Raw genomic sequence first — 143,780 nt, 5'->3', positions numbered from 1 at the left:
GTTTGAAAAGCTTCTTCGCAACCTTCGCTCCATGTGAACTTCTCTGCTTTCTTCGTGAGCCTCAAGATTGGTCTGATCTTATCCGCTAATCTAGGCATAAATCTGGACAAGGACGTCAGTCTTCCCACCAGCCGCTGAACTTCTTTCAGGTTTTCCGGGCTTCTCATGGTTTCCAAGGCCCGACACTTGTCCGGATTCGCCTCGATTCCTCGGCTTGTCAGCATAAAGCCTAGGAACTTGCCTCCTTCGACTCCAAATACGCATTTCTCTGGATTAAGGCGCATGTTATACTTTCTTATCTGCTGGAAGACCTCGGCCAAGTCGTTGGCGTGTTGTTCCACGCTATCGGATTTTACAATTATGTCGTCAACATATACTTCCATGGTCCTTCCTATCTGATCTCGGAACATCTGGTCCATGAGCCTCTGATAGGTGGCTCCAGCATTCTTGAGGCCGAAAGGCATGACCTCATAGCAAAAATTGGCCTTGTCGGTAATGAAGGTTGTCTTCTCTCGGTCTGCCGGATTCATGCATATTTGGTTGTATCCAGAGTATGCATCAAGAAAACTTAACACTTTGTGACCGGCTGCACCATCTACCAGCCGGTCAATGCTTGGCAATGGATATGCATCTTTTGGACATGCCCTATTAAGATGGGTGTAATCAGTACACATTCGCCACTTTCCATTGTTCTTCTGCACCAGGACGATGTTTGCCAACCACGTGGTGTAATGCACTTCTCGGATAAACCTAGCATCCAGTAGTTTCCTGGTTTCCTCTTCGACTATCCGTCCTTTTTCTCCCACGAACTTTCTCTTCTTCTGGGCTACCGGCCTAGCCTCCTTACAGACTGATAGTTTGTGCGAGATTATGCGAGGATCTATTCCCGGCATGTCGGCTGCCGACCATGCGAACAAGTCTGTGTTTTTGTATAGGACAGCTGTGATAATGTTCTTTCCCTCTTCTCCTAAGGTTGATCCCAAACGAGTATTCTGACCTGCTCGGCCCACTCGGCATGGCACCACCTCTTCCTTGGGTTCCACTTGGGGTTCGTCATTAGGTCTTGGATCCAAGTCATCACTAAAGGATATATGATGAACCTCGGCCCTCCGGGTGGGTGTTCGCGGTGGCAGAATCTTCAAACTTGCCGCGTAACATTCTCTAGCAGTTTTTTGGTCGGCATGGAGAGTGACCACCTCTCGGCCCCTACTCGGGTTGTCGGCCGGGAACTTCATGGCCAGGTGAGGTGTCGAGACTATAGCTCCCAATTTGTTGAGAGAGGATCGCCCGATCAAAATATTGTAAGACGTTTCGGCGTCGACAAGCAGGTATCTGATTTTGATCGTCCGACAGTCTCGATTTCCTTCTCCAAATTTGGTGTCCAGGTCAATGTATCCTCTGGTGTTGACTCTCTGCCCCGCGAAGCCAATGATTTGTTCATCATACTGGACAATGTCGTCGTCAGATATGCCCATCTTTCGGAAGGTCTTCCAATACAAGATATCCACAGAGCTCCCTTGATCTATCAGAGTTTTCATGATGACAAAGTTGGCTACCTCGATGGTGACTACCATAGGGTCATCGTGCTTCGGGTTTATGTTTCTGAAGTCCGAATCCGTGAAAAGCATGGGAGGCAGGCTTCTCCTGTTGCTTCTGCTGATGGAGTACACCGAACTGACCGCCCGGAGGTGTCTTTTCCGGGAGGATGATGTAGTTCCTCCTCCCGCGAAACCTCCGGCGATTGTGTTTATGACTCCCCGTACCGGCATGGTTCTTTGATGATCTCTTGCTCCTCGTCCTTCTCGGCCGTCCCGGCCTCTTCGGCCTCTCTGCTTGTTTGCCTGCGTGTCCCTACGCCCTTCTCTCTTTTCCAAATCAACTTCGTTTTTCCTCTCCTCTCGGCTTGTCTGGACAAAGCGTCGCAGATGACCAGCTTGGATGAGCTCTTCAATTTTATCCTTCAGTGCCCAACAATCTTCTGTTGTGTGCCCAAAATTGCGGTGGTATCGACAATGCTTGGTTTGGTCGGCACTCAAAGGAGTAGGAGTCCTGCTTGGTGCCTTCAGGAGATCTGCGTTAAGAGCTTCCTCTAAGACCTTTGACCTTTCGGCAGTCAAGGGGGTGTAACGGTTGAAACGTGGTCCCCTGGGTAAGTCTCTGGGCTTCCCAAAATGTGTTGGCCTGCTTCTGTCTCTCCTCCTCTCAGGTTCGTCAGGCGCCTGAGCTCTACTCCGAAACTCTTTCAATTCCTCTAGCTGCATGTATTTGGTGGCTCTTTGGCGCAACTCATCCAATGTTGCGGCCGGTTGCATGCATAAACTGTCCGAGAATGGTCCCGGCTTCAGCGCAGTCACCATATGGTGCATCGCCACTTCGGGACTTAGGTTTCGTATGTCTAACGCTGTTTTGCTGAATCTGTTCATGAAGGCCCTCAAGGTCTCCGACTTCTCTTGCCGAATATTCACTAAGGCGATCGAGGTGAGGTGGTGTGGTCGGCTGGTAGTGAACTGTGCTCCAAACTTAGCCGCAAGTGTGTCGAAGCAATCTATGGATTGAGCTGGCAGTCGAGTAAACCAGCTCAAGGCTTCCCCCTTAAGTGAGGTGGGGAATATTCGGCACCACAACGCGTCTTCCGCCGTATGCAAGCCGACCTGTGTCAGGTACGCATTTACATGCTCATCCGGATCCGTGGACCCATCATACTTGTCCAACGTGGGGTTGTTCCAGGTTCCCGGCAAGGGGACTTCAAGGATGGTTTCAGTGAAGGGACTTCTTCTAGGCGCCGTGTTTAGCACATTATTTGGGGTCAGCCTTACGTTTTCTTGATACGAGCTCCCGGCCTCATGTGTATCCGTGTTCGCATGATCTCTTGAGGGGATATTATCCATAGCTTCCGGTATTTCCGGCTTCTTAGCAAGCTTTTCTTTCATCTGAGCATTCTCCTTCCTCAAAGCTTCCATTTCCTGCTGCATCTTCAAGATTAACGTCATAGGGTCCGGACGGCTGGTTTCTTCTTGTGCATTCCTATCGTTACCCGTCATGTTCCTCGTAGTCACCATGCGGATAATTCGTGGGGTTAGTGTTCTCGGCCCCACGGTGGGCGCCAAAATGTTCCTACAAGATCTGACCCTGCAGAACACTTCTTCTGATGATGTCGTATCGTTCTTCTCGTCTTGTCGGCCTTCCGGTTGGTCCTCCGGTTGGTCTTCTTCCGACTGGATCTTCAGCTTGGACACGATGGGGGGAGTACCTGCGAAGACACTCCGACGATCAAGTCAGACCGAGAGCTAGGTACCAGAAGAGTGGGGAGTGAATAGTTACCTTGGGTGATGTGCCTCTTCTGCTATTTATACTGCTCTAGGTGGGCTATGGCCGTTGTGGGCCTGCTTTAGGGTCCAAACGAAGGCCCAATTGAGTCTTAACCGTGCTTACCATTTAAGTTGGGTTGTTTATGCTTAATTACGCGTTTAGCTTCGCCTGTTGTCATCTAGTCGGTTTTGTCGTCTATCCGGTCTAGTCGGCCTTACGGCCATCTGGTAGTACAATACCTACTTAATCCATACAAGAACAATTGACATTTACCGTGGTAACTATGACAAACAATATTAAAGAACAAAGAACGACAATGGAGAATGATCATGTGGCTCTACTTTTGGTCCTTTAGAGTGAGATGACCAAAATGACGCGAAAAACAAAGAAGAAATATGAGCTCTCTCACAGGAGAATGGGGAGATGAGAAAGAAGTTGGTCAAGGGGTCACTTGTGTTGAACAAGATGCTTTGATGTCTCCAAAACTAAGAGGAAAGTTTGAAGACCTTGCTGCCAGGTATGTGTGTTGTCTAGTTGTTTGAAACTTGTTATATCACTCCTTAAGATGATCCAAGTTCATTTGAATCTTTAACCTTTTGAAAAGATGTGTTTTCTAAAAAGCTGTCAAAATTTGAACAGGTTGTTTTTCGAAACAACAGGTTGTTTTACCTTAGTAGTTTTTGAAAAAGGTTGAAAGTTGTTTGACTTGGTTGACTTTGCTGTCAAACCAAATCAATCGATTGTTTTCCTGCAAACCTTAACAGAATTCTGTTAAGTGGTTTTAATATGTTTTAAATGATCCTAACTAACTTGGCTCCTTTATTAAATGCTTTTGACCACTTGGTGGGTCTATATAAAGGTGGTTTTACGCTCTTAATCTTGGAGTAAGAGAAAAAGTTTATCAAAACATTTTTTCCAAAATTTGAAAGAGCTTTGGATCATTCTTAAGTGTGTGGAATATGATTAGGTTGTAATTCTGAATTTTAAGCTTTGTAATACCCAGGTGTATTCTATTCCCTTCTTCCTTGATTACTGTATTTCTGTAATTGTGTTACCAAGGAGTGTTATGTGTTCTTGAGGTGTTCAAGATCAACATTCTTGGTGTAGTTTGCCAAAGGTAGTGTGTTTCTTGAGGGGTTCAAGGTAACTACTTTGGTGTGTGATGTTTGTAATCTGGTTTTGATTGCATAGTGGATTACCCAGTGGTTTCTGGGAACTGGATGTAGCTCTTGGTGTAAGAGTGAACCAGTATAAATCTGTTTGTGTGATTCTCTCTTTCCCTGATCTCACATATATCTGTTTTAAGCTGTTTTTATTAACTGCTAATAAAAACAACCGATTGTTTCGACAAAACAACCGATTGTTTTCCTAATATCATCTTAAAACAGTTTTGGGTATTTGTTTCCTTGATTCTTTTCTCTGTAATTCAGCATTGATTTTCATTATACCTCCAAAGTTTGCGAAAATCTCTTATAAACAATTCACCCCCCCCCTTTGTTGAAGGCCATATATTCTAACAACTTGCACCCCACAACAACAAATCTGACCAGGATACACCTCCAAAGCTAATCCAGTGACATTCCATTTTTCATAATTGGACCACTAAACGTTCGTAGCCAGAAGGCTGAATCCAGGCCGAACACTTCGACCCATACTTCTGGAACACTGCGGGGAGTTCGTCGACACTCGTTCATTGATGGGATAATGGAAGCCTAGTTGTCCACAAGCTAGAAAGGATTAAGCATAGACAAATATGATGGAACGATCAATATTCTAGCCAAGCCTTAACTGAGATTCCTTCAGCTAACGTAAATCAACACGCTTGAAGACTTGCATAAACCAAAATGTAAAGACTAAGCATAAACTGAAATGCTTTCGAGCAACGTGAACCAACATGGTTGAAGATTTTCCTCAATTAAGATGCAAAGGCCAAGCGTCAAACGACATGCTATCGACCAACATGAACCGACACGATTGAAGATTTGCCTCAACCAAGATGCAAAAGTCAAAAATCAATTATGATGCTCTCGACTAGTGTGAACTGACAAGCTTGAAGATTTGCATCAACCAAGATGCAAAGGCCAAAGTATCAACCGAGAGCGTCACTGTGAACCAACACGTCCAAAGACTTGCATCAACCAAGATGCAAGGGCAAAGCATTAATCGAGATGCTCTCAGCTAACATCAACCAACACACTCGAATACTTTCATCAACCAAGATGCAAGGACCAAACATTAACCTCGATGTTCTCAACATCAATCTAGATGTTCTCAACATTGACTTGGATGTTCTCGGCATGAACAAACATGCACTCGGCTTTACATCGACCATAATGTCAAAGCAAAACATCAACCTATATATTCTCGACATCATCTTAGATGTTCTCACAAATGGCTTATGTGTTCTGGGCATGAACCAACATGCAATCGAATTTACATCGACCATGTTTTCAAAGCGAAACATTAACCTAGATGTTCTCGGTATTTGCCTGGATGTTCTCAGCATGAACCAACATGCACTTGGCTTTACATTGATCCCGCTGTCAAAGCAAAACATCAACCTAGATTCTCTCGGCATCAATTAAGATGTTCTCAGCATGAATCATCATGCATTTGGCTTTACATCGACCAAAATGTCAAAGCAAAACATCAACTTAGATGTTATTACAATTAACCTAGATGTTCTCAGCATCGACCTGGATGTTCGTGGCCTGAACCAGCATGCACTCGACTTTATATTGACCATGATGTTAAAGAAAAACATGAATTTAGATATTCTGAACATCGCCTTAGATGTTCTTGACATCACTCTAGATGTTCTTGGCATCAGTCTGGATGTTCTTGGGATGACCCAACATGCACTCGACTTTACATCGACCATGATGTCAAATCAAAATATCAACCTAGATGTTCTCGACATCATCTTTGATATTCTCAGCATCGCCTTAAAAGTTCTCACCATGAACCAATATCCACTCGAATTTACATCGACCATGATGTCAAAACAAAACATCAACCTAGATGTTCTCGACATTAACCAACATGCACTCGGCTTTACATGAACCATGATGTCAAAGTAAAGCATCAACCTAAATGTTCTTGGCATTATCAAGTACAAAGTGTTTTATCATCCACAACATTAAAACCAAGGCACTGTTGGGAAGGCGCATGAATAGACTAAGCACTTACAAGTCCAAATGTCGCCCCCTTTCCCAATTGTTAGATTAATCCCCAACCAATGACACCATAAGGAATCCCGGAAATACAAACCCCGCAAAAACGTAAAAGCTTCTAACTTTTCAGGACCTTTATGCAATCGAGCCTGAGGGCCAATGTATGGATAAATAAAAGTGTAAATCTCGGCACCAACAAGATCACTCAAACAAGATAAAATTTTCTTGCTCCTTTATCAAGGTACACAATCCAACTCTAAAAAAAAATAAAAAGCTTTACGAGTCTGGGGGTAGTGTATTGTCCGTATACATCACTAGGTGCTCCTATGGTATGACCAAATCTTCTACAGTCGAGTACATCTCGGAAAATCGATAAGTACTCTCAAATAACATGTTTAATATAATCACTATACGAAATATTTGTTTAATACTAAGATTAACTCGAAAAGCTAGGTCAAATAACAAAAGTCCACGTCACTTTAAATATATACTTCCAAGATAAGGCAAATGTATGCATTCTAATAGCATTTATTATTCCAACCACCGATAACTGAACATTGACTTGAACGTGCAAATACTTTTTACAGGTACCATTCCACTTTAGTCGAGGTCGAAAACCAAAACCTACAAAAAAAACTAAAGACTAAATTCATATAAGAAAAAGACATAAAAAAATATCCTAATGCAACAACATGACGTTCCCAACTCTATTTTGAAATAAATAAATAAGATTAATTTTTTTCACAAACATATTTTGCGATATTTTTTTATTATATTGATTAAAGGTGAAGTCAATGACTCTATAATCTACTTCACTATTATTACACAAACTAGCCTCTACATTCACTCTGCTCCATCTATCCACATAGAAAATCCCCCACAATCTATTCAATTAGGGACCTTAAAAAGTTTGAATCTACAGTAATGATATTTTAACAAGTTGAATACGAAATAATAAATAGTTGTTTTAATATTTTCTTTTTGATAACTACTTTAATCAGAATTTTTGGCTCTTACGGAATCTTTTGGCATTTTCACAAGACTTGAGTCGAGTGTGAAACTGATTTTTAGTTTGGAGGTTTTCCATTTTCGAAAGCTATTCGCAAATGTTACTAATGTATAAATACTATTATTTATTATTATTATTATTATTGATCCTGTCTGTTGACCGGGACGCAAGAACTTTGCCTCGTCAAATCTGGATCGACTCTGCGTCGTGTTAGCTTCCGTCCTTCGCCTTGATTCGTCTCAAGAACCTGCAAAAAGACAGAACGGCGCCGTTGCGGCCGATCACGCTCCGACGCCCAAGTCAGCGACTGAACCACCAAATACTAAGAGAAAAACTCAAGAACTCTCTGGAACCGTGCAAGATTCTCTCTCAGCGTACTCTAGTTCTCGCAAGCGTAAAAGAAGTAATCTAAAACGCGCGCGTACCTCTGAAGTTTGTTAGAATCTCTTATATACCTATGCACTTTCTCTCTCCTGACAGTTACACATCTGGACACGTGGCTCGTATCCAGCTGTACACGTGTCACCATCTGGAGCATCCTTGACTTGGGCGCCACTTCTTATTCTTCAGGCTTTTTGGCTAAGTTACTTACGCAAGAAACAACTCAGCGCATAACTGCCTTGGAGCGTGATCTCTTCTGCGTGGCGAGTACGGGTGCCTTCATACACACCTTCCCTGTGGTCTCGCCGGCCGCCTTCATGATCTACTTCACTTGCTTCACCGTGCGTGTCCAGGTAAGCTGTTCCCCGACCTCAACCTCTGGCTAGCTAGGAAATGACTATCTGATGGCATCATCCTCTGCCTCGAGAGCCTGGAACAAGCTTCACTGATCCTTCGGCGATGTCCTCCTTTCGGCGATCTCTGATCATTTGGTCGCCTGGGTTTGCATCCGGCGACTTCATCGTAAACCTAGTGACCGCCGGTTTAGGTATGCTAGAGATCGGAGCACGCCAACTTAAAGACTGGCGACTACACGAGCCCCCCGATCTCCTTCCCTTCTGCCCGCCATGAGCTCCGCTCAACACGCCTACATAATAGCTCGCTGCCACGTCATCACCTCCGACTACCTGGGCGGTACAATTATTATTATATATATAATGATATATTATATGTATATAAAATATTTATTCATAAATACATATATAAACAAATATTATCTTTTAATTATAAATTCGTGTATGTGACAAAATTGTTTATTTTGTTTTTGTATAATATGGATTTGCAGACTATACTCATCAATTCATGAAATAAATTAAAAAGTTTTTAACACCAGATAAATAGAGCTTTATGGATTTGATGGCTTGCGTTTAAATTAAACAATCATTTTGAAGTTTCAAATGGCTTGCGTTTGAATTAATCAAACATTTTGAAGTTTCAATATTTGAAGATTCAAACCTACCTTATCAATTTGTTGAAATTGACATTTGGGTTGATAATTATTTGTAAATAGTAAAATAATAGAACAATAAAATTTATTACTTTAAGAATATATTATATTTTAAGTTCTTATAAATTTTAATATTTTGAGTTAAGTTTCTATTGATTTTTTATTCTATTAAAAATTTTATATTTTTTAATTAAGTCTTTGTTGTTTATTTTTTTTAATTAAATGACATAATATTTGTTATTTTATTCCAGTATATTACTTGTTTCTAATTATAAAGAAATGTAAGAATTTATGACTAATATAAGGTGATATTGTAGTAAATAACTTCTATTACTTTTAAAATATGTTTGTTAACAAGGTGCTATATTTCTTGATAACTTCCACGTTATTACTCTAATAGTTAATGGACCGTTCCTCTTACCACCATTAATATATATATAAGTGATGGTGAGAATCGTCTTGTCATCCAAAAAAACATCTTTAATGAAAATAATAAAATTTATTTATCATTATATTAAATACAAAACTTCACATTTATTAACATATAGGGACAGGTAAGATGCACTGATCACAATAACAACAACATTATCTAATTAATGGTACAGTTAAATGACAAAAAATTAATTAAAAAATACAAAAAATTAATTAAAAAATACAAAAAATTAATTAAAAAATACAAAAAATTTAAGTACTCAATAAATAAATAAATAAAATAAGAATTATATTAATATTATAAAATATAAAATATTAATATATATAAAATAAGAATTATATTAATAAATATAAAATATAATATTATATTAATATTACTTTTTTATATTAAAAAAAGAATTATCCGTAATAATGCTTAATTAAAATAAATAGTAAAAGATCTATTTTCGCCGGTTGACCTCGGTTAGATTGAACAGGCGAGTTCCACTTCTGACCTGTCTCCAATTGGTGCTCCGAGATACTGCTCCACTGAGATAAATGGGACTTTATCTGTTGATCATACTCCAACGATCAAGTCAGTGAGAGTGATGAGAATAAACTAAAGGTGGCTTTTTATAATGAAGAACAAGATCATTCGCCTTCACATTTAAAGTTTTTCTTGTTAATCTTTGCAAAAGATAAAGCCCAAGCCCAAGCCCAAGAAGGCCAAAGCCCACAAAAGCCCAAAGTCCATCCCATGAAGGGCAAGGCCAAGTATTAAATAAATATTGTTTAGAAAGGTGCTTAGAGGGAAACATTAGAAACCTCTATTGTTAAAGCATCTTTTAGTCTTTAGTTAGGAGTCTTAGGGGGGGTGTGTTAGTAGATAGGTGTAGGAGTAAATAAGGAGGTGCCAAAGTGAGAGAAGGGATCACACTTTCCTCATGTCTTGGTTTAGGCGCCACTTGCATTTGAATTTAGGGGGAAGTTTGAATTGTTTAGCTTGCATTTTCAGCACCTTAGGCTATAAATAGAGGTGCTCTCTTTGTAAATTTCAGATTTGAATTTATCTAAAGAAACTATACTCAAAATTGGAGTGAGCATTGGAGAGCTTTTGAGCCTTCTTCTCTAGTCTTATCTTGAAGGATCATGGTTTCCTCAAGTGGCGGCTTGCACACTCATCTAGGAGCATCCATACTTCTAGTGGCGTGATCATCCAACCATTCTTCCATCTTCATGAGCATTCTCTTCTCCTTCCTTTCTTCTCTTGTTAATTTCCTTGTCTTAGCTTGTTTCCTAGTTGTTTTGGTTCGGCAATTTCAGCTTGTTATTGTGTAGCTATGGTTCATTTGTGTTCTTGGCTGTTTTTCATCTTTTCTTCTTCTATTCCAGCAATTTGATTCGGTACCTTACTGTTTTGTTTTGTTAATTAGTGTTTTTGCCTTTCCTCCATCTCTTTTGGTTCAATTTGACAATAAGTGGAACATCCAAATGAGTTTGGGATTTGGTACTAGTTTTTGGTGAGTTCTTGTCTTAGAACAATGATCCAACTCTAAGAAAAGTGCCTCAATAATGTCCAACTCAAGGTGATTCCTAAGAATGTCAAGAATCATTCTCCATATGGCTAGTGGAATCACATCATGTGGTATCATGAGTCTTAGGTTCTTCTTGTTTAATTGTTGAAGTTGTGTGCACTTTAATTTCAAGAGCTCTTTAATTTTCTTGCAATTTAAGTTTTTGTTTTAGGTGTTAATTGAGTTTTCTTGCTGTTTTTCTTTTGTTACACCAAGTGCTTGTGAAAAGGTTTATGACACTCATTATTCATATGAATATGGTTGCTCTTTTGGAATGACCTTCTCCTTCCTAAGAGTTTACCTTAAGCTTCCTTTCACTTGTTGTTATTTTTTGTCATATGTCTTTTAATTTTGTAATCATGTCAAGTTTTGTCTTAGTCATGTTATTCCATAATTGTCATTACTTCTAGTAGTACTTTTATTGTTTTTTATTGTTTCTTGCTTTAGTGTCATATAATTTTCTGAATTGATATTGATCCTTTGTGCATTTTTCTTTTTAGAATTGAGTTCATACTTGTATTCTAGACCTATACAAGTTCCAATACATCATTTTTTCCATTATGTCTTTGCTAGTTCATAATTCTGTTTTTTTTATTCCTATTAGGATTCCTCTGTTTCTGAAAAAAAAGTGCTTACTATTTTTCCTTATTGCAATTGATTTACTCACTGGAAAATTCTGAAATTCTGGATTTGTGATATTCAAAGTGTTAGAAAAGAGTAGAAAAAAGAATCATTCAAAAATTCAAAGTACACAAAAAATGATAAATAAAATAAAAAAAGTGTACAATTCTGCCGAAAAGAATACAGTAATCTGGCAGCGATTTTAAAACATTTATCTCAATTAATTGGCTTACTGTTTTTAATTGATTCCAGTGCCATTATTGAGTTAACATCTTGAAGTTTCTGTGGTTTAAATTTCATAATGCAGTTCGCTCTACATCATTCCAGTTAAATCAGTGAATATCAAGCACAGTTTGCATTAAAAAAAATAAATTTCCAGTAGCTAAATTTTTTTGTTTTTCTAATCTACTCTAGTGTTTTTCCTTAAGTATTCTTTTGTGTGCCTACTTTCTCATTGAGTTCTTTATTTTTCTTGTTTTTCTTTCATTCCTTACTCTTTGAGTTTGTCTTACATATAGTATTCCTTTTGCAATTACCTTTCTTTGCTTATACCTTTTCTTGTTCGTCTTTATTGTTTCATTGGTTTTGTGGTGGTTGCCTTTGAGATTGATGTGCTTGCTTTGACATCTTTCATTTGAGGATTCCAAGACCTCAAGATCAGATTGGTGCAAGGACATTATTTCTTTGAGAGTGACCTATTTTTTCTGCCTCAATTTCACTTCGGCACTTTGGCTTAAAACACTCACTGTTTTTGCTAATTTTTGTTTCTTAACTTGTTTGTTGTTTTTATGTGTTTGCTGTTTTTTATTTCCAAAATGGCTGGATTTTCAAGTGATGCATCATACAAGCAGAATTCTCCATCCAAAGCTTCAATCCTTGGTGAATTACATGACGCTCAAAGAACCATTAGACGGTTGGAGGAGAAATTGCAAAAGATGGAGGTGCAACAAGCTAGACCATCTCCTTCAATTCATGATGAGCATCATAGACCTTCAACAAGAGCTTCTTCCAATGATTTTGGCCGTGAAGATGAGCATAGGAGAAGGAGAACTCCACCCCAAGTCCATGGACAAAGACATCATCACCAAGGGGAAAGAACTCACTACGGCAATGGCTTCTATCATGATGCAAAGTCAAGGCTTCCTTCGGTCAAGCTTCCTTGTTTTAATGGCTCTAGTGATCCTAATGTATATTTAGATTGGGAGGCTAAGTGTGAAAAAATATTTGAGATCCATGAGATCCAAGATGAGCATAAGCTTAAGCTAGCCACCCTAGAGTTTAGTGATTATGCCATGAAATGGTGGCATGGAATTGTAAAGAACATTATCTATCACAAGGGTCCTCCCGTGGACTCTTGGAACTCTTTAAAGGATCATATGCACGCTAGGTTTGTGCCCCCACATTTTAGGAAAGACCTCATGTTGAGACTCCAACGGTTTCAACAAGGCACGCTAAATGTGGATGAATATTATAAGGAGCTTGAGACGCTTGTGCTTAAAATTGAATTAGAAGAAAGTGAGGAAGCTATGATTGCTAGGTTTGTGAGTGGTCTTAGGAAGGATATTCAAGACATTGTTGAGTTACAAAAGTATTCATCATTGGGCTCTTTAGTTCATCTTGCAATGAAGGTGGAAGCCCAACTTGCAAAGAAAAATATTTTTAAACATATTCCCAAAGATGATTACTACAACAATTCTTGGAAGAACAAAAAGCCTTTTTCAAAATTTCCTTCCAAAGATTCTTCTTTCAAACCCAAGGATCCTACGCCATCTACTTTTAGGCCTAAATCCCCAATAAAATCATCTAGTCAAAAGTGTTTTAAATGTTTGGGATATGGTCACATTGCTGCTAATTGCCCTTCTAAACGAAGTATGTACATGCATGAAGGCATTGTAGTTAGTGAGCATGATTCCAATTCACCTAGGCATTCTTCACCTTCTAGACCATCAAGTGAAAATAAGAGTGAAAGTCCTTGTGAAGGTGACTTATCGATGGTAAGACGTATGTTGGGCACAATTCCAAAATCTTTGAATGATACTCAAAGAGAAAATATTTTTCACACCCGATGTCTTATCAACAACAAGTTATGTTCCTTGATTATTGATGGGGGAAGTTGCACTAATGTGGCTAGTACAAGAGTTGTGGAGAAGTTAGCCTTACCCACTATCTCTCATACCAAGCCCTACAAATTACAATGGCTTAGTGAAGTAGGTGAAATCATGGTGAATAAACAAGTCCTCATTAACTTTGCAATAGGAAAGTATAAAGATGAGGTTTTCTGCGATGTTGTGCCCATGGAAGCATCTCATCTTCTTTTAGGAAGGCCTTGGCATTATGATAGACATGTTTTACATGATGGCCTATCCAATACAATGTCTTTTTCCTTCCTAGGGCGCAAGGTTATATTAAAACCCCTCTCTCCCAAAGAGGTTCATGAGGACCAAATAAAAATGAAAACTAAAAGAGAAAATGAGAAAGAAAAAGAAGTAAGTACTACACCGAGTCACACCATTTTCTCCTCTAAATCCATCATGTTGACTCGTGCTATACCTCAAATGGACCCTCCAAGGTCTTCTTCTTCTTTATCTTTTTCATTACCCAAGGTTCCTATTTCAACACCACCTTGGTTAAAATATGTTAGGGATGATTTTTTCATACCTCCTAATGGGTTTCACCATTTAAGAGGTCTTTTTCCCAAAAATATCATCATTCCCAAACACATTTTTCCAACTTGGTCGATTTGTAGGACCTCCTTTTCTGCAATCCCTTTGGTTCCATCTGCTAAGTCATGTATTCTTTTTTCTTACACTTTTGATTGTAAAAGTCAACTGACTTTGTTATATGCAGGGATTCAGAATTCGTGGGTGAATTCTCTCCAACTCGGGGAGTATGATGAGAATCAACTAAAGGTGGCTTTTTATAATGAAGAACAAAATCATTCGCCTTCACATTTAAAGTTTTTCTTGTTAATCTTTGCAAAAGATAAAGCCCAAGCCCAAGCCCAAGAAGGCCAAAGCCCACAAAAGCCCAAAGTCCATCCCATGAAGGGCAAGGCTAAGTATTAAATAAATATTGTTTAGAAAGGTGCTTAGAGGGAAACATTAGAAACCTCTATTGTTAAAGCATCTTTTAGTCTTTAGTTAGGAGTCTTAGGGGGGGTGTGTTAGTAGATAGGTGTAGGAGTAAATAAGGAGGTGCCAAAGAGAGAGAAGGGATCACACCTTCCTCATGTCTTGGTTTAGGCGCCACTTGCATTTGAATTTAGGGGGAAGTTTGAATTGTTTAGCTTGCATTTTCAGCACCTTAGGCTATAAATAGAGGTGCTCTCTTTGTAAATTTCAGATTTGAATTTATCTAAAGAAACTATACTCAAAATTGGAGTGAGCATTGGAGAGTTTTTGAGCCTTCTTCTCTAGTCTTATCTTGAAGGATCATGGTTTCCTCAAGTGGCGGCTTGCACACTCATCTAGGAGCATCCATACTTCTAGTGGCGTGATCATCCAACCATTCTTCCATCTTCATGAGCATTCTCTTCTCCTTCCTTTCTTCTCTTGTTAATTTCCTTGTCTTAGCTTGTTTCCTAGTTGTTTTGGTTCGGCAATTTCAGCTTGTTATTGTGTAGCTATGGTTCATTTGTGTTCTTGGCTGTTTTTCATCTTTTCTTCTTCAATTCCAGCAATTTGATTCGGTACCTTACTGTTTTGTTTTGTTAATTAGTGTTTTTGCCTTTCCTCCATCTCTTTTGGTTCAATTTGACAATATGTGGAACATCCAAATGAGTTTGGGATTTGGTACTAGTTTTTGGTGAGTTCTTGTCTTAGAACAATGATCCAACTCTAAGAAAAGTGCCTCAATAATGTCCAGCTCAAGGTGATTCCTAAGAATGTCAAGAATCATTCTCCATATGGCTAGTGGAATCACATCAGAGAGCATTCAAATTGTAAATCTGTTTTAGCTTAAAGTATTAAAAAAAACATACTTTACTTGGGGGCTCAAACCCCTTTTATAGACTTTCCTTCAAAAAAATTTCATCAACAACTAGAGTATAATATTCAACAATAATTTGTTCACCGTGTACCTGTTACTTTTGGATACACACATTCTTAATCGTTTTTACTTGCATCTAATAATAAACTTGAACAATTTAGTTATTCCTGTGTTTAATAATATACCTAAACCAATTCAATTACTTCTTCTGTTATTTTTAATTATCCTTTTCACGTAAATGTTCTCGCCGGTTGACTTGGTTGCCAGTTGACTCGAACGGCAGCTTCAGGCCCCGCCTGTCTCCTCCTTCAGTCGAACTTCCTTGGGTGAAACACGCTTTCCTATAAGGACAAAAGGGAACCCTTGTGTCCGTTTGCACTCCGACGCTCAAGTCAGTAAGGGCTAAAGAAACGACGTTCCTTGCTAGGGTTCTTACCACCCTCTTTACGGGTTGTATCTAGGGTTACTTCTGTGATGCTCCCACGTCTCTTATTGGGCTTAGGGTTCCTGTGAAAATGTCCTTGCGCTGCTATTACACAATCTTAGCGTAATATGGTGCATAGGACTTCCCTTTTCTGGAGTGCATAGACCTAATAGCATAGCTGCTAAGGTACATACTTATGTGCCAACACTGTGACATCATCTATTCTGTGGGTGCCTTAAGTATTCACGTGTCATGCATGAAATGTTTCCCTAAACACCCTAACCCTAACGGGCCTTAGTGTCTTCAAGGGACACTTGCTTGTGTTGTACCCAAATGTACCATACACACCCCATGCATGATCCCCTCGTGACTTAGGTCCCTTTCGGTATCTGGGTGTTAACTTCATGTTAACTCATACTGTTTGTGGGACCCTGCTTCGTTACTATCAGTCCACCGATTTCCGATGTCCGATGTCTTTCTCTTAGGCTGATGACCGAGGTCTGGCCTATACACAAGCCCCCCAGTCTTGAGCTGTAACTTGTTTAAGCGAATAGGCTTTTAAGTGATCGCCCGCGATGACCTACGTGGCACTAGGTGACAAGACGTGAACAGTGCACCGAAGTGATGTCTCACCATACATTTTTATCAGCGTACACGTGGCAAGATCAACGACTAGGGCTCGTTGCCGCTTGCGCTTCCTCGTATATGTTTAAACCCTTAAACCCCTACGCTTCTTTCACTGTTTAATTACTTCACTTAAGCATTTCTCAAGCATTTCCTGCTCTCGAACGCTCTCTCTTCTCCTTCAACCACTTCAAACTTCAAACCCTAATTGTCTAAAGGTATGGTTTTTCATTCATGATCGCCTTTGCTTTATGATTCCGATATGCTCATAACATGGCATAACTGTTCTGAGACTGTTTATATTTCTGCACTTTATGTTTTCTGCTCTTTCGCTTTCACGCAGTCTCTGTTTTCTGGGTTTCTGAGGCATACCATCTTCCTCCTCTAAACCTTTGTTTATTCTCTTTTTCTTTTTCTCTTTTTCTTCTCTAGCTTCCTCTTTTAAGATGGCTCAAACGAAAACCACACCGAACCCTCCTCCTTCCATTGACTACCAATCCTTGTACCATTGGGCTCCTGACAGCCTCTTGTTAGAGAACTCCAATATCACCTCCTTTAAGGATGTAAAGGCGTACAAGGAGGGCGAGGCTGATGAGAATTTCAGCGTGTTTGGGAGGGAGCACAACGTATACTTGAAGGGTCTGCCTTGTAAGGAGGGTGAACCCGTGTGCGTCGATGACCGCGCAGACCCTGAGGAACCTTTCTTCTTCATATACGTAACCGTCTTCAAGCGGATCAAGCTTCACCTCACATTCACAGGGTTTCAGCGCGCTCTTCTGACCGAAGTTAATGTGGCCCCCGCCCAGCTGCACCCCAACAGTTGCCCCTTTGTACGAGCCTTTGCCATTCTTTGCAACCACTTTGGCCATACGCCATCAGTGGATGTCTTTTTGTACTTCTTTGAAGCAAAAAGTCCTGAAATGAAGCTGTGGATGAGCTTCAATGGAGTCACTGGGAGAGTTCTTCTAACTCTTTTTTAGCAGTCTTACAAGAGCTTCAAGGGGAAGTTCTTTAAGATATGCTGCAGCACGCATAATCCTACTCTGCTAGATGGGTTCCCACTCTACTGGATGGAGAAACCAAGGCTCAAGAAGCCTAGGAGCCTCGAGGACTTGTCCCCGCTCGACCGCGAGGTGTGCAAGTTTCTTTCCAGCTTGGGCGTGGTGTTCAACACCGCCGAGTTGATCAAGTTTCAGTACAGCCCCAAGCTTCTCAAGGCTTATATTGGTACTTGCCTTTTCTTCCTTCTACCTTTACTTGTCCTTACTTGCATGTGGTGTTGGTTCGGCTTCTGATGCATTGTTGTTCCTTGTGCAGGCATGGTGCTTAATGCGGAAAAGAGGAGTATGATAGCTGAGGCAGCCTCCAAATGCAAAGTCGGTGCTTGATGTGAGTTGAACCAAGCATAGACACCTTAATCACTTTGAATACAACAAAATATGTGAAGGGTAGCTAGTCAACGCCAGGAATAACTCCTTCCTTGTTGTAACTTAACGAACAATTTCAGTAACTTGTACATATGTTTGTTTATCTATGAAATCTGGTTTGTTCTTAACTTGCTCCTTTTTCGTTGTTAACTGCTTTGCCTGGCTTGCTTAGTCTAACAACGCTTTAGGGCCTTCATGACTTAGGTAGCACGCTTCTTTTTCGCTCGCTTGACTTTATTCTTCGTCATCTTAGGGCAGAGGCAGTGCTCCATTTGAATTTCTTATGGCGCCCCATCCTTTGCCAATCAAAGGTAAGGGAAGTGCTTCCCTTAACCTTGGCTCATAAGTCAAGGGAGACCTTTAACTAGGTTTTTCATGTGTGTAAAGCTTGTCAAAAGGGGAAAGAAATAAAACAGTCTTTTAAGCATGAAGAGGACGTGGTTGAGAAAGAAGCGATCGATCAAATTACTCCAACATCGAGTGCTACAAATGTCACAAATATGGTCACTATGCGAGGGATTGCAACTCCGACAAATGTTATAATTGTGGTAAAGTGGGGCATTTTGCAAAAGATTATTGATCCGATATAAAGATAGAAGATACAACCAACCTAACATTGAAAGAGAAAACGAATGAAGGTGTTCTCTTGATGGCTCAAGATGAAGTAAACATTAATAGTGACAAGCTAAGGTACCTCGACTCGGGAGCAAGCAACTATATGTGCAGTCACGAGTACATATTCAAAGAGATACAAAAGATTGAAGATGGACATGTGTCATTTTGAGATGCATCAAATGTGGAGGTCAAAGACCGAGGTACGGTTTGCTACTTACAAAAAGATGGCTTAATTGGGTCACTCCAAGATGTTTATTATGTACTAGACCTCAAGACCAACATTTTGAGTATGGGGCAACTCATGAAGAAAGGTTACTTTATATTTTTAAAAGATCAGCTACTACACTTGAAGAACAAGCAAGGGCGTTTGGTTGATCAAATCGAGATGGCAAGAAATCGGATGTACAAGCTGAATTTAAGAAGTATACGAGAAAAATGTTTACAAGTCAACATTGAAGATAAGGCATCACTATGGCATCTCCGTTTTGGTCACCTACATCATGGTGGTCTAAAAGAGTTAGCGAAGAAGAATATGGTGCATGGGCTACCCAACATGGACTACGAGGGAACATTTTGTGAAGAATGTGTGCTAAGCAAGCATGTGAGAACCTCATTTCCAAAAAAGGCTCAATATTGGGCTAAGCAACCTCTCGAATGGATTCATACCAATATATGTGGACCAAATACTCCATAATCCTTCAGCCGTAAAAGGTATTTCATTACTTTTATCGATGATTTCTCACGAAAAACTTGGGTTTTATTTTCTAAAGGAAAAATCCGAGGCATTCGAGGTGTTCATAAAGTTCAAGGTGATGGTGGAGAAGGCAACTGATAGACAGATCAAAGTTGTACGATCCGATAGAGGTGGCGAGTATACTTCGACAACTTTCATGGATTATTGCAAGGAGCAAGGCATAAGGCGATTTCTAACCGCACCGTACACTCCTTAACAAAATGGTGTGGCCGAGAGGAAGAACCAGACCATTCTCGACATGGTTCGATCAATGCTTAAGAGCAGAAAGATGCCAAAGGATATTTGCGCGGAAGCTGTGCAATGCGCCATCTATGTGCAAAATTGATGTCCACATGTGAAGTTAGATGATCAAACACCACAAGAGGCATAGAGCGGACAAAAGCCGACAGTTTCTCATTTCAAAGTGTTTGGTAGTGTGGCTTATGCACACGTACCAAATCAACAAAGAACAAAGCTTGAAGATAAAAGCAAAAGGTATATTTCTATTGGGTATAATGAGAAGACCAAAGGATACAAGCTCCTTGACCCGATAAGCGAGAAGGTGATGGTGAGTCGTGATATGCGAATAAATGAAGCACGCGAGTGAGATTGGAACAATTCTTCAGAGGTTATGATTGAAATTGGAGAATCATCCGTTGTTGCATCAACAAGTATAAATTTCGAAACTAGTGATGATGAAAATGAACCACGACAACCTAAAATGCGAAGTTTGCAAGATTTGTATGATTCGACAAATGATGTACACCTTGTATGTCTTTTGGCAGATGCAGAATATATCATCTTTGAAGAGGCAGTGCGAGACAAGAAGTGGCAAACTGCCATGGATGAGGAGATTAAAGCGATTGACCGCAATAACACATGGGAGTTAACAAAATTGCCAAAGGGAAGTCAGCCCATTGGTGCGAAGTGGGTATCTAAGAAAAAGATGAATGATCAAGACGAGATAGAGAGGTACAAGGCGCGACTCGTTGCGAAGGGATACAAACAAAAGGAGGGAATCAACTACGATGAGGTGTTTGTTCCCGTTGTAAGAATGGAGATGATTCAGTTGCTCATTTACCAAACAGCTCAATTTAAATGGTCGATATTTCAAATGGACGTCAAGTCGGCTTTCTTGAATGGTGTGCTTGAAGAAGAAGTCTACATCGAACAACCACCCGGGTACATGAAAATCGGAGAAGAGAAGAAGGTGCTAAAATTGAAGAAGGCACTTTACGGGTTGAAGCAAGCACCGCGAGCATGGAATACTCGTATCGATATATACTTTAAGGAGAATGGGTTCAAGCAATGTCCTTACAAGCATCCTCTTTACACAAAGAACAGTGGAGGTAACATGATATTTGTTGCTCTTTATGTTGATGATCTCATTTTTATGGGTAACTTTAACGAGATGATAGAAGAGTTTAAGGGCACAATGAAATGAGAATTTGAGATGACAAATTTGGGATTGATGAAGTTTTTCCTTGGTTTGGAGGTTACACAAGAAAATACATATATTTTTGTATCACAGGAGACATATGCAAAAGAGATTTTGAAGAAGTACAAGATGGAAAATTGCAACCTTGTATACCAATGGAACCAGGTGCAAAAATCTCAAAGTTCAATGGAGGAGAACGTGTCGATGCAAGTAGATACCAGAGTTTGGTAGGAAGCCTTTGTTATCTAACATGCACGAGGTTAAATCTTTCATTAAGTATTGACATCATAAGTCGATTCATGGAGGAACCAGTTTACTCACATTAGAAGACATTGAAGCGAGTCCTACGGTACATCCAAGGTATTGTATCACTTAGATTGTTCTACTCGAAAGCAGAAGATTACAAGTTAGTGGGTTACTCTGACAGCGATTGGTGTGGAGATATAAATGATCGGAAAAGTACATCGGGATATGTATTCTTTATGGGCAACACAACATTTTCTTGGCTTTTCAAAGAAGCAACCGATGATGCTATCGACGTGTGAAGTTGAATATGTGGCAGCATCTTGGTGTGTATGTTATGCGATATGGCTTAAAAACTTGTTGAGCAAGATGGAGCTAAAGCAACTAGGTGCAACTGTAATTCTAGTTGACAACAAATCAACAATTGAGTTGGCAAAGAACCCAGTGAACCATGAAAGAAGCAAACACATTGACGTTCCTTTTCACTTTATCCGTGATCATGTGAAGAAAGGAAGTGTGGAATTGGTGCATGTGGCAAGTTAGGATCAAGTTGCGGATATCTTCACAAAACCGCTACCGAAAGTACTTTTCGACAAATACAAGAAGATGATTGGCTTGATGACATTTAAGTTTATGGGGGAGTTTTGTTGAATAAACTTGAAATGTAATTTGTGGGTTTTAAAATTAGAAGTTACTAGAAAATAGTAGAATGAAAGTGTGGATATGTGAAATGTCAAAAGTTGTGAGTGAGATTTTAATTATGTTGTTAGTGAAGTTTTAAGGGTGTACCGCCCTGATGGTCGGATGCGATGACGTGGCATCCTGTTACAGTGTAGGCGTGTTGACAAGGCACCAGGTTGACAGTTGGGAAGGAAGTCGGGAGGCACGTGTAGTCGCCGATAGTTAAGTTGGCGTGTTCCGATCTCCAGCTTACCAGAATAGGCGATCGCCAGGTTGAGGACGAAGTCGCCAGATGCAGACTCAGGCGACCAAGCAGTTGGAGATCGCCAGAACAAGCACATCGCCGAAGTTAAAGGAGAAGCAGATTATGAAGGCGGCCGGCAAGACCACAGGGAAGGTGTATGAAGGCCCTACCTCCCCAGTTTCAGTAGAGATCGCACTCCTGAGTTAGCTATGCACTGGGCAGCACCATGCATAGGTAACTTAGCCAAAATGAGAGTAGAAGTAGCGCCAAGTCAGGGAGCCTCCAGATGATGGCACGTGTACAGTTGGATACGAGCCACGTGTCCAAGTCTGTAACTGCCAGGGGAGAGAAAACCACCAGGTATATAAGAGTTCCTAACAGATTTTCTAAGGTACGCACGTTCAGTTCATACACTTTACGCTTGCGAGTGACAGAGTTGTTTGTGAGAGAGATTTGCACGGTTCCAGTTCTTAGTATTTGGTGATACCGTCACTGACTTGAGCGTCGGAGTGCGATCGGCCGCTGCGGCGCCGTATCGTTTCTTTGCAGGTTCTTGAGACAGATCCAGAGGAGGAACGGAGGTGGGAAGCGGCGCGCACGTCGATCCTTTGACGAGGCATTCTCCAGCGCTCCGGTCAACAGGCAGGATCATCAGGCGCCCACCGTGGGGCCGTGTAAAACGTGCTCCCATCCACAGCGTGAGTTCGTGGAGGTTTTCGAGGTTTTCTGCGCGGTTGTGTGCTGGTGCAACCGTCGTTCTTGGTTTCTTTGAGTTTTGTTCGGTGAAGTTTGTGTTTTAAACCGTTCGTTTGGCTTTTCGATCGGCGGATTCGAGTTCTTTCGAGTGGTCGTTTGGTTCGCGGGGAAACGGTGGTTTTTGGTGAAGCTGCGATTTGCTTCGAAGGTTTGCGGTGTTCTTGAAGTTCTTACGCAGTTTCTTGAATCTTCTCCGATCGGTCGCTGATTCGTTCGTGGTTGAAGTGTTATTTGCTGTACTTCTGTGGTTCGCTGAAGTTAATGAGAAAGATGAGAAGCAATCGTTCCAGTCCCGTGGCTCCCATCGCATCTGAAGGCGACGCCGCCATGACCATGGCGCAGATGGCAGAAATGATGCGCTCATTGCAGGCCACTGCAGAAGCCTCGCGCGTCGAGCAGGCAAGGATACATGAAGACCTGGTCGCCTCTCGCGCCAGAAACGAGGAGCTCAGCAAGTTAGCTGAGGAGCTACGTCGAGCTCTTCAGGAGCAGCAGGTTCGTTCTTCCGCTGAAGAGGTGGCACCGTCGACGTCGCCTCGTGTTTTCCCAATGCCTTTCATTCAGGCGATTACCGACACGCCAATTCCCACGAGCGTGGTCCCGGTTAAAGCTGTTTTTACTGGCGTGGAAGATCCAGAGGCTCATCTGACCGCGTTCCACACACAGATGATGCTGTCAGGGGGGTCGGATGCTGTCTATTGTAAGATGTTCGTGAGCACGCTCCAGGGAACGGCGATGGAGTGGTTTGTGAGCCTGCCTAATGGCCACATAACTAATTTTCAGCAATTCTCGAAAATCTTTGTCGAGCAGTATATTGTGAACAAGGCACCGCCCAGAGTGTCCTATGATCTGTTTGATATAAGGCAGTACCATGGGGAGTCCCTCAGAGACTACCTCAATCGCTTCGGAGCACAGATGGTCAGATCGCCGGCCAAGGATGAAGAAGTGCTGGTTTATGCCTTCAAGAAGGGCGTGCAGCCAGGGCCATTCTGCGAAGCCTTGATCAGGGCTCATCCAGCGACGTTTGCTGAAGTCAGGCGACTTGCGGTGGCTCACATCGCCGACGAGAGTGAGGTCGCCGAGAAGAGAGGCAGTGTGGCTCCCGTCAGGCCACGCGCCCAGACCAGGATCCAGCCACAGAGGGTGCTGGAAACGGCAGCGGCGGCCAGAAAGGATCAAAGGACTCGCTATCCTTACGATAGGAGAAACAAGGGAAGAAGCCAAGCGCGCCAACCGCCAGCACGCCAACAACCAGCACGCCGGGAATACAATCGCCCGCCTAAGCACAAATTCGTCATGGGACTAGCGGACCTGATCGCTATCCCTAACATATCTGCTAGATTGAAGGCGCCCGAGAAGGTGGGTGACAAAGTGCTAGGGTCGAAGCCGGACGTCTGGTGCGAGTTCCACCAGTGCTTTGGCCACAACCTGGACTCGTGTTTGTCTTTAGGGTACCAGCTCGACGATCTGGTTAAGAGCGGGTTCCTAAACGACTATCTGCTGGACAGAAGGACCGGAGGAGCGTCGAGTTCCCAGCCGGCAGGGGGAGAAGCCCAGCAACACGAGATGCCTATCCATGGGGAGATCCACACCATTGCAGGGGGTTTCTCAGGTGGTGGATGCACCGCATCGCAGAGGAAAAAGTACGCGCGATCGGTGATGTCGGTGGACATGTTTCAAGATCACTCGCCCGAAGTGGACATTACGTTCACCAAGCAAGATCTTCGGGACGTTGTGCCTCACGACAACGATCCCATTGTTGTTTCGTTGATCACGGCGGGGAGGAAGGTTCACCGAGTTCTGGTGGACCAAGGAAGTTCGGCAGACGTGATGTTCTGGCCGACTTTCACGCAGCTAGAATTGCCCCTTGACCAGCTGAGGCCCTATGGAGGGTGCTTGTATGGGTTCGCTGGCGACCAGGTGGAAGTCAGGGGGTACATTGAGCTGAGAACCACGTTTACCGATGAGGCTGGGTCGAGGACGGAGAAAATCAAGTACCTCATCGTAAACGCCCCTTCAGCATATAACAGGATAGGCGCAATTCCATCGACTCGGCACATGAAGGTGAAGCTGCCGTCCATGGAAGGGGTGGTAATCACGATAAAGTCTGATCAGAAGGAAGCGAAAAAGTGCTATGAGAATAGCCTGAAAAATAAAAGATCAGTGAGCTATGTCACAACCACCCCACCGCCCGGTGTGAAGCCCAGACCGCCGATAATGGAGGAGGCCGCCGGAAGGGACGTAGAGATGGTAGATGCTGAGCTGGGGGAGAGGAATGCTGCCCTGGAGGAGGAAGAGGCGCGGAATCGCCCGGAGGAAGCAAGGGAACTCGGAATCGCCAAGGCGGTGATCGCCAGAGAATCAAGGCCCAAGCCCGTCGAGCAGTGGCTCGAGAAGGAGATCGGGGGGAAAGTTTTCAAGCTCGGAAGATCTCTGGAGGTCGATCTCCAGGACCAGATCGCCAAGGTGATTGAACGGCATCTGGACGCGTTTGCCTGGTCCGCTTCGGACATGCCCGGGATCGATCCCGACTTCTTGTGCCATCATCTGGCGATGGACAACATGGTGAGACCGGTGCGGCAAAGAAGGAGGAAATTTAATGAAGAGAGGAGGCAGGCGATCAAGGATGAGACCTAGAAACTCCTCGCTGCAGGCCACATCAGGGTCCAGTACCCTGAGTGGTTGGCGAATGTCGTGCTGGTGAAGAAGAGCAACGGGAAATGGCGCATGTGCGTCGATTTCACCGACCTGAATAAGGCTTGCCCAAAGGATTCGTATCCTTTACCAAGCATTGATGCCCTGGTTGATAGTGCTGCAGGGTGCAAGCTGCTGAGTTTCCTGGACGCCTTCTCGGGCTATAATCAGATCAAGATGCATCCCATGGATGAAGAAAAAACAGCCTTCATGACGGAGAGGTCGTGCTACTGCTATAAGGTGATGCCGTTTGGGCTGAAGAATGCGGGGGCCATGTACCAGAGGCTGATGGACCGAGTACTTGCACCAATGCTGGGAAGGAACGTGCAAGCTTACGTCGATGACATGGTCGTGACCTCGCAGGAGAAAAGCAAGCACGTTGCAGACTTGGAAGAATTGTTCACGACGATCGCCAAGTTCAAGTTGAAGCTCAACCCGGAGAAATGCATTTTCGGCGTGGAGGCTGGAAAATTTTTGGGTTTCCTCTTGACTGAAAGAGGAATAGAAGCCAATCCGGACAAATGTGCCGCCATCTTGGCGATGAGAAGCCCGGCTACAGTAAAAGAGGTCCAGCAGCTGACAGGTCGGATGGCAGCACTATCCCGCTTCGTGTCAGCAAGCGGAGAAAAGGGGCATCCCTATTTCCAGTGTTTGCGGCGCAATAACAAGTTCGCTTGGACGAAAAAGTGCGAGGAAGCTTTCGTCAAGCTGAAGGAATATTTGGCGAGCCCGCCGGTTCTGTGCAAACCACTGGCGGGAACCCCTCTCAGATTGTATTTCGCGGTGACTGAGAGGGCGGTGAGCGCCGTGCTCGCCCAGGACCAAGACCAGGCTCAGAAGCCTATTTATTTCGTGAGTAAAGTGTTGCAGGGCCCAGAAACGAGGTATCAGGCCCTGGAGAAGGCTGCGCTGACGGTGGTGTTTTCGGCGAGGAGGTTGCGCCACTACTTCCACAGCTTCACAATACTGGTGATGACTGACCTGCCCATCCAGAAGGTCTTGAAGAAGCCTGACGTTGCAGGAAGAATGGTGAAGTGGGCAGTGGAGTTGTCAGAGTTTGACATTAAATATGAGCCTCGAGGCCCGATCAAAGGGCAAATCTTTGCAGATTTTGTAGTCGAGCTCTCTTCAGAGGCGACGCGGGTTGAAGGAGACGATTTCCGTTGGGTACTCTCGGTGGATGGATCGTCAAACCAGCAGGGTAGCGGTGCTGGAGTCATATTGGAAGGACCCAACGGCGTGCTGATCGAACAATCGTTGAGATTCGCCTTCAAAGCCAGCAACAATCAAACAGAGTATGAGGCGCTGATCGCCGGGATTCTGCTGGCTAAGGAAATGGGAGCCAGAGTGCTGATGGCTAAGAGTGACTCGCTGCTAGTCACAGGGCAAGTAACAGGCGAGTTCCAGGCTAAAGATCCACAAATGGCGGCTTACTTGGCGTATGTGCAGGAATTGAAGAGTTCCTTTGCCTCTTTTGAAGTGGTGCATGTGCCCCGAGAACAGAATGCCCGAGCTGACTTGCTTGCTAAGCTCGCCAGCTCAGGCAAGGGGGGTAGGCAGAGGACAGTGATTCAAGAAACTTTGAAGACGCCGAGGGCATTTGTAGCAGATCACCTGGTCCTTCAGATAAGCAGGTCGACGGAGAGAGCAGCGAGAAGCCATAAGTCTTTGACGCAAGAAACTCTGAGATCGCCGAGAATTAGAGCATGTCGAGGAGAGAAAGTGGACGTGATGCATGTCTGTGCCACCCACGAGCCCGACACTTGGATAACACAGTACAAGCGGTGCCTGGCGGATGGCCTCCTCCCGCTAGATCCAACAGAAGCTAGGAAGGTAAAGAAAAATTCCAGCAAGTATACATTGATTGATGGCGATCTGTACAGGTTTGGATTCACTCACCCACTCCTGGAATGTATACACGGCGAGAAGTGCATGAGGATTATGGCAGAGCTCCACGAAGGAATATGTGGAAGTCACGTCGGGGGTCGAGCTCTGGCCGCGAGGACTCTCCGTGCAGGCTACTATTGGCCATCCATGAGAGAAGATTGCAAGAAGTACGCCCAGTGCTGCAAACAATGCCAGCAGCACGCCGATTGGCACAAGGCACCTCCCGAGGAGTTGAAGTCGATCTATAGCCCTTGGCCGTTTCATACTTGGGGAATCGACATCCTGGGACCTTTTCCACTGGCGATCAGGCAGATGAAGTACTTGGTGGTGGCGATTGAGTATTTCACCAAGTGGATTGAAGCAGAACCAGTGGCCCAGATCACCGCGCACAAGATCGAAGGCTTTGTATGGAAGAATATTGTGTGCCGGTTTGGAGTGCCTAAGCGCCTGGTATCAGATAATGGGACTCAGTTTGCGAGCCACCTATTGAAGAAGCTTTGCGAAGGGGTCGGAATTCAGCAAGTGTTTGCATCCGTCGAGCACCCTCAGACTAATGACCAGGTGGAATCAGCTAACCGGGTGTTGCTGAGAGGTTTGAAGAGAAGGCTCGAGAAAGCCAAGGGAAGTTGGGCTGAGGAGGTACCCCGAATAGTTTGGGCGTACCACACCACCGAGCAGTCAGGAACCCATGAGACCCCGTTTAGCTTGGTCTATGGGTGTGATGCCATGATTCCAGTCGAGATTCAGGAGAGCTCGCCGAGATTCCAGAACTTTGTAGAGGAAGACTCGAATGAAGAGAGAAGACTGAACCTGGATCTGCTGGACGAAGTCAGGGAGGAGGCAAGGCTGAAGGCTGAGGCGGTGAAGAGAAGGGTCGAGCGAAGGTACAACTCAAAGGTGATGCCAAGGCAGTTTAGAGAAGGCAATCTGGTGATGAGAAAGGCCCACCAGTACGAGATGGAGAATAAGCTATCACCCAAGTGGACTGGACCGTTCAGAATAACCGAGGCACTCGGGAACGGAGCCTATCGCTTGGAGACGTTGGAAGGGGGGGCGATCCCTCGTACCTGGAACGCCACACACCTGAAGTTGTACTATAGCTAAGAGCTTTGTAAGTAAAGACAAACACAAATATTACATTGCAATGTCTCTGTTAAAACAGTTTCAAGGGGGCACTCTTTTTTCCCTAAGGAGGGTTTTTAATGAGGCCACCCAATAAAAGAAGAGTTTTCGAAAGTATAAGGTGTTTTCAGATTGCATATGTGTTATTTCCAAAAGTTTCGAAGAAAGACCTTGTCATTCGTACATGATTTAAGGCACGAAAAGATATGTCGCGTGTTTTCTAAAGTTTTAAAGTCCTCATCGTTTTTCGGCGATTAGAGGCACCAGTTAAGTTTTTGAAGTCCTCATCGTTTTTCGGCGATTAGAGGCACCAGTTAAGTTTTTAAAGTCCTCATCGTTTTTCGGCGATTAGAGGCACCAGTTAAGTTGTTAAGTCCTCATCATTTATCGGCGATCGGAGGCACCAGATGAAAGACCTCCTCGCCGTCGAGCGAGTGCAGGCGAGAAAGAGGAAAGGTCCTTCGTGTTTCTGGGAGCGAGAAGATGTAACTCCCGAGGCAACGTAGAGGCAAGTTAAAGACCTCCTCGCCGTTGTGCGGGCGCAGGCGAGAAAGGTCCTCAGTGCATCCAGGGGGGAGGAGATGTACGCCCTGGGCAAGTTGAGGCACCGGATAAAGTCCTTATCGCCGTTGTGCGAACTAAGGCCCATCAAAGACCTCCTCGCCGACGAGCGAGTGCAGGCGTGAGAAAGAAAAGGTCCTCAGTGCATCCAGGGGGGAGGAGATGTACACCCTGGGCAAGTTGAGGCACCAGACAAAGTCCTTCTCGCCGTCGAGCGAGTTAAGGCCGTTTAAAGTCCTTCTCGCCGATGAGCGAGTTCAGGCGAGTAAAAGTCCTTCTCGCCGATGAGCGAGTTAAGGCGAGTTAAAAGACCTTCTCGCTTGTGTGCGGGTATAGGCAAGATAAAATCCTTCTCGTCTTGAACGAGTTCAGGTATGGCGAAGAGGGTGGAAGAAGCTTGGAAGGTGGCTAAGGTAGGTTCGAAGAGAACGCCTAGCCAGCCAGTCTCTAGCTCTGGGGTTCAGGGAGGTAAAGGAAGATCCCAAAGGGCATTTCTGCCTCAGATAAAGAAATGACTGCCAAAGCCTGAGGCTAAGGAAAGCTGGTATTACCAAGAGGTCTAGGTGATCGCGAAAAGTTCAAACACGGCGAGAAGGTTGAAAGACTTGTTTGATAAAGCGGGTCGAGTGGGACGTTGTTTGAACCGATGTTTGGATCACAGTTCGTTGCTTGGAACTTTTTCTTACGATCAGGTTAGTGCCTCAGGGGTACAAGTTGTTTAAAGCGATTATTGCTTAAGTTTGAATCGGCTCGAAGTAGTTACGCCAAAGGTCATGTTTGCAAAATCGCTAAGTTAAACGCAGCAGAGTTAAACATACAAAGAAAGTAAAGCGCTCAAAAGAAGTCAGAAGAAATGTCCAAGTCTCGCCATTGAAATAAGAAGCTGTTCAAAATACGTGTGCAAGAGTTTTTTACAAGGCAAATACAGGTGAATTTATAAAGAAGCAGATGGGGTGGAATTGGTTGAGCCTTCGGCGGGAACGACCTTTCCATCTACTACTTCATTGTTTAATGACACCATGCTGAGGTCGATATCAGGGAATAGGCATGCGAACTGTTCTCGAGCGGCATCAAACCCGGCAACCAGAATCTGAGCGGAGCTTAGCTTAAGTTCTTCAATTTGCTTTTGAAATCCTTCAACCTGCTGCTTAAGCTCCTTGTTCTGCTGCTCCAGCTCTTCGACCTGTTTTCGGAGTTGTTTGTTGGTCTCTTGAGCTTGAAGAAGGTCGTCAGCCACCTTCTTGGATTCTGTTTGAGCTTGGGCCAACTCGGCAGCCATCTTCACCTTCTCTTTGTTTGCCTCGGAGAGATCAGCCATGGCGTCGTCTCTTGCTTTCTCTACTTGCCCAAGTAGCTTCTCGCGGTCGATCGACCTTTGCTCCAGCTTCTGTACCTTATCGGCATTGGCTTGAATTTGAGCCTCCAGGTCGCTCGCCTTGGTACGTAGAGGCACGATTCTGCTTTCAAGTTCGACTTTTTCTTGGGCAAGTTCATGGACTTTGCGGCGAAGGTCAACAGCTTCCTTGCGCGCAAGCCTAAGCTCGGTGTTTAGGGCATCCTCCACTCGAGAATGTTCCATTTCCGCGAGCGTTAGGATGAATGACACCTTCTCCACCTCGACCTTCATTGTGCTGTTCTCGGTCTTGAGGTTGTAGATATCATCCTGTAGCCGCCTGGTGGAGCTCTCCACAGCTCTCGTTATGATTGATGGGATATCCTCTGCAATGGTTTTGAGTTTAGCAGTCAGAGGTTCCCACATCCTCGTGACCTCGAGGGAAAGATTTGCAGCTTGGAGAGGCGCCAGGGGGGCTTGTTGAGGGTTCTCGTCGCCGCCTTCCTTAACAATATTTTCGGTGGTTGCTTCTTGGCGTGGCGACGCAATCGGGGACTCGGTGATTAGGATTGGAGAGGTGTGAGCGACCTCATCCCCGATTGGAACGATTCCTGCAGCTGAAGTGTTGGAAGGAGGGCCCCCTCCTGCTGATATATGTGGTGTAGAGGCGCTCGGGGGGTCCTCTAAGAAGTTTGGCTCTTGGGCCCCAGTTGCAGGTGGCGCAGTGGCCAATGGAACTGCTTGGACTGGTGGTGAAGGGGCTTGTGGTGCTGGTGGTGAAGGAGGAGGAGCGGGTGTTGATGGTGGTGTTGAAGCTGGAAGAGGGGGCGGGGCAGGTGGAGAAGATGGTGCCACCCTCTTCCTTTTCGTGACAAGGCCATCCTCTGTGACCTCGTCGTCCTCTTCCTCATCCTCTTGGACAACTTGGGGGGCCTTCCGCTTTGGCCTCTTAAGGACCAGTTTCTTTCGTTGGGTGGGCGCCTTAGGCGGTGATCGCCCCTGGATGATGGCCTTCTCGACCGCTGAGTTGGGAACCGTCTGGGAGCCGGTCGCCAACCCGTGGTTGCGGGCGAGCGCCTTTAAATCGGCGAGCATGTTCTTACCCAACATGGTGTCTACATGAAATGAAAGTGCATAAGTTAGCTCAAAGGAGAAAGGGGTAAGTGTACAAGACAATAAGACAGCAAAAGCAGGCATATGCAGAAAAGATAAAACCAAAGTCTTGTGTGTATCGCACAAGACGCCCAGAAACAATATCAGAAGCAATGTCAAGACAAAGATGTAGCGTCCTAACCTATTTGAAATTCCAACTGGTCCTCAAAGAACTCGAAGGAAATCAGGGTGGGGGTCAAGAATGTTATGTGGGCATCTGCCACCCTCTTCCAGAAGAGACAAAGGTCTCTGTCCAAAGCTCCCATGCTATCAGGACTTCTTGGCCTCCTGAAGCAGCTCTTGGACTCCTTTTTCCCCTTGTCCACCAGTACAAGGGGAAACCGTCGAGAAGGGAAGGGTCTTTGTCGTTTGCGCGAACCTGGATGAACTTCCCCTTCCAATCCTTGTACGACTGCTGGAAGATGGTGAAAATGGATCTCCCAGCAATGGCGTTCAGGCTGACCCACAGGCGATCTCCTGGGTGCTTGGCCTCAAACAGGAATAAAAACACGTCCACTGACGCGGGCAACCCTAGGTGGGCGCACGTTACCTCAAAAGCTCGGACAAACGCCCAGCTGTTGGGGTGAAGCTGGGCGGCAGCGATGTTGAGCTCGGTTAAGAGTTCCCTCTCAAATCGAGTGAGAGGGAACCTGAGTTTAACCTTCTTGAAGAGAGTGGTGTAGACGAAGCAGAAGGGCCCGTCGGCGCTCACTTTATCATCGGCGCACACTGGCAGAGTGGCTGGGCAAGGCAGCACCATCATTCTCTCATCGTGCTCCTTGTGGAATGATTGGTGGGCCTCGTCCCCATTGGTCAATCGCAGAACCGCTCCCGCGGTGTTCACCGACGACGTTTCCTTTAAGAGGGTTGAGTTAGCCCATGAGTATAACGTCTTGAAGTCTGGCAGTGGGGTGGGGGCTCCTCCAGCGTTTGGTGGAGTCGCCTGGGCCAGAGTGGTTTGAGAAGACGCGGGCCTCACAGCCTGCGAAGAGGGGGCACCACGAACTTGCGTAGAGTCGTGTGCTTGAGAAGGAGGGTTTCGCGCTGACGGAGGGGGGTTCGGGGTGATCTTCGTGCGAGTCATGGTAGCAACTGCAAACGAAGGAGGAAGGAAAAATAATCAGGAGGGTTACAAAGGCTGACTCGATCATGAAAGGAAGGTGAAAGACGAACGAATGTGAGTTCGTTGCGACAATCGGCAAAGCCCTAAGTCACGCAGAAGGAGAAATGGAAAAACAGCCCACAGCGTATGCACCAGACAGTTACAGGATGATGCAAATCGGTGAAAATGCAAGAAAACCCAGCAGATGAAGGAAAGTAGTTACCTTTCGATGATCGGGAGAATGTTAAAGGGAGGTGGTGATCTAGAGCGTCGAGGAACGTCGAGAGCTTTCGCAGAAAGAAATGAGAGCGTATGCAAGTGTGAAGAAAGTGATGGAACAGTAGGAGCGTAAGGGGTTTAAGGGTCTTCGAACGGTTTTGGGAAGCGCTAACGGCAGATGAAGATGGCCGTTGATGAGAGCCACGTGTCGAACGATGCGCGAAGAGTTTGGTGGAGCGTCAGAGCAGCAGAAAGTACTACCGCTTGGAATTCTGCGCCCATGCCACGTAGACCGGTGTTAACGAAGGCTTTTTCAGTCTTTTCGCTAGACAAGTCTTCGCTTAAGACTGGGGGGCTTGTGTACCGCCCTGATGGTCGGATGCGATGACGTGGCATCCTGTTACAGTGTAGGCGTGTTGACAAGGCGCCAGGTTGACAGTTGGGAAGGAAGTCGGGAGGCACGTGTAGTCGCCGATAGTTAAGTTGGCGTGTTCCGATCTCCAGCTTACCAGAATAGGCGATCGCCAGGTTGAGGACGAAGTCGCCAGATGCAGACTCAGGCGACCAGGCAGTTGGAGATCGCCAGAACAAGCACATCGCCGAAGTTAAAGGAGAAGCAGATTATGAAGGCGGCCGGCGAGACCACAGGGAAGGTGTATGAAGGCCCTACCTCGCCAGTTTCAGTAGAGATCGCACTCCTGAGTTAGCTATGCACTAGGCAGCACCATGCATAGGTAACTTAGCCAAAATGAGAGTAGAAGTAGCGCCAAGTCAGGGAGCCTCCAGATGATGGCACGTGTACAGTTGGATACGAGCCACGTGTCCAAGTCTGTAACTGCCAGGGGAGAGAAAACCACCAGGTATATAAGAGTTCCTAACAGATTTTCTAAGGTACGCACGTTCAGTTCATACACTTTACGCTTGCGAGTGACAGAGCTGTTTGTGAGAGAGATTTGCACGGTTCCAGTTCTTAGTATTTGGTGATACCGTCACTGACTTGAGCGTCGGAGTGCGATCGGCCGCAGCGGCGCCGTATCGTTTCTTTGCAGGTTCTTGAGACAGATCCAGAGGAGGAACGGAGGTGGGAAGCGGCGCGCACGTCGATCCTTTGACGAGGCATTCTCCAGCGCTCCGGTCAACAGGCAGGATCAAAGGGCATAATGAAAATTTTTCTAGAAAAGTTTTCTAAAGCCTATAAATAAGATGCTCTCTCAGTTGTAATATGTACCACAAAAAGAAATACAATAGAGAGAAAAGAAGAAGAGTGTTTCTTTAAAGAAAACACAAGAGTGAGTGGTTGTTTGTGTTTCATCAACCAGCCTTCGCCATTCATCACCATTGCTGTCAACACTTTACTTGTCTTATGTCGCTATTGTTGTGCGTCCCTGTGAATGTATTAAGTTAAATAATAAATTTCATTGTTCTGATCATGTGTTGTCGTGTTTTTGGTTTTGTCGGGGACGTTTCTTATTGGTTGATCACATTTTCAGATTGTTTAACTTTGTGGCAACATGTACACTAGTGATTAACCAATCTAAAAGTAAAAAATAGGGATACTGTGTGCTATTTTAAATCACGTAATCTAGAAAGGTTTATAGATTACATAATTCAAAAGTAACTTTTTTGCGAACTGTGCAGTTTTTTCTTTTATCAATAAAAAATTAAATGAATAAAAAAGAGATCACTTTAGGGTGTTCCAACCCTTATACAAAACTAAAACCTATCAGAAAGTTAAATGCTACAATAGCACTCCTGCATACCATCTCTAGGCAAACAGCACGCAATAAACTACTAGCTAAAGCAAGAAGATACTGCTCCTCATTACACCAGTCTGCACCAAAAAACCAGAGTCAAACTTGTTGCCACACAGAGTAGTTGCAGCCTGCCTTAGAATGAACTGTGCAGTCTAGAATTTGAAGTAATTAAAGCATCTTATAAGTTAATTTAAGTAATTTTACCTCCGCTGTGACAAATTTGGTTTTCTTGTCTTTTCTCTATTTTCATGACCAACAACATCAAATTTATTTGAATGGGTTTAGTGTTTGTGAAACGACGACCAAGGGAGAATCATGCACGATATTTGGGGCAATTTTAATGCTCCAGAGAAGATTTGTGTAGAATTTCAAAATAGAAAAAAGTACATAAGTGAAGATAGAGAAGCCAGAATGATACTGATAATTGGCAATTATGAGCTTAAATAGAGAATATGCATCACGGGCCATAGACACTACAATGCATGTAACTGACAAATGCTTGCAGAATAATTACCGAGAGTAGTGTAAGTAGTATTACACAGTTTAGGAAACAGTAGAATAAAGTTTTACAATCAAGCAGTAGGATAAGATGCCATCATAGCTATGCCACAGAGTCCTTCCTCAGCAGCTACACCTCTTTGCATCCTAATGTAGCCTTCTTCACCCCATTCTGTTCCCCATGAGTTCTTTACCAACCAATACTTCCTCCCATCATCACTAACACCATATCCCACTGCAGTCACACCGTGATCCAACTCTGTTCCACATGAACCAGTGAAGACACCACTCTTGTAAAATTGAAAGTCAGACCCACTGGCATCAATGGCTACAGACACTGGTTGATTAGTCACAGCCTTTTGAAGTGCCTTCTCATTGTTGGCAGGGACATCCTCATACCCAGTAATGGTAGCAGCATGGTTGGCTGCTGCATTTGCATTGCACTTTCCATCAACACCCTTATAGGGGTAACTGGCTTCGGTGTTGAGTCCATGATTTTGAATGATGAATTTGAAAGCATCATCCATAAGACCACCACCACAACCTTGGTCCACCCCCTTTATGTCACAATCAACAAGTTCTTGTTCAGATAAAGAGATCAATTTTCCAGTACTAAGTTTGTGAATTCCTTCAGTTGCTGCAACAGCAGAAAACGCCCAGCAGCATCCTGCACAAGGTAAACTAATAGTTAAATTATCAAACAATTTAATTTTACTCAGGAATGTGAATGAATAATGAAGCACCTACCACACTGGCCTTGGTCCTTGACGGGTGTCACTGCACCCTTTTGCCTCCAGTCCACAGTGGATGGTACTGCACTCACATTTTCATACTTAAAAGTGGTTGTTCTTGTGATTGAGGAACACACGTGCCCCTTGAATCTATTTCTTGGAGCTATGAACTCCTCGTTGGTGAGGTCTGCAAATTGATTGATGGCTAGGTTGTAAGCTTTATTGGCAGCATTGTTGAAGGCTTCAATGTATTTGACATTTTCCTTGAATATCCTGAAGCGCTTTTCCTTTTCCTCAGGGTCCTTGTACACTCTGCTATAACGAGTCATCCATTGTTCATGCCTCTCATGCATGGAGGCATCTTGGAGAGTGCGACATGAGACTTGAAAAGCCAAGAATCCGATGCAGAAAAGCAATGCCAATGAAATATGATAGAATTGACTTTTTGCTACCATGGTGGCTACTGTAGTGTGACAAATAATTGGGTTTACTACTTGATGCTGGTTAGTGAAATGTTTGAAAGATGTGTTGTGGCGTGGTATTAAGGATTGTTTGTGGTGTTTATATAGGCATATTAGCGTTGATATCTAAATTAGTTTTTAGTTTCCAATTTAAATCTCAAAGCACTCTTTATTGTATGTAGCTGTGAGATTTATCTGAATGAGACCTTGCTTGTGGATATTGGTAGTGTGGACAAATTATGGTGCCAAAGTGCTTGTCAAAGAGAATGTGCGTATTGGGAAAGTTTAGAATTATAAAAGTGGAAGTATGAAAACTTTATCAACTTCGTGCACGCAAATTGCTACACCATAACATAACGAAATAAAAGTCGCACTCTTCCAAATCAAATACTTTTACAAAGATATATAGTAATTCTAATAATATATTTACTCGAAATTAAATAGAACTCATATAACTAAATTAAGAAAAGTGTATGTGATTGGGGGCATAACATGAAAAGAAAAAACTAACAAGTAATAGGTTTAATTAAGATGCTTTGCTCTAACTAATTATATAATTACAAATTATGTCTCCTAAATTAAGTAGCCAAGGTAAGCGCATTATTTTTTATGTCATACGTGCGAGAACTAAAACTAAGAAATAAGAACAAACATAAATATAAGAATATATTATATTATATTGTATTTGGTTGGCTGGAAGGAAGAATAGTACAACTTAATTTGGTTCTGCGTCATAGCAATATGCATGATATGCACATAAATCAAAACAAATTTCAAACCTTCTTTTACAGTTCCAAACTTTTCCAATGTCCACAAAGAAGGCATCCTTCTAAAACTATTTCATTGGTATATTAAGGAAAATGTGCTTTCAGATTTGAATTGAAACACAGAAGGTTTCTTTACGATTCAAAACATAAACTTAGTATAAATACCACAAATAATCTTGGGTACCACTACACAGCATCTTTCACATATTTCACTGACCAACATAAAAATATTGTAACAATACACTACCATGGCTACCAAAACTCAATTCTATCACATTTCTTTGACATTGCTTTTCTGCATGGCAATCTGGACTTTTCAAGTCACATCTCGCACTCTCCAAGATGCCTCCATGAATGAGAGACACGAGGAATGGATGACTCGTTATGGAAGAGTGTACAAGGACCCTCCGGAAAGGGAGAAGCGTTTAAGAATATTCAAGGAAAATGTGAACTACATTGAGGCCTTCAACAATGCTGCCAATAAACCTTACAAGCTTGCTGTTAATCAATTTGCAGACCTCACCAATGAGGAGTTCATAGCACCAAGAAATAGGTTCAAGGGTCACATGTGTTCCTCTATCACAAGGACAACCTCTTTTAAGTACGAAAATGTGACTGCAGTGCCTTCTACAGTGGATTGGAGGCAGAAGGGTGCAGTTACACCCGTCAAGGACCAAGGTCAATGTGGTAAGTGCTTCACTATATATCTACCACATCAAATTCAAAATGATTGAGTATCTAACTATTAATTTACCTTGCAATGTAGGATGTTGTTGGGCCTTTTCTGCTGTTGCCGCAGCTGAAGGAATTCATGCACTCACTGCTGGAAAATTGATCTCTTTGTCAGAACAAGAACTTGTTGATTGTGACTCAAAGGGTGTGGACCAAGGTTGTGAAGGTGGACTTATGGATGACGCTTTCAAATTCGTCATCCAAAATCAAGGACTCAACACGGAAGCCAATTACCCTTACAAGGGTACTGATGAAACCTGCAATGCAAATGCAGCATCTGGCCATGCAGCCACCATTAAGGGGTATGAGGATGTCCCTGCAAACAATGAGAAGGCACTGCAAAAGGCTGTGGTCAATCAACCAGTGTCTGTAGCCATAGATGCCAGTGGCTCTGACTTTCAATTTTACGAGAGTGGTGTGTTCACTGGGTCATGTGGAACTGAATTAGATCACGGTGTCACAGCTGTGGGATATGGTGTTAGTGATGATGGAACTGAGTATTGGCTAGTAAAGAACTCGTGGGGAACCGAGTGGGGTGAAGAAGGCTACATTAGGATGCAAAGAGGTGTGGATTCTGAGGAAGGACTCTGTGGCATAGCCATGCAAGCGTCTTACCCTACTGCATAATTTAAAAAATTGTACCCTATTATACTATTTACTATTCTATGTATCTCTTTAACAGCTTTTCTTATCATTGTATCCTTTCCACAAACACAGTATTGTAAGTACACATCTTATCGGTCAATTACTAATGAAAAACCAGTCATGGTCTTATAGTACAAAGCTAAAGGTAAAATTAGTATGAAGCAAATCCTTGGAAAGAGAACTGATTTCACTATTAAAGAATTTGTAACTCGTCACAATGATACAGAGCGTTGCTTAACCACGTAAGACGCAGTCAATGAAGTATGAATTTGAGTCTAGTATTGTACAAAATGTCTTCACTAATCTATGTTAGTCTCCAAAGGTGTAAGATTTATTTTGAAGTGAAGCAAGAAGTTATCCGTTGGAAGACATCTTCGTTGCAAGGAATTGTGAGACCACCCATGGAATGATAATATCCAAATTCTTCCTCACCTTCACTCAGCAAGTCCTGGAATGGAGGTTGGTTCAAGTATGATACAGGGATCACAAAACGCTTCATTTTCTCCCCGACATAGACTGCAAGATAGCCCTTTGGCGCATCCACCGCTTTTGAAGATGCTTGATTTGCTGAAAATATTTCCTTTCTGATACCAGGTAGACGAAAACCCATTGTTGTGTTGGTTTGAGAGAAGTCTTGAGAATAAGATTTTCAGTTTTGAAGGCTTTAGGATGTGAATGATTTGTGTTGGTTCTAAATGGTTGAAGGCTTGAATATTTATAGAGAAAAGATATGTAAAAAGGCCATTGGCTGGAAGAATAATTGGTGAAGGAGGGAATGGAGTAATGGGACCAACCGAGAGACAAGGGCATATGGTGTTGTCTTCGGCACTTTCTCATGAATCAACGTAACATGGGATAATAGTTAAGATAACAGTGTCCCTCCTTCTCTAGGGAAGCCCAAAATGTCTCTTCATTTGCAAAGAAAAATTGAAAGTTGATGATGTTGACGATTATTAAGTGGGGCGGTGAGTTAGAATTGGCCGTACATAACGTTCAAAGTTTCTCATGATAATGTATTGAACATTACTGGTTCTTATCTATTGGTACACGTTATATCAATACAACTGTCCTCTTAATTATTTGGAGAAGCATGTGTCCACCATTGGACTAGTTACATCGATCGCAATGCATGAAAAAACTATAGATTCTCAGGTGCGTAATTTGTTGGCCAAAATCTCGAAAGGTGAGTATGCACTCCTCCCATTGAACTTCCTAATCCATGAAAGAGACCTGTGAGACAGCACCATGTGAAGGAGAGGCCCTTAGCAACTATTTATGCACTATTTCTTTGCTTCTCCAACATAACAAGTTGCTCTCTCACATCAACATATTATCTGCTGTGTGGAGAAACATAAAACAATGGGTTTTTTTTCCTGAGATAGATTACATGAGGTGAATTTGTTAAGAATATACTTTCTTTTTCCTGAATGAGAATACTAAACACTGGAAATTGTTTAAACACATTTTCCTTTTGCCAAATCTCAATAAATTTATTACTCGCTCTTTTAGTTCCTTCTTTCAGAATCACACACTAACTATATATCTCTGCTTAATTTTTTACTCGCTCCTGTTCCTCCATCACGTTTTAGTTCCTGTTCCAGTTCCTCCTCGAGAATTCGGATATCTAACTTCCAAGTTCATCTTTATAAATGTTTTCGGATGAAATTTTATAAGTATTTCAGCAGAGAACTAACCTCTTTTGCTAAGGCCCAGGCTTCTTATAATTTTTCTTTGCCATGTATGTCTATTTAACATTGTTGCCCCAATTAAATTTATTTCCTCTTTGGTCGAAGTGAAAATATTTTCACTCTACCGTTCTAGGATGTGATCTTTTCCGCTTTGAAATTTCACAGAACAAAGTCTAGTTTTTGAACTGAACTTAACCTTATTCATGCAGAGAGAACAGAACATTGAAATTGGTAAACTATAAAAAATGAGTAGCTACTTGAATAGTTGAGTTCCTTTTCATTGAACAAAAAAATATCGTTCTTTCTCACAAAAGGGAGATGTTTACAAGTTGAGAAGACGCCTATTGTACAAAAATGTCTCCACTAATCTATCTATATTAGTCTCCTAAAGTATGACATTTATTGTCCATTCAAGCAAGAAGTTATACGTTGGAAGACTTCTTCACTGCAAGGAATTGTGAGGCCACCCATAGGATGATCATATCCAAACTCTTCCTCAGCTTCACTCAGTAAGTCTTGAAATGAAGGTTTGTTCAAGTATGATACAGGGATCACAAACCGCTTCATTTTCTCTCCAACGTACACTGCAAGATGCCCCTTTTGTGCATCAACTGTTTTTGAAGATGCTTGATTTGCTGCAAATATTGCCTTTCTGATTCCAGGTAAACGAAAACCCATTGTTGTATTGGTATGAGAACAGAAGGGTTTGAGAAAAGTGTTGAGAATAAGGTTTTGAATTTAGAATGGTTTGGGATGTGAATGATTTGTGTTGGTCCTAAATGCTTACAGACATGAGTATATATAGATAAAAGGATATGCATTAATTGGTTACTTGAATTATTGGTGAAGGATGGATATGAGATGGCAGTCACAGGACCAAAGAGAGAGATAGCATGTGGTGTTGTCGTCAAGGACTTTCTTAAATGGCAACGTAACGTGTTATAATAGATAATACAAGTCCCACCTTGTGGATCTATGAAAAAGAAAGAGTAATTGGTTCATATTGTATCATAATATGATCATGCATTCAATGTTGATTTTCTTCTTATCTCCTCTGTACTTCAAATTGTAAGCAACACTGCATGACATTTGCATAAATGATGTCTCCGATGGCCACCACCTTGAATGAGTTTCAACATCAGACCTTCTTTATCGTACACAAAAGTGGGTGGACTTGTATTATGTACTCTAACATGTTACATTTATTCTGAAGAGAGTTCTCTACAACACCATGTGCCTTGTCTCTCATTTGGTGCTATGGCTCCTATCTCATCACAATTCACCTGAATATAAATGTATTATATTCAATGAGTTTGTTTCAAAAGATAGGAATGATAGAATCCACCTGAATGCAGGGTCAGCTAAGAATATATGATGTCATGTTTGTGAGAAGAACATAGCTTTTAAAGAACCAACTGAGATTTATATCCTCATGTTTCAAAAAAGACAATTCATCATTGTCATTGTTCAAAGTTTCCCACCAGCTGTGTAATTATTTTTAGTTAAAGATTTGTACTGGACTAGAGCACCCAAAGCTCAGTGTTCGCTGGTCGGAGCTCAGCATTTGCCTTAGACAGGTCAGCTCGGGTTTTAGGCCAAGTTGATGGACCATGTGATTGGGTTCAAGATGTGTGTGTCAAATCTTTCCTGTATACTTAACGTAAACTCTCGTGCGCAAGACCTAGGCAGCCAGCAAGGGATAATAATGGACCTAAGGTGCACTTATTGTGTCTGGGTCTACTACGAGTAAAACCTTTTCTCTGAACCTAAGTCCATGTGTGTTAGGGCACGATGAGTTAGGTTGCATGTATGATGTGTAGCGTCTCGCCGAGGGTGCCTACGTGAAACAGATTGGACCCCTGATGCTGGTACATGAGTTGGTACTCTGGAGGTTATTCTGTTAAGATTTTATGCACTCTAGAGGAGAAAAATTCTGTTCAGTTGTGACACTAATAGAGTGTGCCCTAAAACAGATTTTCATGTTGAGCATGCTTTCAGTTGAGATGATATTCTCGTAGGCTATAAAAGGGACTTGAGATCCCAGGTAAAGGTATGTTGTTTCTAAGACTGAAACTAGTTACTTCTTCTTTCTTATAAAGCCCTGTACTGACTTGATCGTCGGAGTGCAATCAACAGGTAGGGCCCCCTTTGTCTCAACGGAGCCGCAAACAAAGGGAAGAGCAGATTCCAACAGAGATAGACGGAGCCAGAGCTTGGGATTGGAATCAACCGACGACTAATTCAATCGGCAAGAACAAGATTTTTATCTTTTTCTTCACAGAACTTTAAATAATTTCTGTGAATGCATTTATGTTGTCTTTTTCTGAACTAAAAGGTTGTCAAAGATTTTTTAGATACTTGGTAAGTGTTATGATGTATGTTCCAGCTGCTCTATACCTTCCATCTTGTGAGAAAAAGGTTGACATGCTCTCTATAAGTGTTCAAAGTGGAACGTTGAGAAGCCTCATTAACAACAGGCTGTTCAGGTTACTGAAATTCATCAAAGGCATTTGCTGATAAACTTGTATGTCTGCTGCATTTATGTATATCACTTATTACTAGTTTTAGATGTAGATTTAAGTTTGTATGAGATTACATAATCATAATTTCCATTAATCTATGTAATCATAATCATAATTCACAAACTACCAATAACATTAATCTGATTATGCAAGAAATACAATCATAATGCAAGTCCATCAACAAGTTCTGTATTAACACAAGTTGTTTTGACCATAATCACTAGAATGTAGCAAGTTTCTCCATTTTCTGTTAATAATGTATTTGGAGCAAGGACATTGATTCAAAGGAATCAAAATCACGACAAATCCTAACTTGCAAACCATTTTTGTTTTAAAAGTAGGATTTTGGGTCAAAATTTGATTAATTCTTCAACAGAAAATAAGAGGCAAATCGACCCTTTTAGAGATGGTCAAGTTAGGAATCTTTTGATATTTTTCTCGGCAAGTGTACCAAATCAACTGTAATATAGTACTCTTTAAACTACGAATGTCGAACCCACAGAGAACAATTCTAATTAAGATCTTCTGTTATAAACTCATTAAGTATAGAAAATAATTTTGATTGTTGAGAACTTGTTCATAATCAAATTAAAGATCTCATAGAAATAACTCAAAGATTTAGGGTTTGATTCAACCAAAAACAAAACTAACTTATCAAATATAGAGAAAGATACTTGGGATTGAATTGCGTCTATCTCAATCATTTGTATTTTGAATAATACAATATATAATACTCAAAACTACTTATTCTTGATGCTTAATTTAAAGTCATTCTTCACCTTGATTCCTCACAGATGAAATTCATAAGATAATTTCTCAAACACTGATTCCTCAGATATTTAACAAATTATCCAGCTTTAGGAACAAAATTATAATGCAATCAATAACCTGGAATCTATTCCTAGCATTACAAGTTATCAAGTATTTTCGTCTATTTCAAATCCTTAAAGGTACTTTCCAATTAAATTTAAGGATCAAAATCAAGACTCTATTGATCAGACAGAATCAAGCAATAAGCATAAAACGAAAATACCAAGAACAAGTAGAAAAAAGAATATTATATATATATATATATATATATATATATATCACCAAGAATACATTTGATCAAGGTAAATTACATTCAATCCCAAGTTAGAAAGCACTTAGCCACTCATGACAACTCCTTCAATCTTCATTCTTGATCTGGATTGCATAAGAAGGGCTGATCTGAGCAAGTTCTTCTCCTAATAACAAAGGTTTCTTCTCTTTCTCTCACTAATCTCTCTCTATAAAAACCCAATCTTTTTCCACTGCTTCCTTTTGAGTTGTATTTCAAAATTTATATAACGAACTTTAGCTCAAGCTAGCCAATTTAGCTTAAGCTAGATCTTTCGGTGCATTTTTAGCTTGAGCTAGCGATTCTAGCCTGGGCTAGATCAGTACTGCACCTTTAATAAACTCTGGACAGTTTTAGCTTGAGCTAGCAATTCTAGCCTGGGCTATAATAATACTGCACCTTTAATCAACTCTGGACTGATTTAGCTTGAGCTAAATCTTCCAGCTTGAGCTAAATCTTCTTGTGATCCAATTAAGTTTTTACTTTCTTTCTTTCAATGCCAGCTTGAATAATATTTTTAATGCTTCATATTCATTTGCAATTTACACCAAAATTGAGATTAAATTTCTTCATTTGTTTCTTGGTTCAAAATATATAATCAGATTCAATAATTCTCAAATTAGGGTAATTTTCTTACATTAAGCAAAAATTAAGTTCCAAAGTGTTCAATTTTCTCAATCATAAAAAACTACACATTGGCACTTATCAAATTCTCCCCAACCTAGAATCTTGCTTGTCCTCAAGCAAAGTAATTGAATCCCGAAAAAATAAGAGTTCATTCCTCCCTAAAATCCTTAGAAATCAAATCTATAGTTTAATATCAGAACAACTTCATGAAAATAGTACAAGATAATTCAAAAAAAAATTATGGTGTTTCCTATCAATTCAAACCAAGACAGGATAAGAATGTATTCAATTTCCAAGGTAAACAATTGTTACTCTTCACTAAGAATCAAACTAAGAAATTTCTCTCTTCATTCCTCACTGGTGAGTGTTTTTCATCTTTTTTCACTGATTTCCAAGTTAATTTAAGGTTGCCCTTCATTTCCAGTTGATTACAAACACTTTCACAAACATAGATTGAGGTCTTTTTCAGGTTGTAATGAGGCTGGGTTACAAAGAAAATTTGGTTTTTCCAGGATAACAAAATGCACACTTAACAAAAGATTAGCATATTTGCAATTCAATTTCTAACTGTGTTATCCATTATCCCTTCCATAAGATTCATTCACATTGCTTCTTTTCTATATTCTTGTAATCCCCTTTGCTTTTTTTTTTTTTTTTTTTTCTTTTCTCTAGTAAAGAGAATGAGAATTTGGATAATTTTGTCATTCCCTTTTTTTTTATTTTTTGTCCTTTTTCTTTTTCTTTCATTCATTCTCAAAATCCCAGTAGCCACACCAAACCCAATTCTTTTAATTATAGAAATCTAAATTGCACCTATGCTCTCCTTTTGTTAGCATACCACAAGGTAGGACAATATATGTATATCAGAAGCTAGGGTGCAATAAAACAAATTTGGCTCAAAAAGGGTTATTTTTCTACACATTTCATCATATATTGCAAAGATTAGCTGTTTGGCTCTGAGTTTTCTCACCTCCAACTCTATTAAACATGCCTCAATCATCTCCATATTTGATTTTGTGATGCAAATTGACTAGAAAATTAGGCAACCTCAATTAACTCTTCACTAGTGAAAGTCTCTCAAACTGTTTAAAGGTTTCACACTCTCACTTGGTTTGCTAATTTCAATTCCTCATTTATTCTCAGACATTGCTTTCAACTATTTACCTTGTTCCACCTTTTACATATTACTATCTTTTCTCAATTTGAGTGATGGTTCCAACCACAAATTCTTTTTTTCAAATTAAGTCCCTGATCAATCCATTTGGTTGTTCTAATTTAGAACTATGGTTTGATTTTTTTTTCCAAAAAATTATACCCTCATCTATACCATCATCTATCTATATACAAGATTTCACAAAATATGCAAACATCAGCCACTATACTAACTTAAGCTTAAAATCAACAAAAGCTAAAGTAAGAAATATTAAACTAAACTGCTAAAGTCAACTTACTAAATTAAACTGAAAGTAAAGTTAAACAAAAAGATAAAACCAGTTTTTTGTTCATTGTGCATGAGAAGTATCAATCTCCTCTTGTGATTTTGTCCAGATCTGGGCCACAATCATCATTTTGGAATTGGTTCGAATGTTCATATGTTGCTGCTCCAGATGGTCAATCTCCGGTTTCTAGTGCATCTTTAAATCTAGTCCCAACTCCAAATGCTCATGCCTCCCCTGAAAAATTGTGCCTGTCCCAGGCCAAGATAGATAATCATGAAATTCAGTGGGTGTCAACGACAGATTATTTAATACCAGATTTGGTGTGACTCATTTTCTGCACATGTAAGAATAAGCATTTCCCAAACGAAAGTGTTTTATTGGATTGGCATTTTAACAAACACTTGATATGCATGATATAGAATGGTATTGAATGAGTAATTTTTGGTATTTAATCCATGGAAGACAATGCTTAACTTTGGATAAACTCAAAATAACAATCATATTCAACGTCAAAACATTCAAATATCAACAAGATTGAATCTTTGAGTTTATAGCAATTTAGCAATGAAATCTTAAAATGAATGGATTGTGAAATCTTAGCAACAATGATGGCAATGGAGATGATAGATTTATACATTAAGCACTTACATTGATAACGGAAGTGTAGATGAAATGTTTGAATGAGTATGAAAGCTTTGGGATGGAATTTTTAAAACTGGAAATGCTTGACTGAAAATGAGTTAGGGTGCAGGGTTTTCAAATGTGATTTTAAAATCTTGCAGTTTTTTTTTTTTAGAAAAAACCCACTAGCTTAGGCTAGATCATTTTAGCTCAAGCTAAAGTTTGGCAGAGAGCAAAAAATTTGTTTAGCTTAGGCTAGATCAGTTTAGCTCGGGCTAAAACTTGGCCGAAAGCAACAGATTTTTCTAGCTCAAGCTAGCTCGTTTTAGCTAAAGCTAAAGTTTGGCAGAAAGCAACAGATTTGTTTAGCTCAAGCTAGATCAGTTTAGCTCAGGCTAAAGTTTGGCCGAGAGCAACAGAGTTTTCTAGCTCAAGCTAGCTCATTTTAGCTCAAGCTAAAATTTGGTAGAGAGCAACAGATTTGTTCTAGCTCATTTTAGCTCAGGCGAAAGTTGCATAACAAAATTTTATCTTCTTTTTCTGCATATCTAGCTTAGGCTAAAATTTCTAGCTTAAGCTAAAATTACCCTGTAATGAAATTTTCTTGAAAATTTTCATTTTGTCTTTGCCAAAAGTTTCAAACATTTCTAAGCTTTCTTCCATCCATTCATTTCACCAAACATTTCAAACCTGCATGACCATTTCACATATCAAACTGGTTTTAAAAACATCAAATATTAAAACATACTAGTAAATCAAAACAAAAATTAAAGACACATTTCAAAACTAAACACTGGGTTGCCTCCCAACAAGCGCTCGTTTAACGTCATATAGCTTGACGCCTGGTTAATGTCATTAAAGATTCAGCAGCAATCACATCCACTCTGAAACACTCTTTCTGATCATTAGAATATTTCATTGCTTCAAAAGCATTAAAGCTTACTTCTTCATATTGAGCACAAACCTTCAATCTTCCTTTGTCTACATCAATTATAACTTTGGCAGTTTTCATGAATGGTCTTCCTAATATCAAAGGTACTTTAACATTTTCTTCAATATCCATTACAACAAAATATACTGGGAATAGAAATTTATCTACCTTTACCAACAGATCTTCAACTATTCCATGTGGATATTTGATTGATCTATCAACCAACTGCAAAGTCATTCTTGTTGGTTTCACTTCTACATCTCCAATTTTTTTCAGCATTGATAAAGGCATCAAATTAATACTAGCTCCAAGATCCAATAATGCCTTTTCAACAGTAAGATTTCCTATGGTAACTGGCAAAGTGAAACTCCCAGGATCTCTGGATTTCTATGGTAATGATTTTTGAATTATAGCACTACATCCAGCTTCCAATTCAACTATCTCCTAGTCATTGAATTTTCTTTTCTTTGTCAGTAATTCCTTCATGAATTTAGCATATGTAGGCATCTGCTTTAAAGCTTTAGTAAAAGGAATGTTAATTTGCAATCTTTTGAGAATATCCATAAATCTTACAAATTGTCTTTCTTTGCATTTCTTTGTAGGAGCATGTGGATAAGGAACATCTTTTATAGGAACACTCCTCTCTTGTTTCTCACTTTTTTTATTTTTCTCTCCGATATCTTCCTTATTCATTCCTTCTCCTCCCTCACACTCAATCTGTTCTTTTTCATTTTCTCTCTCACTTAAAACCTCTTCCTCAACAACTAAATTATCTCCAATTCCTTTTCCTATAACTATCCCACTTCTGGTAGTGATAGAATTGCAATGCTCCTTGGGGTTGGTTTGTGTATTGGCTAAAAATTGTCTTCCTTGATTATCAGCTAACTATTTAGCCAGCTGCCCCACCTGTGTCTCTAAATTCCTTATTGATGCTTCAGTATTTTTCTGATTGGATAGAGAGGCTTGCATGAACTTCTCAAACGTATCCTCCAATTTTGATGTTCTCTCGTGAAGGGAAGGATAATGTGGTTGCTGCTGATAAGGAATTTGTCTGTTAGATGATTCAGCCTCTTGCTTCCACCCAAATCCTTGATTTGGATTATTCCTCCATCCTTGAGCCATGTTATTTGGATAATTAGATGCAAAGCCACCTTGTATTCCTTGATTATTCATATACTGAACTTTTTCCTCTTATGGATTTTGGTAAGAGCATTGGCCATTAAGATGATCTCCCCCACAAAAATCACACTTCAAAGCTTGATTCTGAATTGAAACAGAATTTACTGCATGTAATTGTTGAGGCAATTTTGACATTTGCTTGGTTAATGCCTCAATTTGCTGAGTCAAAATCTTATTTTGTGCTAAAATTGCATCTGAAGTACTAAGATCCAACACCCCTTTCTTTTGCACAGTATATCTATCATGTTGAGCTTGGTAATTTTTTGAGGCTAAGGCATCAATGATTCTTGTAGCTCGTTCTGCATCAACACTCATCATTGTACCTCCTGTTGCAGCATCCAAGATCATTTTAGTATCAGGCCTTAAACCATTATGGAATATGTTCAATTGAGCAATAACCTCAAAACTATGATTAGGACATCTTCTTAACATAACTTTAAAGCGTTCCCAAGCTTCAGAAAATGGTTCATCTGGCCCTTGCCTGAATGTGGAGATATCAAACTTGGCCTTGATATATCGAGAGAGTGGGAAGAATCTATGTAGGAATTTCTCTTCTACATCATTCCAGCTACTTAGACTCTGATTTGGATGCGACTTTAACCATTCTTTTGCTTTGCCTGCAAGTGAGAAAGGAAATAGACGCAAATAAACATATTCAATATCATTTTCCTCGAAGCCCATGGTCCCAACCAACTCATAGAATGTGGATAGATGAGTATAAGGGTCTTCATGATCCATTCCAGTGAATTAATAAGTGTTGATTAAGCTAAGAAAAGTTGGCTTCATTTCTAATGATTTGGTGGCAGGAGGAATGACTATGCTAGAGAAATGCCTTGGTCCTTGTTGCATAGCATGGTCTCCCAATGTCCTTCTAGGTGGATTTTGTCTATTATCAGCCATTTGGAACTCTGTTTGATTGTGTGAGTTAAGAGTGTTGGAAGATTCTCCTTTTGCTTGTCCTTGCTTCTTCTTTTCTTCTCTCTTCTTGCTCTGGTTTTTTCTAGCTGTCTTCTCAATTTCTGGATCAAATTCCAATTGGTCTTTAGGAACTTGTCCTCTTAATAGCATGTATCTAAGACAACTCAAGCAAGGATTAGCACAGGATAAAAAGAATAATATCTAAACAAGTGGCTATTCACAAAGAAAACAAACTATTCACAATACTCAATAAGTAATACTTCAGAAATTCTTAAAAGAATCTGTTCCCCGACAACGGTGCCAAAAACTTGTTGATATTTTTCTCGGCAAATGTACCGAATCAACTGTAATATAGTACTCTTTAAAGTACGAATGTCGAACCCACAAAGAACAATTCTAATTAAGATCTTCTGTTATAAACTTATTAAGTATAGAAAATAATTTTGATTGTTGAGAACTTGTTCATAATCAAATTAAAGATCTCATAGAAGTAACTCAAAGATTTAGGGTTTGATTCAACCAAAAACAAAACTAACTTATCAAATATAGAGAAAGATACTTGGGATTGAATTGCGTCTATCTCAATCATTTGTATTTTGAATAATACAATATATAATACTCAAAACTACTTATTCTTGATGCTTAATTTAAAGTCATTCACTTTGATTCCTCACAGATGAAATTCATAAGATAATTTCTCAAACACTGATTCCTCAGATATTTAACAAATTATCCAGCTTTAGGAACAAAATTATAATGCAATAAATAACCTGGAATCTATTCCTAGCATTACAAGTTATCAAGTATTTTCGTCTATTTCAAATCCTTAAAGGTACTTTCCAATTAAATTTAAGGATCAAAATCAAGACTCTATTGATCAGACAGAATCAAGCAATAAGCATAAAACGAAAATACCAAGAACAAGTAGAAAAGAGAATATTATATATATATATGTATATATATATCACCAAGAATACATTTGATCAAGGTAAATTACATTTAATCCCAAGTTAGAAAGCACTTAGCCACTCATGACAACTCCTTCAATCTTCATTCTTGATCTGGATTGCATAAGAAGGGCTGATATGAGCAAGTTCTTCTCCTAAGAACAGAGGTTTCTTCTCTTTCTCTCACTAATCTCTCTCTATAAAACCCAATCTTTTTCCACCGCTTCCTTTTGAGTGGTGTTTCAAAATTTATATAACGAACTTTAGCTCAAGCTAACCAATTTAGCTTAAGCTTTTCAGTGCATTTTTAGCTTGAGCTAGCGATTCTAGCCTGGGCTATATTAGTACTGCACCTTTAATCAACTCTGAACTGATTTAGCTTGAGCTAAATCCTCTAGCTTGAGCTAAATCTTCTTGTGATCCAATTAAGTTTTTACTTTCTTTCTTTCAATGCCAGGTTGAATAATTCTTTTAATGCTTCATATTCATCTGCAATTTACACAAATTGAGATTAAATTTCTTCATTTGTTTCTTGGTTCAAAATATATAATCAAATTTAATAATTCTCAGATTAGGGTAATTTTCTTACATTAAGCAACAATTAAGTTCCAAAGTGTTCAATTTTCTCAATCATAAAAAACTACACATTGGCACTTATCAGAATCCTTGTATGCCTTTTATAGAAATTTAGAGATAATTTTAACACCTTATGCATTTAATATAGACTTAGATATAACTTTAAACAAGATATCAAGTAATACTCTATGTTCTACCATAAATCGATAGGTCGAGTGCGGGTCACCCTAGGGGTTTGACGGTCTTTCGGTAAAAGCAGCGTCCACGAAAAAACACAGGTTAACAACAACATTAATCCAGATTAAGGGCTACAAAGCATAATGATCATTGGGTCTACCCTAATTCTTCTGACAGCATAAGGCCCAATTCAAAGGTATAAATTGTTAGAATGTATGGCCTTAAACGAGAGGGGGGATGAATTGTTTAAAGGGGGTTTTTGCAAACTTTTTAAGCTAGAATGAAATTCTTTGCAAGAAACCAGATTAAGAATTCAGTTAGCCAAGAAACACAGCTCAAACCAGCAAAGCACTAGAAAAACAATCGGTTGTTTCGAAGAAACAATCGGTTGTTTATACCAGTAAAAACAACAACAACTGAATTTAAAGAGTTTAAGGAAGAGAGAAACAATTTATACTGGTTCACTCTTAAACCAAGAGCTACATCCAGTTTCCCATAAACCACTAAGGAATCCACTAAGTAATCATAACCAGATTACATACACACACCACCAAAGAAGTGACCTTGATCCCCTCAAGAAACACACTTCCTTTGGCTCAGCACACCCACCAAGAATGTTGATCTTGACAAACTCAAGAACACATAACCCTTCTTGGCTTTACAACACCAGAATGTACAAAGAATTCAGAACGAATTACACTTGTTATAGAATGAACTGAAATCAATACAAATGTAATCCTATTCCACTCTCTCTTGATAAACCAAAGCTCAAAGGTGAAAACTCAAATCTTGAAACCAATCTTGTAAAAAACTCAAATTTGTTTTTCTATCTTAATTGTTTGTTATAAAACTTAAACAAACTATTTATAGCTTTCAAAGAATGGTCAAAGCATTTAAAGCAGGAGCGTATTCAGTTATAAAATCATTTAAAGCTCACTTAACTAACAAAATAGTTTTAGTTAGGATTTTCAAACAAACAATCGATTGAAAGAGCGAATCAATCGGTTGTTTTGATTTAACAACAAGCCAACTTAACCAAAAAGTTTTCAACCTTTTCAAAAACATCTAAGTGTAAAACAATCGGTTGTTTCGACAAAACAACAGGTTGTTTTTCACTTAGTTTGAAAAACACTTTAAACTTAAAAGATTTGAAAACACTGAAGCTTTAGATTCAATAAAGAGTGGATTACAAAGATAAACTACCCAGATCCTACTCTAAAACACAGCAGCAACTTCAAGCAACTTCAACCTTCCATCAAATGCTAGGATTTGGATTCTTCAAAGCTTTTGATCACACTTGATTCAACATAAATTAGAGGGGACCCCGTGATAAAAGGTCATGATTGTTTAAACTCTAGACTGAACCAATTAGATAGATTTCATCTAACTTGAGCGTCATAGTATCTTTGTAGATACCCCACTCTTGTGGACCTACAAGGAAGATAGCTAGACTTGAAGAGGAAGACAAGAGCAATTCAATAGGGGATATCCGCTCCCGGTTGAGTTGTAAGAACATTTTTTGCGCCCACCGTGGGATCAAAAGAAAAACCTATTGAGACACCACATGGTAGCTACACATAGTATGATGGGAAAGAACATGCCAAATGAGGAAGGATTGTCACTAGACCCAGTAGCTATGATGTTGGATATCAAGAGGGAGCTCAAAAGTCCAAAGTGGAAGAACACCGAGGAAATAAAAGCCTTGAAGGTCGAGAATGAAGTAATCAACAAAAATATGGAACTCCAGCACACGCTGAAAACTTAGGAAGACTCGAGAAACCATGGACACTCTGAAAGTATGACACTGACACAAATGAATGGAGAAAACAGTTCACATCACCACACGGGGTATACTACCTCCAACGGAGCCATGAGACTGTCGTCACGTCGGCATCCCTTCATCGAGTTAATCATGCAAGTGTCACTGCCACATATCTGGAAGAGCGCAATGATTGATAAGTATGACGGCAGTGGCGACCCAAACGAACACGTCGACACCTATGTTACCTAGGTCAACTTATACACGTTGAGGCCAAGGGCAATTAAAATACACCTTCCTCCTTTAACCTACCGAGGCGCCTTTTAAGGACAAAAACATGACGGAGCACCAAACTCTAAATAGGACAATACCTCAAAAGCGATGATTGATCCTAACGATGCTATAATGAACTTATTAAAATAATCAAATTATATTTCAAAATTTATTAAAATAATAATCATTAAAACATCATATTATAACGAGAATAATAATATTTAGATACACCACTATTTACACTAAATTTATTTTAATTAAAACATTACCACAATTTTAATTTACATAATTTATAACTTTAAAAATCCACTTTATACAATACATTATGTACCGAGGTTGGTACCAAACAAGCCATGTCACTCGATCTTAGTGATCGACTAATCGATTGAAGACATTTAAAGCATTTACAAGAAATAGCAGTTAAGGTAGTTGCAATAACTCCCTGAGAATCCAGAACATGTCCCACAAAATTTGAGCAACACCCCAAGAATTCAGGGAACCTTCCTAAAAATAAGCTAACAATAATATATGACAGATTCGGCTCATTACAATAGATGACCCATGACTAAGCACTATAAATAAACCCTCTATAAGTGTAAGGTGCGCTTTTAATCAGTTCTTGATACATACTCTGAATACTGAGTACTTACTTGATCGTCAGAGTACCTTTTTCAGTGGATAGTTTCAAAGCTTTGTTAGCCAAATTTAACACTCAATACGCTACAAGCTGACCTTATCACATGTCATCTTTAGCTCTTCTCAATGTCAGACAAGAGAACCCTTGTGGGCATTAATGGAGAGATTCAACAAATTATGATGGATATCCACTAGGAGAGGATTTTATTAATGAAGGAAGAGGATTTTCACCTACACATTTGAAGTTCTTCCTTCTAGTCTTCTCACAAATTAAAAGAAGTCAAAGAGAAGATCAAGCCTAAAGATAAAGAAGTCTACAAACTCTCAAATAATAGGCTTCATATTAAATATCTCTCTTTATAGTTTCTTTTAAATTGTAAATAATATAGAATAATGTTTAGAAAGGTGCTTAGAGGGAAACATGAGACACCTCATTTGTAAAAGCATCTTTAGGCTTTAGTTTAGCAAATTCTAGAAGCTTGGGGAGTGAGCTTAGTAAGGGGGGTGTGATCTTAGGAGTTTTTTGGGTAGCTTAGGGAATAAGCTATGTAAATGACCAGCCCTTACTCCTATAAAAGGAGGGCTTAGGTCCTTCACAATTCAGATTGGAATTTTATAGTAGAGAGACTATACTCAATTTTGGAGAGAATTTGTGAGTTTTGAGTCTTCCTCTTCTTTGCCTTATCTTGTGAGCTATGGTGAGCTTCAAGTGGTGGCACTCCATCACTTATCTTGGTTCAAGGTTCCAAGTGGCGTGAATGGCTTCTTCCAATCCTCAAAATCCAGCAAGCATCTTCATATGAGTGTCTTCTTTCCTTTCTTCAATTTTCCATTCGGTAGTTTCATTTCCTAATGTGTTTCCTTCATTTTCTACCGTTTACATTCTGTTTTCCAGCTTTGTTCTTTGTTTCTTTTTTCGGTTCAGTAGCTAGTTTCTTAATTCTGTCCAGTTTTAATTCTTGTTCTTCTTTCCTTTTGTTTTGATTCAATTTGACAATACATGGACTTCAATATGAGTCTTGGTTGGTGCTTAGTTTTGGTGAGTTCTTGAATTTAGAACATTGATCCAATTCTAAAGTAAAGTGCCTTTCAAATCCAGCTCAAGTTGTTCCTAAGAATGTCAAGAATCATGTGTTCTTGTAGTTACATTCACATCAAATTATCTCTGAGCATCAGAAACCTCATGCTAGAGATAGCCATGCATAATTTGATATCGACTCTCCAACCCGAATAGTTCACTGATAATTTGATAAAGAAACAAAAAAAAATAGTTGAATTGAAAAATCGAACAACCAAATTCATGCAAATTGAGGATCTACATGATTATCACAAGAACACTTGAGCAGACAATGGAGGAGTCAAGGGAAAGGAGAGAGACCAAGGTACCCGATATATACCTAGTCAGTTTGAAAAATTTCGAGATAACTAAGGTCATCAATTTCATATTTACACCCTATTAAATGCTAATCGGGGAAAAGTCATGATGAAGACTTGCAAGCCAACCTAATCTTGGCATTGAAAAATTGCAGAGTCCAAGGGATGCTGACATATCTAAACAATGTTGGTATCATCGCAACTTTGGTCACACGATCGAAGAGTACCCAACTTTGAAGGATAAAATATAAGAACTCGTCCAAGCTGGCCACTTGCGCAAGTTTGTTCAAACGATAAACATAAGCTCATACCGATCTCCACAAAGACAAATGTATCAGTCTAAAAAGGAACAAAGAGAACCATACCCCTGGCATGGTCGAGAAAAAAGATCACGACGTCTTGAGGACGATCGGCGTCGCACAAAACAACGAAAAAGGAGCGAGAGCCCCAATAGGGGTGATCGTTCAAGAAGAAGCGAAAGTCCTCGGCTTGACGATCGCTCAAGACACAATGTTCATGAAGTTATAAAAACGATCACTAGAGGATTTACACTCGGGGGTCGTGGCAGAACGAAGGAACGATCACGTCATTATGCTCGACGTTCTTTGCCAAGGAGCGAAAGTCCTAGATTCCATTCGATACAATGTGTTCGTGGAGTAATAAAAATGATCGCGGGAGGATTTGCATGCGGGGGATGTTCCAGTTCAACCCGCTAGAAACATCTCCAAGCTATCCAATTAGTCCATTCAACCACTATCAAAGACCGATCGAGAATCCCTCCAATTCTCTCTACAGATGATGATTTTACTACTATTGGTCTAGCTCAAGACGACCCTATGGTCATTACAGTAGAGATAGAAAAAATTTCTTTTGCCAAGGTTTTCGTAGATTACGGCAGTTCGATCAACATTTTATACTAGAAAACTTTTAAAAGAATGAGGATTCCATAATTATAAATTCAACCCTATGATGATCAAATAGTAGGGTTTTCAGGAACACGTTTCGACACTCGAGGCTACACTGATTTGTATACAACGTTCGACGAAGGCAGATACCTTTGTAAAACAATCAAAATCAGTTATATTTTGGTTAATGCTAATACTTCATATAGTATCTTGCTCGAACAGTCGTTCATCAACCGCCTTTGAGAAATAGTATCAACTCCGCACCTAGCTATGAAGTTCTCATCGGCTTCAGGTGACATAATCATCGTTCATGTTAATAAAAAAAGTAGCCTAAGATTTCTATGTAACAAGTTTGAAAGTCGAGCTACCATCGGCTAGGTTATAGACAATCACCACGCGGCCGACCAAGAGAATATAGAAGAGGACACTCACCAAGGTCCAAAGGGCCGATTAAAGATCGGTCTCGCAAAATAAAATCTACCAGAAGAGAGCATATTGTTACGTTGGTCAACCTCGACCCTCGATTGAATGATGCTCGCATTGAACCTTGCGAGGATTTTTGCCTGCTATCCCTACGTGATGAAGAACATGCAAAACATATAGGGACTTCGTTAAAGCCGATTTATGACAAATTAGTAAGTCAAATATTAATTGACAATGTTGATTTGTTTGCTTGGATAGCCTCAGATAGTAAGTCCAGACGTCATTACACACCGTCTTTCAGTTTACAAAGAAGCAAGACTGATCGCGTAGAAGAAAAGAGAAATGGGTGAAGAGAAGCGCAATGCCGCAAAGAAGCCGACAAGCTTGTCAAAGCAGGTTTCATTGAAAAAGCACACTACACCATATGGTTGGCAAATGTGGTCATGGTAAAAAAATCTAATGGTTAGTGGAGGATGTATACGAATTACATCTACCTCAACAAAGGTTGTCTAAAGGATTCTTATCATTTACCAAGCATCTACTGTCTAGTTGATGGAATAGCCGGTCATCATATTTTAAGTTTCCTATATGTGTATTTTGGATACAATCAAATCCAAATGCATGCAAGAGACTAGGAAAAACAACATTCATGACCGATTGCGACAACTTCTATTATGAAGTCATGTCATTCAACCTAAAGAATGTTGGTGCAACTTATCAGAGATTGATGGATTACGGGATGCTGAGCCAGGATGTTGAAGTTTATGTGCACGACATAGTAGTCAAATTTGACTCATGTTTGCAACACATCCAAGATCTCAAAGAAGATTTTAAAGCCCTTCGAGATCATGGTATGAGGCTTAACCCCGACAAGTGTGCGTTCGAAGTAGAAGGAGGAATGGGTTTTATGCTTACCCATCGTGGTATTGAAGCAAATCCAGAAAAGTGTAGGGCTATCACTGAAATGAAAAACCTTGAAAATGTAAAGGAAATTCAGAAATTGATCGGCCAACTGACGACTCTCTCTAGATTTGTGCCGAAGTTAGCAGAAAAAACTAAGCCTATCATCCAACTTTTGTGAAAGGCAGCTAATGTAAATGGATGGCCGAATGTGAAGAAATCTTTCTTCCTTTAAAAGCGCCTTCTTGGCAGCTCCCCCGGTCATACAAAAACAAGATACTCAGAGACCAATTATAATATATCTTGCAGTCTTAGAGGAAGCGGTCAATGCAACTCTAGTATAAGAGGTTGAAAAGGAGGAACGATCGATCTATTTCATTAGTTGAGTCCTACATGGTGCAAAGGTTCGTTATAAGATGATTGAAAAGGTAGCCCTATCACTAGTTGTCACTATGATACAAACCAAGATAACAAAAAGATGATCAAGGATGCACACTATGGAAGGTCATCTCAACATTCAAGTGAAAACCTCACCAGAGGGATAAATGGACAAAGACTAGAGCATCTCAAGTTCTTCTTGTTGGTCTTCTTAAGAATAAAACAATTTCTAAACAATTTGGGCTCACTTTGGGGGTCCAAATAGCATATATAGGCTAGAATAAGGTACCTTTAGCATAATAGGGGGTATGGGTAGCATTTTAGCTTGTTCCTAGCCCTTTTGGAAGGCATTTTGACCTAGTTTCTAGAAGGACAAGCCTAGGATGCGGGTTTGACTTAGTCGAACCCTAAGGCTGCCCATTTTTTCCCTTTTCCTATCCTACCCCTTTAGCTTGTTCTCCAAGGCTCCTTCACCTATAAATAGGAGGCCTACCTAATGTATTTTACATGTTGAAATTAATAGAAGAAGAGTTACTCTGTACAAATTGTGTGAGGTGTTAGTGAGGTTTGAATTCCTCTTAGCATTTAGGTCTTATCTTGTGAGTATTAAGAGCTCTCAAGTGGCAGCAATCACACTCCAAGTGGCGTGTTCCACTTCTCAAATCCATCACATAAGCTTTCTCCTTCCTTTATCTATTCTTCCATTGTCATTCCAGTTTTACTCTTTGTATCATGTTCTTGTTTGGTTTTCCTTGTATCCATTCGGCAATTCTGTTTGGTTTCCTTTCCTTGTTCTTTAATTTCGCACCTTCTAGCATCATTTTCACCTTATAACTGTCTTTTCCTTTTGCTCTTGTGAAGTGAATTTTCACACTTACTTAACCACTTGGTTAAGTTCGTGTCCAGTGGGGATCTTCTTAGAGTTCTCACCATATTCTTGCTTAAAATCCCAATCTAAGTAAAGTGTCACACCAAAAATGAACAATCCTAAAATCAACTCACATCACACCGCATGAAGAAATTGAATGTATTTTCAAAATCACCGATAATAGTGAAGACCGAATATCCTATTATGAAGATCCTAGCTAAACCCGATTTAGTTGGACGAATAATTGGATGGGTGGTTGAATTATCTGAATTTCAGATCCAGTATCAACCAAGGGGGACAATCAAATCTCAAGCCTTAGCTGATTTCACGGCTAAACTTAGCCCCCGATTGACCGAGGATGAAAATCTCCGATGGACCTTAACAGTGGATGGTTCATCCAATGAAAATTCATGCGGAGCAAGTGTAGTGCTCGAAGGTCTAGGCGACATTCTCCTCGAACAAGCATTGAAGTTTGGTTTCAAAACATCAAACAACCAAGCAGAATATGAAGTTATTCTAGCCGACTCTCAGCTAGTGGTTGCACAACTTAAATGAGAGTTTGAAGTAAAAGAGTCTTTATTGCAAAAGTATTACCACCTCGTTCGGAATTTTATGCCTAAGTTCAAAAGTGTTCAAATCGAACACATTCTCCACAAGCATAATGTTAGGGTCGACATGCTTTTGCGGTTGGCTACTATTAAAAAGAAAGGGCTCCACCGACCGGTCATCTACATAAATCTCAAAAATCCCAGTGTCAGCATAGACGAATACTTAGCTATTAATGAAAAACAAACCTGGATAACACCTATCAAATGGTTTTTGGGAAATGGTGAATGTTGTGCACAAGAGAAGAAGACAATGAGATAAGAGACTGCTTAGTTTATCTTCATTAGTTTTGATCTCTACAGACGAGGATATAATTGACCCCTATTGAAATGTATATCACAAGATCAAGCCGACTATGTCATGCGTGAAATACACGAAGGCATATGTGGGAATCATTCAAGAGCAAGAACAATGGTTGTTAAGGTGCTACGGGCAGGATATTACTGGCCGACTGTGCAGGGCGACTGTATAGAGTTTGTTCGTAAATGCTTAAAGTGTTAGGAGTATGATACTTTATCTCACCAGAAACCCGATAACCAACATTGTATCCTTCCCCATGACCCTTTGCAAAATGGGGAATTGACATCATTGGGCCCTTCAACCCAGGTAAAGGACAATGTAAGTTTCTCTTAGTAAGAATTGATTATTTTACTAAGTGGATAGAGGTTGAGCCATTAACGACTATTACAGCACGAAATGTTCAGAATTTTGTATGGAAGAATATAATTTGTCGTTTTGGCATACCACATGTCATCATCACTGACAACGGTTGGCAGTTTATCGACCGTGGACTTGTTGAGTTTTATGAGAAACTCAACATCAAACACATCACTAGTTCAATAGAACACCTCCAAACCAATGGACAAGCCAAAACTACGAAGAAAATAATTCTTAACAAAATGAGAAAGAGACTCGGCCCAACGAAAGACAAATAGACCGAGGAACTCCTTGAAGTCTTATGGGCTTACAGATGCACACCACAAACCACCACCTAAGTAATCTGATACAGTCTGACCTATGGTTCAAAGGCTATGATCCTAGTTAAAGTCGGGTAACCTTCCCTACGACGTCAATTGTTTGATATAAACATCAATGAGGAGTTTCCCGCCGACCAAGACCAGTTTCCCATTGATGATGACATCTTTTTCTTCGTCATATTGGTCGCCATCGAGGGGAACGCCATGAAAAAAGGCCGCCTACTGGATACCTTGGTTAAAACTTTGTTTGATGATCCGAAGCAGGAAGGATTGATAATGCTATAGCTCATCGGCCAGGGCCTTCTGCTTAGTAGCTGCTTCCTTTTCGACCTTCAGTCGATGGACCTTCTTAGCTTCTAGCTTAGCCTCTAGAGCTGTCACTTTATTTTTCCCCTTGTCAGCTTCAGTACTGACTTGGCGCATTTTCTCTTCCAGCGACCCCATCGCCTTCAGGGTTGCCTTCAACGAGCAGGAGGACTCATCCAACTCACTTTTTAACTTAGCCAGCACAGTGGTTGAGTTCTTCTCCAGCTCGTCCCCAACGTCCGACTGACCGTCTCAGCATCTCTACCAGGCCTGCGACCAAGTTATTTGTCCAAATCGCAACCACTATACTCTCCTCCTCAGGGGGTGAGAGCAATTTGAACCCCCGAGCGAGTTGAAGACGCTTGTCTAGTACCAAGGGGGAAGAAAAAGTCGACCCCGCCTCCAAGCGAGGTTGGGGGTTGAGATGACTGAGCCAGTCTTCCCCTTTTTCTTCGGCCTTGTAGCCGAGGGCTCATCCCAGAAGCGGGAACCAAATCAATAATAGGAGTGGTATTGCCCATCCCTATATTCTTGAGTGACCCCTTATGCCGCTTCGCTGCTTGTCATCTTAATTGTTTCAGCACATTCATGGACTCGAGGTCAACATAGCGAATAAAAACCCAAGTATATTAAAATGAAACATACTGATTAAATCTACTTATTGGTGGGTCGACTCATAATCTTCCGAGTTAGAAGCCTATTCAAAAGTTGGTCAAAAACATGGAAAACCTCCTTAGCTTTAACGTTCAAAACGACATGATCCTGCCACCGTTAGATCTCTTTGATAATTAGATTTGGGTGATAAATTAATCAACAATTAAAACTAAAACTATATGAAACTTATGTAAATAATGACACTTATGAATTACACCAAAGACCGTACAAACATTACACGGATTGATTCTTCAGAGAAAACGAAAGATAGTTGTTGGATCAGCTTCTGTCATAAGAAGAAATTTTTTTCACCATTTTCATAACACATTGATGGGGACACTCAGGTGGTTATCTCACTTATAAAAGGATTAGAGAATAGTTTTATTGGAAAGGGCTACACAAAGACGTTAGAGTTTGGGTCGTTGTCACACAACATTTGGCCTTGTGAAAAACAGAGATGCCATTTTTAATAGTGCCTTCTTGAAAAGAGTTTATGTCACATTATTCAGTCAAATTGTTGAAATCCACTAATTTTCACCCCAATTCCAATGGCCAAATGGAAGTTGTCAACAGAGTTTTGAAAGATTATTTAGGTTGTGTTACCGAGGACTTTCCAAACAAATAGGTTGACCATTTATCTTCAGTTGAATTATGGTACAATACCAAATTTCACACAACAACTAGAATGATAACATTCAAAGCATTATATGGTTATCCTCCTTCAATGCCCAATACCACTTTGCAGGGAGATTCTCTGGTGGAAGCAATTGATTACACCATAAAAATTAGAGAACTGATGTTAAAATCTTGCACCTCAATTTACAAAAAGTTCAGAATAAAATGAAACTATATGCGGATTAGAAAAGGATATATAAGGTATTTCATGTGGGAGATTTGGTCTAGTTAAATATATATATGATCTGATGTGCGTGATGATCATTAATTGATTCTCATTGTTGTATTTGTAAAGCAATAAAGCTTTGTGTTGTGTTTTTATAGTAATGATTTTTCTATATCAAAAGCTTGCAAGTGTAGTAATGAATATTGCATATACATTGGTTAGAAACTAAAACTTGAACATACTTTGAAAAATTCGAAGAGGTTAAATGCTTAGGCTATATGATACCTTTTCATTGTTTGCTTATAATGATTGGCTTTATCATTTGAAAATATGTTTGCTTTGGTGGTTTTCCTACTATTGGGAATTGATCCTGCCTGCTGATCAAGACGCAAGAGCCTTGCCTCGTCAAATCTGGATCGACTTTGCGTCGTGTTAGCTTCCGTCCTTCGCTTTGATTCACCTCAAGAACCTGCAAAAAGACAGAACGGCGCCGCTGCGGCCGATCACGCTCCGACGCCCAAGTCAGCGACTGAACCACCAAATACTAAGAGAAAACTCAAGAACTCTCTGGAACCGTGCAAGATTCTCTCTCAGCGTACTCAAGTTCTCACAAGTGTAAAAGAAATATTCTAAAACGCGCGTACCTCAGAAGTTCGTTAGAATCTCTTATATACCTGTACACTTTCTCTCTCCTGACAGTTACACATATGGACACGTGGCTCGCATCCAGCTGTACACGTGTCACCATCTGGAGCATCCTTGACTTGGGCGTCACTTCTTACTCTTCAGGCTTATTTGACTAAGTTATCCATGCAAGGAGTAACTCGGTGTATAGCTGCCTTGGAGCGCGATCTCTTCTGTGTGGCGAGTACGGGTGTCTTCATACACACCTTCCCTGTGGTCTCGCCGGCCGCCATCATGATCTACTTCACTTGCTTCATCGTGCATGTTCGGGTAAGCTGTTCCCCGATCTCAACCTCTGGCTAGCTAGGGAATGACTATCTGACGACTTCATCCTCTGCTTCTAAAGCCTGAAACAAGCTTCCCTGATCCTTCGGCGATGTCCTTCTTTCGGCGATCTCTAATCACTTGGTCGCCTAAGTTCGCATCCGGCGACTCTATCTCAAGCCCGGTGACCGCCGGTTTAGGTATGCTAAAGATCGGAGCACGCCAACTTAATAACTGGCGACTACACGAGCCCCCCTACTTCCTTCCCTTCTGCCAGCCAGGTGTCCCGTTCAACACGTCTATATAATAGCTTGCTGCCACGTCATCACTTCCGAGCACCTGGGCGGTACACAAGCCCCCCAGTCTTAAACGAAGACTTGTCCAGCGAAAAGACTAAGAGGTCAGGTCACTGCCGATCTGCGTGGCACTGGCACAGAATTCCAAACGCTCGTACCCTCTGCTTTTCTGACGCGCCACCAAACACCTTTTTCCAATCGCTCGACATGTGGCTTCATCAACGGTCATCTATAGCTGTCGTTTGCGCTTCCAAAAGCGTTTGAAAAACCCTTAAACCCTTTCATTTTTACTGTTTCATCATCTCTCTGCCTTCTCAAAAACGCTCTGAGTTTCCTCTGCAAACCCACGACGCTCTTCAACTCTCTCAATCCCCAACTCCCTTCAACGCTCATCTGATAATCAAAAGGTACCTCTTTTACTCATTCTGTTGATACCTGTTGCATTTTAACCGATTCGCATCATCCATTATCTATCTGGTGCATACGCTGTGGGTTGTTTTTTCCTTTTCTTCTTCCTTCTCGCAACTTACGGCTCCGTCTTCCATTACTTTCATCACAACGAACTCTCGTTCGTTCGTTTTTCATCCTTCGTCCACAATCGAGTCGATCTCTACAACCTTTGTTCATCTTTCTTTTTTCTTTTTCCTTTGCTGTTCCTGCGATGGCTCGTACAAAGACCACCGCGAATCCTCCTCCTTCATCACGAAACCCGCCATCCCAAGCGCATAACCTACCGCGAGCATCTGGTGCTCCCTCTTCCCAGGCTGAGAGGCCTGCAACTTCTCGTCCCAACCTTGCTCAGGCAACCTCACCAGTCGCCGGAGGAGCCTCCATTCCCACTCCAGACTTCAAAAAACTCTACCCATGGGCCACCCCAACTTTGCTGAAGGAGACTTCTTCAGTAAATTCTGCGTTGGCGGTGCTACGGTTGAAGAAAGGGGACGAACCCAACCTCTCGTTCCACAAGGAGCACGACGACAAACTGATGGTGATGCCTTGCTCTCCCGACGTGCCAATCTGCGTGGATGACAAGGGGAACAACGGCGAGTTGTTCTGCTTCATTTACACCACTCTCTTCAAGAAGGTGAAACTCAGGCTTCCCTTCACCCGTTTTGAACGGGAACTATTGACTGAGCTCAACATCGCCGCTGCCCAGCTCCATCCCAACAGCTGGGCATTTCAAATTATGTGCGCGCACTTGGGACTACCGGCCTCGGTAGACGTCTTCCTTTTCTTGTTCGAGGCCAAGAATCCTGGAGACCGCCTCTGGGTGAGCTTAAACGGAATTGCTGGGAGATCGATCCTCTCTATCTTCCAGCAATCTTACAAAGATTGGAAGGGAAAGTTCGTCCAAGTGCGCCAAAATGATCAAGACCCTTCGCTGCTCGATGGCTTTCCCTTGTACTGGGTAAACAAGGGAAGCAAGGACTCCAAGGAGAGCTTCAGAAGGCCAAGAAGTCCTGACAACATGGGCGAGTTGGACAAGGATCTATGCCTCTTCTGGAAAGGCGTAGCAGACGCTAACATTACCTTCCCCACCTCCGCAATAATCACCTTCGAGTTCCTCGAGGGCCAACTCGAAGCTCACATAGGTTAGCGCTTACCTCGACTTTTAGGTTTTCGTCTTGTGCTGCATCTCTGTTATCTATTATTAGGCGTCCTGCTTGAGGCGCATTAGACTTGTTTTTTATTTCCTGCACCATTTGTTTGCATCATCCGCACCCGTACTCGTATATTTTACTTTTACTTTCGCGCTTACTTGTATATTTTTGCACTGTGCAGACCTCATGTTGGGCAAAGGCAAATTGGCTGAACTGAGGGCGCTCGCCCGAACCCACAGATTGGCGTCGGGCTCTCAAACCGTGCCAAACTCGGTGGTGGAGATCGCTGCTGCCCAGGGCAGATCGCCCCCTCAAGGCCCAGCTCCTCCAGCGGCACTGCCCGCCCCTCAACGAAAGAAGCTCGTCTTAAAGAAACCAAAGAGGAAAACTCCTCAAGTGGTTCAAGAAGACGAAGATGAAGATGATGAGGCAACTGAGGACGGCCTCATTACCAAAAGGAGAAGGGTGGCACCTTCTTCACCACCTGCTCTACCAACACCAACACCGCCTTCTCCCCCAGCTCCAACACCGCCAGTCCAAGCAATACCCTTGGCAACTGCACTTCCTGCGGTTGAAGGCAATGAGCCCAACTTCATGGAGAACCCTCCGAGCGCCTCCAAGCCATTCGTATCTGCTGGAGAGGGTCCCCCTTCAACTGCCTCAATCGCTGAAGCTGCACCAGGTGGGGATGAGGGCGCTCACAACTCGCCAATACTCATTACCGAGTCCCCCTCTTCACCACCACGCCAGGAAACCCAACTTCCTCAACCAATTCAAGAGGGTGGTGGTGAGAGTCAGCACCAGGCCCCTTCAGCCCCTCCACCAGCAGCGGCCGCAAGCCTTCCCCCGGCGGTCAAAGAAATCTGGGGTACCTTCACAGCTAAGCTCAAAATGATGGCAGAGGACCTCCCCTCCATCATAACAAAATCTGTGGAGAGTTCCACCGAAAAACTTCAGGATGATATCTCCACACTCCAAGAGGAGAATCGCCTGATAAGGATTGATGCGGAGAAGCTATCCTGCAACCTCATGATGGCGGAGATTGATCACTCAAGGGTGGAAGACGCCATGAGTGCCGAGCTGAGGGTTGCACGCAAGGAGGCCTCCGATCTACGCCAAAAACTGCACCTCCTAGCTCAAGAGAAAATCGAGCTGGAGAGTAAGCTGGTTCCCTACCGACTCAAGGTGGTTGACTTGGAGGCATCAATAAAAGCGGATGCAGCCAAGGTAGAGAACCTCGAGAAAAGGTCGGTTGATCGGGAGGTTCTCCTTGGAAAGGTCGAAAAGGAGAGGAACGACGCTGTGGCTGAGCTCGCCGAAGCTAGAGAGGAAAACAAAAGAACTGTTACAGAGCTGGCCCAGGCACGGGAGGAAAGCAAAAAGGTTGCTGAAGACCTCGTTCAAGCTCGTGAGAAAACTGAAGAACTGAAGAAACGAGCTGACGAGCTAGAATAGCAAACCGAGGGGTTCAAAAAGCAAAACGAAGAGCTCGAACTGAGCTCCGCCCAAGTCCTCACCGTTGGGTTCGACGCCGCTCTGGAGCAAGTCGCCTGCCAGTACCCCGAGCTCGACCTCTCCATGGTGTCACTATATAACGAAGTAGTGGATGGGAAGATCGTGCCTTCTGAAGATTAGTCATCTCCCTCCACCGCTTATTCCTTGATATATTTTTGCACAATCTTTAAGCCTTGCTTGTAATATTTTTCCTCTCTTCTTATGTACTTGAACTGATACTGCCTTTATTATAAATTTTTCTGCTTCTACATATGGTCTCTCTGTCTGCTTTGCTTCTCCTTGTAAAAACTACTTAAACAAAGTAACTTAGCGATTCTACCGTTTACTTAATGCTTCAAACTCGATCAAACTATCACCTTTCGAACGACGGCATTTTAATAACTTGTGAACTTTAAGACAACGAACTTCAGCGTGAAACTACTTACTAACAGCAAGTTTCAATCCAACTGATAGTTTAAGATGTAGTTCACCTGATCTGCTCCATCAAAATGGGTCCTTACTCTTGCCATCGCCTGAATTTCTTCTGATCGCCAGAGGGTTCCGGCAATGTAAGCCCCCTTTTGCCTTCGTAACTTGGCTATAGTTCCCTCATCTGGGGGGTAGAGGCGCCTTTCGGATCCTTCTCTACCTCCCTGAGCTTCAGAACAATAAGCCGGACAGCTAGGCGTTCTCTTCGAACCTACCTTAGCCATCCTTCAAACTTCCTCCACCCTCTACACCGTACCTGAACTCGTTCGAGACGAGAAGGATTTTATCTTGCCTGAACTCGCTCGACGGCGAGAAGGTCTTTATCTTGCCTAAACTCGCTCGACGGCGAGAAGGTCTTTATCTTGCCTGAACTCGCTCGACGGCGAGAAGGTCTTTATCTCGTGCCTCTACATTGCCCAGGGGCTACATCTTCTCTCCCCTGGAGGCACTGAGGACTTTTTCTCTTTCTCGCCTGCTCCTCACTCGACAGCGAGGAGGTCTTTTAGTCTCTTTCTCGCCTCAGGACGCGCGAGGGCGTTGAGGTCTTTTAAACGTTGCTGGTGCCTCCGATCGCCGAAAGACGATGAGGACTTTTAACTTTAACTGACGTCGCCAATCGCCGAAAAGCGATGGGGACTTAAAAACGTTTTAGAAAGCATGCAGTATAACTTCAAACTTGCCTTTAAATCACATACGAGTGACAAGGTCTTTTTCTAAAACTTTCGTAACAACAAGCATGCAATCTAAAACACTTTAAACTTTGAAAACTCTTCTTTATTGGGTGGCCTCATTAAAAACCCTCCTTAGGGAAAAAAGAGTGCCCCCTTCAAACTGTTTTAACAGAAAGCTTGCAAAACTCTTCGTGTTTGTTTTTACTTACAAAGCTTCAACTATAATATAACTTGAGGTGCGTGGCGTTCCAAGTGCGAGGAATCGCCCCTCCTTCCAATGTTTCTAAGCGGTAGGCGCCGTTCCCGAGCGCCTCGGTTATTCTGAACGGTCCTGTCCACTTAGGCGACAACTTGTTCTCCATCTCGTACTGGTGGGCCTTCCTCATCACCAGGTCGCCTTCTTTAAACTGCCTTGGCATCACCTTCGAGTTATACCTTCGTTCAATCCTTCTTTTTACTGCCTCGGCTTTTACTCTTGCCTCCTCCCTGACCTCATCCAGCAAATCCAGATTCAACCTTCTTTCCTCATTCGAGTCTTCCGCTATAAAGTTCTGGAATCTCGGCGAGCTCTCCTGGATCTCTACTGGAATCATTGCGTTGCACCCATAGACCAAGCTAAACGGGGTCTCATGGGTTCCTGATTGCTCGGTGGTGTGGTACGCCCAAACTATGCGGGGTACCTCCTCAGCCCACGATCCCTTGGCCTTCTCTAGCCTCCTCTTCAAGCCTCTTAGCAATACCCGATTGGCGGACTCTACTTGGCCATTTGTCTGGGGATGCTCAACGGATGCAAACACTTGTTGAATTCCCACCTCTTCGCACAGCTTCTTCAACAGGTGACTTGCAAATTGAGTCCCGTTGTCTGACACCAGGAGCTTAGGCACACCAAACCGACACACGATGTTCTTCCACACAAAGCTCTCGATCTTGTGTGCGGTGATCTGGGCTACTGGTTCTGCTTCGATCCACTTGGTGAAATATTCAATCGCCACCACCAAGTACTTCATCTGCGTGATCGCCAATGGGAAAGGTCCCAGAATGTCGATCCCCCACGTATGAAACGGCCAAGGGCTGTAAATCGACTTCAACTCTTCGGGAGGCGCTTTGTGCCAATCGGCGTGCTGCTGACATTGCTTGCAGCACTGTGCATACTTTTTGCAGTCCTCCCTCATTGTTGGCCAGTAGTAACCTGCACGGAGGGTTCTCGCGGCCAGAGCTCGACCCCCGACGTGACTTCCGCATATCCCTTCATGGAGCTCGGCCATAATTCTTGCGCATTTCTCTCCGTGCACACATTCCAGGAGTAGGTGTGTGAACCCAAACCTATACAACTCGCCATCAATCATCGTGAACTTGCTGGAGTTCTTTTTTATCTTCCTGGCCTCCGTCGGATCCAGTGGGAGAAGGCCATCTGCCAGGCATCGCTTGTACTGTGGTATCCAGGTGTCTGGCTCATGGGTAGCGCAGACCTGCGCCACGTTCACCTTCTCCCCCCGACATGCTCTTATTCTCGGCGATCTCAAGGTCTCCTGAGTTAAAGACCTGTGACTCCTCGCCGCTTTCTCCGTCGACTTGCTTATTTGAAGAACCAGGTGGTCTGCCACAAATGCTCTAGGCGTCTTCAGAGTTTCTTGGATCACCGTCCTCTGTCTACCCCCCTTGCCCGAACTGGCGAGCTTAGCTAGCAAGTCAGCTCGGGCATTCTGCTCTCTGGGCACATGCACCACTTCAAAGGAGACAAAGGAACTCTTCAACTCCCGCACATACTCCAAGTAAGCCGCCATTTGTGGATCATTGGCCTGGAACTCGCCTGTTACTTGTCCCGTGACCAACAGCGAGTCACTTTTAGCCATAAGCACCCTAGCTCCCATCTCCTTGGCCAGCAAGATTCCGGCGATCAGCGCCTCATATTCTGCTTGATTGTTGCGGGCTTTGAAAGCAAACCTCAGGCACTGCTCAATCAGCACACCGTTGGACCCTTCCAGGATGACTCCAGCACCGCTACCCTGCTGGTTCGACGATCCGTCCACCGAGAGCACCCAACGGAAATCATCCCCCTCAGCGAGAGCTCGACCACGAAATCAGCGAAAATCTGCCCCTTGATCAGACCTCAGAGCTCGTACTTGATATCGAACTCCGACAGCTCCACCGCCCACTTCACCATCCTACCAGCTACATCAGGCTTCTTCAAGACTTTCTGGATGGGCAAGTCGGTCATCACCAGTATGGTAAAACTGTGAAAATAGTGGTGCAACCTCCTCGCCGAAAATACAACAGCCAGTGCAGCTTTTTCCAAGGCCTAATATCTCACCTCCGGGCCCTGCAGCACCTTGCTGACGAAGTAAATAGGCTTCTGAGCCTGATCTTGGTCTTGGGCGAGCACCGCACTCACCGCCCTCTCAGTCACAACAAAGTACAACCTGAGAGGGGTTCCCACCAACGGTTTGCACAAAACCGGCAGGCTCGCCAGGTACTCTTTAAGCTTGACGAAAGCCTCTTCACACTCTTTCGTCCAGGCAAACTTGTTGTTCCGCCTTAAACACTGAAAGTACGGATGGCCCTTCTCTCCGCTAGCTGATACGAAACGAGACAGGGCGGCCATCCGACCTGTAAGTTGCTGCACCTCCTTCACGGTCGCCGGGCTCCTCATCGCCAAGATGGCAGCACACTTATCAGGATTGGCCTCTATTCCTCTTTCAGTTAAGAGGAATCCCAAGAACTTCCCCCCCTCCACGCCAAAAATGCACTTCTCGGGGTTCAGCTTTAACCTAAACTTGGCGATTGTGGTGAACAACTCCTCCAAGTCCGCAACGTGCTTGCTCTTCTCCGGCGAGGTCACGACCATATCATTCGCGTACGCTTGCACATTCCTCCCCAGCATTGGTGCAAGTACCCTATCCATCAACCTTTGGTACGTGGCCCCCGCGTTCTTCAGCCCAAAGGGGATCACCTTGTAGCAGTAGTACGATCTCTCGGTCATGAAGGCGGTCTTCTCTTCATCCATGGGATGCATCTTTATCTGGTTGTACCCCGAGAAGGCGTCCTGGAAGCTCAGCAACTTGCACCCCGCAGCACTGTCAACCAGGGCGTCTATGCTTGGCAAAGGATACGAATCCTTTGGGCAAGCCTTGTTTAGGTCAGTGAAATCGACGCACATGCGCCACTTCCCATTGCTCCTCTTCACCAGTACGACATTGGCCAGCCACTCAGGGTACTGGACTTCCCTGATATGGCCTGCGGCGAGGAGCTTCTATGTTTCATCCCTGATCGCCTGTCTTCTCTCCTCGTTGAACTTCCTTCTTCTTTGTCGCACCGGCCTAACCTGGTTGTCCATTGCTAGATGGTGGCACAAGAAATCGGGGTCGATTCCCGGCATGTCTGAAGCAGACCATGCAAAAGCATCCAGATGCCGCTCTATCACCTTGGCGATATGGTCTTGGAGCTCAGCCTCCAAGGATCTTCCCAGCTTGAAGACCTTTCCCCCGATCTCCCTTTCGAGCCACTCCTCGACGGGTTTGGGTCTAGCTTCCCTGGCGATCATCGCCCTGGCGATTCCTAGCTCCCTCGCTTCCTCTGGGCGGTTCCTCGCCTCTTCTTCCTAATCGGCGTTCTCTCCCTCAGCCTCAGCATCCATCATGGCGACGTCGCCTCCGGCGGCCACCTCCATCGCTGCATCAACAACTCGCCATTCTGTTGGCCTGGGCTTCACGCCGGGAGGCGGCGTCGTTGTGATGTAACTCACGGACCTCTTATTCTTGAGGCTATTCTCATAGCATTTCTTCGCCTCCTTCTGGTCAGATTTGATGGTTATCACCACCCCTTCCATCGATGGCAACTTCACCTTCATGTGCCTGGTGGAAGGCACAGCTCCTATTCTGTTGATCGTTGGTCTTCCCAACAGAATGTTATAAGCTGAGGGAGCATTCACGACGAGGTACTTGATTTTCTCTGTCCTCGAGCCCGCCTCATCCGTGAATGTAGTTCTTAACTCTATGTACCCCCTGACCTCCACCTGATCGCCAGCAAAACCATACAAGCACCCTCCATAGGGCCTCAGCTAGTCAAGGGGCAACTGCAGCTGTGTGAAAGTCGGCCAGAACATCACATCTGCCGAGCTTCCTTGGTCCACCAGAACCCTGTGGACCTTCCTTCCCGCCGTAACAAGCGAGATGACTATTGGATCGTTGTCATGAGGCACAACGTCCCTGAGATCTTCCCTTGTGAACGTGATGTCCACGTCTGGCGAGTGATCCTCGAACATGTCCACCGTCATCACAGACCTCGCATACTTCTTCCTCTGTGACGCGGTGCATCCACCACCTGAGAAACCTCCTGCGATGGTGTGGATCTCTCCATGAGTGGGCATCTCGTGCTGCTGACCCTCACCACCTGCTGGCTGGGAGCTCGACGCTCCCCCCGCCCTCCTGTCCAGCAAGTAATCATTTAGGAACCCGCTCTTGACCAGGTCGTCGAGCTGGTATCCCAATGCCAAACATGAATCCATGTTGTGACCAAAACCCTGGTGGAATTCGCACCAGGCGTCGGGCTTTGGTCCTCATATCTTGTCGCCCACTTTCTCAGGCGCCTTGAGCCTGGCTGCTATATTGGGAATGGCGATCAGGTCCGCCAACCCCATGACAAACTTATTCTTTGGTGGGCGATTGTACTCCCTAGGGCGCCCTGGGCCCCTGCCCTTATTTTTCCTTGGATCATAAGGATGGCGGGTCCTTTGATCCCTCTTAGCCGCCGCTGTCTCCAGCACCCTCTGCGGCTGGATCCTGGTCTGGGCGCGTGGCCTAGCAGGGGCCACGTTCCCTCTCTTCTCGGCGACCTCACTCTCATCGGCGATGTGGGCCACCACAAGTCGCCTAACCTCAGCAAACGTGGCGGGGTGAGCCCTGATCAACGCCTCGCAGAAAGGTCCCGGCAGCACGCCCTTCTTGAAGGCGTAGACCAACATCTCTTCGTCCTTGGCCGGCGAGCGGACCATCTGCGCCCCAAAACGATTCAAGTAGTCCCTGAGGGACTCTCCCTGGTACTGCCTTATGTCGAACAGATCATAAGACACCCTAGGCGGCGCCTTGTTCACTATGTACTGCTCGACGAAAAGCTTCGAAAACTGCTGGAAATTGGTTATGTGACCTGTAGGCAGGCTCACAAACCATTCCAGCGCTGTTCCTTGGAGCGTGCTCACAAACATCTTGCAATACACAGCATCCGAGCCTCCTGACAGCATCATCTGCGTGTGGAACGTGGTGAGATGTGCCTCAGGATCCTCCACGCCGGTGAAAGTAGCCTTCACGGGTACCACACTCGCAGGGATAGGCGTGTCCGCGATCGCCTGAGCAAATGGCATGGGGAAAACGCGAGGTAGCGACGATGGTGCAACTTCTTCAGCGACTGGGCGCCCTCTCTGCTCCTGAAGAGCTTGGCGCAACTCCTCAGTCACTCTGCTGAGCTCTTCATTCCTAGCCTGAGAGGCGACTAGGTCCTCATGCATCTTTGCCTGCTCTATGCGCGAGGCCTCCACATTCGCCTGCAGCGCACGCATGATCTCCACCATCTGCGCCATAATCATGGCGCCTTCAGCAGCAACTGGCACAACTGGACTTGAACGGTTGCTTCTCATCTTTCTCATGAAAACTTAACAGATCACAACGAGCGATGAACAAAACCTCCTTCAGCGACGATCGATCCAGCAATCAACCGGTCAGCACTTCGCGAACTCCAAAGAACTTCAAGAACACAATCTCAACAGCAAAGTTGGATTGAAACTTGCAGCTTCACCACAAACTACCGCTTCTCCACCAGAACCTTCGATCTCACCGATTGAAACTCGCGCAAAAGGCGAAAAACTTCACCTCACCGAACAAAACTCAAACAATCGGGGAAAAACCTCAATCCTCCAAACAAAACCTCGAACGAACGGTGGAAAACGCAAATTTACCGAACAAAACTCCAATGAACAGCGGAAAATGGTTGCACCAGCACACAACCACACAGAAACTGCAGAAACTCCAAGAACTCACGATGTGGATGGGAATAGGTTTTACACGGCCCCACGGTGGGCGCCTGATGATCCTGCCTGCTGATCAAGACACAAGAGCCTTGCCTCGTCAAATCTGGATAGACTTTGCGCCTGTTAGCTTCCGTCCTTCGCTTTGATTCACCTCAAGAACCTGCAAAAAGACAGAACGGCGCCGCTGCGGCCGATCACGCTCCGAAGCCCAAGTCAGCGACTGAACCACCAAATACTAAGAGAAAACTCAAGAACTCTCTGGAACCGTGCAAGATTCTCTCTCAGCGTACTCAAGTTCTCACAAGCGTAAAAGAAATATTCTAAAATGCGCGTACCTCAGAAGTTCGTTAGAATCTCTTATATACCTGTACACTTTCTCTCTCCTGACAGTTACACATATGGACACGTGGCTTGCATCCAGCTGTACACGTGTCACCATCTGGAGCATCCTTGGCTTGGGCGTCACTTCTTACTCTTCAGGCTTATTTGACTAAGTTATTCATGCAAGGAGTAACTCGGTGTATAGCTGCCTTGGAGCGTGATCTCTTCTGTGTGGCGAGTACGGGTGTCTTCATACACACTTTCCCTGTGGTCTCGCCGGCCGCCATCATGATCTACTTCACTTGCTTCATCGTGCATGTTCGGGTAAGCTGTTCCCCGATCTCAACCTCTGGCTAGCTAGGGAATGACTATCTGACGACTTCATCCTCTGCTTCTAAAGCCTGAAACAAGCTTCTCTGATCCTTCGGCGATGTCCTTCTTTCGGCGATCTCTAATCACTTGGTCGCCTAGGGTCGCATCCGGCGACTCTATCTCAAGCCCGGTGACCGCCGGTTTAGGTATGCTAAAGATCGGAGCACGCCAACTTAATAACTGGCGACTACACGAGCCCCCCTACTTCCTTCCCTTCTGCCAGCCAGGTGTCCCGTTCAACACGCCTATATAATAGCTTGCTGCCACGTCATCACTTCCGACCACCTGGGCGGTACAGGAATTATATTATTTTTTCATATACTTAGGTAAAGTTGTGGTTTGAAGGCAACTTGATGAGTTTGGCTAATTCGAACTAAGTTTATGGTATAACTTTGTGTTCAATTTGGTCTAGTTGATGCTTTATTGTTATTATTATGGTTTAGTTCAATTTGTTGCTTTATGGGTATGTATTGTATAAATCAGTTAGTTACTATACAAGTTCTAAAATCTAGTTTGATGTGACTGATGATGAATATATAACTTGAAAAAGGTGGTTTGATATGATTTTTAAATGACTTCTGGTTATTATTCCAACTTTATGTAGGAAAAAAATTTGGTAAGCTAATGTTAAAAAACCCAAAATCTACATCAAATACATCTCCAAACAATCTAGTTGGTGTCATATTTAGTAAACAACATCCATGTCGAGTTAGATGACTATCATATGAAGCTTGTAGTCAGCCCAACCCAATTGGTCTTGACTTCATACCCAACAATTTTTCTCATCCGCTTGTGCTACTCTTGCTTATGTGTGATCCATTACAAGACTAGGTGATGAACTTTGCTTCATATAGTGCAACTTCACCAAATATAGAGAACAATATTGTGAAGATGAAAAATAAACTTGCAACTATCAAAAACCAAATGTAAACAACTACTTGTCTACATTGTTTTTAGTCATGACATTCCTGAACATTCCGCTGCAACGAGTACTGATTTTGGTACATGCCTATATTAATGAGATATAATGTTAGTTTACTTAAGAAATGACTTAAATTTCTTATATTATTGTTAAATTTATTTTAATAAGTATTGAAATTAAATAACTTATAATAATTTTTTATTTATTTCCGATACCAGATGTTGAAAGTGATACTCCATCACCAAATGAAATAAAAGAATCAAGTGGAGAAAGCAAGACTCATCGAAAAAATTACTACAAATTTAGAAGAGTTTGTTGTGATATCAAAACTTTTTAGAATATTTTGATTTTTTTTTTGGATATTTTAACTATGTAATTGTTAGATGGACTTTTGTTTTGTTAAACCAAAACAATGAATGAAATTGTTGGTTAGTTAACTTTGTCTGTTGTTATATTTTATTATATTTTTACTAGTAATTATAAAATTAATTTTATTAAATTATTAAATTATAAATGTTAATAAATAATTGTAAATAATTCAATATTTAAATTACAATAGTTAAAAATCACATATTATAATTTAAAATTTATTAGTATTGTACCGACCAGTTCTCGGGTGTCGTTGACCACTAGTGATATAGGGGCCACGTAAGTGGGGTCCCACGAGCGGCGTGGGTCAGTATCTCACGAGGCACGTGCGCCAAGGAACCGAAAGAGTGGTCAGACATCAGTCACTAGGATGTACCGACGTGCCACTAGGCAGTGTGGTGAGGTTGAACATCGGGACTCGAACAGCAGAGTTGGGCCACGAGAGGTGGATCCCAGACCACACCCCAGTTATCAGTAAGGGAGAAGCCTAGGTCACGAGAGTCCATGCGTGTAGAGTGGATGACGCGTTTAGGCGTAACACAACTATAGAGCCACTGGAATGATATGACCTGTGAGGGTCGCGTTCCAGGGGTGAGCTGCATGCATGACACGTGAACAGCTATGGCACTCCCAAAGCGGGTGATCCCAGAGATCAGATGCACGAGGAGGTATCCAAGTGGTCACCCCGTCAGAGGTTGCACTCCAGTTAGGGAACCCCACGCGCTAGGTTATCCTAAGAGTGGGTAACTGCGACGCTGGGCCCACCCCTTCAGGAAGCCCATTTTGGGTAATGGAAACAGTGGAAACCCTAGTTTCAGTCTATATAAAGGGAAGTAACAAACTTAGCAAGGTACACTATTCATTTGCGCCGCTTAACACACATAGTTACAATCTTACTTGATAGAGTTTTGGTGTTTCCTAGCCCTAAGATTGACTTGAGCGTCGAAGTGCAAACAGCCTCTAGGGCGCCCTTTCTCTTTGTGTTTTCAGGATTTCATCAAAGGAAAAGCACGTGTGAGCGCAGGGATTCAGGACGTGAGAGTGACGTAGACGCACAAAGGCATTTTGGGTCAACCGACAGAAACATTTGGCACCCATCATGGGGCACGATACAAAACACTGTCCCACCAGTAAGAACCATACAGATCCAGGAGATGAGAAGTACGAGGCAAGGACTTGTTGAACCAAACAGGGGCAAAGGCCTCACCCTGCAACAGGTTATGGAAACGATGCAGGCCCTTCAAGACGAGGTGGTTGCGTCGATAACGAACCAAGAACGCATCCAGGCTGACTTGGAGACGTCGTGGGCAACGAACGAAGAACTGCGTCGTTTGAATGAGGAGTTGCGCAAGAATCTGCTAAATCACGCAGGCAAACGTGAGGAGAAAGTTCAAGAGCTTGCGTCCCAGGGAGTTCCCTATGTCGTTCTCCCAAGAAATCATGGATGTCGTGAGACCAACCATGCTTATAGGGCCCAAAGTTACCTTCACTGGTACGGAGGACCCGGAGGCCCATCTCACGGCTTTCCATATGTAGATGATGCTGGTTGGTGGCTCCAATGCTGTGAGATGCAGGCTGTTCATGAGCACTCTAGTGGGAACGACGATGGACTAGTTCATCAGCCTCCCTGATGGCCATGTGACGTCGTTCCCACAGCTCACAAAGTTGTTCAGGGCACAGTACATCGCGAATCGAGCTCCAACACCCATCTCTTATGATCTCTTCGACATAAGACAATATCAGGGAGAGTCGTTGAAGGAATTCCTCCACCACTTTGGAGCACAGGTTGTGAGGTTGAACCTCAAGGACGAAAGGATGATGGTGCACGCGTTCAGGAAGGGCATCGTGCCAGGCCCCTTCAGTGAATCACTTATCAGAAGCCACCCTAAGACCTTCGCCGAGATAAGGCGTCCTGCGATGGCTCATATTGCGGCAGAAGAAGAAGTTAACGAGAAGTGCACGTGCATGGTTCCCACGCGCCCGCGTGCATCAGGTCGACCTCAACCCCTAAGGGTGCATGAGGCGACGATGGAGAAGAAGACCCCCACAAAGAAGCAACCTTATCAACCAAGGAAGTCTCAAACTAGGGGGCGTGAGAGGGAAAACGTGCCACCAAGGCACGACTTCGTGGTAGAATTGAAGGACCTCATAGTTATCCCCAACGTAGCGGAGAGGCTGAAGGTACCCCCCCAAGACCAATAAGAGGCTCCGGCCCAACAAGAGAACCTGGTGTGAGTTCCACCAAGCATTTGATCATCCCATACGTAACTGCTTGGCATTGGGACACCAACTAGATGAGTTAGTGAAGAGCTGTTTCCTAAGGGATTACTTGCAAGAAAAGCAGGGGATCAAGGACGTGGCAGTGACAGGCGGAGGCCCGGGGCATGAAGTACCTGTGCATGGTGAAATTCACACCATCGCGAGAGGTTTTTCGGGAGGAGGTTGTACCGCTTCTCAGCAGAGGAGATACGCACGGGCGGTGATGTCGGTAGAAGCACAAAGGGCCAATGAAGCTTTTGATGTTGACCTTGTCTTCACCAAGGCTGAACTTCAAGATGTTGTTCCCCATGACAACGACCCGGTGGTGATCTCAGTGGTAACCGCAGGAATGAGGGTGCACCAAGTATTAGTGGATTAGGGAAGCTCGACACACGTAATGTTCTGGACGACTTTCAACAAGCTGCAACTCTCCCCTAACATGCTAAGGCCCTATGATGGCTGCCTGTACGGTTTTGCGGGAGACCAGGTGGAGGTGTGCAAACACTTAGAGCTGAGGACCACCTTCACGGATGGTAACGCGTCTCGTATGGAGAGCATCAGGTACCTTGTCGTCAATGCCTCCTCTGCTTATAACATGTTGTTGGGCAGACCTACGCTGAACAGTTTGGGGGCGTTGTCGTCGACGAGGCACATGAAGATGAAGCTTCCTGACCTGGCAGGAAAGGTGATTACCATCAAGTTAGATTTGAAGAAGACCTAGAGATGTTACGATAACAACCTCAAAACGAAAAGAGGGGTGTCCATGGTCACTACAAAACCACCGTACACAGAGGAGGTCGCCTAGCCCGAGGTCAATTGCACCGAAACTGCCTGGATCGAAGCAGAAATTTCCCGCGAAAAGATAGCCTAGGAGAGCAGACATGATCCGTTTGGCGACCCAGGGGAAAGAGAGATTGGAGGGAAGGTTTCCAAGCCTAGCAACACCCTCGACCAAACGGTGCAGGATCTGAATGTCAAGACCCGACCTGTCCACCAGAGGGCGAAGGAACGACACCTAATTGACTTAGAAGGTCTGTTCGTAAAGATGGCCGAGTACAGGCTGAAACCGGATCCCAGAAAGCGTGTGTTCGGAATAGAAGCAGGGAAGCTTATGGATTTCTTGCTCACTGAGCGTGGTATGAAAACAAACCCAGAAAGGTGCGCCATGACAAGGCGCATGCGCATGTCTGTCTTGTCTGGATTTGCACCAGTCGGAGGAGGGGGCGGCCTCCCTTACCAAGAGTGTAAAGAGGCGTTCATCATGCTGAAGGAGTACTTAGCAAGCCCTCAAGTCCTGTGCAAACCACAACCAAGCACGCCACTTAACTTATATTTAGCGGTGATCGATCAGCCGATTAGTTCAGTCCTTGTACACAAATGGGACCAATTTCAGAAACCCATATGTTTTGTGAGCGAAGTATGGCAAGGGCTTGAGGAAAGATACCAGGTACCGGAGAAGACGGCCCTAGTGATCCCATGTCAGCCATTCCCCAGGTGGGCTGGACCTTTCAGGGTGCGAAGGGTGAGGTGTCCATCTCGGGGTGCGCATAGGTAACCTGAGCAAGGGCGTCCTTGAACCCCGCGTCGTAAGCATCAATAGCATCCCCGGTCAGCTCAGCCTCGGTTTCTTCAAACCTCTTGGCTTGTTGAAGGAGTTCGGCCTCAACATGACCCAAGTGCACTTCCCGATTGATGGATCTTTCTTTAAGCCATGCCATCTTGGCTTTGGATGCCTTAGCCGCCTCTTCCAACTCGATGACCCGGATTTGCAAGGGCAGGATTTTCGCCTCCAGCTCGACAGCCTCTTGGCACTTGTCATGAAGTCATTTCGAGAGATCCTTTTCAGATTGGCGGAGGCTAGTCAAATCCTGCTTCAGGGCGACCTCGCGGGTAGCAAATGAACGAACCTCAAGCTTAGTTATGAGGGCGTTGGATTGGGCAAGAAGAGCCCCAAAGTTGACGCCCAACCTTTCCCTCGCAGCGGTCTCATCCAAGTCCACTATCGTCTCTAGATAGAAGCCCTTGAGGGCATGTTGCAGGACAACAGGTAGTTCAAAGGCAGATGGAGCTACAGGGATGCTTGTCCCACCGTCCGCAAGCGCAAAGAGGTCAGAGGACGAGGGAACGCTTGGTGTCTGGCCCTTGGACGATGTCGGGCGACCAACAGTGGAGGAATGGGAGGCCGTCACCGTTGTAAGCCTAAGCTTTTTAGAAACCTGCCCCTCGGCGGAGTCCTCATCAGATTCGATCTCCACTACCTTCTCGCAAGGAAATGGAGCGAGAGATGCTTGGGCGGTAGCAAAAGGAACTGTGACGTAGGAAGGAGTACGAGAAGGCGCGGCAGTGGCAAAAGCGAGGGCATAAGGGCTAGAGGTGCCCGCACCCCCAGACATCCCTCGACGGCGAGCCAGGATGCCAGCTAGCTTGGCCCGTTTCTCTTCATTCAACACCATCCCTACGTGCAAGAATAAAAAATGAATCAGTTCCTCGAGGATCCTAGGTTTCTTGAACCCTAAGTCAGGGAAACCCATGCTCGAAGAAACCCTAGAAAAAGGAACGGAGAGAAAACAGAGAAAGCTTAAAATGCAGGGGGTTAAACAGCCCTAGGCGGCTATCAAGCATCAGAACGAATAGATAAAAGTGATCAACAGTTAAAGTTCGTACCTTTGATCAGGTAGGATGAAGGTTTTGGAAGTTGCAGAGAGAAACGCGAGAGCGCTCGAAGGAGAAGACGAAGCAATCAAGGATGTTTCAGAAAATGATGGAATAGTGACTGAACGCGCGCGTTTTCGAATATTTAAGGTAAACAAAGAAGCGTAAGCGACGTTAAGCCTTGACCATTGATCAAAACACGTGTGTGCAAGTCGGATAGACTCAGAGAAACGTCACTTTGGTGCATTATTCATGTCCTGCCATACAGAGCCACGTAGGTCACCAAGGGCAAGAACTTAGTCTCTTTGCTAAACAAGTTACAACTCGAGACTGGGGGGCTTGTGTACCGACCAGTCCTCGGGTGTCGTTGACCACTAGTGATGTAGGGGCCACGTAAGCAGGGTCCCACGAGCAGCGTGGGTCAGTATCTCACGAGGCACGTGCGCCAAGGAACCGAAAGAATGGTTAGACATCGGTCACCAGGATGTACCAACGTGCCACTAGGCAGTGTGGTGAGGTCGGACATCGGGACCCAAACACCAGAGTTGGACCACGAGAGGTGGATCTCAGACCACACACCAGTTATCAGTAAGGGAGAAACCTAGGTCATGAGAGTCCATGTGTGTAGAGTGGATGACGCGTTTAGGCGTAAGACAAGTATAGAGCCATTGGAAAGATATGACCTGTGAGGGTCGCGTTCCAGGGGTGAGCTGCATGCATGACATGTGAACAGCTAGGGCACTCCCAAGGTGCGTGACTGCAGAGATCAGATGCACGAGGAGGTATCCAGGTGGTCACCCCGTCAGAGGTTGCACTCCAGTTAGGGAACCCCACGCGCTAGGTTATCCTAAGAGTGGGTAACTGCGACGCTGGGCCCACCCCCTTAGGAAGCCCATTTTGGGTAATGGAAACAGTGGAAACCCTAGTTTCAGTCTATATAAAGGGAAGTAACAAACTTAGCAAGGTACGCTATTCATTTGCGTTGCTGAACACACACAGTTACAATCTTACGTTATACAGTTTTGGTGTTTCCTAGCCTTAAGGTTGACTTGAGCGTCGAAGTGCAAACGGCCTCTAGGGCGCTCTTTGTCTTTGTGTTTTCAGGCTTTCATCAAAGGAAAAACACGTGCGAACGCAGAGATTCAGGACGTGAGAGTGACGTAGACGCACAAAGACGTTTTGGGTCAACAGACATGAATATTTTATTAGTATAATAATCCTTAAAATATTATTATATTATAACAAGTATAATGTCTAGATACCAGTATTTACATTGAAATTGTTTTTACTTAAACATTATGATAATTGTAATTGACATAATTCATAATTTTAAAAATTCACTTTAAAAGTAATGTGACGTATAAATAAGACTTCTATCTTATATTTTTATGACGATTAGATCTATAGTATATATCAAACTGTCAAGCACATACATAATTATGTTTGTAAGCCACCTTATAATTTAGATACTATTCAATCAAACTTAATTCAATAATACTATTTATTGTTGTAAAAGATAATTTTATGTTTTATTATTCTAATATTTTTTTTGTATATATATACAATACATGTTATCAAAATGCGGGTCATTGGGTCGGTCCACAGTCCGCTACCAAAAAGTGTTGGGCGGACTCACTAATCTAACCCTCTGACCCGCTTTGCCGTCTCGCATAACTCGTAGTTTGCGCGGGTCAAGGCGGATTTGCTGGCTGACCCGCCTAAATAAAAAAATAATTATTTTTTTATTTTTTTAAAATATCATACGTTGCAGTGTGATCTTTATTTTATTTTATTTTAAAGAATTGAATTTAATGTACTAAAAAAGGAATAGGTACTAAAAAGGAATGTTTTATTTTAATCATCTAAAAGAGTTAGTATTAAGAGTAACGGTGAATCTAGTTTTCAAGTAAAGTTTTATATTTAAAATTTATTAATAAAAATAATATAAAAAAGAGAATTCAATATGATAGTTAACAAATTAGTTATCTTCGTTGAAATATTTTGTATTAAAACTTTGATAAGATACTCTTACACATTTATATATATATATAAAATATGCAAAATAAAGCTTTAATTATTTTTAATCAAATTTTCTAACAATCTTCCTACTTGAATTTATATTTTTATCTTAATTAAATGAATTGAAATACGGATTACATTTTAATTTTTCAATAGTAAAATAAATTTTTAATAATTAATAATATTTAATTTTTAAATAAAAAAATTCTTATGCAGAAACAAAACCGCATATGGGACCAACAATGAAACAATCCGCATTCCTAGCGAAGGTAAGCCCATATTGCTACCCTAGATATAAAAGAAAGGAAAATAGTTAATGTTTACAGTAGTGTGCTATGTTCATTCAGTATTTAATATTTGGAAAATCACTTGACATTTAGGTAGACGCATTTATAATCTCTCACTTTATCTAACGTTTTAGTAGTCCTACGTAATAGACCAATTTCAATTTAAATGGTGTAACGCTTTGGAAACATTGACATACCATAACCAAAAAAAGGAAAGATGGCGAAGGATGCAGTGGTGATTCATCTTCTTAGCAGGAAGCCAGAGAAGCGGAATCTACAGCTGAGGCAACAGAGTTCAGAGCGGCAACCTTACTCTTCTTACGCTTTGGCACCATTTTCGTCGGTTTCAGCCTTCCTTGGAAATCTTCAGGGATTAGGTCATGGATTTCGTCCATCCTCTTCGACTGCCTCCCGAATCCGAAGCTCTGATCGGAGGAAGCAGGCAACACGCTCTTGCCTTCCGAGAGACTGATTCTCTCGACGGAGGTTACGCAGCACTCTTGCCATTTGAGCTCTGCCAAATCTGCCACCACGTCCTCCAGTGCCACCGCCGCGAACGCCGAAACGCTGTCACATAGGGTCGAACGCGGCACATCTACAAGATCCAGCGACTCCACCGCCTCCACCAGCACCTTCTGCGCAAGGAATCCAGATAGGTTTTTGCAATTTCTCAAGACGGAAACCTATTCGTTAACCATCTCTTGTTGTTCGGAGATTTGTGGACAGAGAACTAATAAACTAAGGTAGTCTAGAACTTCTAATCTTAAAACGAGTTAAATTTAAAAGGAATTGAAGAATAAAAAATTAAGAACAAAACGGTAAAAGTAAGCAACGTTTCCGGCGAAATATTGTTAGTAACCAAACAGAACATAAGATTAACGTGATGGAGAATAGAACCTTGGGAGCGTGATGAATTTTCTTGAAACCGTGAATGCGGATGACCTGTGGCAGAAGGAAGAAGAAAAATAACAATGAAATGCAGAGTGTTGAGAGAAAATTGTCAATGAAAATAAGAATTGAAAGGTACATAAAATGAATGGAACCTGATTGAGTTGATTGATTGTTAGATGAAGAGTTTGACGAGAATGAAGGAGGTGGAGATAGTCCTCCAGCCACACTTTGTGTTTCTTCGAAGGCCGTTTCTTGATGGAGCTTCCTTGCGATTGCGGAATCGTGATTGGTAATTCTTCTGCCATGAATGAGGTAGGAAAGCCTAACCTTTTATACTATTGCGCGCGTTAGATGTTGGTTAACAATTACTAATTAAATAAATAGATAAAGCATAAAATCATTACTCACATGACTAATTTTTCATTTCATTTTTAGTAAATGATTGATTTGAGAATACAGAGTTAAACACAAGCGTAGGTAAGAATTTAGAGTCCTTCCGCAGCAGCCACACCTCTTTGCATCCCATTCGGTTCCCCCATAAGTTCTTTACCAACCAATACTTCCTCCCATCATCACTAACACCATATTCCACAATAGTCAAAACCACTATTTTCAAGTAAATTTGAAAACTTACAAGTAATCTGGTTTTGATTTGGGAGAAAATAGGAGATGGAATGGTGTTGAGACATTATCTACAAAGGATATATGGTCTAATCATTATGTTCCAAGCTCATTGAAGTCAGAGTCTTTCTTAAATCCTTTTAATTTAAAGAGTGAAAGTAGAGAAGATTTTGTTTGGGAAATTAAAGGTAATTCAATTCAAAATTCTGCATGGATTGGTGCAGTAAAGAAAACTGAAGTGACTCTAATCCAGAATAATATGGTGATTGTTGGGAAAATATTGGAAATGTGGGTGATGACGATCAGAAAAGCAATCTGAATGAAGAATATGAAAGGCTTGAGTTTAAGGGAGGAATTTGTTAGCATTAAACTCAAAGCCGTCATCAGTTTTATTTAGAAATTTGAATGATTAATAATTATTAGCTTTAATCATAGTTTTGAATGTCATTTATATTGTGATTTTAAGGGGCTTTTAATTTGGACAGGAATTCATTCACCTTTTCTTTTTGTGCCAAAAACAACAAATGGAGTTCTTCTACTTGATTGACTGTACTTTCTTTTTCTTTCTCCATATCAACATATTTTTCTTCCAATTTTGTAAACCTTCTTTCCAGGTTATGAAAATTTGCTTCAACACTCTCCAATTGAGATATCAAGACACTTCTTTCATTCAAAAGATTATGCTTTTCATTAGTCAATAAATTGCACAATTCTTCCAAACTGCTTGATTTTTCCCTTAAAACTTCAAGCTCAATTTTTTCATCACAAAAGGACTTCTCCGGCAATGTACTCTTTAAGTTGAGTTTAAACATTCGATTCTTTGCCATCTCCACATTTGCAAGAACACATTCATTTTTATCCTTCAAGTGCAAAATCCAGTCTTTCATGAAAACCGAATAACCTTTCTTCAATAATTGTGCCATACTGAGAATATTATTATTCAAGTCAGGTACATAATAAACGTCCTCCATTGTACCTTCTTTTTCTTCATTTTGGGAAAAAAATATTTTCCCCCGGCCTTTGATTGGAACTTTTGTTGAGTCTCCAAAAGACACATGTCCATCTTCTATCTCTTGTATATCAAGAAATAGGTGTTTGTGCCCACACATATGATTACTACCACCAGTGTCTAGATACCATATCATGTCACTATCTAGAGTGACGCCTTCATTGGCCATCATGAGAATTCCTTCCTCTTTTGTCTCATCTTCCTCCACTAAATTTGCACTTTCTTGCACTTTCTTCTTAGCATAGCACTCCTTTGCATAGTGACCATATTTGCCGCAATTGTAACATTCAACATTTGAACGATGTGAACGACCACCACGACCTCGTCCACGCCAATTTTGTTCCATTTCTTCATTGTTGTTTCCATAACCACGACCTCCACGTTCATGTCCTCTCCCTCGGTTATGTTGCGCGTACATCACCTTGTCTTCCTTTATGATCATCTTTGCTTGTAAGGCTTCCTCCAAGACTTCTTGCTTCTTTTTCTTCTTTCGTTGTTCATGTGCTTCAAGAGAACCCGAGAGATAATCAATGGTCATCTCTTCCAAGTTTCTTGACTCCTCAATTGCACATACAACATTTTCAAAGTCATCCGTCAATGACTGAAGAATTTTCTCCACGACCCTTGCAGCGTTTAAGTTGATTGGCTACCGTTTGCACATGAGTGATGTAACAAGATACATCTTCTGACTCCTTCATCTTCATGGCCTCAAACTCACCTCGTAGAGTTTGAAGATGCATTTGTTTTAACTTGGATTGCACCCTTGAACGCCTTTTCCAAGATGTCCCATGCTTCCTTTGAAGTGGATGCACCAACAATCTTCTCAAAGATTGCTTCATCAACAGCTCGATAAAACATGTACAAAGCTGCCTTATCTTTCGACCGTGTCTCTTTCAACACTTTGTTTTGGGTCGCCGAGTAACCAGTAGTATTTTCTGGTTCTTCAAAACCTTCTTGAACCACCTTCCAACAATCGTGAGATCCTAGAAGGGCTTTCATTTGGATGCTCCAATTGTCATAATTGGCCATCTTTGTTAATTTAGGAAGGGACATAGCTCTGATACCAATTTGTGAATAGAGATAAATCTTTTATTTCACTGCTACTCTTCAGATAAGAATACAGTCTCTGTAAATAGTCTTACAATAGACTTTTCAAATTCTACATTCTCTTTCATCAAAGCTATACTATAAATTACATTTAAAATCACAATATAAATGACATTCAAAACTATGATTAAAGCTAATAATTATTAACCATTCAAATTTCTAAATAAAACTGATGACGACTTTGAGTTTAATGCTAACATGGCTTCAGCTTGGGCATGGTCGTTCAAGCGGTTGATCTTGGCTCGTAGGTGTTTTACTTCCCTCTGAAGCTCCACGACCCTTTGATCTTCAGCAGATTTCTAACTCGTGCTTTAGAAACAGCCAAGCAACCCATTGCAAAGGTCTGCCCAATTTGCTTCATGGTGTCGCGAAACAGGTGTTCTTCGTCGAGGGCCATGAGCCTGTCCTTGTCATCGCTGCACAGGAAGACGTGTTTGTTAGGTTTGATGGCTGCAACAAGAGGGGGGATGAATTGTTTTCAAACTGTTAAATACTTGGCTTAGAATAAAACTTTTTCAATCAACCCAGAAATGCAATTCAGAAAGCTAATCAAAATACCAAACAGAAATGGAAACAAAAATATAATCGGTTAAAATAGCAATTTAACCGGTTGTTTATGACAGCAGAAAATACAAACAAATATAGAGGGAAGGGATATAGAGAATTACACACATAGATTATATTGGTTCACTCTATCACAGAGCTACATCCAGTCCTCAGTCAAACCACTGAGTTTTCACTATGCAATCAATCACAGATTACACAAACACCACCCACAAAGAGGTGACTTTGAATCCCACAAAGCCTACTCACCCTCCTTGCACACAACAACCACCTCAAGCCAGAATCCCACTAACTTTACAGGATTTTACACAGTTATACAAAATATTATATGAACAATTACAAGAACTTGAACAAGATTAGAAAACACCTAGTAAAACATAATACACCAGCACCCTATTGATCAGTTCTTTGAAAAACAGCAAAGCACAAGACTATCTTGCTGAAAACTTGGTTGAAACCTTTTCACAAACAGTTTTGTAATCTCTCAAATCAATCTCAACTCAGAGTATCAAAAGTTTCAGTTTCATCAATCTTTAAACGTTTGAATAAAAAACATATTTATAAACCTTGAAATGCTAACGTTAAAGCAAATCTGAACAATCAAATCAGTTAAAACAAATTTTCAAAAAGTTGTTACAAGCACACATTTAATCGGTTAAAACCACAAATTAATCGGTTGAATGCTCTTGTCAGTTATAAAACAGTTTTAAAACCTTCTTTGCTAGCTAAGTTACAAACAACCGATTATCTCGACATATTAATCGGTTGTTTTTCCCTTTACATGGAAAAACACTTTAGTCTTTAAAACTGATTGAAATGGGCTTTGTCTGAGTTTCAAAACTGATCTTACAAAGATTATAAACCCCAAACCAAAACCTAAACCTAAAACATCACCCAGCTTTAGGCTTCACTTGGATTTGGCACATCAAAGCTTTCCATCTTCAACAGTGTTCACCATAGGTTGGGACGTCGAAGCTCGGATCCCACAAGCTCTTCCTCTTAGAGCTCTTCGCTTTGCCTTCTTGGATAACAATTACATCTCGGTGCGAGGTGTGGCCTTCTGAAAGAACAACGTCCTGATGGGGGGCTTGACCATCCAAGTGAGAATGCTCAGTAGGGGGAGTAGTTGCTTTCCTATTTCTTTTAAAAACAAGCCCAAGGTGGTGTCCTCCTCCTGCTCAGTCGGGGCTTGAGTAATGGTGACTGAAGCTTTCTTTTTCTGAGTTAAAGAATCCTTGGGCATGTTGGCAATTGCCCTAATTCTTTTAGCCATCTCGGCTAGCTCCGCCTTGCTGATATGGGTCAACATTCTTTTTCAAAGTAAATAATAAAATGGTTAATAAGTAGTAGTAGAGTTATTTTCACGAAGAGTGGGAAATGAGGAGTACCAGTATAAGCTTTCAGAGTACCGGGAATGTACTCTTTGGTTATTAAGTAGAAGGTGTCGAAGACGACCTAAAAGCTCGACAAGAATTGGCAGATCCCTTGATCTTCTTGTGATAGATCTTTTAGGCGCCGAGCACTCTGGAATTAGTGCTTAGTGGTCCAATATAGGGAAAATCCATCCAGAAGGGTTGGATCTCCAATTAAGGCTCGAACTTTAACGAACTTTCATTTAAAATTCTTATATGAAGACTGGAAGAGGGAAAGCAAGGCTCTTCCAGGGGCACCGTTTAGGGACACCCACAATTTACTACTTGTGTGTTTAGCTTCAAAGAAGTATAAAAAGACTTCAATAGACAACGAGATGCCGAACTGAACACACAGAATAATAAAAGCACGAATGAATGCCCTGCTATTAGGGTGTAGCTAGGCAAGGGAGACCTTGAGCTCGGTCAAAAGCACTTTTTTGAAGATGGACAAAGGAAGATGTAAGAGGACCTTTTTGAAAAAGGTAGCATAAAAGAAACAGAACGGACCCTCGGGGTCCGAGGACTCATCACAAATCGATGGGCTTGCCCTCTCTACACTCTACGATTTTTACATGACTCACATATCACTTATTCATGGTTCAACCATTCTCTCTTAACTCTCTAAGACGCACATGGGTGGTATAATAAGATGTTTCTTTCAAAAGATCTTTTTTGGCTCAATGGTACATAACACTATAATCCATCACATAGATAACTAGCACACAAGCACAAACACAAACAAGACACAAGCAGTTTAGGGGAGAGAAAATGAATCCAAAGGAAATCACAGTTCTAACAAAGAAAGCGAGTCCAAATGAAATAACTGTTCAAACAAAGAAGGCGAATCGAAAGAAAATCCCAGTTTAGACAATGCAATCGATAAGGTGAATGAGTATTCGATAATAGAGATTAGTTGAAGGAAAATACCTTGTGTGATAGCTGATTGGAAAGAAGAAGTGTGAAGGAAGCTTTCTGGTGAAGGAGAGGTTTGAGAGCGCAAGAGTGCCGAGTGTTAATTTCTCTCGGCAAGTGTACCGAATCAACTGTAATATAGTACTCTTTAAAGTACGAATGTCGAACCCACAAAGAACAATTCTAATTAAGATGTTCTGTTGTAAAACTCATTGTTTGGCTTTGAATTTTCTCACCTCCAACTCTATTAAACATGCCTCAATCATCTCCATATTTGATTTTGTGATGCAAATTGACTAAAAAATTAGGCAACCTCAATTAACTCTTCACTAGTGAAAGTCTCTCAAACTGTTTAAAGATTTCACACTCTCACTTGGTTGGGTAATTTCAATTCCTCATTTGTTCTCAGACATTGCTTTCAACTATTTACCTTGTTCCAACTTTTACACATTACTATCCTTTCTCAATTTTAGTGATGGTTTCAACCACAAATTCTTTTTCAAATTAAGTCATTGATCAATCCATTTTGTTGTTCTAATTTAGAACTATGGTTTGATTTCTTTTTCAAAAAAAATAAAATAAAAATACCATCATCTATCTATATACAATATTTCACAAAATATGCAAACATCAACCACTATACTAACTTAAGCTTGCCATCAACAAAAGCTAAAGTAAGAAATATAAAACTAAACTGCTAAAGTCAACTTACTAAACTAAATTAATACTAAAATTAAAGTTAAACAAAAAGATAAAACCAGTTTTCTGTTCATTGTGCATGAGAAGTATCAATCTCCTCTTATGACTTTGCCCAATTCTGTGCCAACATCATTCTGAACTTGGTTTGAATGTTCATCATTTGTTGTTGTTCCAGTTGGTCCATCTACCATTTCTGGTGTATCTTCAACTCTACTCCCAACTCCACATGCTCCTGCCTCCCCTGAAAAATTGTACTTGTCCCCAGGCCAAGATAGATAATCATGAAATTCAGTGGGTGTCAACGACGGATTATTTAATACTAGCTGTGGATTTGGTGCGACTCATTTTTCTGCACATGTAAGAATAAGCATTTCTCAAACCAAAGTGTTCTATTTGATTGACATTTTAACAAACACTTGGTATGCATGATATAGAATGGCATTGGATGAGTAATTTTTGGTATTTAATCCATGGAAGGCAGTGCTTAACTTTGGATAAACTCAAAATAACAATAACATTCAACATTAAAACATTAAAATATCAACAAGTTTGAATCTTTGAGTTTATAGCAATTTAGCAATGAAATTTTAAAATGAATGGAGAAGGCAACATGCTTGAATGGAAATGGCAACGATGATGGTTATGGAGATGATAAATTTATACATAAAACACTTACGTTGATAATGGAAATGTAGATGAAATGTTTGAATGAGTATGAAATCTTTGGGATAAAATTTTTAAAATTGGGAATGCTTGACTGAAAATGAGTGAGGGTGTAGGATTTTCAAAATTTTAAAATGTTGCAGTTTTTTTATTTTTTATTTTTTAGAAAAATCCCACTAGCTTATGCTAGATCTTTTTAGCTCAGGCTAAAGTTTGGAAGAGAGCAACATATTTGTTTAGCTCAAGCTAGATCAATTTAGCTCAGGCTAGCTCATTTTAGCTCAGGCTAGACTTGTTGATTTCTCTCGGCAGTAACAAAACCAACTTATCAAATATAGAGAAAGATACTTGGGATTGAATTGCGTCTATCTCAATCATCTGTATTTTGGAATAATATAATACATAATACTCAAAACTACTTATTCTTAAGCTTAATTTAAAGTCATTCACCTTGATTCCTCACAGATGAAATTCATAAGATAATTTCTCAAATACTGATTCCTCAGATATCTAACAAATCATCCAGCTTCATGAAGAAAATTATGATGCAATTAATAACCTGGAATCTATTCCTAACATTACAAGTTATCAAGTATTTTCGTCTATTTCAGATCCTTAAAGGTACTTTCCAGTTAAATTTAATTTAATTACAAATTTACTCTTATATCTAAACCGATCAGATAAAGATAAAGAGTAAGCATCATTTCCCTTTTTTTTCATTTCATTTTTAGTAAATGATTGATTTGAGAATACAGAGTTAAACGCAAGTGTAGGTAATTTATGAAGAGTAGTGTACAAATTGTAATCATGTAGTAGGATAAGATGGCATCATAGCTATCCCATAGAGTCCTTCCGCGACAGCCACACCTCTTTGCATCCTAATGTAGCCTTCTTCACCCCATTCTGTTCCCCATGAGTTCTTTACCAACCAATACTTCCTCCCATCACCACTAACACCATATCCCACAGCAGTCACACCGTGATCCAACTCAGTTCCACACGAACCACTGAACACACCACTCTTGTAAAACTGAAAGTCAGACCCTTATAGGGGTAATTCACTTCAGTGTTTATTCCATGATTTTTTATGATGAATTTGAAAGCATCATCCATAAAACCACCTTCACACCCTTGGTCCACACCTTTTGTGTCACAGTCAACAAGTTCTTGTTCTGACAAAGAGATCAATTTTCCAGAAGTCAGTGCATGGATTCCTTCAGTTGCTGCAACCGCTGAAAACGCCCAACAACATCCTACAAGATAAATTAATAGTTAGACAATCATTGAGCTTATAATTTGACATGGAAATGTGAATGAAGAATGAAGCATTTGCGTACCACATTGACCTTGGTCCTTCACGGGTGTAACTGCACCCTTCTGCCTCCAGTCCACTGTGGACGGAATTGCAGTCACATTTTCATACGTAAAAGTGGTTGTCCTTAGGATTGAAGAACACATGTGCCCTTTCAACCTGTTTCTGCCTGCTATGAATTCCTCGTTGGTGAGATCTGCAAATTGATTAGTGCCTAGCTGGTAAGGTTTATTGGCAGCATTGTTGAAGGTTTCAATATAATTCACATTTTCCTTGAATATCCTGAAACGCTTTTCCCTTTCCTCAGGGTCCTTGTACACTCTGCCATAACGAGTCATCCATTCTTCATGCCTCTCATACATGGAGACATCATCTTGGAGAGTGCGACATGTGACTTGAAAACCCCAGAATCCCATGCAGAAAAGCAACGCCAGTGAAATATGATAGAATTGATTTTTTGCAACCATGGTGGCTTGTGTAGTGTGACAGTAATTGGAGCAACTACTTTGCAGTTGAGTGAAAAGTGTGTGAAAGATGTGTTATGGTATTTAGGATTGTTTGTGGTGTCTCTTCTTGGTGCATTGGAACAACGCTCTGCTGAGCCAGAGGGGACTTTACCTGTTAATCACACTCCGCCGATCAAGTTCGTGAAAGCATACAAAATAATAATCAGTTTCAGAAAGCATAACAGAAACAATATTCTGGCTACGGGCACCTTTACTAACGGTGCTAATAGTAGAAGAAAATCTCGTGCACCTTTATTCTCGGGTGCTCACCACTTAGCTAATATCTCTATATATTCAAATAACAACTTTATGCATATATTTATTTAACTAACAACTTTACATTAACATCTGACCAAATTCATTATTTTCTCTACTTTAATTATTTTCCACTGGGCCTACCAATGAAACTGGGCCGAACTCATGACCTGCCTTTTGAGCCCAAAGCCGAGTTGATCATACCCAAATGCTTGGACCAAGGTCCCAAGCCCTTCTGTCTAGTACACAAGCTCCCAGGCTCGAGCCGAGCTTAACTAGGCGAAAAGGCTTTCTAGTGTTTTGGCAATTGACGCGACGTTTTCCCTAGTGCGTAGGTGAGGCACATTAAACGAAACATTTATGAGGTGACGTCTCACCATACTTAATCCCGAGCGTACACTTGTCGTAGCATCAATAGTGGAGAAAACCTTACCATTTCGAATTCTACTCTTCGTATATACACTAGTCGAATTCCACTTAGCGCCACACTGTTCCATTTCTCCTTGCTCGTTATGCTAACCTTCTTCTCTCAAACTCTTCGCATTCTCTAAACTCTCCACACCAGAGAACTCTCCCTTCACACTTCTTCCTTCAACCAGCCATCTTACCAGATATTTTCCTTCTATCAATCTTTATTGTTGATTATTTACTCATCCTACTGATTGCTTTGTCTGAACTGGGATTTTCTTTCATTTTGCATTCTTTGCCTTCTTTTCCTGTGTTGGTGTTTGTTTTGTATTTGTGCTTTTGTGTTCTAGATATAATTGCAACGGATTACAATTTCATGTACCCTTGGGCCCAAAAGAACCTTTTAACCGAATCTTCCTTCAATACTACCCGTGAGCATATTAGGAGTTTAAGAAAGAGTGGTTATTCCTTTGGTAAGAGGCAAGATAGGTTCATAAGAATAGTAGAATGTAGGGTGGATGAGCCTGTATGTTGCGATGAATTCTCGGACCCTAAAGGTCCATTTTGCTTCTTTTACGCCACCCTTTTTAAGAAAATCCTTTTACGTCTTCCTTTGTCGATTTTCAAAAAGGAATTGCTAATCGAGCTCAATGTAGCTGCAGGCCAGCTACACCCGAATAACTGGGCATTCATTCGTGCCTTTACTATTTTGTGTTCACAGCTTGACATTTCGCCGACTCTGGAAGTTTTCCTTTACTTCTTTGAGGTCAAGCACTCCGGCAACCAATTATGGGTATCCTTAAACGGTGCCCATGGAAGAGCTTTGCTCACACTCTTCCAGTCTTCTTAGAAAAATTTCAAAGGCAAGTTCCTAAAAATTCGAGCTAATAAAGGAGATTCGACCCTTCTAGAGAGGTTTCCTTTATATTGGACCCTGAACAAAGATTCCAGAGTTCTCGATGCCTGGAGGACTTATCCCCACAAGACCATGGAGTATGCGAATTCTTGGTGAATCTGAAGGTTGTTTTTGACACTTCCTTCCTCCTGAACAAATAGTACCTTCCTGGTGTCTTGAAATCCTATACCGATACTCCTTGTTTCTTACCTTTGGTGACATAAACTCCATTACTGTGCATAACCACTTGTTTTCTTTTGCAGAAAGGATTTTGTCCGACATCGGCAAATCAAAGATGGTTGAACGTATCAGGAGGATGAGAGCTACTACCAGCCTAATCAAAGGTTCTCCAACTCAGAAAAGGAATCTACTTTTCCAACTACCGAATATGCTTTTCATCCTTCTTAACACGTCGGCCTAAAACACACTTCTCTTATGGAAACCCCCCACATTTAATCCCAAATACTTGAAAGGATTATTCATCACGTCACAATTGAGTAACGCGACAAACCGTTGGATCTCAGACTTATCCACTCCCAACCGGCCAATCCTACTTTTCGAGAAGTTAACCTTATGGCCATATGCTAACTCAATGCAATTCAACATTACTTTGTGAACACGCTTTTAATATTGGCTTCACAAAAGAACAAAATATCATTCGCAAATTGAAGCATATTCATCTTTACCTTCTTCACCCTGATATCCAAACTATCAACCAAGTTCAGCTCGATTACTTTCCTTGACACACCTGCCATGTCAAATAACAATTTAAAAGGTTTGAACAACTGGTTAGAAAATAAAGTCAAATCATTAGAAGAAGAATTAAGTAACACCAAAACTAATTTTGAAAATTTGGAAATCATTTATAAAAACTATTCTTGTAAATGTGTTGTTGCAAAAGCTTGTAAAAGTTGTGAATCTCTTGAAAAGAAGGTTGAATATCTCATAAAAACCTTAAGAAAGTTTTGAAAGGGGTAAGCAAGTTTTAACTACTAATTATTTAGATTCTAAAGTTGGTAACTAAAATCTTGGTAGCTAATTAGATACCAATTTATAAACTATTTATCCATAATAGAAACTAATTTAGATACCAATAAAAATTTTAGTCTTCAAAACTGTATTTAATTTAGTTAATATATAAATAATTATTTTTTGTTTCTAAAATTAGTTTCTATTTAATGATTTTCTTAATGAATGTTTGAATTTGAAACATGTGTGCATACCTAGTTCCCCAACCGATTGATTATCCATAGGTGGTTACACCCCTCCATGGCGGCTTATTTTTTTATTTTTTTTTATCAGCAAAGAATTAATTGAATTCAAGGGGACCACTTCAGGGGTGTCCCAACCCGTATACAAAACCGGAAAAAAAAGAACATCAAATTGCTACCAAAGCACAATTACTATAGTAACAAACCACAAACCTCCTAGCCCGCTAGAGATCCATAACAGACCCAAACTGAGCAACAAAAACAAAAAAATCAGCAGCTTCGTATCTAGATTGCAGAACTACATGTGGTCCAACCAGCCATACTAGCACAGGTTAACAAATACTGCACCTGACGGGCCCTTGCTGGAAGCACCAACCAACAACTTTTTCCATTAAAAACAACCCAGTTTTGGCAACATAAAAGCACCTCCATGGGCACCATTCAGAACTTCATACATAGGCAAACCAGCCATTGCACTTGATTTGGTTCTTCCCTGCATCTACCAAATAAAACAAGACAACCTACCTCTCCAACCAACAACTTCATCCAGTAAATGCGCTATCCTTAAAGCTTAAATCAACAACCATATAAATACCTTGAGTGATGCATAAGCAACCAAGCTAGAAAGCTTCAAGATCATAGATGAAACCTACTACATTAACTGGCATCTTGCATAAAACTAAGGAACTTCACCTCCAGCCAACCAACAGCTTTTTTCATATAAATTAAACCAACTTCTACAGCACCTCAACACCTTTAGGTGCATCACACTCAGCTCCATACATAGTTAAACCAGCTACTACCTCTGATTTGACCCTACCCTGCCTCTTCGAATTAACATCAGATAATCCAGAAAACTGCATTGCCACTGATATCCCTTATGGAGTAGATAGACGTTGGACATTTCCTTGCCACCTCATCCTCCCCTACAGACAAACCAACACCCTGTTGTCTTAAATTGACTGTTGCATTATGTGCCAAAGGATTTAAGCTTTTGTTGTCTGATTCACCCATTCAATATCTACTTCAACTTCATTACCAATCTTCTTTGAACCTTTGCTTAATTCTGCTTGCAAATAGCTCCATCAGTTTCTTCATCAGCATAAAACCACACAAAACCGGATAAAAACAACTTGAGAAACTTGCCACACAAAAACCAGCTTCATCTTCAGAAATAACTTCCAAACAATAGTCATCAATTCTTAACCCAACAGATTTTGCCGCTCCAACTTAAGAAGGGACTGCACCATTCCATGAGCTCCCTGAAATTAAGAGGTCACTATTCAAGGCCTTCTACTGCACTAGGAGCAGAAATTGCATCAGCAGCACCATCAAAACCAACATCTTTTCTACAACCTACACAACACCAATTCACACCAGAACCACCTTCGGCACCTCCTTCCTCTTTCAACGCAACTTAACTCCTTCTGAAACCCACTTACTTAACACTTCTGATGCAAGACATTGGGTTCAGGATCCAATCCACTAGGGTGTAATTAAAAGAGTCTGACTTATGCTTCATCCATAACCATGATTTGAGTTGGACCTTTTTGAAACATCTCTTCCGCATCTACTACACCTTGCTTGAGTTAGACCTGACTACTGTTGTCCATACCTCTTTCCAAACCAGATCTTGATTATTACTGACTTGGAATAGGTGGAATCTCTCAAAGTGGGTCTTTATATCGTTATGTTGGACAAACAAGATACCAATCCACCTAAAGCACATGGACCAAACACATATAGCATATTTATGATGACTTTTTACGGCAAGTTGACCGCATTTTTCATAAGTAATAATTGTCCCTAAGGACGGATATCAATCCCACAAGGAACAATGAATTATCGAGTACAATATTCACTAAATATAACAACAAAACAATAAAAGGAGTTTTGAGTTGGTTATGTTGGCACTGGTCAACAAAGAATTAGTTGCTTCAATTGGAAAAATAGGGATTAGTTTCATGTCTCTCACTCTTATGTATTTTGATTAGCATGTTAATATTAATTTCTTTGATTGAATTTGATGCCCGTAGAAAATTCATTTATATCGATCTCTCGCATATAAAATCCTTAAGAATGTTTCCTAAATATCGATCCCTCGCATACTTATAAAAACAACTTAGAATCACACTCAGACGTTAATGACAATTAACATTTCAAGTCTATCTCTAGCACTCAAATATGCTAGGTATTGTTGTTTAGGTCTGAACCCTAAAAATACCTCTCAGTCAGATTTTATATTCTCACTTTGTCACGAAAATTTAAAAGTAAAACAATAATACCAATAATCAATCAAGAACTGAATATTAATATATTAGATATCACCTCATTACATAAGAGTTTGAGCAGATTACTCCCAATCCCAAAGGGTAGAATTAGCCATGCATACTTCTAGCACCTTCCATTCTCCCAATTGGGTTACAATTCACTCTATGGTGTTTCCCTCTTAATCTGGCACACTAGGGTTGAGCCTCTAGTGATATGAGTTGCATTGAACATAGACACTTTAGAACTCTTGAAAACAACATTATAGGAGAAGAATAACAACAATTAAAGGATCAAAGAGTGCTTAGAATAAAGGAAACGAAATCAGAATCACAAAAACAACAAGCTGAAAACAGAATGGGTGCAAAGAAGCTTAAGGAGTCATCAATGGAGACCAAGCCTTCCAAAATGATGATCCAAACTCATTAAGAGTGTTATTTCCTTTTACACAACCATGGAACATGATATAAACGCAATTGAAAAACAGAAACAACAAGAACCGAACAGAAATTGAAGAACAAGCTAAGAAACACAAATTCAAACGGTGAAAAGGATGAAGAACACTAAAACATTTGAAACTACTGATTGAAATTGCAGGAGATGAAAGAATGAACACTTATTGAATGAAGCTTGCTGGATTTGAGAATTTGGAACTGCATTCACGCCACTTGGAGTCTTGTTCCAAGATAAGTGAAAGGTTGCTGCCACTTGAAGCTCACCATTGGCACACAAGATAAGGCAAAGGAAGAAGAAGACAACAAGACTCACAATTTCTCTCTAAACTTGAGTATAGTTTCTCTACTTCTAATTTCCAATTCTGAATTTTACAAAGGCAAGAACCTTATTTATAGCCTAAGAGGTGCTGAAAAATAGGTGGGAAAATTCAAATGAAACTCATTTGAAATTCCCACCAAAAACAAGTCACATGGGAGGTGTGACCTTTTTCTACTATGACACCTCCTAAAAACTACACCTACACCCCCTACTAAGTCACATGGACAATGTGACTCTCTCTAATACATTCACACCTATTTATTTAATATCCACACCTCCTACAAGAGTCATTCAAATGATGTTGTTTTATTTAATGCTTGGCCTTGCCCCTCATGGTTTGGACTTGGGGTTCTTGGGCTTGGGCCTTCTTGTGCTTTGGGCTTGGGCCTCATCTTTTGCAAAGACTAATAAGAAGAACTTTAAATGCTTTGGCCCTTGTCCATTTCTTCTATTGATAACATCTTTTTGATTCTCATCATACTCCCCAAGTTGGAGAGAATTCGTCCACGAATTCAGTACTCCTGCATAAAACAAAGTTAGTTTGCAATTAGATAAGAGAATACAAGAAGAAATAGGCAAACATGACTTAGTACGTTGAAATGTTGGGAGTTCAGAAAAAGATGTCCTATACATAGCCCATGTTGGAAAACGTTGTTTAGAAATGATATTATTTGGAAAACTAGAAGGTATGAAACAATCATCCTTAACATTCTTCATCCAATATGGTGTATAAGTAGGAACCTTGGGTAATGAACAAGACAAAGAAGAACGATACCTTGTAGGCGTAGCACGAGTCAACAAAATTGAATTAGTTGAGAAGGTATTATGACTCGGTTTATCAAGTACTTCGGTATATACAGGGCTATTTGGTAAAGAAACCCCGGGCATGAAGTCTATTTGGTGTTCAATCCCTCTTAGAGGTGGTAAGCCTTTAGGAGGATCTTGAAACATATCTTCATATTCTTTTACCAAATTGTCCAAACATGTGGGACTATCCTTAGCCGACTCACATTCAATAGTCCTAGGAATAGCTAAAAAAATAGGCTTTTGAGTAACTATTACCTTTTTAACTTGTTGTGTGGACATGAGAAGGCTTCTCTTGGAATTTTTTATATCATTTTCTTTCTCTCTCTTTTCTCTCATTTTAACTTGGTCCTCATGAACTTCCTTTGGAGAGAGAGACTTAAGAATGACTTTGTGCCCATGGAAGTTAAAAGACATTTTGTTGGTAAAGCCATCATTAAAAACTTTTCTATCAAATTGCCATGGCCTACCTAAAAGAATATGTGTGGCTTCCATTGGGACAAAATCACACAAGACCTCATCTTGATATTTACCAATAGAAAATGTAATGAGGACTTGCTTGTTAACAACAATCTCACCTACCTCACTTAACCATTGTAATTTGTAGGGCTTGACATGAGAGATGGTAGGTAATCCAAGTTTGTCTACCACTCTTGTGCTTGCCACATTAGCACAACTCCCCCCATCCACAATCAAAGAGCATACCCTATCATTAATAAGACACCTTGAATGAAAAATATTTTCTCTTTGAGTTTCATCAAAAGGTTTTAAAACTTGTCCAAGCATGCGTCTTATTACTAATAGGTCACCCTCATGTGGGCTCTCACTCTCACTCTCACTTGGGGATCTAGAAGGTGAGGAATGTCTAGAAGATTCGGACTCATGCTTACTACCATCTACCCCATCATGCATATACATAGTTCGCTTAGAAGGGCAATTAGAAGCAATATGTCCATAGCTTAAGCATTTAAAACACTTCTTACTAGACGATTTAGGTGGTGATTTAGGCCTAGAAGTGCAAGTGGAAGGCTTAGAATCTCTAGGTTTGAAAGTAGAGTCCTTAGAAGGGATATTTGAGAAAGAGCTATTTTTATTTTTCCAAGAAGAGTGGTAGTAGTTATCCTTAGAAGAATTTTTGAAAGCATTTTTCCTTGCAAGTTGATTTTCAATTTTACTAGCAAGGTGAACCACATTTTCCAAAGAAGAATATTCTTGTAACTCTACCACGTCTTGATGTCCCTTCGAAGGCCACTCACAAACCTAGCTATCTTAGCTTCCTCACTCTCATCCATATGAACTCGAATTAAAAGCGTATCTAGTTGTTTAAAGTAATCATCCACACTTAGCGTGCCTTGATGAAACCGTTGGAGTTTCAACAATAGGTCTTTCCTAAAGTGTGGGGGTACGAATCTAGCGCGTAAACAAGCTTTGAAATCGTCCCAAGAGACCACGGGCGGTCTCTTGTGTAGGTCAATGTCCATGAGATATTGATGCCACCATTGCATGGCATACTCTAAGAATTCTAAAGATGCTAATCTAACCCTATGCCCATCTCTAACCCCATTTACATCAAATATTTGCTCAACCTTAGCCTCCCACCCTAAGTACACATTAGGATCACTTTCACCACTAAAGTTAGGAAGTTTTACATTCGGTGAATAAGGGCCAGCCACATGTTGGCGCCTCTCTCCATGGTGATGGTGCCTTGGTCGTGCATTTTCTTCATAATATCCATGAGAAGAATGAGAATGCCTTGAAGAATGCCGAAGAGGAGGATGATGTCTTCTCTCCCGGTTTTGATGGACTTCCTCACGACTTAACTCCGAGCTTTGGAGCCTTGCCTCCATTTGTCTTATCATATCAAGATATTGAGCATTTGATTGTCTAGCATTCTTTAAATCTTCAAAGAGAGCTGCCTTTTGAGGTGAGCAAGGTTTGGAGGATTCTCCACTAGAAAAATTAGCCATGATAAAAAAGTACAAAAAACAGAAACAAACAATTAAAGAAACTTGTTAGCAAAATAAAGTGAGATGTAGGTTGCTGGAAAATGCCAAAAGAAAGTACTCAAACCACTCCAAGAAAGTGTTCTGTCCTCAACCAAGCCTTTCTTGTGGATTGGAGGAGCTTCAAATGAAAAATGTCAAAGCAAACCACACTTCACTTAAGAACAAGTCTCCACAAAACTTAGAAGAACAAAAAGACAAGGAAGAAAAGGTATAAGCAAGAAAAGCTAAACCAAAACAGAATGCAATATATGACAAACTGGAAAAAAAGGTATAAGCAAGAAAAGCTAAACCAAAACAAAATGCAATATATGACAAACTGGAAAGGAATATGAATGAAAGACAAGCAATAAAAATAAGGAACTCAATGAAAAAGAAAGCACACAAAAGATACCTAAAGAAAAGCACTAGAGTAGATGAAGAAAACAAAAAACAAGCTACTGGAAATTTTTTTTGATGCAAATTGTGCTTAATGTTCACTGATTTAACTGGAATGATATAGAGCGAACTGAATTATGATATTTAAACCACAGAAACTTCAAGATGTTAACTCAATAATGGCACTAGAATTACTTAAAAACAGTAAGCCAATTAATTGAGATAAAGTTTTTAAAATCGCTTCCAGATTACCGTATTTTTTTCGGCAGAATTGTACACTTGTTGTATTTTATTTATCATTTTTTGTGTACTTTGAATTTTTGAGTACTTCTTTTTTCTATGCTTTTATAACACTTTGAAGAACACAAATCCAGAATTTTCCAGAGAGTAAATCAATTGCAATAAAGAAAACAGTGAGCACGTTTTCAGAAAACAGAGGAATCCTAATAGGAAGGAAAAACAGAATTATGAACTAGCAAAGACATAATGGAAAATGATATATATGAACTTGTATAGGTCTAGAATACAAGTATGAACTCAATTCTAAAACAGAAAATGCACAAAGGATCAATATCAAACTCAGAAAATTATATGAAACTAAAGCAAGAAACAAAAATTCAAGAAAGGTACTACAATAAGTGATGACAATTATGGAAAAAAAAAGACTAAGACAACTTGTATGGATTCAAAAAGGAAAATACTCAAACATATGATAGGCATCATAAAGAAAACAGCAATAAAACTCAAATTAAGCCTAAAAATAGAATTACTAATCACAAAACAGAATCAAAGTGTTCAGCAACTCAAAAAAAAATTTGCACATAACCATAGCTCTAGATACCACATGATATGAGTTGCATTGAACATAGACACTTTAGAACTCTTGAAAACAACATTATAGGAGAAGAATAACAACAATTAAAGGATCAAAGAGTGCTTAGAATAAAGGAAACGAAATCAGAATCACAAAAACAACAAGCTGAAAACAGAATGGGTGCAAAGAAGCTTAAGGAGTCATCAATGGAGACCAAGCCTTCCAAAATGATGATCCAAACTCATTAAGAGTGCTATTTCCTTTTACACAACCATGGAACATGATATAAACGCAATTGAAAAACAGAAATAACAAGAACCGAACAGAAATTGAAGAACAAGCTAAGAAACACAAATTCAAACGGTGAAAAGGATGAAGAACACTAAAACATTTGAAACTACCGATTGAAATTGCAAGAGATGAAAGAATGAACACTTATTGAATGAAGCTTGCTGGATTTGAGAATTTGGAACTGCATTCACGCCACTTGGAGTCTTGTTCCAAGATAAGTGAAAGGTTGCTGCCACTTGAAGCTCACCATTGGCACACAAGATAAGGCAAAGGAAGAAAAAGACAACAGGACTCACAATTTCTCTCTAAACTTGAGTATAGTTTCACTACTTCTAATTTCCAATTCTGAATTTTACAAAGGCAAGCACCTTATTTATAGCCTAAGAGGTGCTGAAAAATAGGTGGGAAAATTCAAATGAAACTCATTTGAAATTCCCACCAAAAACAAGTCACATGGACAATGTGACTCTCTCTAATACATTCACACCTATTTATATAATATCCACACCTTCCAGCTTACTCTTTTTAGCTCAAATTATTCTCCTTTACTCCAAATCTTCAATCCTCCCTAAAAATATGCAATTAACACCAAATTTGGGAATAAAATCTCTTCTTCAAATAAAGCTCATAAAAAATGTAAAAAGGTCTAAATTCATAAATTATGGATTATTTTATATGTAAATTAGTAATAAATCCTTATAAGTGCCTACATTTTAATATCAAATATAATTGAAATTAGAGACTTATCACTCTCCCCAAGTTAGAATCTTGATTGCCTCAAGCAAAGTAAATGAATATATTTGAATGTAAATATCAAGCATCTTAATTTACTAAACAACAAATCAAATTAAAAACTTATGATGCTTCCAAATTCAAATATTGAAAAATATAAACACAAAACAAATAAATGACAATTCATCAAGGAATATCTTTTCATATGCTCATGGGTAAGTGTTTCTCTCTATTTTCACTGAATCATAACAAATCACAGTTGCTTTTCATTTCATCTTCAAATCACAAACATATTAGTAACATTAATCTTGAGGTCATTTCCAGGGTTGTAATGAGGTTGGGCTTCCAAAAAATATTGGTTTTTCTTAGATAACAAAATTCACATCTTAAAGAAGAATAACATACCTACAATTCAATTATAGAGAACATATATGTTAACTACTTACCACTTTCTTTCAATGTCACCTTTTTCCTTATTTTCTTTCTGACTTTTCAAGATTTTCATGATGATTTTTTTTTCCTTTCTATTTCTTTTTCTTCTTCTGTCTCTCTTCCTTTTTTTTTTCTTTTTTTCAATAATAGGAAAAGATTCTTCCTATTTTGAACTTTTTGAGCTTTCGCAATTAGAACCAACAATTCCCTTTTTTATATGTATTGCATCGACGTTCTCCTTCCTTAAACATGCTAAAGGGTAGGATAATATATCATTAAAGGTTAAGGTGCAATATTAACAAAAAAATTCTTGGCTCAAATGGGATATATATAAAAATGGGATTCTAATAAGATAAAGGTTGGCTATTTGGCCCTTGGTTCCTAATTAACATAAAAAATGACTCAATATTTTCATGTTCTTTTACAATGTAACAAAAATAAAAATTAAGCAACTACAACTGTTAATTCATGAGTAAAAGTCTCAAAACTGTTTAAGGTTCACACACTCACTTGGTTTAAATGGTTTCATTCCTTTTTGTCTTGTCATTCTTTGTCCTAATCAATCATCCTGTTAAATTTTCATGTATCATAATTTCAACTACATTTGAATAGGGATTCAATCATATTTTATTTTCTAACCCTGTGTCTAATTCATCTCACAATTTAATATTTAAATACAAATTTTTTTTTCCACAATTCAAAATTAATATTCTAGTTTTTTTATTTGAGAAAAATAAAACTAGAAAACAAAAAATTAAATTGAAATTTATTCAAGAGAATTATTTCAAGACATAAAACTAACAAAACCAAATTTATTCAAATTACCAAATAAGCAAATAAACAAATAAAAAGAAAAAAAAATATCCAAAAAACTTAACAGAAAAATAAGACAATTCAAATAACTGAAAAGAAAAGAGAATTAAAAAGATAAAACCATATTTTTGCTCAATCCTCTCTTCTTAAGAAGTCATTCAACTTTTGTTAAACTCTTTATCTACAGTCTTGCTTCATTCACTGGATCTGCCCCCTGAATAATAGAACCTGTCCCCAGGTCAAAATACATAACCTGCAAAATGATTAGGAGGCATATAGGATTTTTTATTTATTTTATTATTATTTTTTAAAAGTTTTAATTTTTAAATTTTAATTTTTTTTTAAAAATAAAATAAAAAAGGTAATAAAACAACATAAAACTAAAATGTGGATTGGGTTGCCTCCCAGTAAGCGCTCGTTTAACGTCATCTAGCTTGACGCCTCTTTATTTCAAGGTGGAAATCTCTCTTTGATCCATCCTTCTGTACACATTCTTCTCCTGTATTAAAATTTTTAAGACCACCAAAAAGATGAAAAGTTACCTCCTCATTTTGAGCTCAAAGTTGAAGTTCTCCTTTGTCAACATCAACTATAACTCTAGCAGTCTTCATAAAGGGTCTGCCAAGTATCAAGGGAACCTCTTCATCTTCTTTTATGTCCATGACAACAAAATCCACTGGGAACATGAACTTATCCACCTTCACCAGAACATCTTCAACCACACCATATGGATATTTGATGGATATGTCTGCCAATTATAATTGTATCTTAGTGGGTTAAACCTCCAAATCGCCTATCTTCCTTAACAAAAATTGCCAAAGATATTAGATTTATACTTTCCCCCAAATCCAACAAGGCATTGTCCACAGATAAAGCACCTATAGACACTAGAAGATTAAAACTTCCTGGGTCCTTGAAATTTTGAGGCAAGCTTTTCCGAATAAAGCCATTGTATCTATCCTCCAGCTCTATATATTTTTCTACAATGTAGCTCCTATTCTTTCGAAATCTTTCAAATGTCGAATCTTGCTTCAGATTTCCTGCAAAATAATTTTTAGGGGGCAATTTGTCAAAGAATTTTCTTTCCTTCTCTTTTTTTGAAGGAGGATGAGGATATGATATATCTTTTTCAAGATCTATTTTTAATTTTTTCTTCCTTACTTCTTTTCTTTTTTTCTCTCTAAGTCCTTAGTCTCATCTTCTTTTTCAGTTACTACATTATTGCAATGCTCTTTTGGGTTGGTTTGGCTGTCGACTGAAAACTGGACACTTTGTATTTCTTCAAATTGTTTGGGCACTTTTCCCATCTGGATCTCTATATTCCTGATTGCTGCCATGCTATTTTTCTTCCCTTATCACAAGCTTTGTCAGGGCGTCTTCAACTTTACTCATTCTTTCAAGCATGGATGGATCCTTAGCTTCAGGTGAATTGTTCTGATAAGAACAGTGACCATTAGGATGATCACCTTCACAAAAATCACACCTGATTGATTTACTCTGGCTTTGAGATGAATGAACAACATATAATTGCTTTGGGTTAAATATTGTCAAAGTTCAAGAGGGGGGTGAATTGAGCTTTTCAAACTTTTGCACAGATTCACTTTTTATCACAGTACACAGAAAATAAATCGATTTATATAGTAATGAACATATTTATTTTTATACCATTTATGTACTTTAAAGAGTTTATCTCAATTGAAATGACTTCTGATTTTAAGATTGAGTTTTATGATTTACAGGGAAGGATCAAATTGATTTTTCACAGAATAAAACCGAGAGCTTCAGCACTTAATCACAATCTTTGAATACAAAAACAATTCTTGTTTTAAAGCACTTAACAAATTGAATTAAATTTCACAGAACATGAATTTCAATTATGTTTCAACACATAGAGACTTATGTAGAAGTTCTTCAGGGAGTTTTCCAGAAAATCAAGAACAGTATACACGTGCCCAGAAAGAACAGATTCAATTACAATTGAATAGATTTATTTCTTGACTGATCAGTTTATTCAGTAGTTATTGAGTGCAGGGATTAAGAGAGAATGAACTCAAAACAATTATACTGGTTCACTCCAATGAGGTACATCCAGTCTTCACCTAATCCAAGGTGAAATTCACTAAACCACAATTCAAAACAATTATAAAAACCACAGTTCTTGAACCCTACAAGAACATGGCACACTTTGCTGAAAAACACTATTCCAGCACACACCACTCTTCAAGAAACCCTATCAAGAAGAGTTTACAACCACACTTTACAAGAAATTGATGAAAGAAACGAATACACATGATAGAGAGTGCAGAAATCTACCTTAAACCAGTAGAACAGATTGCTCACACAGTGACAACACCTCTAACCAAGCCTTAGAAGCAACCAAAAACAAGCACACTTTGTGATTTGGAAAATCTTTCAAGAACACATGCTAATCCCCTGAAAATTCTTATTTCTCTATTGTAAAACTTGTTTTCTCAATTGTATGGCTTTATAATTGTTATAATTGTTAGAACAAACTCTCTTTTTATAGGAAAACATTTTATAATTGTTAGAATGTACGGCTTTAAACTAGAGGGGGGTGAATGGTTTAAAGAGGGTTTTCGCAAACTTTTAAGTCTAGAATGAAATTACTTCGAGAAAACTTGATTCAGAATTCAGTTTGCCAAAAACACAAAGCAATTTAGCACAACACCAGAAAAACAATCGGTTATTTCGTAGAAACAATGGGTTGTTTATACTAGTTCACAAATATAAACTGAATTTAAAGTGTTCAAGGGATAAAGAAATTGCACACACAGGTTTATACTGGTTCACTCTTAAACCAAGAGCTACATCCAGTATTCCTAGAAACCACTGGGAATCCACTAAGCAATCAACCCTAGATTACTTACAACACCACCAAAGAAGTGTCCTTGATCCCCTCAAGACACACACCACCAAGAATGCTGATCTTGACAACCTCAAGAGCACACAACACTTCTCAACTTCACACACAAAGTTTACAGAAGGTACAAAAGGATTACACTTGTTATAGAAAGATCTGAAATCAATACAAGATGAAAATCCTATTCCACACTCTCTTGATCAAAGCAATCTCAAAGAAATCTTCAACTCTTCAAAAGCAAAATTAGTGAAAAACTCAAATCTATTTTTATTTGATTAAATCACAGTTCTTGTTTGTTACCAAATCTGAACAAACTATTTATTGCTTTCAAAGACTGGTCTAAGCATTTAAAACTGGAGCGTATTCAGTTATAAAATCATTTAAAGCTCAGTCAAAGCACAAAACAGATTTCTGTTATGGTCCCAAAACAAACAATCGGTTGAATGCTCGAATCAATCGGTTGTTTAGGTTTGACAGCAAGTCAGCCATCAAAAACTGTTTTCAACCTTTCTAAAAACACCTAAGTATAAAACAATCGGTTGTTTCGACAAAACAACAGGTTGTTTTTCACTTAGTTTGAAAAACACTTTCAATTAAAAAGGTTTGAGAATGCTTATGCTTTGGATTCAATCAAGATTGAATTAACACAGATAATCTACCCCAGATCCTATTCTAAAACACCTCAGCAACAGCAAGCACATCCAACCTTCCATCAAACTTCAAGGATTTGGATTCTTGAAAGCTTGAACACAGTTGATTCAACAATCTCCCTCTATTTGATGAAGATAAATCCCTAGTTGCTTGTGTTGGTTTTGATTGAATCTGAAGCAGTTCTTGCAAGACAAAGTTTAAGCAAAGCACAATATCTCTGATAGAAGGTTAGAGCAAAGAACAGAAACAGTATATCAGCAGCATTAAAATCAACAGAAATAAGGCTTACTTAAACACTCATACACAACATAGAATCTCCCCCTATTTGTCTTCACAAATAGAAAAAAAGAAGAGATAAAAAGATAATTGTTCCATTTTATGCAGAAATTTAAAACAGAAGCTCTTAAACTGATACAAGACCAAAAACAATCGGTTGTTTCGTGAATTCAACCGGTTGTTTTTCCTTTAATCATCCTTGATATACTGGAGTTCAAAAATCTGATTCTGAACAACTTCTATCTGTTCATCCAAGGTCATGAACCATGTATCCATGCTGTTGAATCTGTTGTCTATACTATGAAAGTTGCTCACACACAAATCATGAAGATTTCTTTGATTCTCGGCAAAGCCATCAAGCCTATTCACCATGTATCTTTCAAAAGAAGAAATGGATGGCATTTCATCTCCTTGATTCCCTACACTGGTTCCAACACCTAGATTGGTTTCAGGTTGTTCTTCATGGTAAAAATCCATGTCAGCAGCTTGATCTTCTTCATCAAAATCAACAGCTGCAACACTTGATGAAGCACCATGATCACCATCTTTGCTCACCCACTTCCCATTTATTTTGGTGAATCCCATCTTGCTAAGAGAGCCATTGTTCATCTCTTGTGTTGACTTAACCAACTCAAATGTCTCATCTTCAAGATTCACTTCAAAATAAAGCAAGAATTTAGAGATTAAAATAGCATAGGGATAATGATAATCACTTAACCTCATGACTTTTTGCATGTGTTCTTTAATGATGTGGATCCAGTTGATTTTGATCTTCTTCATGATGCAGTAGATGTATACAAAGTCTTCTTCTGTTAGGACATAATGGTTGCTCCCCCTTGGAGTAAGAATCCAAGTTACAATAAGAGCAAGCACCCTTTCATCTAGCTTTAAACCTCCAACCGAACAAGTTCTCACTTGGGCATTTTGATTCTTCAAGCAACTCTTGTAGTATTGGACTTTGTTAAAATCCTCCACTACTCCAAGATTTCCCTTGTTGATTCTCAAACCAACATATTTCAGACCAACAACAACAGTCCACACATCATAAGAGATTTCCATGTCAACTCCCTTCACATGAGAAACAAGATTGTTTCCCTCAAACTTGAGATTGGTGTAGAACACCCGAATCAAATCAGGGTATATGTTCCCCTTTATCTCCAAGAACCTTCTTAGTGATTGGTCCTTGAGCAGCTTCCTCACATTGTCTAGCTTTTGGCTTTTCAGCCAATCAAAGGAAACAACTTTGGCGTTGTTGATCACCTTTGTGCTAGTTTCAAAGCGATATCTTTCAATGAGCTCATTGTCTCCAGAAAACCAGCCCTCTAATCTCCCTCCAGACCTCACAGCTCTGGTTTTGATCCTCTTTGAAGTGGAAGGAGTTGATTCCATGACAGCAGAAAAAGAGGCAAAGAAGACTCACACAAGGAGAGCAAGAGATGTTCAAAGAGATGGCTCAATTGATTGTTCTTGTGAGAGTGAATAGCTGCAATAGAATTTAAAGAAACACAGAATCAAACTGCATTCAATGATCATGTGAGTGGGTTTCAGTCTTCAGAGAGAAAAGACTTGAGCAAGACCTGCACAAAAAACGTCAGAAAAAGCAGAAAATCACATGGTCATCACATGTGATCTTTGACTAGTCATAAAGGCTCTTAAATTTTCAAGATTTTGGAATATATTCCTTTATGACATGTTGTAACTTCCTCCAGAACATAAGCAGGCTTTCAACACAGCTTTATTGACCCAGATCCTTTCGTAAGTGACTTTTGAGAACCTTGGACTGATACATAACATTGATTCAACTTCAATGTTGATCTTTTCCTTCCAACAACCTGATCAGATGACTCAGTGCCTCATGTTTCTCTAAATTCCCTGCATGAACATGAATTCAAGCAACAAGGTTTGGTCCCCTTACAAATGTGGGTCCATGTAGTTTACTTTTATCATTTGAAACCTCACAACCTTTGGGAATCCATTTCATAAAGTCTCTGGGAACAAAAAATTTCCTTATTTTGCAGAACCTAACAGAATGGCCTTTCTTCATGCAATAAAAGCATGTAACAACCGGTTGTTTCGACTTAACAATCGGTTGTTTTACTGGCTTTTTTGAAAAACTCTTTGAAAACTTATCTTGCTTGTTTTGTGGATTAAAACCTAATCCAGCTCTTCCAAAAACACAGTTTTGAGATGCCAAGACATTCTCAAAGTTGGATTTTCCTTTTGAAAGCTTATCCACAGTACTTACAAGATAATGCACTTTCTTTTCAAGATTTTCACAATTTTCACAAATGAGAGTGTCACACTTGCAAGAAGAGTTTTTGCAATGAGTTTCCGGATTTTCAAAATCACTTTTTGATTTTCCAGCTCTTCTTCAAGTGCCTTCACTCTCTTTTCAAGCCCGCTGTTAAACTCTTTCAATCGGTTGTCATGTGTTTCTTGAAAAGCTTCAATCAATTAACTATAATTTTCAACATTTAGAGAAGCACATGAACTTACATCACTTGAGTTACATGAATCATCGTCTCCTTCAACAATCAAGCATATGTTTGCCTTTTCTTTTTCACTTGATGATGAGCTTGATGAGGAAACTTCATTCTCATCCCAAGCTATGTAGGCCCTTTTTGACTTTCCCTTCTTTTCTTTGTAGCTTGACTTCTTCTCCTTGCTTTCTTTATTTGGGCAATCTGCCTTTATGTGCCCTTGCTTACCCCAACCAAAATAAGTATAGTTATTGGAATTAAAATCATTGAATTTTTTGTTTCCATACCTTTCTTTGTTGCTGTCTTTGTTGCGGTTCCTTTTCAAGAATTTGCTTAACTTTCTAGATAGCAAACTAAGGTTCTCTTCATCATTGTATTCTTGCTTGCTTTTGTGCTTGATAGCTTTTAAGGCAATGCTTCTCACATGCTTGTCTTCACTTTCTTGAACATTGAGTCTATTCATTTCTAACTCATGTTCCCTAAGCTTGCCAAACAAAGAAGCCATACTCAATGATGTTAGATCTTTTGATTCAGATATAGAAGTTACCTTAGGTTGCTAAGACCTATCAAGACATTTGAGGATCTTGTTGTTTAGCTATTCTTTTTCAAAGGTTTTCTCAAGGCTCATAAGGTGATTGATGATGTGAGTGAACCTCTTCCGAACTTCAGAAATTATCTCACCCTTGAGCATTATGAAGATTTCATACTCTTGGATTAAAGTATGATTTCTAGCTCTTTTCACCTCATTGGTACCTTCATGAGTTACCTCCAATGTGTCCCACATTTCCTTTGCTAATTTGCATTGAGAGACCCTGAAAAATTCATCTGAATTCAAGGCAGAAGTTATTATGTTTTTAGCAATGCAATCAAATTTGGCCTTCTTGCTTTCAGAATCAGTCCATTGAGACCAAGGTTTTTCAATGGAAGATCCATCTCTTTCAAATTTTGGAACAAAGGGGCCATTTTAAATTGCATCCCAAATACCTTTGTCAAGTGATTCCACAAAGATTTTCATTCTAACTTTCCAAAATTGGTAGTTCAAACCACAAAACAGAGGTGGTCTGTTGATTGAAGCACCTTCCCCAAAAGGTAATCTATCAGCCATATAAAAATAGTATGGCTTTAAACTAGAAGGGGGGTGAATGGTTTAAAAAGGTTTTTCGCAAACTTTTAAGTCTAGAATGAAATTACTTCGAGAAAACTTGATTTAGAATTCAGTTTTCCACAAACACAAAGCAATTTAGAACAACACCAGAAAAACAATCGGTTGTTTCGTATAAACAATTGGTTGTTTATACCAATTCACAAATATAAACTGAATTTAAAGAGTTCAAGGGATAAAGAAATTGCAGACACAGGTTTATACTGGTTCACTCTTAAACCAAGAGCAACATTCAGTCTTCCTAGAAACCACTGGGAATCCACTAAGCAATCAACCCTAGATTACTTACAACACCACAAAAGGTACCTTGATCCCCTCAAGACACACACTTCCTTTGGCTCAACACAAACACCACCAAGAATGCTGATCTTGACAACCTCAAGAGCAAACAACACTTCTCAGCTTCACACACAAAGTTTACAGAAGGTACAAAAGGATTACACTTGTTACAGAAAGATCTGAAATCAATACAAGATGAAAATCCTATTCCACACTCTCTTGATCAAAGAAATCTTCAACTCTTCAAAAGCAAAATCAGTGAAAAACTCAAATATGTTTTTCTTTGATTAAATCACAATTCTTGTTTGTTACCAAATCTGAACAAACTATTTATTGCTTTCAAAAACTGGTCAAAGCATTTAAAACTTGAGCGTATTCAGTTATAAAATCATTTAAAGCTCAGTCAAAGCACAAAACAGTTTTCTGTTATGGTCCCAAAACAAACAATCGGTTGAATGCTCGAATCAATCAGTTGTTTTGGTTTGACAGCATTGAACCATTAAAAACAGTTTTCAACCTTTATAAAAACACCTAAGTATAAAACAATCGTTGTTTCGACAAAACAACATCTTGTTTTTCACTTAGTTTGGAAAACACTTTCAATTAAAAAGGTTTGAGAGTGCTTATGCTTTGGATTCAATCAAGAGTGGATTAACACAGATAATCTACCCCAGATCCTATTCTAAAACACCTCAGCAACAACAAGCACATCCAGCCTTCCATCAAACTTCAAGGATTTCGATTCTTCAAAGCTTGAACACACTTGATTCAACAATAACAAACTTTCAAAAAACAGTTAAAGTTGTTACAAAAAGAACAAATTGAAAATGAAATGAACTGATTTATTTTCAAAGGCTATTAGAGAATTAGTTATATGTAAAAGACTTAGTCAAACTCCCTGGTGTAAGGATAAAACGTGAAAATCCTTTTAAGAGAACCAATGCACCAAACGAAAAAGAATCTATTCATTTACAGAAGAAAAAATTCATTTTCAAAACGATAACATAAACTTCTTAACAAGTGAAACACAGTCGTTTTGATGGAATGAAGACTTAGTCAAAATACTTTATGCACAAAACATGATTTTTTAAAAACATTTAATCAAAACATCAGTTTAAGAATATAATCTATTCATTTAGAAAAGAACAAATTCATTTTTTATGCAGTAAGGATATTTTTGCAAAAACATGTGAGAAACAGTTTCATAAAACTTTTGCTTGCTTTTATCACATGGTCAGGGGTTAAAAGGTGAGTTACCCAGCAAAAGGCCTACTCTAAACAACCTCTAATCTATACCTAAGACATTCTTAAAGCAAATGTAAATACTAAGAAAATTTACACAAATGACTTCATCAAACACATGTCTTGAAGGGGCAACATCTATCTTCAACAAATTGTTGGGGCAATTTAGCCATTTGTGCGGTTAGCTACTTAATCTGTTGTGTCAGAATTTTATTTTGAGCCAAGAGTCATCACCCCTCTCCTACTCAAGGACTCTATAGTTGGTAATCTATCCATAAGAACCCTCCATGTTGTGGTCACCACACTAGGGAAAACCTTAGCCTTCTAAAGATACTTGAATACATCGAGATGAGGATCTCTTCCATGTTTAACTAAGCATTCATAAGAGGAGTTCACAGAGAAACACCCCACTTCATCATTCCTCCACACCTAAACATCCTTCTCTTCTTTAAACAATTTTGTTGTGGATATGTGTATTACAGTTTGGTTAATGGGCCTAGTTTTCTAATGATGTGCTATGATTTAAATTCAAGTTGCATGTATTTAAAGATAAAATATAAAGAGATATTTCAACTGTTGTGATTCTGGAGATAAAAGATAAAGAGATATTTTATCTGTAGTGATTCTGAAGATAAAAGATAAAGAGATATTTTGTTTGTTTGTTGCACATAAAATACTTGTTGTTAACCCTAAAAAGATAGAGAGGTGTATGTATAACAGAATGTGGCCTGCAGTTTAGCACATAAAGGTCATTGGTGCATGTGGCAGGTGGTTTTCTGTTAGAGATATAAGATAATGTGCTTATTGTAAATTTATATTTTCTTATCTCAAGTGCAACTGCTGCATGTGCGGTTATAAAAAGCGGCAGAAACCCTAGGTAAAGGTACGCTGTTTCTAACGCTTGGCTAACACTTTACTAAGCATTATATTAGATACTACTTGTCTCTTATAAGTCCTGTACTGACTTCATCGTCGGAGTGCGATCGGCCGTTAGGGTGCCCGCTGTCTCAACAGGAACAACATCCAGACATTAAGGAAAGCACGAGTTCCACCATGAGGTAGACGGAGTTCGAGCTCGCCTGTAGAAGTCTACTGGTGACCGAGTCAATCGGCAAGAACATGTGTATTACAAACTCTTCTTCCAGCAAGGATTCCCACTCAAATCTTGCATGCCTCCACCTTAAACACTATCGCCAAACCGAATCTTCCCACTCACCTACCTTTTCCACCTTATGCCCCTGATTTAAAGACAAAGAAAACAATCTGGGGAACATTGTTTTGAGATTAGAATTTCCAACCCACACATCCTCCCAGAACTTTACTTTGTCTCCACGTCCTAATTTCCACCCAATTTCATTAAGAAACCATCCATCTCCTCCACCCTCCCTACAGACTTTAAGTAAGTCTCTCCACCACCAGGATTGTAGTTTCACTGGTGTTTGCGAATGTTGTAGTTCTGAGCCATACTTCATAACCAATATATCCTTCCATCTCCCTTTCTCATCCGATATATAATGCCATCTCCATTTAGCCAGGAGGGCAGAATTAAACTTTCGGATGTCTCTCAAACCCAAACCACCCTCCTCTCTTGGTTTACACAAAACTTTCCAGCTTACCCAAGAGATTGACTTGTTCTCCTTCCCCCAACCCATAGAAACCTCCTTTGGATAATAGTGATGCTTTTACAAACCGTATCTGACACTCTGAATAGGGATAGGTAGTAAAGCAGAACAAAAGTAAGGACATATTTGATTAGACAAATTCTCCCTGCCATGGATAAGAATCTCCCTTTCCACACACTGAGCCTTGCTTTTAAATTGTTTAGCACAGCTTCCCAAAACTTTTTCTTCATTGGATTTCCTCCCACTTCAAGGCCCAGATATTTAAACGGTATTCTCATCTGAGCACAATTCAAGGTCTTTGTGTAGCAAACAAGAGTGTTTCTGTGGACACTGATGCCTATTAGTTTTGACTTGTGGAAGTTAATCTTCAAGCCTGATGCTAACTCAAACCCCCTAACGATTCAGAGTGACCACATTGGTGTAGGAGTCCTCACAGAAAAACAGAGTGTCATATGCAAACTGAAGGATGCAGAACTCAACCTCCTTTCTACCAATCTTAAGGCCAGAGAGCAAACTAGCCTTAACAACTTGCCTTACTAAGCCAGCCAAGCCTTCTGCTACTACTATGAAGAGGAAAGGAGCTAGAAGGTCACCCTTCCTAAGCCCTTTAGATGGTTTAAATTCCTCAGTAGGGCTCCCATTAACAAGCACAAATACAGTGGCACATTCCATACATCCTCTGATCCAACTAATCCACTTACTGTGAAACCCCATCCTTTCTAGCATATCATAAAAGAAAACCCATCTGACTGAGTCATCAACTTTCTCAAAATCCACCTTCAGACACAAACCACTTCTCCCACGCCTCCTTAGATCCTCTACCGCTTCATTAGCCATAAGCACGCTATTAAGAATCCCTTTGTCCTTTATAAAACCCGATTGTCTTTCATCAATAATTGAGGGTAAGACATTCTTTATTCTGCCAGCCAGCACCTTAGAGATGATTTTGTATATAGCACCTACTAGCGATATAGGACGATACTGCTCAAGCCTTATAGGGTCCCTAACTTTAGGAACTAAAGCTACGAAAGAAGCATTGCACCCCTTCGAGATAGAACCTGTTTCAGGAAAGAGAGCCATAGCTTCAAAATCTTCAGAAGTCCCAAAGGGCTATCTTGCAGTGTATGTTGGAGAGAAACAAAAGCGGTTTGTGATTCCCATATCATACTTGAACCAACCTTCATTTCAAGGCTTGTTGAGTCAGGCTGAAGATGAATTTGGATATGATCATCCCATGGGTGGCCTCACAATTCCTTGCACCGAAGACGTCTTCCAACGTATAACTTCTTTCTTGAATTGACAATATATCTCACTCTAGAAGACTGACATAGATTAGTGGAGAAATTTTGTACAATAGGCATCTCCTCATCTTGTAAAGTTTTTTCCCTTTCTCGAGAAAGAGGGAAAAGAAACAGAATGACAAAATGAAATTGTATAATTCTTTTGTTTATATGCCATGAATTCAATCACTAAAGCAGCTCCTCCGTATTTTCTATTTTAGTTTCAGTCTGCACTTTTTGCTTTATGGATAACAAGTTTTCATTACTACTTTTGTATTTAGCTTCCTTGTGTCGTGGTTACGATAATTTAGCTTGTGTTGTATCAATCTTTTAAGTCATAACCATGACCCCTTTTTCATTGGATAAATTGATTAATAACATACAGGACCAACAGCAGAAATCAATGGTGAAAAAGATACGTAGAATTGAAAATAGCTTAACAGGGTCTAAATTTTATAATTATGCAGTGGGGTACGATGCTTGCATGGCTATGCCACACAGTCCTTCTTCAGAATCTACACCCCTTTGCATCCTAATGTAGCCTTCTTCACCCCACTCAGTTCCCCATGAGTTCTTAACCAACCAATACTCAGTTCCATCATCGCTGACACCATATCCCACTGCAGTGACACCGTGATCCAACTCTGTTCCACATGAACCAGTGAAGACACCACTCTTGTAAAATTGAAAGTCAGAGCCACTAGCATCAATTGCTACAGAAACTGGTTGATTGGTTACAGCCTTTTGCAGTGCCTTCTCATTGTTGGCTGGGACATCCTCGTAGCCTCGAATGGTAGCTGCATGACTAGATGCCGCCTTTGCATTGCAGGTTCCATCAACGCCCTTGAAAGGGTAATTGGCTTCAGTATTGAGTCCGTTATTTTGGATGATGAATTTGAAAGCATCATCCATAAGACCACCTTCACAACCTTGGTCCACACCCTTTGTGTCACAATCAACAAGTTCTTGTTCAGACAAAGAAATCAATTTTCAAGTGGTGAGTTGATGAATTCCTTCTGCCGATGCAACAGCAGAAAACGCCCAGCAACATCCTACAATGCAAAGTAAATTAATAGTTACATAGTAATGATTCAATGTAATTTGACTTGACTTGGGAAATGAATTATCCAGGACTTACCACATTGGCCTTGGTCCTTGACCGGTGTCACCGCACCCTTTTGCCTCCAATCCACTGTGGATGGTACTGATGTCACATTTTCGTACTTAAAAGTGGTTGTCCTTATGATTGAGGAACACATGTGCCCCTTGAATCTATTTCTTGGTGCTATGAACTCCTCGTTGGTGAGGTCTGCAAATTGATTAATGGCTAGCTTGTAAGGTTTATTGGCAGCATTGTTGAAGGCTTCAATGTAATTCATATTTTGCTTGAATATCCTGAAACGCTTTTCCTTTTCTTGAGGGTCCTTGTAGACTCTGGAATAACGAGCCATCCATTCCTCATGCCTCTCATAGATGGAGCCATCTTGCAGAGTGCGAGATGTGACTTGTATAGCCCAGAACGCCATGCAGAAAAGCATTGCAGGTGAAATATGACACAAATGAATTTTGGTAACCATGATGGGTACTGTAGTGTGACAATTATGGGAACAAATGCTTGAGGTTGGCTAGTGAAATGTATGAAAAATATGTTGTGTTGTGGTATTTATAGTAAAGATAACTTTGAATGGTAAACTAATTAATGTGCTTGTTTTCAACTCAAGCTCTAAGAGCACAGTGTAACTCTGAAGAAGTTTTGGAATTATAAAACTCCAGCTTTGACACTTTTATTGTTTCATCTCCATTTATATTGCCAATGCATATCAAAATCTAATAAAATTATATCCATGTCATCCCGAGTGAGCCACGCATACATTTAAGCTAAAGGCATGAGGACCATAAATGAATCAAAGAGAAAAGTAGGAAGGCACAGGTGTTAGAGAGAGAGAAAATTGAATTGTATGAAACAATTGTAAATCATTACAATGACACAGAAGGAAGGTTTGTGTATATATAGTATTGACAGAGTGTGGTTTAACCACACAAAGAAATGCTCTAAGAAATATGAATTTGTCATTTGAATGGTCTTTCCCCTCTCTTCCTCAAGAAAGGGAGATCTCTACAAGTTGAGAAGACGTCTATGTTACAAAATGTCTTCATTAATCTATGTCAGTGTCCAAAAGTATACTACTATTTGTCAATTGAAGCAACACGTTATACGTCGGAAGACATCTTCACTGCAAGGAGTTGAGAGACCACCAATAATGGGATGTTCATATCGGAACTCTTCAACAGCTTGATTCAACAAGTCCTGAAATGAAGGTTGATTCAAGTATGATAAGGGGACTACAAACCGCTTCATTTTCTCTCCTACATAGACTGCAAGATAGCCCTTTGGCACATTCCCTGCTTTTGAAGATGCTTGATTTGTTGCAAATAATGCCTTTCGAATAGCATGTAAACGAAACCCCATTCTGTTGATTTGGGATGAGAATGGTTTACGAAAAGTCTTGAGAATAAGCTCCTGAGTTTTGAATGCTCTAGGATGTGAATGATCTGTGTTGATCCTATAAATTAGCCATGAATATATAGAGAAATGAATAGATAAGACACCATTTGGCTGCATGAATTATTGAAGGAGGGTTACGCAATAGGAGTAATTGGACCAATTGAAAGACAAGGGCCCATGGTGTTGTCTGATTAAGGTTTAGTAGTTGCTGTCTGTCACTGTGATACTATTTGATGATACATCCAAGAGATATGTAGTTTTGAATGGAAATGTCATCTCAAATATTTGAAGAAGCATGTGGTATGTCTAAAGCTTATCCACCATTAGATTAGCATTATGGCAATGCATGGACAAACATGAGGTTATCAGGTGGATAATTTGATGATCATTATCCAATACCATGTGATATTGTTTTCTTGAGTCATCTCATGGCCAACTGTGAACATTATATATAAGGTTTGGCTCTGTCCTATACCTTATAGCTCCACTGTGATAATAAGAGAACCAACGCTGAATAATTGTCCATATCACAAGGCATTATGAATCACATTTGATGTACATTAAATTCTAAGAAACACAGCATGAAATTTGAATAACCCACCACCCTGAATAAGCTAGTGTCGATAAGATCAAATTACACTTCTTTTTCGGAGATCCAAAAGGTGGGTCATTTCTACTATGTACATGCTAACATGATACGTTGATTATTAAGAAAAGTCCTCAAAGACAACACCACATGCCATGTCTCTCATTTGGTCCCATGAGTCCTATTTTATTTCCCTCCTTCACCAATAATTCAAGTAACCAATTCATACTTTTTTGCATAACCTTTTATCTGTATATATATTCACTTATTCAAGCATTTAGGATCAATACAAATCATTCACATCCGAAAGCATTCAAATTTCCCAAGACTTCTCTTAAATCCGTTATCTTCTGAAATCAATACAACAATGGGTTTTCGTTTACCTGTTATTAGAAAGGCCTTATTCGCAGCAAATCAAGCATCTTCTAAAGCAGTGGATGCACAAAAGGGCCATCTTGCAGTCTATGTTCGAGAGAAAATGAAGCGGTTTGTGATTCCCGTATCATACTTGAACCAACCTTCATTCCAGGAGTTGTTGAGTCAAGCTGAGGAAGAGTTTGGATATGATCATCCAATGACTGGCCTCACAATTCCTTGCACCGAAGATGTCTTCCAACGTATAACTTCATGCTTGAATTCACCTTAAATCTCACACTTTAGGAGACTAACATAGATTAGTAGAGGCATTTTGCACAATACGATCTTCTGAGCTTGTAAACATCTCTCTTTCTTGCAAAAGAGGGAGAGAAACCGAATTACAAAATCGTTGTATATAATTTTTTTTAATTAAATTGAATTCAACAACTCAAGCGGCTCCTCTGTAGTTTCATTTTTAGTTTAAATCTGCACTTCAATCTGTATGACCATGCTTCAATTCTGTTAAAAAGCAAGACTTTATACTGATAAGAAAAAAATCATGTAAAAGAAAGTAAATTTTATCAAGAAATATGCACATCATGCATTTTGTGAACTTTATGAAGAAAACAAATTCAAAAGCACGAGGTAGTCATTGTTAAAGTACGTGAAAAATAAAATTGTGCTTTACATCAACATTTCTTCTTTTATGAATAATAGAGGTGGCCTACTCCTGTTACGAAAGCTTTCTCTTATATCATTCATGAATGCTATGTCTCAGTGTAATATGTCTTTAGAAACTATGTTCTTACAATGCAAGAAGCATAGGCTTAAAGTTATCAAACCAATAAAACAAGAGTAATTGTGACTCACGCTGGTATATATGTATCAAGTTAAATTTTGTAATGAAGCTGTTGTAAGTATATAATAAAACAAAAAAAGCCATATGTACAAATCTGTCCCTTCTAATCTATTTGTATTTCCATCAGCAAAATTTGCAGATTATTCAAAGTCACATTTCGCATTTCTTCCACTTGTTATTAATCAATTTATCCAATGGAAAAGAGTCACAGTTATGACTTAAAGATTTATACATATCATAACCACAACACAAGGAAGCTAAATAGAAAGTAGTAATGAAGAGATTCAGAAAGAGAGCGGCAATTGAATTCCGTGTGAAAGAATTTTTACTCAGTTCAATTATGCATAGCGGTATATGTATCATTGGCATAGTATTGTTAATCAACCAAGTAAATATAAGCTATACGAAATATGAAGTTCTGATTCTAAATGTTTGTCCATAGAAAAGGAGATGTTTACATGTTGATTGAATTCATGGCATATAAACAAAAGAATTATACAATTTGATTTTTTCATTCTGTTCTTTTCCCTATTTCTCGAGAAAGGGAAAAAACTTTACAAGATGAGGAGATGCCTATTGTACAAAATTTCTCCACTAATCTATGTCAGTCTTCAAGAGTGAGATATATTGTCAATTCAAGAAAGAAGTTATACGTTGGAAGACGTCTTCGGTGCAAGGAATTGTGAGGCCACCCATGGGATGATCATATCCAAATTCATCTTCAGCCTGACTCAACAAGCCTTGAAATGAAGGTTGGTTCAAGTATGATATGGGAATCACAAACCGCTTTTGTTTCTCTCCAACATACACTGCAAGATAGCCCTTTGGGACTTCTGAAGATTTTGAAGCTGCTTGGCTAGCTGTGAATGATGCTCGTCGAATAGCAGGTAATCGGAAACCCATTTTTTGTGCTTGATTGAATGAAGTAGAAGAATCTCAAATCTTGAAGGGAGGAATCCAAGTGTTGAAGCTTGAGGGTTGCAATGGCATGTGTTGTTTGTGAAGACAAGGGATAGTGTATATATAGTTTTTAAGATTGTGTGGGAAGGAAACCCAAATCCCCGAGAGGAATAGTGTTAAAGGATAGAGGGCATATGCATGAGATATCACATGGTGTTGTCTTCAGTGCCTCTATCAAGGATAGAGTTGAATGGACGTGTGAAACCCCACCTTATTAAACAATGACCAACATAAAAGTCTCCACCTATTGTTCATTCACTCATCGGTATTCCATAATTTTATAGACATGCTGTAAACATGTTTTCTCACATTATGTTGTTTGCAGCTGGAATGTATTTTGTGGGTGATGAATTATAGAGCAAGGGGTAGCGAAATATCTAGATCATTATTGATCCGGTCATCGGTCGTCGATGATGTCATCAACAGATAGCCACGTGGACCGTTCTTAGTGGGACATGTGGGCCAGGGAAGCAGATGTGTCCTTGAGGGGGTCACCCAGGGGGTGATCGGTGATCAGGGGGTGATCGGTGATCAGGGGGTGATCGGTGGTCCGAGAGGATGTGCGATCAGCGCCTAGAGGCAGAAGGCGCGGCGCTATGATGCACCGATTGGTCGTCTGGGGTAAGCGATGACCGTCGGGTCTTTGTGTTACGCGTAGTTAAGGTGGAAACAAGGGGTGATTCCCAGCGAGAGCGTTGCATACGAGCCTTGTGCGGCAGGGTATCAGAGAAAGGAGAAGTTATGTGCTTTGTAGTGCCGTGCACAAGAGTGGTCTAAGAGAGTTAGCAGCCAGTCGGTGATTGGTGCTCTCTTAACCCATAACGTGCATGGAGCAAAGCGGAGGTGATCGTTCACACAGTAGGTGATGCCTGGTACGTGCGCTTAGCCAAGCCACACTTGGTATTCACGCTGAGGTTGCACGAGACGCCTAGTGAAGGAAACGCGCTAAGTTACTTCATACACGAATAACTTAGGCGCGCAACAGAGTATATAAAGGCACTCTGCGCTCATGCAGGGGAGGTAAGATTCATTCGTGCAAGTTACTAGTTTACACACACAGAGAAAGAGAGAATCACAGAGTACACACGAGTCTCGCTGAGATTCATAGTTCTTAGTTCTTTTGTGGTTTTGCGAGGCTGACTTGAGCGTCGGAGTGCAATCAGTCGCCAGAAGCGCCGTTTGTTGTGTTTCGCAGGTTCCCTTGGAGTTCTTGTGAAGTGCTTGGAGCGTTCTTGCGGAAGACAGAGTTTGACATGGCGAGTCCTTTGACGTTCGAATCCCCTGCAAGATCAATTATATATGTTTCTGAGGTTGGAGGAATGCATCTCTTATATTTCAAGCAATTTAAATACACTGAAGCAACATATAAAAGATATTTCTGCATGGAATCGGGAGTTGTTACTGATAATAGAAAACAAAAGGCAAAATAAAAGACATTTGTAGTTACGGCAATGTTGCATGTCATGAATGTTTATTAGGAAAACTACAAGAGTGGAGGAAAAAGAATCAAGAGATTATGTACATGCATGTGTAAAAGAATAAGCTGCCATGGAGGGGTGCAACCACATATGGATGTTAATTGGTAGGGTAAGTATGTACACATGTTTCTGATTCAAGAATTCTCAGGCTCCGGAGGCTTGCCAGAGATCACATACTGGTTTAGGATTTTAATCATTATGTACTTAGATTGAGAATGAAGCAATATGTTGACACACAAGGAAACAATCTACAATTGTCTTATATGATAACTGCTTATATACAATGCATGCATATTTTTAATCCATTTTTTATCTTCATAATGCATCGGTAGCCTTATTAATACAATTTTTTCTTCCATCTTGTAAGCTATAAATTAACTCTATAGTATGGTAAAATTTCAAACTCCAGTATGTTCATTTATCATAAATGACTTATGAAAATCTTCTTTCTTCCTTCATTCAATCTACCATAACCAAAGTTTTAATTTTATCATACAACTCAAACTCATTACCTGACTTGATGGTTGCCTTCTTGAATAATCATTAATCTCACAAGCATTCAATTATATTCAATATCCATTCATCTGCTCTAAAGCAAAAGTTGTCCGAAATCAATAATATATAATAAATAAATTATCAATTGACTTAATAATCCCTGGTCAAAGAAAACATTTCTTTACTTCTTGAGAATTTATTCTCCACAGAACGAGGTAACCATTAGAAAATCTTTCTTTCAATCCGTTCAATGATCACATTCAAATGTATATCATTTATATTTGTAAATTAAGAAATAATTAAATGAATACTATGACATATATATTCATTTATCAGGATTATTAATATCCTCTTCATAATAATCCTATAATAGAATGCGTGAAGCATAACCCTAGACATCATTGAGAGGATATTAAGAGATAGAAAATCTTATAGGAGACATCCATCAAGGAGAAACACCCTAGATCTTCTTTTCTTGTTTTCCATGTTTGTAATAGCCAACATGAGTGGCTAGTTCTTCCTTAATCTGTTCAAACTTTTATGTATTGAGGTGATACTTATTTATAATATTCAGTTCTTGATTGATGATTGATGTTATATCATTTTATTCTCAAAGCTTGAAACTATTCATGGTTTTGATCCTTAGATTTGACTAGAAAGTACTTCTAAGCATCTGACCTAAATGATAATGCTTAACATATTTAAATGCTAGGAATATATTTGAAATGTTAATTGCTTTGTAACATCTATTGTAATGTTAAAGAGGTTTTATAAATATGCAAGAAATCGATATTTAGAAAACTCTCAATAATTTTGTATGCAAAGAATTGATATGAATGATTTTTAATTTTAAAGTACGAATTCCTAAATATTCTGAATATTTCATTATTATTTTATTAATATTTTTTGTTTCCATATATTACCTGATTTAAAGTATATGGTTCTCACCAATAGAATGTAGACAAATGTGTATATGGATCCTCGTGGTCCATTGTTGTAAATTGACGGATACTTAATAGATTGAGGAATGCAGGTTTCATCTCCAAGGCCTTAGTGGTAGCATGTATTGCAGTATTAGAAAAATGCCCCGGCTCCTATTCCATAACATAATCTCCAAGTGTTCTTTTAGGCTTAGGTGGTTGTTCTTCAACCATGTTGCTTTCTTGCTGAAAAATTTAAATGTGAAGGATAAAAGTGGGGTAGGATTCTTCTCTAATTTCTACTTGTTTTCTTTTCTCTTTTTAACCTTGATCTTCCGAGTTTCCTTTTCTATCTTTGATACATATTACAATTGGTCTTTAGAAACTTGCCCTCTTAATAGCATATAAGACAACTCGCTAAAGGATTAGCACAAGGAGTAACTAGTAATAAAAATAATAAAAATTTTAAATTATAAAACTTAAAACAAATATGAAAATAAAATAAAATGAATTTTAAAAATTTAAAACAATAAACAATTAAAATATTCACAATATTTAGGAATTAATACTCTAAAATTAAAATTGTTCCCTGACAACTGCGTCAAAAACTTGATGACTATTTTATGACAGTGTACCGAGTCAGAAGTAATAAATTGTCTTTAAGGACAGATATCAAACCCACAAGGAATAGTTCTAAAATCTCAAGTATAATATTCACAAAATATGAAAAGATGTGTCAAAGTTTGTGATGTGAATGCAACAACAAGAATACAAGATTTTTTGACATTCTTAGGAGCAACTTGAGCTGGTCATAAATGGCACTTTACTTAGAATTGGATCAATGTTCTAATTCAAGAACTCACCAAGACTTAGCACCAACCAAGACTCATATGGAAGTCCATATATTGTCAAATGGAATCAAAACACAAGGAATGGAAGAACACAAATGATAAACCGAACAGAAAATGGAAATGAATGAAACTGCACCGAACAGAAACAAGAAAACAATGCTGGAAACAGAAATCTAATCGGTACAAATGAAAAGAAACAACAAACAAAGCTATTCTACCGAATGGAATTGAAAGAACATGAAGGAAGAACACTTATAGAAGGAGTTTGCTGGATTTTGAGAATTGGAAGAACACTTCACGCCACTTGGTTCCTTGATCCAAGATAAGTGATGGAGTGCCGCCACTTGAAGCTCACCATAGCTCACAAGATAAGGCAAAGGAAGAAGAAGACTCAAGACTCACAATTTCTCTCCAAATTTGAGTATAGTCTCTCTACTATAAAATTCCAATCTGAATTGTGAAGGACCTAAGCCCTCCTTTTATAGGAGTAAGGGCTGGTCATTTACATAGCTTATTCCCTAAGCTACCCAAAAAGCTCCTAAGATCACACCCCCCTTACTAAGCTCACTCCCCAAGCTTCTAGAATTTGCTAAACTAAAGCCTAAAGATGCTTTTACAAAAGAGGTGTCTCATGTTTCCCTCTAAGCACCTTTCTAAACATTATTCTATATTATTTACAATTTAAAAGAAACTATAAAGAGAGATATTTAATATGAAGCCTATTATTTGAGAGTTTGTAGACTTCTTTATCTTTAGGCTTGATCTTCTCTTTGACTTCTTTTAATTTGTGAGAAGACTAGAAGGAAGAACTTCAAATGTGTAGGTGAAAATCCTCTTCCTTCATTAATAAAATCCTCTCCTAGTGGATATCCATCAGTTTGTTAGAAAGGTTTGTTTGTATCAGAAGTTTGTAAGAAATTAAATAAAAGCAAAGTAAATGATTTGGATGAGTCAATTGGAAAAATTAGGATTGGGGTTCATTCGTTTCACTCGTTTGTATTTTTATGAATAAAAGCATATAACATGCCATCTTTGTTGACATTGATGCACATATAAAAATCATTAATATCGATTTCTCGCATACAGAATTATTAAGAATGTTTCCTAATATCAATTCCTCACATATTTATAAAAACCACTTATCATTACAAACAAATGTTACAAAACAAATACCATTTCAAATGTCTTCCTAATATTCAAATATGTTAAGGATTAACATTTAGATAAGATGCTTCAAAGTATTTTCTAATCAAATCTAAGGATAAAAGTCATGAATAAACATTCAAATATTAATAATAAAATTACAACACCAATCATCAATCAAGAACAAAATATTATATGTAAATATCACCTGAATACACACTACAAGAAAATTTGGAATTACATACAACTCAAATTCGTACGTAAGACACTAAATCTGTATGTAAAACCACTACAAGAAAAACGCGAATTATATACGGATTATTACATACGGATCAAAATCCGTATGTAAAATCAACATTACATATGGATTCTATTCCGTATGTAATTATATTCGTATGTAACTTTGGCACCATAAAATAAAATTAGTAGTGAATGGGATTCGAAACCAGGTTCCTTCAGTAACCAAAAAAAAATTTACCCACTACCACACACAAATTCTTTAGTATTATTATGATTTTTATTATACTTAATAATATTAATAATATTACATACGGATATTACATACGGATTTTTCCGTATGTAATTAGATACGGAAAAATCTATATGTAAAACCCGTATGTACTTACATACGAAAAATTCCATATGTAAGTATGTGCAGGTTTACATACGAAAAAATACGTATGTAAGTGTGTACAAGTTTAAATAGGAAAAAATTCGTATGTAAGTGTGTGCAGTTTTACATACGAATTTATTCGTATGTAATTGTGTACAGGTTTACATTTTGTTACACCATCCATTCCCAAAGCCATGCAATTATCGTCATTATACAAGTCACCATCTAGGATGTCCACACCATGATCATTCCAAATCGAATAATTAGATTTGAAACCATGTTTGTAAAACTGAACTTTCACATGTCTTTCCTCCGAAACTCTTGTACAATCACACTTACTACACGGACATCGTATTTCCCCCATCATTTTGATAACATTCTTGTTGGCAAGCTTTGGTTATAAACTCTTCAATTCCCAATATAGAAGACTCTTTCAAAGAAGCTCTTCCTCTATGACACCTATCTTACATCCCTCAACGATTTGATGGAAACTGATCCATGTTCTGTTGATAAAGCAATTGACAAAAAGTCAATGAATTTTTAAGATAAGCCTAACTGAGCAATAATTGAAAAAAAATTGCAAACCAACCTAAATTAAAGGGAAAGGATGCATAGTGAATGGTAATGCAAATGAAAATATTATACAAAGTAGTAAAGTTCTAGTTTACCAAATCAATGCAGCAGACAAAATTTGATGTGTGCATATTAATAATAGAGTCAATAAAAGAGTTAGCTACAAATTACTACAATACTAAAATTTACCTGCTTTTCTTCAGTCAACCATATGGTTATATATGACTCAAAATTAATATCACATCTCATACATAATGGCAAACATTATTGAAGGAAATGATTTTATAAAAAAAAAAAAAAGACTAGAACTCATTTATGTCAAAACCTTTTTTGAAAAGTGTAAGGATTCTATGAACTCATTTATATGCTAGTGTTTATCAGAAAACATATTATTCCACTTTGTTCTTTATATTTTACTTTAATTTCATGAGAAGTAATATTCTTCCAATGATGTCTAAGGTTACGCCTCACGCATTCTATTTAACCTAATTCGGCTTGGGCTAAGTCATATCTCGCTCAAGAGAGATATTGCTTGGTTAAAAAAGTTTCACGAGAAGAAGCCCAACTTCACTGGAATGAAATCGCTTAAGCGCGTCTTGGGAAAGTCTTGAGTTAGTTCCTTGAGAAGTTCCATATTTAAGTAATATTTCATATTAAAATACAAGCACTTATGTATATTAATTGATAAAATAACTATAATATAACCCCTAATTTATAAATTTACCCCTTTTTACATATTTTGTGATTATAATATGAATAAGAACGATCTATTCCCAAATTTGTGTTAATTTCTACATTCTAAGGAAAAAATAGAGATGAAAGGGCAAAAAGAGAATATACAAGCACTAGTGCATAAACATAAAACAAATGCGGCTATTTCAAATTTATAAATGCGGCTTTATAGCCACATTTGATCAACACGCACTTGTAAATCAAGAAATATAAATGCGGCTATATAGCCGCATTTATAAATACCATTTACAAGTGCGGTTATTTGCTTTAACCGCACTTGTATATGCCAAATCATTAAAAAAAAAAAAAATTTTAAAACATCGTCAATCTTGTGTGAAGCCAACGTTGATAAAGAGTCACGGGAGCGCCAACAACGGTGGCGGCAGCAGAAGCGACGGCGGACAGGGAAGCAACAACAGAGCAAACCAAAAAATCCACAAGAAACCACGAAAACAATGAAAGAGTACTAAGCAATGCGAGAAACCAAACAATGTAAGAAAAACGAATGTCAGCCAACGAAAGAGTGCTTCGAGACCACCAATGCAAGGAAAAAACCATATATAAGAAAAACGAAAAACATTTATGCATATATTTGTGAAGATGAAGAGGAAGAAAGAGAGTTCAAAAAACTTACATTGCACAAATGGAATTGTGAGCAGCAGAAAGAGACGAACTCAGAGTGCGAACGCGAAACAAAGGAAAAGACGAGAAATAAAGTTTGAAATTGTGTGTGGCGCGCTTCAAAATTTAGGGTAAAAATGGATTTACGAATGTGGTTAAAGGTAAAACCGCATTCGTAAATCAAAGAATTTTGATTTACGAATGCGGTTATTCAAATAACCGCATTCGTAAATCAAGCGCTTTGATTTACGAATGCGGCTATACAAATAGCCGCATTTGTAAATCAAGTGCTTTGATTTACAAGTGCGGTTATACAAATAACCGCATTCATAAATCAAGTGCTTTGATTTACGAATGCGGCTATTCAAATAACCGCATTCGTAAATCAAAATAATTTCAAAAATGCCACCGCGTTTTTTACGAAAGTGGGTAGCGCAAAAGCCGCACTAAATAAAACGTATCCTTTTCTTCTTTTTGCACTAGTGAAGATAACAAGGGAAAGCTAGAATGCTCCAAACACTCGCCCAAACTCGCCTAAGTCATAAGCTCCCAGAGGATCTCGCCTAAGTGATCTCAGTCATGCCCAGACAAGATGATGTGAGTTGATTTTAGGATTTCATGTTTTAATTGGTTGCTTCTGTTCATGATTTTGAGATTAGCAATTTAAGGTGAGAAACCTAAAAAGATTCTCATTGGACACGAACTTAACTAAGTGGTTAAGTAAGTGTGAAGGTTCAGTTCAGAAGAGTAAAGAGAAAAACACAAAGATAAGGTGATTATGATGCAAATGGCGAAAATTAAGAATAACGAAAGTTAAGGATGAATGAAGATGACCAAAAGAAAATTGATCCGGTCGGTCATCGGTAGTCGGTGACATCAGCAAAGGATAGCCACGTGGACCGTTCTCAGTGGGACACGTGGGCCAGGGAAGCGGATGTGTCATTAAGAGAGTCACCCAGGGTGGTGACCGGTGATCAGGGGGCGGTGATTAGAGAGGATGCGCGATCACCGCCTAGATAAGTGCTAAAGGGCACCGATCGGTCATCCGGTGTGAGCGATGGTCATCGGGTTTTCGTGTTGCACGCAATTAAGCTAGAAGCGAAGGACGTTTCCCAGCGAGAGCGTTGCATACGAGCCTTGTGTGGCAGAGTATCAGAGAACGGGGAAGTTATGTGCTTTATGGTGTTGTGCACGAGAGTGGCCTAAGAGAGCTAGTACGTCAGTCGGTGGTTGGTACTCTCTTAGCCCATAACGTGCATAGTGCAAAGCAGAGGTGATCGTTCACACAGTAGGTGATGCCTGGTGCGTGCGCTTAGCCAAGCCACACTTGGTACTCACGCTGAGCTGGCACGAGACACCTAGTGGAAAAACGCGCTAAGTTACTTCGTACGCGGATAACTTAGGCGTGCAACATAGTATATAAAAGGCATTCCGCGCTCATGCAAAGGAAAGGTAAGATTCATTCTTGCAAGTTACTAGTTCACACACACACAAAGTACACACGAGTCTCGCAGAGATTCTTAGTTCTTTGGTGGTTTTGTAAGACTGACTTGAGCGTCGGAGTGCAATCGGCCGCTAGAGGCGCCGTTTGGTGTGTTTCGCAGGTTTGCTTGGAGTTCTTGTGAAGTGCTTGGAGCGTTCTTGCACTTGTCGCGGTTGAGGAGGTGGAAGATAGAGTTTGACGTGGCGAAACCTTCGACGTTCGAATCCTCTGCAAGATAAAAAATGATACAAACAAGAACATAAACAAGTAACATAAATGGTGCAAGGAATGATGGAAAAAGAGATGAGATGAAGGAAGCTTATGGTGAAGAATGGTGAAAATGATATTTGGAGAGTGGGAAACTCCAAGATAAGTGAAGGAAGAGCCGCCACTTGAAATTCTCACACACTCAAGAAAAGACCCAAAACATTTAGGAAACAAAGCTCACTAATCACTCAAGTGGAGTTTCTTTACTACATTCAAAATCTAGGTGAAAATACATTAGGCAAGACACTCTATTTATAGGAAGGGCTGCCTAGGGTGTTGACCATGGTCAAAATCGCACCTTTAGGCTTAACTTCTAGAAGCTAGGTTAAAAACCCTAATTCTAGGTGCCTTGTCTTGAAAAAGTGGGCTTGGTATAAGCCCATTTCGCTAAGTACACTCCTTTTTATGCTATGTGAACATGCTCTAGCCTATTTTTCTATTTGGACCCCAAAAGTGAGTCTAAATTATTTACAAACATGTTTTTGTGTTTTAAGAAGACCAGAAGAAAGAACAATTGATGTTCTGGTTTATGCCAAGTTCTTCTTCTAGTGAGGCCCGCCTGATATTTGGTGGGGCCTTGACCTGATTGCTTAGATGACTGCTCACAGTGTGAATTGTCTCTTGAGTCCTTGGTCATCTTCTTGGCTACTTGGATTGTATCAGAAGATCACTCCAAAGATGTCATGTTTTCGTCCAACTCGCCTAGGCGAGAAGACACTTAGCCCAAGCCTAAGTAGGTTAAATATGAGATGTAAGGCACAATCCTAGACATAAATTAGGAGAATAGAAGGAGATAGAAAACCCTAGAGGAGATAATCGTAAAAAAGAAACATCCTAAATCTTCTTTTCTCGTTTTCCATTCTTGTAATGGCCAACATGAGTGGCTAATTTTACCCTTTGAGATTGGGAGTAATCTGTTCAAACTCTTATTTATTGAGGTGATATTTAAATATAATATTTTTTTCTTGATTGATGGTTAGTATTGTCATTTTATTTGTAATGCTTGTTTATCATGATTTAGATCCTTAGATTTGACTGAAAAGTATCTCTAAGTTTCAGACCCAAATGATAATGCTTAACATATTTGAATTCTAGAAATAGATTTGAATTGTTAATTGCTATCAACATCGAATGGTGATGAAAAAGAGTTTTTATAAATATGCGAGGAATTGATACTCAGGAGAGTCTCTTAATAATTTTATATGTGAGGAATCAATATAAATAAATTTCATATGGGCATAAACATCAATCAAAGGATAAAACATTATTATGTTTTTGAAAATACGAAAGCGTAAAAAGGATGAACCCCAATTTCAATTTTCCCAATTGAACCAACAAGCTCTTTAACTTGCTTTCTTTAGAATTCTTGCAATCATAACCCAACATACTTTATTATTATGTTTTATATTTAGTGAATCTTATACTTGATAATTCAATTGTTTTTTGTGGATTAGGTATCCGTGCTTAGGGAGAAATTATTACTTCAGAACGCGGTACACTTTTCCTAAAGTAGTCATCATTCATATGGAGTGATCTTGCTTGGGCGAGTTTTCCATGTTCGTGTTGAACCAAGTGGTGTTCAAGCTTTGAAAAATCCAAACCCTTTGAAGGATGATGAAGGGTGGTTGTGCTTGTTGTTGTTGTGCTGTCCTTTTAGATAGGATCTGGGGTAGATTTAATATGTAATCCACTCTTGATTGAATCCAAAGCATAGGCATTCTCAATCCTTTTAAAAGAAAAGTGTTTTTCAAACTAAGTGAAAAACAACCTATTGTTTTGTCAAAACAACCGATTGTTTTATACTTAGGTGTTTTTAGAAAAGGTTGAAAACTGTTTTTATGGTTGACTTGCTGTCAAAACCAAAACAACCGATTGATTCGTGGAAACAACCGATTGTTTGTTTTGGTACCATAACAAAAAATTGTTTTGTGCTTTGACTGAGCATTAAATGTTTTTCCAACTATTTACGCTCCAATTTTTAATGCTTTGGTCAATCTTTAAATGCAATTAAATAGTTTGTTAAGATTTGATAACAAACAACTCTGATTATATACAGTAAAACAGATTTGGGTTTTACATAAGTTTTTGAGATTTTGAAAGAGTTGAGATTGCTTAGAGATTGAGTTTGATCAAAGAGTGTGAGATAGGATTTTCTCTTGTATTGATTTCAGATTCATTCTGTAACAAGTGTAATCCTTGTATCTGTTGAAAGAAACCTTGTGAGTTTGCTAAGAAGTGTTGTGTGTTCTTGAGGGGATCAAGATCAGCATTCTTAGTGTTGGTGTGTTGACCAAGAGAAGTGTGTGTCTTGAGGGGATCAAGGTCACTTCTTTGGTTGTGGTGTAAGTGATCTAGGTTTGATTGCTTAGTGGATTTCCTCAGTGGTTTCTGAGAAGACTGGATGTAGCTCTGGGTTTAGAGTGAACCAGTATAAACATCTGGGTGCATTCTCTCTATCCTTAATCTCTTTAAATTCAGTTTTAATATTTGCAAACTGGTATAAACAACCGATTGTTGATTCTTTTTTCTGGTGTTGTTGTTTTTGCTTTGTGTTTTGGCAAACTGATTTCCTTGTCATTTGTTTCTCGAAGTAATTTTATTCTTGGCTTAAAAGTTTGCGAAAACCCCCTTTAAACCATTCAACCCCCCCCCCCCTCTACTTTTAAGCCATACATTCTAACAATTGTCATCAAGAGCTTGGTTCTTGAAAGTTATTCAAGTTGATCCTAAAACTATTTTTTAATGGCTGATAGACTACCTTTTGGGGAAGGTGCTTCAATCAACAGACCACCTCTGTTTTGTGGTTTGAACTACCAATTTTGGAAAGTGAGAATGAAAATCTTTGTGGAATCACTTGACAAAGGAATTTGGGATACAATTGAAAATGGTCCTTTTGTCCCAAAGTTTGAAAAAGATGGATCTTCCATTGAAAAGCCTTGGTCTCAATGGACTGATTCTGAAAGTAAGAAGGCCAAATTTGATTGCATTGCTAAAAACATAATAACCTCTGCTTTGAATTCGGATGAGTTTTTCAGGGTCTCTCAATGCAAATCAGCAAAAGAAATGTGGGACACTTTGGAGGTAACTCATGAAGGTACAAATGAGGTGAAGAGAGCTAGGAAGCATACTCTAATCCAAGAGTGTGAGATGTTCAGAATGCTCAAAGGTGAAACAATTGCTGAAGTGCAGAAAAGATTCACGCACATCATCAATCATCTCATGAGCCTTGACAAGACCTTTGAATAGGAAGAGTTAAACATCAAGATTTTGAAATGTCTTGATAGAGCATGGCAACCTAAGGTAACTGCTATATCCGAATCTAAAGATCTAACATCCTTAAGTATGGCTTCTTTGTTTGGCAAGCTTAGGGAACATGAGTTAGAGATGAATCGACTCAACGTTCAAGAAAGCGAAGACAATCATGTAAGAAGTATAACCTTAAAAGCTTCCAAGCACAAAGGCAAACAAGAATCCAACAATGATAGTGATGAAGAAAACCTTAGCTTGCTATCCAGAAAGTTTAGCAAATTCTTGAAGAGGAACCACAACAAGGATAACAACAATGATAGGTATGGAAACAAGAAATCTAATGATTTTAATTCCAATAACTATACTTGTTTTGGTTGTGGTGAGCAAGGTCACATAAAGGCAGATTGCCCAAACAAAAGCAAGGAGAAAAATCCTAGCTATAAGGAAAAGAAGAGCAAGACAAAGAGAGCCTACATAGCTTGGGATGAGAATGAGGTATCATTATCAAGCTCTTCATCAAGTGAAGATAAGAAAGCAAACATCTGTTTGATTGTTGAAGATGATGATGAATCTTGCAGCTCAAGTGAAGTAATTTCTTGTGCTTCTTTAAATGAACAAAAATATAGTGAATTGCTTGAAGCTTTTCAAGAAACTCACGATGAAGCTAATCGATTGGTGCTTTCAAACAACCGATTGAAAGATCTTAACAGCTGGCTGGAAAAGAGAGTGAAAGCACTTGAAGATGAGATTGAAAAATCTAAAAATGATTTCAAAAATTTGGAAACACATTTCAAAAATTCTTCTTATAAGTGTGACACTTTCATTTGCGAAAATTGTGAAAACCTTGAAAAGAAAGTGCATTATCTTGTTAATACTGTGGACAAGCTTTCGAAAGGGAAATCTAACTTTGAAAATGTCTTGGCATCTCAAAGCTGTGTTTTCGGAAAGGCTGGTTTAGGTTTTAATCCACAAAACCAACAAGAAAAGTTTTCAAAAACTTTTTAAAGAAAGCCAGTAAAACAATCGATTGTTAAGGCGAAACAACTGATTGTTACATGCTTTTATTGCATGAAAAAGGGCCATTCGATTAGATTCTGCAAAATAAGAAAGTTTTTTGTTCCCAAAGTCTTCATGAAATGGATTCCTAAAGGATGTGAGGTTCCAAATGAAAAACAACCGATTGTTTCTTCGAAACAACCGATTGTTTTGTGTCTGACAGCACTGGGAAGAAATCAATTTAATTTCTTTTTTGAATCTATCCGTTGCAAATCAAATTAAAGAAAGAATCCTTGGTCAATGAACCTGTGTTGAAAGTTGATCACGCTCAGAAGGAAGTTACAACAATCATAAAGGAATATATTCCAAAATCTTGAAAATTTAAGAGCTTTAATGACTAGTCAAAGATCACATGTGATGACCATGTGATTTTTTTTCTTTTTCTGACGTTTTCTGTGCAGGGCTTGGTTAAGTCTTTTCTCTCTAAAAATCTGGTACCCACTCATGTCATTGAATGCTTTATGATTCTGTTATTGCTATAAAATTTGTTGCAGCTGATCTATTTCACAAGAACAACCAATTGCAACATCTCTTGCAATTCTTGTGTGAGCTTCTCTCTGTTTCTTCTCTGCCATCATGGACTCAACTCCTCCCACCTCAAAGAGAGTCAAAACCAGAGCAGTAAGGTCTGGAGGAAGGCTAGAATGATGGTTTTCTGGTGATAATGATCTAATTGAGAGGTATAGGTTTTAGACTAGCACCAAAGTGATAAACAACCTCAAGGTTGTTTGCTTTGATTGGCTGAAAAGCCAAAAGCTGGACAATGTTAGAAGGCTCCTCAAAGATCAATCCCTCAGAAAGTTCTTGGAGATGAAGGGCAATATCTACCCAGATTTGATAAGAGTTTTCTACACAAATCTCAAGTTTGAGGGAAACAACCTTGTTTCTCATGTAAAAGGTGTAGATATGGAGATCACATATGATGTGTGGACTGCAGTAGCTGGTCTAAAGTACTCCGGCCTCAGAATCAACAAGGGGAACCTTGGTGTAGTGGAGAACTTCAACAAACCCCAATACTACAAGAGCTGCTTGAAGAATCAAAATGCTCAAGTTAGGACTTGTTCGGTTGGTGGCTTGAGGCTTGATGAAAGGTTGTTGGCCCTTATTGTGACTTGGATTCTAACTCCAAGGGGGAGCAATCATTTTGTTCTTACAAAGGAGGACCTGGTGTACATCTACTGCATTATGAAGAAGATCAGAATAAATTGGATCCACATCATCAAAGAGCACATGCAAAAGGCAAGAAGGTAAAATGACTATCACTATCCATATGTTGTTTCGATTTCTAAATTTCTGCTATATTTTGAAGTGAACCTAGAGGATGAAACATCTGAGTTGGTTAACTCAACTCAAGAGTTGAACAATGGATCTCTCAGCAAAATGGGATTCACCAAATTAGGTGGCAAATGGATTAGCAAAGATGGTGACCATGGTGCCTCATCAAGTGCTGTTGCTGATCTTGAAGAAGGTGAACATGCTGCTGATATGGAGTTTCAACATGAAGAACATCCTGAAACAAATCAAGATGTTGGACCTAGTGCTGAGGCTGGAAATCAGGAAGATGGAATGCCAACCATGTCTTCTTTTGAGAGATACATGGTCAATAGGCTTGATGGCTTTGCGGAGAACCAAAGGAATCTCCATGATCTATGTGTCAGCAATTTCCAAAGCATTGATAACAGGTTTAACAGCATGGATGCACACTTCATGACCTTAGATGAACAGATTGAGGCAGTTCAGAACCAGATCTTTGATCTTCAATATGCGGATGATGAATGAAGAGGAAAAACAACCGGTTGATATATCGAAACAACCGATTGTTTTTGGTATTTGAGTCAGTTTTTCTGTTTTCAGTTTCTGTTGTTTAAATCTTATGTATTAAAGAACAATTATCTTTTTCATCTCTTATTTTTGTCTATTTGTGAAGACAAATAGGGGGAGACTTATGTTGTGTTTGGTTTTACTTTTTATTTTCTGCAAAACAGTTGTATGGGTGAAACCTTATAGGTTTTTGCTCTTATATTTGTTTGTTGTTTGCTCTGGTACTATGTTCTGAATTTCTGTATTTGTTTCTGTGCTAACCAAATATCAGAAGTTCTATGTTTTGCTTAAAACTGTGTCATACAGGAACTGCTTCAGATTCAATCAGATCAAACACAAGCACCAGGGATTTGTCTTCATCAAATAGGGGGAGATTGTTGAACCAAGTGGTGTTCAAGCTTTGAAGAATCCAAACCCTTTGAAGGATGATGAAGGTTGGCTATGCTTGTTGTTGTTGTGCTGTCCTTTTAGATAGGATCTGGGGTAGATTTAATATGTAATCCACTCTTGATTGAATCCAAAGCATAGGCATTCTCAATCTTTTTAAAAGAAAAGTGTTTTTCAAACTAAGTGAAAAACAACCTATTGTTTTGTCAAAACAACCGATTGTTTTATACTTAGGTGTTTTTAGAAAAGGTTGAAAACTGTTTTTATGGTTGACTTGCTGTCAAAACCAAAACAACCGATTGATTCGTGGAAACAACCGATTGTTTGTTTTGGTACCATAACAGAAAACTGTTTTGTGCTTTGACTAAGCATTAAATGTTTTTCCAACTATTTACGCTCCAGTTTTTAGTGTTTGACCAATCTTTAAATGCAATTAAATAGTTTGTTAAGATTTGATAACAAACAACTCTGATTATATACAGTAAAACAGATTTGGGTTTTACATAAGTTTTTGAGATTTTGAAAGAGTTGAGATTGCTTAGATATTGAGTTTGATCAAAGAGTGTGAGATAGGATTTTCTCTTGTATTGATTTCAGATTCATTCTGTAACAAGTGTAATCCTTGTATCTGTTGAAAGAAACCTTGTGTGTTTGCTGAGAAGTGTTGCGTTTTCTTGAGGGGATCAAGATCAGCATTCTTAGTGTTGGTGTGTTGACCAAGAGAAGTGTGTGTCTTGAGGGGATCAAGGTCACTTCTTTGGTTGTGGTGTAAGTGATCTAGGTTTGATTGCTTAGTGGATTTCCTCAATGGTTTCTGAGAAGACTGGATGTAGCTCTAGGTTTAGAGTGAACCAGTATAAACATCTGTGTGCATTCTCTCTATCCTTAATCTCTTTAAATTCAGTTTTAATATTTGCAAACTAGTATAAACAACTGATTGTTTCTGCGAAACAACCGATTGTTTTTTCTGGTGCTGTTGTTTTTGCTTTGTGTTTTGGCAAACTGATTTCCTTGTCATTTGTTTCTCGAAGTAATTTTATTCTTGGCTTAAAAGTTTGCGAAAACCCTCTTTAAACCATTCACCCCCCCCCTCTAGTTTAAAGCCATACATTCTAACAGTTCCAACTTTGCCTTTTCATCTTGTCTTTAACTTTTCCATTCTCCTTTAGCCATTTTATTTCCATTTCCCCTTAGATTCCTTAAATTTGGGAATACATCGTTCATATTCATCTTATAATCCAAAAATATATAATAAAAAAATGTTCAAATTCCTAAATTAGAGGTTGAATTATAACCATTTTATCAATTAAAGACTGTATGTGCCTGTATTTTTGTATGAAATATTACTGAATTATGACACTTATTACTATTCCTATTTTGGCTGTGGTAAATAAGAACATATCAAGATTGAATGTCCAAATATTTTGAGCAAAGAAAAGGACCTGATAGGAAACAAGAGAAAGGAGGGAAAGCAAGAAGAGCATACATAGGTTGGCAAGACAATGATGACTCTCTTCCTGCTATAGATCAAGGAATGATGAGGAAGGAAACCTGTTTTTGATGGCTGGACATTTATTTGACATGAGATGTTTAAGTTCCTCTTCCTCTAAAATGTTTGAAAATTACCGTCAATTAGTTGATGTTTTTAAAGAAACTCATGAGTAGGTAACAAGTTTTTTTTATCGACAAAAAACTAAATAAATAGCCTGGAATTTCACAAGATAAAGTGTAAGAAATGTGAACCATAATCAGAATGATCTACCAACGCCATCCCAAGCCAAGCATGACACTGACTCCAAACTAACTAAGTTATTCTGCATTTAAAAAACAAGTGCCTTGTAGTCTCAACTTCATCTCGACACAAACAACAGGAGGAGGAATCAACTATAACCCCACGTATAACCAAATTAGCCTTAGAAGCAATCAAATTACCCAACACTCTCCAAGCAGTAAAGAGAGCTGAAGGTAACACTTTAATCCTCCAAAAAATTTCAAACAAGGACGAACTTTCACTGATGCAAGACTTCCTTAAAATACTGTAGGCCAACGGACCGAGTACCCCGAATTCGCTTTATCCTTCCACACCCAGTTAACTTCCTTACCCGAGACAAGATGTGAGCCTTGAAGCTCCTTCATAAGATGAAATTCCTTATCCTTTTCCCAATCGAACAATCCTTTTCTCCACTAAAGAACCCAATTTCAAGAGTTGGAGGCCCACTCCCCAAAAGAATCCAAGCAAGCTTCATTGCTAAAACTTAAATAGAACAATCTTAGAAACCTATTCTTCTAAGCTTCATAACCCAAAGAATACACCATCCCAAAACAAAATATTATTTCCATTACCGATTGTCCACTCAAGGCATCCCTCAAAATTCCTACCCCACTCCTCCATCCTCCAAATCCCCTTTAGATCTCTCCACTACAAAAACTCAGTGAAAGGACTCTTATTCTCTTTTAGACTCCTCCAACCGCTGTATTTTGATTCAATAACCTCTTTCCACAACCCTCCCTTGTCGGAACCCAAACACCAAATCCATTTTCCCAACAATTTCACATTGAATAACCGTAGATCCAAAATACCAAGACGACTAGCTTTCTCGAGGCTCAGAGAATGTTTTCCAAGAAACCCAAGCAATCTTCTTCCCAGTTGACCCCCAAACCCACAAAAAAATCCTCTGTAATCTCACAATTTTCTTCAACACTGAAGAAGACAACTTAAACAAAGAAACGTAAAATAGAGGAATGGAAGTAAGAAAAAACTTAATCAACCAAACTCTCCCTGCCAGTCACAGGAATCTACTTTTCCAACTACCCAGTATGCTTTTCATCCTTTCGAACACGCTGGCCCAAAACGCACTTCTCTTATGGCAACCCCCCACGGTCAATCCCAAATACTTGAAAGGAGTATTCATCACGTCACAATTGAGTAATGCGGCAAACCGTTGGATCTCAGACTTATCTCCTCTCAACCCACCAATCCTACTTTTCGAAAAGTTAACCTTAAGGCCATATGCTAACTCAAAGCAATTCAACATTACTTTGTGAACAAGTTTTTAATATTGGCTTCATAAAATAACAAAACGTCATTCGCAAATTGAAACATATTCACATTTAGCTTCTTCACCCTGATATCCAAACTATCAACCAAGTTCAGCTCGATTGCTTTCCTTGACACCACTGCCATGTCAAATTACAATTCAAAAGGTTTGAACATCTGGTTAGAAAATAAAGTCAAATCTTTACAAGAAGAGTTAAGTAACACCAAAACTAATTTTGAGAATTTGGAAATCATTTATAAAAACTATTCTTGTAGATGTGTTGTTGCAAAAGTTTGTAAAAGTTGTGAATCTCTTCAAAAGAAGGTTGAATATCTCATAAAAACCTTAAGAAAGTATTGAAAGGAGTAAGCAAGTTTTAGCTACTAATTATTTAGATTCTAAAGTTGGTAACTAAAATATTGGTAGATAATTACATACCAATTTATAAACTATTTATCCATAATAGAAACTAATTTAGATATCAATAAAAATTTTAGTCTTCAAAACAATATTTAATTTAGTCAATATAGTAAATAATTATTTTTTGTCTCTAAAATTAGTTTTCATCTAATGATTTTCTTGTAACGAATATTTGAATCTAAAACATGTGTGCATACCTAGTTCTCCAACCGATTATCCATAGGTGGTTACACCCCTCCATGGCGGCTTATTCTTTGGCATGAAAATAATCTCTTCTTTCACTTTCCTCCACTCCTGTAGTCTTCCTAATAAAAACCTTCATGACCTACAACATTGAAGAAACTACAAATGTAACCATAGAAACGTATATAATGATCTATGATATTTCGCTATCCCTTGCTTTATAATTCATCACCAACAAAATATATTCCAGCTGCAATAAAACATAGTGTGAGAAAACATGTTTAGAGCATGTCTATAAAATTATGGAATACCTACTAATGAATGAACCATAGTTAGGATTCAGTTTTGTTACAAGTGGAGACTTTATGTTGGTCATTGTTTAATAAGGTGGGGTTTCACACGTCCATTCAACTCTATCCTTGATAGAGGCACTGAAGACAATACCATGTGATATCTCATGCGTATGCCCTCTATCCTTTAACACTATTCCTCTCAGGGACTTGGGTTTCCATCCCACACAATCTTAAAAACTATATATACACTATCCCTTGTCTTCACAAACAACACATGCCATTGCAACCCTCAAGCTTCAACACTTGGATTCCTTCCTTCAAGATTTGAGATTCTTCTACTTCATTCAATCAAGCACAAAAAATGGGTTTCCGATTACCTGCTATTCGACGAGCATCATTCACAGCTAGCCAAGCAGCTTCAAAATCTTCAGAAGTCCCAAAGGGCTATCTTGCAGTGTATGTTGGAGAGAAACAAAAGCGGTTTGTGATTCCCATATCATACTTGAACCAACCTTCATTTCAAGGCTTGTTGAGTCAGGCTGAAGATGAATTTGGATATGATCATCCCATGGGTGGCCTCACAATTCCTTGCACCGAAGACGTCTTCCAACGTATAACTTCTTTCTTGAATTGACAATATATCTCACTCTAGAAGACTGACATAGATTAGGATTTTGTACAATAGGCATCTCCTCATCTTGTAAAGTTTTTTCCCTTTCTCGAGAAAGAGGGAAAAGAAACAGAATGACAAAATGAAATTGTATAATTCTTTTGTTTATATGCCATGAATTCAATCACTAAAGCAGCTCCTCCGTATTTTCTATTTTAGTTTCAGTCTGCACTTTTTGCTTTATGGATAACAAGTTTTCATTACTACTTTTGTATTTAGCTTCCTTGCGTCGTGGTTACGATAATTTAGCTTGTGTTGTATCAATCTTTTAAGTCATAACCATGACCCCTTTTTCATTGGATAAATTGATTAATAACATACAGGACCAACAGCAGAAATCAATGGTGAAAAAGATACGTAGAATTGAAAATAGCTTAACAGGGTCTAAATTTTATAATTATGCAGTGGGGTACGATGCTTTCATGGCTATGCCACACAGTCCTTCTTCAGAATCTACACCCCTTTGCATCCTAATGTAGCCTTCTTCACCCCACTCAGTTCCCCATGAGTTCTTAACCAACCAATACTCAGTTCCATCATCGCTGACACCATATCCCACTGCAGTGACACCGTGATCCAACTCTGTTCCACATGAACCAGTGAAGACACCACTCTTGTAAAATTGAAAGTCAGAGCCACTAGCATCAATTGCTACAGAAACTGGTTGATTGGTTACAGCTTTTTGCAGTGCCTTCTCATTGTTGGCTGGGACATCCTCGTAGCCTCGAATGGTAGCTGCATGACTAGATGCCGCCTTTGCATTGCAGGTTCCATCAACGCCCTTGAAAGGGTAATTGGCTTCAGTATTGAGTCCGTTATTTTGGATGATGAATTTGAAAGCATCATCCATAAGACCACCTTCACAACCTTGGTCCACACCCTTTGTGTCACAATCAACAAGTTCTTGTTCAGACAAAGAAATCAATTTTCCAGTGGTGAGTTGATGAATTCCTTCTGCCGATGCAACAGCAGAAAACGCCCAGCAACAACCTACAATGCAAAGTAAATTAATAGTTACATAGTAATGATTCAATGTAATTTGACTTGACTTGGGAATTGAATTATCCAGGACTTACCACATTGGCCTTGGTCCTTGACCGGTGTCACCGCACCCTTTTGCCTCCAATCCACTGTGGATGGTACTGATGTCACATTTTCGTACTTAAAAGTGGTTGTCTTTATGATTGAGGAACGCATGTGCCCCTTGAATCTATTTCTTGGTGCTATGAACTCCTCGTTGGTGAGGTCTGCAAATTGATTAATGGCTAGCTTGTAAGGTTTATTGGCAGCATTGTTGAAGGCTTCAATGTAATTCATATTTTGCTTGAATATCCTGAAACGCTTTTCCTTTTCTTGAGGGTCCTTGTAGACTCTGGAATAACGAACCATCCATTCCTCATGCCTCTCATAGATGGAGGCATCTTGCAGAGTGCGAGATGTGACTTGTAAAGCCCAGAACGCCATGCAGAAAAGCATTGCAAGTGAAATATGACACAAATGAATTTTGGTAACCATGATGGGTACTGTAGTGTGACAATTATGGGAACAAATGCTTGAGGTTGGCTAGTGAAATGTATGAAAAATATATTGTGTTGTGGTATTTATAGTAAAGATAACTTTGAATGGTAAACTAATTAATTAATGTGCTTGTTTTCAACTCAAGCTCTACCAGCACTGTGTACCTCTTAAGAAGTTTTGTATGTATCTGGACAAATTATTTTTCTAAGAGTGATAACGTAGAGGCACTGACATGGCAAACGATGCCAGAGTAGTTTTCAAAGGAATGCATTGCGTGTATCGGAAATTTTTGGAATTATAAAACTCCAGCTTTGACACTTTTATTGTTTCATCTCCATGCATATTGCCAATGCATATCAAAATCTAATAAAATTATATACATGTCATCCCGAGTGAG

General features: G+C 39.9%; 11 protein-coding genes and 4 pseudogenes across 11 annotated transcripts; 4 read left to right on the top strand and 11 right to left on the bottom strand.

The window, feature by feature from the left end:
* Positions 1 to 34,895: 34,895 nt before the first annotated feature.
* LOC137822141 (senescence-specific cysteine protease SAG39) lies at positions 34,896 to 36,256 on the bottom strand. Its single transcript, XM_068627047.2, has 2 exons — positions 35,726 to 36,256; positions 34,896 to 35,645 (listed from the first exon to the last, which is right to left on the bottom strand). The coding sequence occupies exons 1-2, from the start codon at positions 36,162 to 36,164 to the stop codon at positions 35,053 to 35,055; spliced, it is 1,032 nt and encodes a 343-aa protein (XP_068483148.1). The 5' UTR covers positions 36,165 to 36,256; the 3' UTR covers positions 34,896 to 35,052.
* Positions 36,257 to 37,122: 866 nt separating this feature from the next.
* On the top strand, positions 37,123 to 38,435 carry LOC137822150 (senescence-specific cysteine protease SAG39). The gene is made up of 2 exons (XM_068627055.2): positions 37,123 to 37,624; positions 37,704 to 38,435. The coding sequence occupies exons 1-2, from the start codon at positions 37,186 to 37,188 to the stop codon at positions 38,294 to 38,296; spliced, it is 1,032 nt and encodes a 343-aa protein (XP_068483156.1). The 5' UTR covers positions 37,123 to 37,185; the 3' UTR covers positions 38,297 to 38,435.
* Positions 38,436 to 38,483: 48 nt separating this feature from the next.
* Positions 38,484 to 39,203, bottom strand: LOC150023197 (auxin-induced protein 6B-like). Its single transcript, XM_090297838.1, has one exon. The coding sequence runs from the start codon at positions 38,922 to 38,924 to the stop codon at positions 38,646 to 38,648; it is 279 nt and encodes a 92-aa protein (XP_090153964.1). The 5' UTR covers positions 38,925 to 39,203; the 3' UTR covers positions 38,484 to 38,645.
* Positions 39,204 to 40,256: 1,053 nt separating this feature from the next.
* LOC150023196 (auxin-induced protein 6B-like) lies at positions 40,257 to 40,759 on the bottom strand. Its single transcript, XM_090297373.1, has one exon. It carries the CDS (start codon positions 40,678 to 40,680, stop codon positions 40,402 to 40,404), a length of 279 nt encoding a protein of 92 aa, XP_090153499.1. The 5' UTR covers positions 40,681 to 40,759; the 3' UTR covers positions 40,257 to 40,401.
* Positions 40,760 to 47,136: 6,377 nt separating this feature from the next.
* On the bottom strand, positions 47,137 to 49,488 carry LOC137805937 (uncharacterized; annotated as a pseudogene).
* LOC137811546 (small nucleolar RNA R71) lies at positions 48,824 to 48,929 on the top strand (annotated as a pseudogene).
* A 33,195-nt stretch (positions 49,489 to 82,683) lies between the features above and the next one.
* LOC150023195 (uncharacterized) lies at positions 82,684 to 83,853 on the bottom strand. Its single transcript, XM_090297533.1, has 3 exons — positions 83,701 to 83,853; positions 83,555 to 83,599; positions 82,684 to 83,292 (listed from the first exon to the last, which is right to left on the bottom strand). The coding sequence occupies exons 1-3, from the start codon at positions 83,851 to 83,853 to the stop codon at positions 82,906 to 82,908; spliced, it is 585 nt and encodes a 194-aa protein (XP_090153659.1). The 3' UTR covers positions 82,684 to 82,905.
* A 777-nt stretch (positions 83,854 to 84,630) lies between these two features.
* LOC150023194 (uncharacterized) lies at positions 84,631 to 86,231 on the bottom strand. The gene is made up of 2 exons (XM_090297754.1): positions 85,897 to 86,231; positions 84,631 to 85,801 (listed from the first exon to the last, which is right to left on the bottom strand). Exons 1-2 carry the CDS (start codon positions 86,229 to 86,231, stop codon positions 84,631 to 84,633), a joined length of 1,506 nt encoding a protein of 501 aa, XP_090153880.1.
* Positions 86,232 to 91,340: 5,109 nt separating this feature from the next.
* LOC137805902 (senescence-specific cysteine protease SAG39 pseudogene) lies at positions 91,341 to 92,314 on the bottom strand (annotated as a pseudogene).
* Positions 92,315 to 116,658: 24,344 nt separating this feature from the next.
* On the bottom strand, positions 116,659 to 117,322 carry LOC150023193 (cysteine endopeptidase RepA-like). The gene has a single exon (XM_090297844.1). The coding sequence runs from the start codon at positions 117,214 to 117,216 to the stop codon at positions 116,764 to 116,766; it is 453 nt and encodes a 150-aa protein (XP_090153970.1). The 5' UTR covers positions 117,217 to 117,322; the 3' UTR covers positions 116,659 to 116,763.
* On the bottom strand, positions 117,295 to 117,830 carry LOC150023192 (senescence-specific cysteine protease SAG39 pseudogene; annotated as a pseudogene).
* Positions 117,831 to 119,692: 1,862 nt separating this feature from the next.
* Positions 119,693 to 120,205, top strand: LOC150023191 (auxin-induced protein 15A-like). Its single transcript, XM_090297469.1, has one exon. The coding sequence runs from the start codon at positions 119,764 to 119,766 to the stop codon at positions 120,040 to 120,042; it is 279 nt and encodes a 92-aa protein (XP_090153595.1). The 5' UTR covers positions 119,693 to 119,763; the 3' UTR covers positions 120,043 to 120,205.
* An 862-nt stretch (positions 120,206 to 121,067) lies between these two features.
* On the bottom strand, positions 121,068 to 121,693 carry LOC150023190 (auxin-induced protein 6B-like). The gene has a single exon (XM_090297854.1). The coding sequence runs from the start codon at positions 121,513 to 121,515 to the stop codon at positions 121,243 to 121,245; it is 273 nt and encodes a 90-aa protein (XP_090153980.1). The 5' UTR covers positions 121,516 to 121,693; the 3' UTR covers positions 121,068 to 121,242.
* A 19,711-nt stretch (positions 121,694 to 141,404) lies between these two features.
* On the top strand, positions 141,405 to 141,992 carry LOC150023189 (auxin-induced protein 6B-like). The gene has a single exon (XM_090297606.1). It carries the CDS (start codon positions 141,557 to 141,559, stop codon positions 141,827 to 141,829), a length of 273 nt encoding a protein of 90 aa, XP_090153732.1. The 5' UTR covers positions 141,405 to 141,556; the 3' UTR covers positions 141,830 to 141,992.
* Positions 141,993 to 142,136: 144 nt separating this feature from the next.
* Positions 142,137 to 143,451, bottom strand: LOC137831954 (senescence-specific cysteine protease SAG39-like). Its single transcript, XM_090297605.1, has 2 exons — positions 142,942 to 143,451; positions 142,137 to 142,855 (listed from the first exon to the last, which is right to left on the bottom strand). The coding sequence occupies exons 1-2, from the start codon at positions 143,378 to 143,380 to the stop codon at positions 142,263 to 142,265; spliced, it is 1,032 nt and encodes a 343-aa protein (XP_090153731.1). The 5' UTR covers positions 143,381 to 143,451; the 3' UTR covers positions 142,137 to 142,262.
* Between the last annotated feature and the right edge of the window lie 329 nt (positions 143,452 to 143,780).

This window comes from Phaseolus vulgaris, chromosome 11 (genome assembly GCF_051622355.1).
Source record: "Phaseolus vulgaris cultivar YP4 chromosome 11, ASM5162235v1, whole genome shotgun sequence".
Taxonomy (NCBI): domain Eukaryota; kingdom Viridiplantae; phylum Streptophyta; class Magnoliopsida; order Fabales; family Fabaceae; genus Phaseolus; species Phaseolus vulgaris.
This window is presented reverse-complemented; position numbering and strand designations above follow the sequence as displayed.

Bases quoted from the DNA above. Each gene is read 5' to 3' on its own strand.
- LOC137822141 (XM_068627047.2), bottom strand. From the start codon at position 36,164: ATGGTAGCAAAAAGTCAATTCTATCATATTTCATTGGCATTGCTTTTC. The intron at 35,646-35,725 runs GTAGGTGCTTCA...TACCTTGTGCAG, and splicing joins CAAGGACCAAGGCCAGTGTG to GATGCTGCTGGGCGTTTTCT.
- LOC137822150 (XM_068627055.2), top strand. From the start codon at position 37,186: ATGGCTACCAAAACTCAATTCTATCACATTTCTTTGACATTGCTTTTC. The intron at 37,625-37,703 runs GTAAGTGCTTCA...CTTGCAATGTAG, and splicing joins CAAGGACCAAGGTCAATGTG to GATGTTGTTGGGCCTTTTCT.
- LOC150023197 (XM_090297838.1), bottom strand. From the start codon at position 38,924: ATGGGTTTTCGTCTACCTGGTATCAGAAAGGAAATATTTTCAGCAAAT.
- LOC150023196 (XM_090297373.1), bottom strand. From the start codon at position 40,680: ATGGGTTTTCGTTTACCTGGAATCAGAAAGGCAATATTTGCAGCAAAT.
- LOC150023195 (XM_090297533.1), bottom strand. From the start codon at position 83,853: ATGGCAGAAGAATTACCAATCACGATTCCGCAATCGCAAGGAAGCTCC. The intron at 83,600-83,700 runs GTTCCATTCATT...CTTCTGCCACAG, and splicing joins CAATCAATCAACTCAATCAG to GTCATCCGCATTCACGGTTT. The intron at 83,293-83,554 runs GTTCTATTCTCC...TTCCTTGCGCAG, and splicing joins AAATTCATCACGCTCCCAAG to AAGGTGCTGGTGGAGGCGGT.
- LOC150023194 (XM_090297754.1), bottom strand. From the start codon at position 86,231: ATGTCCCTTCCTAAATTAACAAAGATGGCCAATTATGACAATTGGAGC. The intron at 85,802-85,896 runs GTGAGTTTGAGG...AAACGCTGCAAG, and splicing joins GCATCTTCAAACTCTACGAG to GGTCGTGGAGAAAATTCTTC.
- LOC150023193 (XM_090297844.1), bottom strand. From the start codon at position 117,216: ATGGATGATGCTTTCAAATTCATCATCCAAAATAACGGACTCAATACT.
- LOC150023191 (XM_090297469.1), top strand. From the start codon at position 119,764: ATGGGTTTTCGTTTACCTGTTATTAGAAAGGCCTTATTCGCAGCAAAT.
- LOC150023190 (XM_090297854.1), bottom strand. From the start codon at position 121,515: ATGGGTTTCCGATTACCTGCTATTCGACGAGCATCATTCACAGCTAGC.
- LOC150023189 (XM_090297606.1), top strand. From the start codon at position 141,557: ATGGGTTTCCGATTACCTGCTATTCGACGAGCATCATTCACAGCTAGC.
- LOC137831954 (XM_090297605.1), bottom strand. From the start codon at position 143,380: ATGGTTACCAAAATTCATTTGTGTCATATTTCACTTGCAATGCTTTTC. The intron at 142,856-142,941 runs GTAAGTCCTGGA...TTTGCATTGTAG, and splicing joins CAAGGACCAAGGCCAATGTG to GTTGTTGCTGGGCGTTTTCT.